The 132323-nt window shown below is 41.5% G+C and overlaps 4 protein-coding genes across 16 annotated transcripts; 2 read left to right on the forward strand and 2 right to left on the reverse strand.

The window, feature by feature from the left end:
- Window positions 1-27614: 27614 nt before the first annotated feature.
- LOC104052006 (uncharacterized) lies at window positions 27615-50901 on the reverse strand. Of its 7 annotated transcripts, XM_064460266.1 has the most exons (9): window positions 50523-50599; window positions 49334-49431; window positions 39090-39211; window positions 37874-38031; window positions 36895-37016; window positions 35105-35215; window positions 30770-30876; window positions 29312-29402; window positions 27615-27836 (listed from the first exon to the last, which is right to left on the reverse strand). In XM_064460266.1, the coding sequence occupies exons 3-9, from the start codon at window positions 39176-39178 to the stop codon at window positions 27720-27722; spliced, it is 795 nt and encodes a 264-aa protein (XP_064316336.1). In that variant the 5' UTR covers window positions 39179-39211; window positions 49334-49431; window positions 50523-50599; the 3' UTR covers window positions 27615-27719. The 7 variants fall into 7 exon arrangements, with proteins under 7 accessions (XP_064316336.1, XP_064316338.1, XP_064316334.1 ...); XM_064460268.1 differs by lacking the exons at window positions 49334-49431; window positions 50523-50599 and adding an exon at window positions 50784-50901; XM_064460264.1 differs by lacking the exon at window positions 49334-49431 and having other exon boundaries at window positions 27615-27832; window positions 37874-38012; window positions 50523-50667.
- Window positions 50902-51077: 176 nt separating this feature from the next.
- LOC104048122 (signal recognition particle subunit SRP54) lies at window positions 51078-88854 on the forward strand. Of its 4 annotated transcripts, none has more exons than XM_064460256.1 (17): window positions 51078-51252; window positions 54458-54566; window positions 56023-56114; window positions 56694-56778; window positions 57588-57692; window positions 58894-58960; window positions 59045-59102; window positions 59812-59962; window positions 60860-61008; window positions 62410-62510; window positions 62624-62710; window positions 63117-63190; window positions 63442-63550; window positions 64297-64467; window positions 64901-64996; window positions 85692-85789; window positions 86604-88854. In XM_064460256.1, exons 2-17 carry the CDS (start codon window positions 54489-54491, stop codon window positions 86814-86816), a joined length of 1734 nt encoding a protein of 577 aa, XP_064316326.1. In that variant the 5' UTR covers window positions 51078-51252; window positions 54458-54488; the 3' UTR covers window positions 86817-88854. The 4 variants fall into 4 exon arrangements, with proteins under 4 accessions (XP_064316326.1, XP_064316323.1, XP_064316322.1 ...); XM_064460253.1 differs by lacking the exons at window positions 85692-85789; window positions 86604-88854 and adding exons at window positions 52928-53227; window positions 65662-66123 and having other exon boundaries at window positions 51083-51252; XM_064460252.1 differs by lacking the exons at window positions 85692-85789; window positions 86604-88854 and adding an exon at window positions 65662-66123 and having other exon boundaries at window positions 51083-51252.
- A 765-nt stretch (window positions 88855-89619) lies between these two features.
- On the reverse strand, window positions 89620-108850 carry PPP2R3C (protein phosphatase 2 regulatory subunit B''gamma). 4 transcript variants are annotated; one of them, XM_064460259.1, is made up of 13 exons: window positions 108739-108850; window positions 107792-107919; window positions 106567-106671; window positions 105857-105969; window positions 104928-105025; window positions 99227-99297; window positions 98406-98538; window positions 97206-97261; window positions 97057-97132; window positions 96260-96396; window positions 94503-94640; window positions 91240-91299; window positions 89620-90061 (listed from the first exon to the last, which is right to left on the reverse strand). In XM_064460259.1, the coding sequence occupies exons 2-13, from the start codon at window positions 107882-107884 to the stop codon at window positions 89873-89875; spliced, it is 1269 nt and encodes a 422-aa protein (XP_064316329.1). In that variant the 5' UTR covers window positions 107885-107919; window positions 108739-108850; the 3' UTR covers window positions 89620-89872. The 4 variants fall into 4 exon arrangements, with proteins under 4 accessions (XP_064316329.1, XP_064316327.1, XP_064316328.1 ...); XM_064460257.1 differs by lacking the exon at window positions 108739-108850 and adding an exon at window positions 108542-108697; XM_064460258.1 differs by lacking the exon at window positions 108739-108850 and adding an exon at window positions 108274-108430.
- LOC135314995 (mitochondrial ribonuclease P catalytic subunit-like) lies at window positions 108782-118848 on the forward strand. Its single transcript, XM_064460261.1, has 4 exons — window positions 108782-108901; window positions 109455-110873; window positions 113198-113245; window positions 118659-118848. The coding sequence occupies exons 2-4, from the start codon at window positions 109870-109872 to the stop codon at window positions 118831-118833; spliced, it is 1227 nt and encodes a 408-aa protein (XP_064316331.1). The 5' UTR covers window positions 108782-108901; window positions 109455-109869; the 3' UTR covers window positions 118834-118848.
- Window positions 118849-132323: the final 13475 nt, after the last annotated feature.

Here is a 132323-nt window from a genome sequence, read left to right on the forward strand (position 1 = left end):
TGCAGGTGGAACAGCCCCAACATGATGCTCCTGCATGTGCTTAGACCCTGGCCACCACTTCAGCCCAGGTAGACGAGGGCTGGAGTAAAGAGGTAGCTTGCCCTGGGTACAAAATAAGCTGCAGTTTTGATTTCATGCTTTTGCAGGACACTGCTTTTCCATAACTGCTTGTATTAACAGGGTGTTGGCTGAGTCCTAAAGATGGAGGGAAGCCCACTATACTACGCCACAGCCACAGAATATATTCCTTAGGGGAACGCTATACTCAAGGGAGGTCCTCTGAAAGGCCTACATGATCATTCTCCCCCCTCCCACAGATCCAGGGACAGGCATGTCTTAGGTAGACACTGCTGCCCCAGCCCATGTTGGGGCCTCACACCCAAGAGGAGGTGAGATACTGATGGAATTTCTACATTTCTTAAAAGTCAGGCACTTGTAAATGTGTTTCAGTTGTATAAAGCATGCATGTAGAGCAGAACTAAAGGAAAAACACCTTCAAAGGTGGTAAATCCAGTGTGTTCTTTGGTCTTGCTGGCTTTGGAAGACTTAGGACAGCTGGAAAGTTAGTTGGATTGTTACCGTACAGTTGCTAAGCATTCACAGCAAGGAAGAAAATGTAAGTGTTTTTGTTTCTGGTACCAATTTAGCGCAACAATTGATAGAATTAAATTGTTAAAGATTCAGTAACTTGTGAATTAAGAACTGAAAATTATTTCAGTTGTAATTTCCAGTCATCCAAGAAGTTCCTAAACAAAAAGCAAAGGCAAGACTTCACAATCCTAAGACCACCTTCACACATGGGAGTTGTAGTACCTAATACTTCATTCAGTGCAACCCTACAGTGTGGACATAGATATAATGTTGTAAAAATGCATATATCCACATAGTTTGTTGTTCTATGGGAACACTTCCTAGTGATACAATTGATCATTCTGCATCTCTAACTGTACTGATGTTTAAGGTTGAACTGGTATAAATATCTCAGGATAAAATACTTTTTAAAAGTTTGCACCCTAGTTACCATAATTACAGAATGTCATAGAAAAAATTGTATGCAAATCCAGGTTTACAGAAACAGTAACACTTAAAACAGCATACTGACTATCCTGTTGTCCCCCAGAAATCAGAAAGTTACTTTTAACTACAAGCCTCCTTAAGGGCAAAACAAAAGGTCAGCTACAGCTCTGCTTAGTCCCTAATAGGTGCAATGCGTTAGACCCCTCCTTCAACAAAGCTTTTAGTTACACTCAGTACCACTGACTCATCAGAGGTCCAGCAACAGAAATGCAGCTAATTGCGAGAAAAAGGAGAAAGTGTGCAAGATGGTTCTTTTACACCTTGTCTCAGTAAGTACCCTCAGTAAAGTCAGTACCAAGGAGAAAGGTTAAAAAGGTCAGATCAGGTTTAAAAATGCCCATGCCTTTCCATCACTGCCCTGAACTACCGTGATTTTTGTTTTCTTATGTCTGTGAGTGGGTGTGTTGTGCCTCTGTGACAAAACTAAAGTTCAGTGAGAGAATTTCCTGCTTCATAGATAGGTTTTTAACCATGCAAGGCATACGCATGACCTCAATTCTCCATTTCTTGCCTGTTGTGCAACTGAGAGTTTAGCAGCAAAAGGAGTTACAACCTCAGCATTATCTAATACATGCACATATTGCATGCGCACATGCTTGGATAAAAATGTTTAACAGCTGACATAAGTTGAAATAAAACACTCCCCCCCCGCCCCCAAATTATACTTCATTCACACAGTCTGAAGGAATCTCCTGGCAGGAGGACAATTTGTTGTAAAAATTGGGAGGAGGAAAGGGAAAGGTATGCCAGGAAATGCAGCTTGGGTCTGTGCCGATGGTCAGATTCTCAATGAGTTCCACAACAGCCTGTGACTACAGCCCATCTCTGAGGCCAACACATACGAATTCTTCTTAATGTTCACATAAAACCTGGTTACAAAACCTTGTGACTTTACAGAAGCAAGCAGTAGCAGTGATCTGCTGGCTGGCAAAGCTCAGTCCAACTGTGTTAATGAGTAAATGCTGCCAGAGAAATTGTCTTTGCTGCCATCAACTTGTATCTTAGCGTTAGGCCCATGCTGCCACCCCAGTGGGCACCAGCCCTTCAGGCTGGCCCGTCAGTGGGATTTGGACAGAGTTTGGTGGTAACTGTGGGATCTGGAAAAAAAAACACTTTGGGGAACCACACGTTTTCTGACGAGTGCGGAAGAGGCCAGAGCAGCTTCTATGCCAGTTGGTTTTTAACAGCCGGGGTACCGCCGCAGTGCCTGTGTGATGGAGGGAGCTTCCAAGCATGGCTCCCAGATTCCCTGAGGAAGGGCTGGCCATCTGGCTGTTTTTGTGCCCCTCCTTGCCATTTCACATGTGCTTAAACCACAAGCAGTTTGGTGCTGGCGTGGGGACAGGAACATCCATCCGCCGCAGGGCCTTGAGTCCTTCAAGCCACCAGTGCAGTGAGCGTCTGGGGGTGGGCGGCAGGGAGGAGGCCAGGCTGGCAGAGCAGGCTGCTGCCTGAGGCTCTTCGCCTTCCTGGCACCAGCCTTGTCAGCCACCGGGCCATGGTTGCGCATGCAATACCAGCAATGGCAGCCCCATGGTGTAGCCCCTCACAAGCTGCTCATTCAAGGCAGCCTTGTGGTGGGTGGAGTGTCCATGTGCTCGCCTTTAGATAAGGCGGCTGGTTAAAGCTTAACCTGAGCAGGCTGAGGAGGCAAGCGTCAGCGGGAGGAGGTGTTTTAGGGAAAGCCCTCACAGTCTGTCTGACCCATCTTCCATGGGGTGCACGGGAGGCTGAAAGTCACTGCTCCCCAGGCAGCCTGCCTGAGGAGGAGGGCTTGGGGCTGCATCTGCCACGGAAAGGCCGCACATTCTGTCACCCCAACCTCCTCTGTGTCTCTGGTGCATGTCTCCAAATGGCGGGCTGGGAGCCTGGGCGGCCACTGGGGCTGGTGCCAGCCCCGGCGCAACAGCCGTGCACAGTGGTCCACCGTGAAGTAGGTCACCCTGCCTGAAGGAGGGCCACATCCCTCTCCACCTTTAAGGCTTTTGCCAAAATTGGGTAGGAAGTGTCTTTTGGCTCCAAGCCATGTGAAATCTTTGAAGCCCGTGGATTACATGCACTGGGTTTGGCCACCCTTCCAGTTGATGGTGAAAAAGTGGCATTTGGATCGGTGCTGTGAGCTGCACTATTCCCCATAAACCAGCCAGATCATGTCCAGCGCTCGGCATCAGGGCATGGTGTATATAAAACCTCTCAGAATTAGGAGGTTCTTCTACTGAGAGTTGTAAAATGTAATCAGTTCCAGTGGGGGTCAAAAACCAAAATGCTGCTGGGAATAATTTGGACTTTGTTTCTTCAGTTAAACCAGAATTAATCTATATAACTACTCTTTCATATTTGCATGGTGTATAGACCATGTGCATGTGTCCATCCTTTTTTGTAAAATTAAGTCTGTCCCTTTATTTTATAAACTATCAATTCATAGGGATTTAGGGAAGGATAAAATCCCCTGTGAACTGCTACAATTTCACAGTTTTAGGGAAAGTAGGAGGGAACTTCCCTGACTCCTCTTTTTTTTAACACAGTCTACTCCTAAATCCTACTCTTAGATGTCTTCTGAGCTTTGCATGCAGACCAGACCATGAACTAGTTTAACTAGAGTTCTTTTGGCATCAGTTTAGCTGCTGTGGTGGGAACTGTCAGGTGGACACACTGAGAAATGAGGTGTAAATGTTATATTAGCACATTAACAGAGGGTTTTAAAGGTATTTAGTTGAGTAGGCATAAAGAGTGATCCAGATGAGCCAGTGCAAGCTTTGTGTGTAGACTAGTTTTAGCATTATTTGGAATTAAGTTCCTTTTGTCTGGAGTTTGCCTGTGTAGGAACTCTGCCTAATTCTGTATCAGACGACTGGTGTAAGTATATGCTTGTCCCACCAAAGGGAGATTTGCCTTGAAGTATCTGAAATAGGTGATATGCTTTCCTCCTATAGTCTTAGTAAAGCAAATAATCCAGCTCTATCAGCTGACTTACACACTATTTTCTTTATACCTGAATGTAATTTATTAATTCCTTTTAGATAGTGACAGTCATGTACTTCAAGATGTAAGTATTTCCCCATACAAGTATGTTCCAGAGCTTTTGCAAAAGGTCTGTGAGAAGAAAAGCTCATTAGTGTGATTGAACTCCTAAAGAAGTAGACTGAGGAGTAAGACAAAAAGGTAACAAGAAGGAGGGAATGTTACCCCCATAAGTCCAATCATACTAAAATTGCTCTTTAGTTCATTATGAAACCTGATTATTTCTTCCTAATAAAAATAATATGGATTAATATGATCTGCAATTTTTCTGAAGGAATATGTGAATACACACATACACACAAACCCCTTGTGGGCAGGATCTTTAAAGATTCAGTGGTGTTCAGTACGCCAAAACACTTGAGCAGCTGTAAGATCAGAACCCAAAGGCCTATAAGCAAGGATGCAGCACCTGGGAGGGTGATTGCAGTAAAGTGAAAAATGCTTGCATGGGTCCTATTGTAGTTGATATTTAAATAATCCTATCTGAACTTAACCATTGTACTAAAAAAATAATCAAGTCTTGCAGGTTACTTGCACTTACGCAACTTGAAAACAAAATCTATCAGTTGAGCCAGGTCCTTGGCACTACTCCAATAGTTCAAAACAGGTCTAGAGCCACTTAACTGCCCCAGCCATAGAGCCATAGCTATTTTCACTTCTCCAAGAATAGCTTTGAAGGGCATAGACCCACTGAGACAGCCTACACTCCCCTACTTCTGAACTCTGACTTCCAGAAGATCAGCAAAAAAACAAACGGCACGGGCAGCATGTGCCGCTCTCCAGTGCCTCTCTGCCTCAGGAACACTCCCCCAGGCTAGGAGCAGCTGATTAATTCATTAAAAAACAAAACAATCCCCAAGATAGTTAAAAAAAAATGTTCACTGTACCTTTCCTTCCCTCGCCTCTCCTTTTTTTTTTTTAATTCTTCATCTTTGGAGATAGGATAGAATCAGCATTGAGAAACTATTATTCTTTGAATGTCAATTGATAAGGTGTGGGCATGTTTGCTTTTCCTTGGTCCCTAGTAAATCAGCCTAGGTATCACTTTAGAGTTCCTGTTGCTTTTTTTATACAAACACGCTCTCAAAACTTCTGTCTGGTGAGGAAGTAATGAGAATTTGTGGAGTAATAAAAGAGAGTCAACATTTTACAATGTTGAAAACTGTTAATAATCAACATCAAAAGGCTTTAATCTATTGACAGTCATAGACTTGATTTATACAGCTGGCTGCCCTACTGGCTCTTCTTTCAGGCTAACTGGAGGGTGCTCTGAGATACATGTCTTTGTACAGTGATAACTCTGGAAACATTGAGGTAGCAGCTATCCAAAGCAATGGGTTGAATCTGAAGGCCTGAGCAAGAAGTAGTTCAGGCACTATGTGTGATCACTACGTGTGATTTTGCAAGGTTGATGTGAATGAATTAAGAGCAAAGGTACTGCCTCCAGCAGCCAAAAAAAAGAAAAAAAGAAAACAAATCCAGCCTCAGAACAAAAGAGAATGAAAACCCAACCCTCTGTCTAGCAGTTCCCTCAAGCAAAGGGACAGAAATTTTGGTTTTGTGTTCCTGTTACCTGGAGTCATGTAAAACCTTTGCCCTTTTACAGCTAGTTACAAATCCTGGGGCTGACTGGGTATTAACCTGTGTGAGAAGGAACAGGAAAGAAAGGAGAGAGAAAGAACCCTTCAGGGCTTTGAATGGGCCTGAGGGCCAAGCACAGGGTTTGGGAACAAGAAATTGCTTACTGTCTGTTTTCAAAGAGTTTAGAGGAAGGGCTAGAGCTGGTACTACCTCTTTGTCCTTCTGACAGACACACTATTTCAGAGACTCCAATAATAACTTCTAAAGCCAGGAAGAAAATGTTATCTTCCCCTTTTACAATCAGATGTTTGGTGGGAGGAACACTCAATGTGCATCTATGAGATAGGTGATGCCAGTTACAAGGAAAAGAGTACTTCACACTGTCAAACTAAACTAGTTTGCCAGTACAGTAAGCTGCCTAAACAATGCAGAGGTAGGCTCACAGTCATTTAAAGTGTAGTAGGTAACACATAAAAATTTTATGTAGAGACATCATAAACTTGCAGGCCTTGCTTAGCAAAATGAAATGATGTCTAAGGTTCTCCAAACACGAGCTAGTCTCTTTCCAGGTTTGACTGAGAAGGGAGCAGAACAAGGATACCTGAGAGAGATGATGATTTCAGCTGGTTTAAAGCTGCTTCACTGGTATAAGTGATGACCACATCCTGTCCTCTGTTTCTGCAGGTGCATGAAAACCTGTTTCAAAGAAGGATTTTCATCAGTACTGTATTTTGGAAGGTCAGGCAGCAACAAAGATGAAAATGTGACAGACAAAAAATTAAAAGGCAACACAGGTACCTGTTTGAAAGTACTCTTTTCATCATTTCAGCATTCATCTTCTCCTAATTTGCTCCATCTCCTTATTGCTTCGCATGAACTTTGTCTCATGAGAAGATAAGAAAAAGATTATGCACCAGACGATTCAGCTGACTCCCTATTCTGACACTCTGCAAGGAGAGTGGTATATAAATGTTATTTGTACAAGGTGAACTTCACCTTGCTTTTCACCACCCAATTTCAAATATATTAGATTTATAACACTTCTGTTAATGCTGCCCTTTTCAGCTTGCTGGTTTGTTTTGTTTTGTTTTTTTTTTTTAATGTCTTTGAACATGTTAGTTTCCTAGAATTTCTAGTTCCAGAATAATTTATATCATTAGGAAAAATAAAATGCTAGTATTACTTTAAGTACTTTAATTCTTATCAATCAGAAACACAGCTCAGTGCTGGACTGTCATATCCAGTTTTACAGCAGTAGTGTGTATCAAAAGTTAGCTTGCACTGATGTTATAAAAAGTTTTTGGGGGAGAAAGAAGTCACAGTTCCTTGGGATATTTATAGTATTTAAGAATCCTTTTAAGTAACTTGTAATAGCAGATGCCATCGGGTACTCTGTCATAAGTGGTTTTCTTATTCGTAACATGTAATGCATATTATGGCACATTTCAAGCTAGGCCCACATTAAACTTTGTAGAAAAAATAAAGACCATGTCTGTATTACTGCATGAATTCCATTTGGATTTTGTTAATGCCACATTGTATTTCGCTTTTTATTTTGAATAGAGCTCTTAAGTGGGGTTTTTAGTCATCAGTTTGGTAGTATAGCACATGATGGACTTCAATGGATTATGTTTAAAGCACCAACACAGGTATCAACGGCACACACTGAACGGTGTTACCATGGGGTAGAAAATGGACTTGTTACAACAGGACTAACCTTTGAATGGCTTTGGCAAGAGGCCCGCAGAGTGAGATTCCTGCCTTTCCAAGTGCTGGCCCCTTTCTCCCTGTCACAGGAGGCCACCTCCTCCCACCTCTACTATACAGCCTCTTCCCAGCAGCGCATTCTCTTCCCCCGGGGTACGTGGTGGTGGATTGCTGCCCCAGCAAACACGGAGATGGCTACAGCACATCCTGGCTTGGGTTAGAAGAGCAAGAGGGACTTGGAAGACCACTGAGAACTCGGAAGGGCTGGGATACCAGTTCTGGGATCTAAACAAGCTCCCACTGTTCCAGAAGGATCCCAGATGTGGAGCTAACAGTTGGCGATGCACTGGAAAGAGAGAGTTAGGAATTATTGACCTGTAAGTGATAGATCAATTCACAACACAATAAGTCTTCCTTATTGGAATAAGGAAGTGACCAGGCCACATTCTAAGAAAAATTGCCAAATTTGACCAGATTTAATGTTTCATTCAGGCTTCTCCAGGCTAGAAAGCCCCACTCCCTTGGAAATGACAGTGGCTTCTCACACTACATGTGTGAGGCTCCTAGCACTACTGCAAGAGTTTTTACCTTCTTTCAAACAACACATTTCTTTCCTGTATGCCCCAGTCCCACTTACTGTCTCCCTGGCCTTACCTTTGCTTCCAGCCCTGATCTCTTCCAACTGCTGCCCTTAAGCATCCACTCCCTTTTAACACATATTCTCCATTGCCAGCTTGCTTTTCTTCTTCTAGAATGGCTGTGGTCATTGATTATTCAAAGTTATACTGTAATTGGCAAGTAACAAGTGATTTCACAGCTGTTTCAAAAACTTCCAAGAAAATAAAGTTGGAACTTCAGGGGCACGTAGATAAAAATATTTACAGTTGTCGTTATATAGGTTTAAAAGTAGGTCATTCTTCTTTTTATTTCTTCTCTTTCCTCTGCCATTTAACATCATCCAAGGATGTTTCTTTTTTTAAGTTACAAAGCTGCCTTAATCACCACTTCTCTCCCTTCTCATAAAAACCAAAGAAACTGGACTGGGAGCTTCTCACAATGTTCTCAGTTGAGGCTCTAGTCCAAATTCCATCTTAAGCACTGTTATATGATCCTCTCTGGGAAGATGCAGTTCAGCTGATTTCTGGATTTTTCTCTTTTTTTTTTTTGTTTTAATTCTTTTACATAGAACTAAGCAGATAAGTCTCTGTGTGGTGTGCCTCGACATGCTATTTGAGTCATTCTGACTTTGTTGAAGGACTGAATTGACATCCATCTTGGTTTACTGCGCTATTTGTAGCTGCTGGGTCCTGCCTATCACAATCATTCCACAGCCTCATAACTCAACAACCTGTCCCTTTTCCTGTCAACACCTCAGTTCTCTAAAGAATGGTGTTGACCAAACAAATACCTGCAGAGAGGATGAGACTGCTATTGCATGTGTAGCTTTTCAAAAAAGTCAGTCATCTGCTGAGGTGATGAGAATTTGGAGGATTCTGTGCTATAAATACACAGATGTTTATACTACATATATGGCTTGCTTGTAGACAAAGCCAGCACTCGGGAGACTTCAGCATATATAGCGAAATATAAATAGGAGATGTTTAGTTCTGTCCTAGTGAATTATGTACCAGACACAGAGACTGGGGATTCTAGGATTATTTCTGCAAAGTCCAGTGTTTGAGTCCTACCCCATTCCTAAATTCCCTAAGTGAAGCAGGGGCTGAAAGAAGAAAAGTCAGATTCCAGTGGCAAAGGAAATTTTTACATTGCTGCTAGCCTACAGTTTTCAGTTACTGCCTTTAATTATTCTTGAATTGTATCATATTAGGCATGGCTTATTCACATGTTTCTCAAGGGCAATGAGTGTTTTGTTTCAGCAAAGTGTAAGGGTTACCGAAAGAGTGACTCCCAGCAAGTAATAATTCAGTACAGAAATGTAGATTTCATTCAGAGGAAACTATTTTTAAGATGTGTCATCACCGACAGAACAGACTTTGGTTGGTATAAGCTAGTTATTAATGGCTTTCTGATGTTAGGCACGGTATAGGTCTGAATGTGATTAAGTTAGCAGGAATTCTGCCACTCTTTGGCGACAATGACACTGAGCCCTGAACTGAAAAATAGGAACATCTTAGCAGAAGAGTCGCTATTCTGAATAATTCAACTAAAACATTAGAAAATTTCTGGGTAAATGGAAAGAGCAGACCTCATCACGAGTGATTAAAAGGAACTACAGTTGTTAAGATCTAATTATTATGCAAATATTGAGAAGCTTAAAAAAACCCTAATGTTGCAGTTTACCATTACCAGCCTTTTGAGTACCTTATTTTTAGGTGATGGCATGATTATCATCTAACTATGAAGGCAGCTCAAATTCCTTATAATACTGCTTTAGCTGTTAGTAATGATATCAGCTCAAGCAGAATCCCCAAACCTAGTTTTCAGCATATTAGTACAGGAAGCATTTGTTTCTCAACTGTTACTTTGAAACATATTGATTTTTCAGCCTACAGGTTTTTACTTGTTTGTGATCTTATCTTATTCAAATTTCAGAACCACACAATTCACCGCTAAGATAAAGAATGCAAAATTATCCACCCAGTTTGGCTTCAGACAAACAAATGCAACTCCACACAAACAAAGGGAGTTGTATCCAAGCGTTATTTGCCAGTGTTCTTAATATTTCAATACTCTGTGGAAGAAAGCACGTTGGGTAACAAGCTCTTTTGACTTCATATCCAGTACACTTTCAGGTTTCTCTAGTCTCCAAAGCCAAGAACCTAGTCTAAAAATGCCACAAAGATTCAGCATGCTTAAGGCAAGGCAATGCCATGCTTTTTTTCAGTCTTTGTTGCCATACTTTGGAATAAAATAAAAGTTTTACTGTAGATAAAAAGAAAAGCATGTCTGAGATGTAACCTAAAACTTCTACACCTTTTCCATATGAGTTATGCTTGGAGGAAGGAACCTTGGGTTGGAGCTGGTTAGATTTGCTTTTTCTGCTGACCCAAGCTATGAGCTTGAAGCATTTCATTGGAAGCACCCTGCTTTGATGAACTTTGAGCAATCCAGGCTGAAACCAAGCTCCCCAAAATGGGGCACTGCACCCGCTGGGTCTCCGGTCTCCAACCCGCTGATAAATGCTTTGTGGTGACGCAGCACCCAAATCATCCATCTTGATACCAGCAGACACAACTTCCTCAAAGGGCAATTTGTGACTTTTCCAGGAAAAGCTCAAGCATCACAAGTGTGGACGTTGGCATGTGACTGTTTCTCTTGCCGTCATGTAGGAAAAGGGGTCAGCATTGTAGAGAGCAGCCTCTTGAGTGCTCTGGGTTATTAAACTGGCAGCTTGAAAGCAAGCCTCCCGCAGCCCCAGAAACATCCTCACGCGAGTTAGCAAGCCTGAACTGCAGCCCTGTGATGGACTGCACTTTCTAGCTAAGTAAACGCCTTTTTGATTCCTTGTCTTTTAGTGCAGTTTTATTTTGGAGTGACTTGTTTGTCCCCATCAGTACCAGGGAGGACAGGACCTGACTTTTCAAATAACTTTTGTTTGTCCCCAGCAGGACTTGACACTTCTTGCCCATCTTATGCAAGGCTGTTCTACCCTACATGTGACAGAACTGTTTGGCAAGATCTACCCTGACCTTTCTTTACAGACAGGGCCAGTCTTTCAGTCCTGACTGAATGGAAGGTGTTTGCCAGTTTGTGTGTTTTAATTTCCTCTGCACAGATCTGGAGAGTGCCTGCCTATAAATGCCTGCTTATAGGGTGCTTGGGGAACCACTGTTTTCTCCAGGGACTAGATCCATGTTTTCAAAGTCATATCTCGCCATGGAAACAGACAGGTAATGAAGGATCTGAACTGGATTTCTCTGCATCAGAATCTCAGTCAGTCATTCAACCAGGTGGCAAACCCTCATTACAAAATAAAGGCTACAGTCCAAAATGAGGGCTACAGTAAAAGCAGGACCCCAAAACCAAAGGGTTTACAGTTTAATAGAGATAAGCAGTCTTTTCCAAGTCAAACTAAGTAGTGCAGTGGTACCTACTATATATGATAAGGAAATTTTCAAGTCTTACTATAAAAAGGTTTACAATCAATTCTGAATGCATTTCAGACTGGCCTATGAATTAAAAAATGTATATTAAAATAGAGACCAGAATGTGTGACTGAATTCTGATTCAGTCTTTGCAACTGAATTCCAGACATCATAGAATGATTTTCAAGATGTTATTCAAAGCAATGGAATATGTATTTTAAAGGGAGCTTAATCTTGCCCAGATTTGGCACAAAATAATTTGGAAATGTGTGCTATTGCAGTTTTTTATTAAACTTTAATTTGTTACAGTATTCAAAAAAGCTATTGGAAATTAAAGGCTACAATCCTGCAAGTATCACCATTAATTTTGACAAAAAAAAAAACCACCAGCATGTTATTAGGGGCTGCTAAATACCAAGAATTAATAAACAAACATTTTCCTTAAAAGTTCTTGTTGAACCAGAACAAAACTATGTCAGCGTTAACAATAAAGTTGTTCAGATTTTTCAGGACGCTATTGAAGTTATAACGAATTTCTGAATATACAGATCAATCAAAAGAACCAGTTAAAAAAATGAGGGTTTTGGGAAAGACCAGACCTTTATTTGACAGTATACCACACTGAAACGCCTAGAACCCCTGCAATGGATGTAAAAGGTCTTCCACAGTACATCTCTCTGTGCTCTTGATCAGAACAAAAGACAAAGCGTATTCCCAAAAAGTTCACCATGTGTTTGACAGCCCTTAGTGAAGACTGGAGAAAGCCTTTAGAAACCTGACTTTGTCCAGGCAGAGCACACGGTTTCTATCAGCTTTAGTAGACCTTGTTATAATAAATCTCACTGCATTATTTTAAAGATTATCTAAGAAACTTAATCTATAATAGTAGCTTACGGCACTGTCGCTTCCGGGTAAGAATTACTAATTGCTTGCTGCTGTTAATATATGTTAGCTAACTGGAAGGTGTTGCGGAGATCAGAGAGAATGTCAGTAGAGAAATAATTTTCTTATCTTTTGCTTTGCTTAGCCCCTTTCCCTCTTTTGCACAGAAGAGTAGTGGTAACATTTCACTCCTCATGCTCATTACTCCACAGAATTATTATTTTGTGTCTGATCATCACTCAGCCCAGTTTGTTCCTTGCTCATGACGCTGGCCCAGTCAAAAGGGTGGTAGGAGCATTCTGCCAGAAGGTGAGGAAAAAATCGATAGAAGGACTACCTAAGTGAAAATGTTTGAAAGTCAAAGGAAGGGCACATGTCTGACTTCACAAAAGAAAATGCTGGTTGCTGTTGCAATGTTGGTTACACAATCACATAAGGTTTTATTTTTAAAAGCAAGTAAAAAAATTATAGTGCATCAGCTCCTTGACTGGTGTAAATCAACATGGTTTTATTGACTTTGATGGAGCTATGTCGATTTATACCAGATGAGGATTTGGCCCACTGTGTGGAGATATTTTTATTTCTCTTCTCACTCTATCAGTTAAGGAAAGGGTAATAATCAGCAAGCTGGAAACAATTATGTGTGTGTGAGGAGGGGGTAGTTTCATAATAGCTAACTTGATATTATTTCCTGTAAAATGCATCAGGAGAATAGAGACTGGAGCCTGCTGACCAGTTTGTTTTGTAAAGAAATACTTGTTCAAATCTGTTTGTAATGATTTGTCAAACGATGGGCACATGCAGCTCAAGCACTTGCCTTCCACTGACACCAGAGGTGGCAGTTCTGGTGCTGACCACGGCACCAAGTGGCAGCTGGTGAGGAAAGACCCAGGCAAAGTTTGGCTTCCCCTCGCACCCGCGTAAATCTGGAGTGATTCTACCAAAATCAGTAGAAATATTTGCTATTTACAATAGTAAGCCTAAAAGCAAAATTTGGCAGAGTTTTCAACTGAGCATTTATAAGCTGTTTCTGGCAGCAAATAAGAATGGGGGAGGGGAAAATTATTCATTGCAGATGCTTTGTAAGATTAACAGAGGCTTTCTGGTGACAATAAAGTCTACTAACATAGTCACTTTTGGAAAATGCTTTTTAAAATGTGATTTGAGGGAGTTTTCTGTCATCCTTTAATTCTTAGAACATTTCATGGTGGCAAAAAGTGTTAACCAAGACCTCAAGTGAAATGATCTTGTTTCTCTTTACCCTGGTGAGGCAGAAGAGTCCCGACCTGTGATACCAAGTGGGCTAAAGCAGTTGATGGGAAGCTTAAGATTTCTATGAAATAATTTTGGATAAATGCATTTCATAAGGTTCAGCTTCAATAACTGTTAAGCAGCCACATATTGACATGGGATGATTTAAACATACTTTTGAAATGTTTTTAACTTACAAATATCATTAAAATTACTTCACACCCTGTTAGAGTGGATGCACTTATACTACGCTAACAGTGCTTCTACCACTGTAGCTTATACCCATATGGCTACCTCTTTCTGAACTGATCTACAGTTAAATTAATCCCAAAAAAGGCACGTGGGTGAACCCTTAAGCATTAGCAGACAACTCATAAAAGACTGGAGAATACACAGTTCAGAAATTATTCTGGAAAGATGCATAAATGGAGTTCTTGCCCCGACTACGGAGACCCCCATGGAACTGTGCAGCCCTTCTTCCCCACACCAGCCTGCTCCAGCCCTTCCGGCTGTCTTTCCCTGAGAAAGGTCAGGTAGCCTATTAATCATGCTCTTGTCTTTGATTTGTGGCCTATATACATCCACCGCTTCCTGGATCCTTTTGAAGCATGGAACAATGAGCAATGTTCCAAGGAAAGAGTAGGTTTGCTTATTTTGGGATTCAGTTTTCATAGCTCAAATACAACCTCCTTAAAACCAAAATAAGGTAAGGCACCATTTTGGCTAGGGCAGGTGACAGTGATCTGACACTGAACTTAAATCCACTTTCCCGTAGTGAACGCTTAACTTTAGGTATAAGCCGCTACTTTTTTTATTCTGTCTGTTGTTACAATGCATCTTTCACCGGTTTTGTTACTCAGCTTTTCGGCTACTCATGGAAATTAATGGGGTGTTTTTTCCCAGTAAGTTTCAAATGTCAATGCTGTTCTGCACTGGAAAAGACAACTGCAGGGTCATCTTTTCTAGTGAGAACACAGAATTGAAAAACAAATGCAGTATTGTAACCACCACTACCTCTTCATTGATTGAGTTTCTACGGTTATGTGGATGGAGTGAAAGAATTATTATCTTTTTTATAAATATATGCACCAGATCCTTTTTGCTATTTAATATATGGCACAAAACATAACTGCTTACGCACAGTATTCCTGGAGTCAATACCACAAAATCAATTCACACTAAGGATAATTTAAAAAGGATGAGAAAACTTTGAGCATGACACGTCAGTGAAATGAAGGTAGGCTCTTTTCATTATTTTTCTGCTTAGGTTTTAGATCTTTACAGAAAAAAAATGATTAGAAGATCATTTTCAAATCTGCTATGCGCTGTGAAGACGATGTCCCAGCTAATTTTGATGTGGACAGAGATTATGACTGAAGTCAGGAATACACAGAGGATTAAATCCTAAACCATAACCCTGTTTTCACAGAAATGTATTAAGGAAACAAAATAGAATTACATACCTAAACCAAAGCATTTCTAAGTGAGGCATCTGTCAGATTTTTCCATGAGGTGTAGGCAGTTTGAGATGTGCTGTGACAGTATTTGAGATTGTTGCATTTTAGTATTGCTCAGCTTGCAGGCTAAGGGTGGTCCAAAGCCTGAAAATTAATTTCAGGGACAAGCTGAGCAGTAGCTGGGAGAAAGGTTAATATTACAGTAACTACCAGTTCATATGTGTCAGCTAATCTTTAACTTGAGAAAACACTAGACAAGGTCATCATTAAACCAAGCAAAGCTTGAATGTATGAATGAACTTGAGTTTGGTGTCAAACTACATAGAGGATCAGGTATTACACCAATATCTGATCCTGTACATGCTACTGGAGTTAGTGGTCAGCACAGCAGAACTTCAGGCTGTAAGCACAAATTCTTATAGGCAGTATCTGTGGGATGCGGTGCATCCCTGTTTGGTCTTGATCAGGGACCAAGATAACTGTGTCACCAGACAGAACTGAAGCCTGCTGAGAGATCTCCGTAAGGCACCTCTCAGGGTTCTGCATGAACTGGCACTAATCACTTGCTGCTTTATTCACTCGCTGTTACCCAGGCACAGGAGGGAGGGGACCCAAGTACCAGCTGAAACCCCCAGCCAGGCAGGACTAGGGTAAAAATTGACAGACTACCACAAGTTCCCTTCCAAGTGCTCTAGCCTGATCTGACAAGAGATATTAATCACATCTCTGCTGTCTAAAATAGAGCTCAGCTATTCTGAGGTACATATTTAAGGTTCTGGAAGACTCCTAAGGTTTTTTGTGGGTTGTTTTGGGTTTTTGTTTTGTTTTACTACATACGTAGTTAATTGGTTTACCGGTTGGAAATATATCTTTGGAAGCAAGAGGCACCCACCTCTGATCATCATGTTCCCATAGATATTATGAAGAGTGGAAAAAGTAGGGCTGGAAGGGATCTCTGAAGGTCATCTAATCCATCCTCCCTTCTAAGGCAGGTTGAAAAGCCAAATAAAAAAATGCTGGAATATCTTCTCTCACATTATCTGTTTCTAGTGTGCACCCTGTGTCTGACTCTGCTACAAGGTTTTACAAAAATAATTCGTGTGGGACTTACAGCTCCCTGGGGAAGAAATGAAAACAGGAGTGGAAGTAACAGAATGACTTCTAAAATGCAGTTGCTCAGCTTGGCCTCCGAGTATCAGTTTAGTAGAACTGTTAATTAAAAAAACCTTAATTTGATTACTCTGGTTAGTCCTGAAATTTAAGAAGCTAGTGTCAAGGGCCACAGAGCCTGAGACCAGCTGCAGTCTAATTACTAGGCTGGAATTTTTAAATTACTACAGATAAGAGTATTGGGGGAAAACTGTCATGATTCAGAATTCAGAAACCACATCCTCCCGATTTTCTAGCCATCCCACTCAGCCTCTGAGAGGGAGTGTTGAGAGTGTAGTAACTGGAGGCAGATAACCACATCCCCAATCTGCTGTCATCCTCAGACAGCAGAATTTCCGATGTGCCTTCTGCTTAACAAAGAGAAGTGATGAAAACAAAGAGGATGTAAGTAACCTCACTCGTTAACAGGTGCCTTCACAATAATTACTTGTAGCTGGCCTTTTGCCAACAGGCAAAATTTCCATTGGCGTTTTAGCAAATTTCTGCCATGTGTCCACTTACAAAGCTCAAGATAAATCAGCTAAAGGCATGATGACAACATGAACAAGTTAAGACATCTTAAACCCTATGTAAGCGCTCTCGTTCAGGAGCAAAGGGTCTGCAGAGCTCTGATGGATCTCCCCTTCCAAATGTCACCTTTGTCAAAAAAGGTTTAAGATACCATAGTGATGAAAAGTTACTGCCTCTTTTGCCAGGTAGCAGAGTGGGATTCAGGCATTTGAGAGGGACAGCAGCTTGGTGTCTTAGCACAAGCTCACCTTTATTATTGTCTTAAGCTGAAACACTGGGCTGTGAATGGGAAGGGGCAAGGTGTGGTACCCATCCTGTACTGCTCTGGGGGAAAGAGTAGCAAGTTGGTTGTGTTAATGCATTAAACTGCCTAGCTAGATGTGGCAGAGGGTGCTTGTCCAAGTTTTTGGTTCATTATAAGCAGACCCTACTAAACAGCATCACACTAAAGCCACTTGATTTGTAACAGCAACCTCTATCTTGGGACTGAACACATTTTAAGGGCTCTGGCAGATGGGCTCTGTTGGCTTGAACAGCAGCAATCTTTAACACTTTACATCCCTTGCATCTGCTGTAACCCTCTTCCAGTGCCGTCTGTCCCAGGAGCAGGGGAAACGAGCAGATGCTGATGACGGTGATTTTGCTGCCAAGTCTGGCCTGGGGCTGCATGGGCTGAAGCAGCAAGCCCCTGCTTTGGCCACTGCTGGTGCAGAGGCAATGACCCCTGGCAGCAAGGTGGAGGAGATGGGAGGTAAGCAACGTGTAGCCGTCACTGCTCAACCTGAGAGAGTGCAACCATGATGTCTCACACTCAGCTGATTTGCCAAAAGCTTCCATAGCCACATCATGCTGGCAGCTTCTTCACATGCATAATATTTGACCACAGTGAAAGTTTTTGCTTAAAGCAAAGCATAAGAGAGTGCTGGTACAGTGCAGGCAGAGAGCAGAATGGATTTAAAAGCCCTTTCACAGCTTTGATCTTAAACTTTTTGGGTTCCACTAAACCCCTTTTGCCCTGCCAGCAGCGATCCCCCCAGGAACATGAACATGGGCCCTGTCTCCTCCCTCTTGCAACACCCACCCCCCTTGCGTCTGGGCATACCTGCCAAGTTTTGCGCATCTCTGTGTCTGGCACCTATGCAAATTAAGCAATCTGTATCTAATTTATATGGGGTCATAAATACAGCTTCTGAAAAACACTGGCTTTAGGGGTGGTTAAAAGCATTAGGCTGAGCCTAGGCTTTGCAGGGAGAGCTCCTTCAAGTACCGGGGTCTGAGCACAGGGGAGATGGGAAGGAGCCTGGAAAGAGCAAGTTTTTGTGGAGAACACAGATCACAGGTGAAGACCAATGAGCACAGCAGGGGAAAGACAGAACCTGAAAGCGGGCTGTTCCCTACAGGAGGAATGCTAGCTGCTATCCCATGCTGCGTCCACGTTAGGTGCTGCCAGTCCTCTGCTGGCAGAGCCCTCCTCCTGCCAACCGGCTCCTTGGCCCCTCTTCCCTCTGCATTGGATGCCCAGTGCCATAATACTGCCCTGGGAATGGGAAGCACCCAGAGGAGGAGGGGAAGGCTGTCTGCCAGCTGTGTATCACCTCAGCTCCTAGGGAGAGATGCAGAAATCACAGCCCACACCAGCCTCCTTGCCTGGAGCAGTTTTCCCTAGTTCTTTCAGAACAAGTCTTGCTGCTCCCGTTTTCTCCTGCTTTTCCTTCTCACCTTGCCCCTCTCCCACCTCCCAAGGAGGCTGGCTGGGAACCAGCATCCAGGTGAACCAGTTTGGGCAGAAAGTGATCCCAGTCTGTTGACCTCTGTACTCCCAACTCCCCTTACTGAGGTGCGGGATAATGGGACAGCCTGCATGCATCTCCGAAAACACTGGAGAAGGAGTAAAGGAGGGAACATGACTGGGAGATGTGGGACAGTTCTGCAAGGCAGGGGAGAGAAAACTGGCTGGGTCATGCAAGAAGCGAAGTGGGAAGCTATGGGGAGAGGCCCTAACTTAGCAAACCCCGTGGCTGCGGCAGCAGAAGGTTGGGCTCTTCGGGGCTACGAGTGGGCTCAGCTATGGTGCGGCGCTAAACAAGGCTCATCCGTAGGCTCAGGTCATCACTGCAGTTGTAGACTTTACCTCATCTCTCTGGGGCATCAAGCAGTAAATTGCTACTTTCCCCACCAGATGACCACCAAGCTGCTCTGGAGACGGTGAGAAGTTTGCACCTTATTTCTCCTGTGCTGTGGTCACAGCAGTAAGGTGAGCCCATTCCTATGGGCTGGAAATACTTGCTTTGGAGCCTAGATAGCTCTGCCAGTTAATCTAGGCTGTGAGCATGGATGTCATCCACACATACAGGGTACTTGTCTGCTCTCCTCCCTGCCAGGGTGCTTCACCACCACTGAGGCCTGCATGGGGCCAGGGGGAATTAGTTTCTGACCAGCTGTGTGACTTCTTCACTCCCTTCATGCCCTTGCAGCCCCTTGCAGTAGGACAAAGGAATAATATCAAGTCCGGATATCATAACACTATAGTTACAAGACAGTAAAAAAACATAAATCAATATTACTGAAAGGCCAGTAACTCTGGGTTGAATGGTCGTCTTCTAAGTCTCAGTAAAATACCTCTTTCTAGCTACTATATAAAACCTTGGCCCTGTTTTTGTGAGAGTTAAACCATATGTACAGTTATGATGAAATGTGGGTGCTGCAACTAACTTCTGTTAATTCAGAGCATGAATATCAACTCAAACCAATCAGTGGTAAGAGGAAAAAATAGTAAAACACGTAAAAACATCCCTCTGTTACCAAAGAGTTTCAGGGTGGCATCAACTGTTCTGAATACAAAGTTTGGGCAAAATAATTGACCAGAAAAAACCCCACCAAACACAAAAACAACAGACAAAACCAAGAAGGGCAGGCTGCAGTGGCTCAGAGAACATGGAGTGTTGGACTGTGTGTCATAAATGTACTGTAAAAGAGGATCAATTTGAAAGGGTTTGGAAAATTTCACAGAAACCATCTTGTTATGTCTGTAAGTAAAAATGACTCTAATTCTCACACTGTGCTCAGTCATGCTGTTCCTGTGAGCAAAGCCCTCTCAGAACTGAACAACAAACTGAGTAATTTTAAGGTTCTTCTTACCTGCAGAAAAGCCTGAGGAGGTTGGGAAGTAAGAAAATAGTAGCCTTAAGAGGTGCTTTCAGCCTTCTAGACATTAGCTGGTAGTAGAGACCCTGGGATAGCTGATAACCAGCTCATATTTGGCTATTCTGCAAGTTAAAGTGTTATTTATTTTAATCAGAGCAAGCAAAATAATACAGATATGGAAGAACTTCAAAGGTAGCTTAAAGCCATTTTTGTACTTTCTCCCTCAGCCCACACCGTTGGCTGTAGCTCAGGATCTGAGTATCTGTGCATAAATAGGTTTAAAGATCCATCTTCAGAAGTCTCAGTGCTCTGAGTAAAAGGTAGAGAGCCAGATATTCAGCTGATAAGAACTGAAGGAAATTCACTGAAGTCTTGCAAGCATGGAGTTACACCAGCAGGCACCTGAACTGGCACCCTCCTCTTCACTTTTATCTATCAACTTCTGTGCTCAGAACCATCTGATAGGTCACGGTGGCTCTCATAAAGGGCAAATGCTTAAATTGTGCAGACTTCGTGCTGCACAGAGATGCTTCAACTCGGTTACCTGATGGGAAGTGATGAGCAGCCTGCAGCAACCTCATTTGCTGGTGGCAGTCTTCTGGCACCTGAGCCAGCAGCTCTCCCGTTCCCATGCGCGCCTCCGAGGCACTGGTTCCAGGGCCGCAGGGCAGCGTGCTTCACTGCAGAGGCACACCACCATCCGAGACGAGGCACGGAGCAGAACACAGGCTAAAAGCCTGCGCTAGGCGTGAGCTGAGGCTCTTCTCCAAAGCTGGCACTTGTCAGAAAGCAGTAAACTAGAGCCTGGGGCTTAGGAAACAACCCTGCAGGGAGGCAGGGTACAGCAGAGCAGGCAGCAGCCAGGGACGGGCCAAGAGGCAGGGTCAAGCCAGCAGGTAAGAAATGCTGAGAGGTAAAAGCCAGGACAGTGTGGTGGCAGCAGGATGTGGCCTGAAAGTCACCTGGGAGGAGAGGACGCCATACTTGGAGCCTGCATGAACAAAAAAAGTTAGCCAAATCTGAAAGGTAGCTCCCCAGCTATATCCCACAACTGTGCATGCACAAGTAACGCAGCAGGGGTAGCACTAAAAGCCTGTATAACACCACCACAGCGAAGCGTCAGCAGTAGCCTGAAGAGGGAACTTCACTCTGAAAAATGCATAGCTGTGAAACCCATAGACAAAAGCAATGTCTGCTTCTATTAGCACTAAAACAGCAGTTTGACCTAAATAGCAATTTCTGTTTGGCATTGAAAGACAAACAGAAATAAGGTCCAAAATATGAGTCATTAAAAAATAAAAAAAAAAACGCAACAACATGCACTGAACTCCACAATCAGCCCCTTTCTGAAACTGGGCCAAAAGCTGTACGTATTCTGGAGTCTTCTCTTCCACAGCAAATCTTAGTGCGGCTTCAGAATTTTTGGCTGACACCTTGATGACACTGAAATAGAGTCAGTCTACGAAGCACAGATTTTTAACTAGGCAGTGGAGGTCCTTACTAATACCAGGAAGTACATTAGAATTACAGATTCACAGTATTGCACCACCACATGTTGTACTTGTATGTGCAATAGTTTTGATCATAAAATCCTTGAATGCTTACTGTGACCCACTCATTGCCTTGCTCTATTCTGGATTTTTTTTGCTGATGACCTCTTGGGTTATTGCCCTGCCAGGAACAGAGCTGTGACAATGACCTACCAGTCATCGGTCCAGTCTTTCTAACGTGCCCAAGTGGGAAAGGATTAGGGAGAATGTCCGAGATGCTCCTGTGCAGACTTCTGAAGGAGACACCCCTCGTACACATACATAGCGTAGTTCAAGATTACCTGAACTTACTAGTTTGAGTAATCATTTTCCCTAATTGTCACAGTTCCTAACTGAAACTTACTTACTATTCAAAAATCTTTTTAAAATTACCAAGAAAATGTACCAGTTTATGGACGTCCTCAGCTTGCACAGCTTATGCAGGACTGAAAGAAAACATGCAGGCATCTACTGTCTCTAGTACAGAATACTGCTCCTCTGCATCCAGCCCTAGCTAGCTGGCAAGCCTGCGACACCATGCTTCGTTTAATTTTAAGACACTAAGCCTCGTGTTTCGTTAGCTTTCTGTTTAACTTACTACTAAAATTGTTAATTTTTCCTTTGTTTGTTTCTTTGTTCAAGTAGTTGGAAGCAGACTGCTCCACCCAGATTCTTCTTTTCATTACACCAGTGCCCTTGCAATGTTTATCTGTGTGTCAGCTTGGTGCCTGTATTCTACTGTCTTAAACGTTTTGCCAGGAAGCTGTCAGTGATTCTCCCCTCCCCTCCACTCCTCCCTCCCCAGTAAATTGTGTACTATTTATCTTCTTAATTTATTTGTAAAATAGAGACTGTTTATCTTATCAGCCATGTGTATATTTTCATGCTCACAATTTTAAGTGCCTGAATATATTGACCACAAAAATTGCGCTCACCGATCCTACCGCAGACCATGTGCGTGCAATTACCTCATCTACACAATCACAGTAACGACACAGGATTCAATGCCCCATCTGGAAGATAGGAAATAATATTTCCTTTCTTCTACTTTTGTCCATGTACATAGTAGACTCTTGAGGATAAGCAGAGTCTATTCCGTGGGTGGATATATATGCACACATACACAATACACATGCTCACACAATACTGCAGACAGTTGGGCCCTGATCTCTGTTGGGGCTGCTAGCAACTCTGGTAAAACATTCTGCTTCAAATTTTGGCATGAAATCTCCTGCCGACTTTCCCGATCCTTGCTATTTCCAGCCCGGCTGACAGTTTTGGCTGTCTGCCTTCCATGCTCCGGCAAACCTGGGAAAGCACAGCTGAGCAGAGGTGGGAGTGAGAGAGGCAGGGGTTCCCCTCTCCCCAGCTTGCCCCACGGGCCTTTGGTACGGCTTGGGGCAGGTGATGGAAAAGCGAGCCCTCCTGGCCATTTTCATACAGAAAGGGGCAGATCAGGAAGAGCCCAGGAGGACTCTGCTGCACCCTGCGATGACAAATGGAAACTATTTTCCTCTTCTTTCTGTCCCATCAAGCAGGAGAGGAACCTCCTGAGAAGAACAAATCCAAAAATCCCTGAGATAGGGTCCACAGGTAAAGAAGTACCACAGCTGCAGGAGGGGCTGGGACATCATGCAAGTCATGCAGCAGAAATAAAAATGGCGGGAATGCAAAATGCTTCATAGAAAAGACCTGCAACTAATAGGGGACTTTTGGGTTTGGGTTTTTAAGATCTTTGTTTGCATTCCTGAAAGAGAGAAGTGGGGACTGACTCCAGCATGCGTTCACATAGAGGAATCCTACATTACTGCAAGGGACTCTGGTGGTGATCAGCTCCAAGCCTTCAAGCATACTACCTTGCTTCTCTCGGAAAAGACTCATCCCTAGGGCTACACAAATGTTTCATTTTTTAAAATGTGGCAATCTGCATTGAGTTGCAGGAATTAAAATATATATATTTAAGCATAACATTCCATCTCTCTTCCTACCTCAAATCACTGTGCCACATTAATCTGCCCTCAAATAATGAGTGGAAGTGGACATTTCCAGAAACAGCGTTTAACATGCATTTGTTGGCCAAGCAGCATTGCCTCCTCTTCCACTTATTTCTACAAATACATGCCCCTTTACTGCAGAGGGATTGTGACAGCCCGAGGGCAAATTTTGAGAGGCCATTTGTTAAAATGCTGGCAACAAGCAGTGCCACTGTACATAACGAGCTGGCTTTACTGAGGTGGGGGAGCCAGAGCCTGGTCTGTCATGATGCCTCAGAGGTGAGATGGAGCTGGTTCAGCCCGTTTCTGTGGAGTCCCTACCAAGAATTCCTGGAGAGTGCGAAGCAGCCCCTTAAAAAGTCTTCCATCATTACTCCAGTCAGTATTCACCCTTATAAGTTGCTCAGCTGAAGTTACTGGCTACATTTGCTATTGTCTTCCAGTAAAGGAGCAACATGCAGGCTGCAGCCACGCTCAGGTGGAGCTTCTGCATGCCTCCTGATGCACCATGGGCCAGTCCTGGCCCTGGGAGCGAAGAGAGAGAAGTCAGCTGAAAAGAGACAAGAGACAGGAGAAACCTAAGAAAGAGAAAGAAACGACAGAGATGGTGAGGAATGAAGGATAAGGATTTGTTTTTTTTCAGGCTTGCCCCACTGTCAAGTTTTCCCAAGCATGGGGCATTAGACCCTTCCAGTACTGCTTACTGGGAAAAAGCACACAAAGGAAGTGACTCACCTTTGAGAGCTAGGCTACCCATACCAGGCATCGGATGTTTTTGCTTTTCTAAAAACACAGTCCTGAGCGAAAATATTTCCAATGTTTTGTCTGCAAAATTAATCTATCCTTCTTACCACTTGACAGTTTTTGCCCTGTTACAGTGGATCCAGAAAGTCTTCTTTGGTTTACAGAAGTAGCTCTTGACGGATTTAAATTTCAGATAGCTTATCCTGCAGAAGCCAGAGTACTACAGGGAAAGTTATGCTGCTAGGGAAGAGCGGAGCTGCTTCCCGTGTGTGCCAGAAACTCCCGGTGATCACAACAAGCACTGCAGATGCACAGGTCCCTCAGATTAATTTGTTCTAATTCAGGCCTACAAATGTGAAATTTTGTGATTTATGAGTTCTTCACGACCACAGGGTTTCCGTATTGTAGCTGGGGTTAGGATCCCCGTCAGGTCCTACACGGAGCGGTCTTTCATGGGAAGATGTAGCACACCGGCTGTGCAGCCCAAGAACTGTTTGGAGAGCAAGCGGCTCAGGGGCTGGCAGCTTGCAACAGCCACCGTGCCATCTGCGGCAGCTGTCACGGAGCTGCCCTCCACACAAAACCAAAAATCTGGGTACCAGCGTGGGTCTGGGGGGTTTGTTTCTCCCCACCTCCCCTCCTCCCAACACCAGTGGTCATCGAACAGCAAGGACAGTGTAAGAACTGAGGGCACTACAAAATAATTATTTATGCATTTTCAACATGGTAGTGTGGCTAATCTAGGCTTCCCTTTCAATGCCGTCTTGTGAAAAGGGCCAGATAGTTTATCTCAGAGAAGCACTGATATTTCCTTTGCCTTTCAGGTCTTTTCAATTAGGTCAGTTTACAAAGAACAGCTTGACTGTTTAGCACTTCTTATGTGACAATCTCAAAGCAACTGATATTAAATTAATTCACAACCTTGCTCTGATTTTGGATTTGTTATTCCTACTTTCACAGTAGACACTGAGGCAGAAAAAAGTTCAATCATCTGCCAAATACTGCATAATACAGCAGCAGCAGAACTGAGAACAAGGACTCGGCACACTGCATATACCCTTGGCAGCTTCCTTGAGCCAAACAAGCAAAGGTATTGGCTGAGGCAATACACACACCCTTGGGAGGATTTCAGCTGACACCCGAGGCCTTCTGAGCGCATACAGTGAGGACAGATTTGCCCACTTTCACACCGGGTTTTGCAAACCTCCTCACACCTTACTTTTGCTACCCTTGTGTGTGGGAATCGGTAGCAGGACTAAAAGGAGCCAGATAATGAAAGTTAAAGCTGGAAAAGGGACAAACTCAGTTAATTCCTTCTTTCACACACTAGTTGTTTCTAGCTCTTCAGCAGACGAGTTAAGCAGCTCATACCATCCTTAAGACTGGCCCTATGAGCTCTGGCCCTATGAAGCCCAGTTAGCAAGAGATGTCAAAAGGGACAGAGAAGTTGTATTTCTGAGTATCAGTTTAACAAAACCAAACTGAACTACTGCCACCTCTTCTCTGTGAACATGCCAGGGTGTGGGTTTAAATCAAGGACCTGTGAAGGGCAGGAGAGGAAGACAGAAGTTTCAGCAGCTTCAGCTCACCTCTTGAGTTTCTCCTGATGTCTAAAAAAGACTGGGGGAGCTTCCCTGTTGCACCCTCTAGTTGCATATGAGCTCCAGATGCGTGCATGCTATTTCCAGAGTCAGAGGATACAGATGTCATTAAATATGCTGGTGATCTGCTCCAGTCTATTGAAATTTTTTTTATCTAAGATCAACACCCAAAAAAAGTATTTGAAGACTCAACATGAAGAGGGGAAACAACTGCAATGAAAACTATAGTTCCCATATTACCAAAACAAGGTGCAGGGCACAGATTATACCCAGTATCGTGAGCCAAAAGTCCTGACAATTGATTCAGGAGATCTTGCAGAACCTCTAGAATAAGTAAGCAACATTCCGACTTGGTGTTTTCTTCTCACATGATAGTAGGGTTATGAAGTAGCTTTTTAAGACCCAGTCAGTTTTCCTTTTATAGCAGCCTATTTATACACTCCAAATTCAGTCACAGCTTCCACTGTACTGTACTGATTACTACAGTGCTCATTTCCTCATTCTGAATTGCGCATGCATTTCTTTTCTCATTTTTTATTCTCTCCTTCTTAGATCTACCAGCCTTGCGTTACCTTCACTCCATTGCTTAGCCTCTCCTAGGTTCCCTTTCTAGGGGCATTCGTCTCATTGACAACTAAGTAACCACAGTTCGGTTCTTGTACTTCAATAAAATAAATGTTTTAAGAAAAGCTTTCCATCTTTGTTCATTTTTAAATGCATGAAGAATAGATTTAACACAGTATTTGAGCAGCAGTTCAGTATCGCTCAAGTTAAAACATCCTCCTCCACTCCAAACAGACCATGAAAAATAAGACTTCTTAAAACTCCCTTCACTTTCTACAGTACCATTTACTTACTATGTCAGTGAGTGCCTAATGGCCACTGCTCCTTTTTGCTTACAGCATATATTGTCAAGTTCACTGACCTGTAAATCATTTGAAGACTGAAATCCAATTTTAAATTTTCCCATTTGCACTAGACATAAGTTGTGTAGCAAACTTTTAGGCACTAACAATGCTTCTAAATGCACAACTCAGTCCAAAACTCTTGAAGTTAATATTTTTGCACTTGGATTGTTAATGTTTGCTAAAAACCGAAACATTCTTCAGCTGACTAAAAGCTTCACATCCTTAGAACGTAAAATCTAAATATAAATGTGGTGGGCGTATGTGGATCTTTTCTCTCTGAGGAGGCTCTGTTACGAATTTCCAGTGTTTTACGCCACCACCAAACCTCTGCTAAGCCGTGACACCTGTTCAGAATTTTCAGCTTCTTAACCCCTTATTACACTTCCTACCATCCCCAGCAGAAATGCAGGAAGCGGAACAGAGTTCTGTCGTCCCAGACTTGCTGTATTAATTCTCAATAGCTCCTCGGTGTCCTTCGTTATTTTATGTTTATAGCCACCTTAAGGACAACTACCCAAATGGAAGGACTTGCTTCTCATAACTGATACCAGCAGATGCTCTGGTTATCAACCAGAGCCTGGGAAGAAAACCTACAAATTCCACAGGAGGAACATTAAAGATAATACTGTTAAAAATAAATATTACTACTGATAATAATAAATGGTCTATACCAAAACAAACCAGCAAGCTCTAATGTACTGCAGCTTTTAAGTAACGTTATGCTAAATGCATTCTTATAATTCACATTAATAATGATCCGCTATTCTTAGGTTTGATATATTTAGCAAATGTTAGCAGTGCATAATGCTAGTGAATAAAAATTCTTTAAGCATCAGTATGTAGCCTCTCTTTCTAGCAGTTCGGCAAAGATTAAGCCATAAGGATATCTCCTAGCTAAAAGTCAGTATACTCGGTTGAGACAGAATGCCTCCATAAGAAAACTTGTTTCAAAAGACCCTTCTTCATTACAAACCACAGATACGACAGATTAATCACAATAAGAATTTTGACCGGATTTATTCACACAAATCAATCCAAATTCATTTTAGATTAAAAAAAAATGATATTACAAGGATACTAGTAAATTTTTCCAGGTACTAGAGAATCTTGTATAAATGTATTTGTTCAAGTGCTTCTCTGTCAAAATCCTTTTCCATATACACATCATAGTTTAGCTGCATCTCTTCGACCCATTGGCTGAGCTGTATATCTGTCTGAAACAATGAAAACAGACTCTTAAATTAACACAACGTTGAGAAACATAGCAGGAGTGTCAAGGTCAGTACAACATTCAGAAGGCAAGACATAATAAGAGAGATTAGTCATTCCACATTATGCAGCAATGATAAATCAATTTCTGGAAATGCCATTTAACTTAAGTAGGAGAGAATAAAGATAACTTTTAAAAATTATCTCAGTCAATAGCCTAGATACTTGCTAGCATGTTACAAGGACTTCTCTATATGCATTTGTGTAAGCCTTAAGCATCTTGCTCAGAGGGCAACATTCTGACAGAAGTGTTGAGGGAGCAGCTAACCGTACCATGGAAGAATCACAGGTACTTTCTTGTTTTACACCTAGGGAGTATTGTATTAAGGCTACAAAGGGCTTCTCAGCTGCTGTGTAACCACTGCCTGCTCCAAGAAAAGGTCAAACGACACCACTGCTGCTCCTGGGGCTCCCATCAGCATACAGGCAACAAGTGATTCGATTTCTCTAAAGCAGACTACTGTGGTGAGCAAGTCACTTGATAAATAACCTTGTCATGTATGATCAGCGTTTTGTTTCCTAACTAATGCCAGCCCACATAATGTGTCTAGGCATCATACACACAACAACTGTAATCTACCAATGACCTAAGGCAGAACGGACACAGAGCAGAGGTTGGTCCATTGGGAGTGGTGACTACTCAGGGAACAGCAGCAGCACAGGACATTCAACACCTCTGAAAGCTGCGCTGTCATCGTGTTTGTTTCCAACTGCAATTTAAAGCTATGTCACTGATCCAAGGCACCTGATGGTAATCACTTGGCTAGTTGGGAGACCACATCTCTCCCTAATCTGTATTTCTAACAGCTCATACTGGCATATTATGAGTCATTTTCTACGCTTCTGACAGCAGGTCAGAAGACAGAGTATCCTCAGGGATCCTTCTTTAATATGACCCTTTCTCCCACCGGCTTAACAAAACAGTTTGTCATGTTTCAATGCAATGTGCAAATGTAGAGCTACGTAAAAGAAAACTTTTCAAGGTTTTGCCTCTAGAAATTTGTAGATACATCTATACTTCTGAGGTTCTACACTTATACCTGGAAGAAGTCTGATGGAAGTGGATATCACAGAACTTACTCACATCATAATATGGCTTGCTAATGTTTTGTGGGTTTTTTTTTTGTAACCTCACAGCTAAGGTATTGTTAATAATACACATGATAATACAATGATTCATGCAGCCTACTGATATAGGCTGGGATTTCCATTTTACAGGTGGGGACAACCAAAGTGCAGGAAGATGTGTTGGTGGTCAACCCGGAAATAGAATCCAGAGTCCTACATCTTTTAATCTACACACAAAATTATGTATCCTTCCTCACAGCAATACTGGCAAGCAGCTAACCTCAGCTACAGAACTGCTGCTTTCGTAAAAAGAGACAAAATGTGTTGGCTAAAAGTGGCTGAGGGAGCTTACCTGGAGCTTTGAGAGCGATTCTTTAAGGCTTGGAACTGTCACTAATAAGGACCCTCTTTTCCTTACATTACAAGCAATAAATTCCCAGGCTCTGGAACATATTTAAAAGTAGGTCATCAATTTTTAGGAAAAACACCCCACATTTGATATAAAATGAATCTAACACTTCTACAGTTTAGTGGCCAGAGGTAGACTGCTTTATGTGCTTATCAGTCACTATTAATATCTATGCAAATACCTTTTTATAAACAAAATCAAGCTTTATATTAAAAGCAGAGGGAATATATGGTCTTACAATGTTAGATTTTGTAACTTTTCAACTCTGACACAAAGTTGCATGTCATTTTGTACTGTCAACACCTTCACTTGGGACTACGATTAAACATCGACATTTGGTCCCTTTACACTTTTGAAGAAAATCCAATCTCTGAGTGCACTGTTTTATTAAGCTTAACAACAAGCTGCTCCTTACATACATACTTTGCAGTCATGACAAAATACTTCTCTTAAGACATTGGCAATCGGAGTATTTAAATACAGACCCCAGCATTCCTTTTTTCTGATTTTGCAAGTCAGATCGTTTCTTACAGCACAGCAATTCGGACTAAACAGAATTTAATTTCCAGCATTCTTCAAATGTCATTTGTCTTCATGGTATTAAAGCAACATTAAACCACTACCCCTGAGTTCTTGAAGAATCAAATGAATTCTCAGTCATGTGCCTGGAAACAAATCTGGCAATTTGAAACACCCATTACCCTTTACCCATCCAGTCTGTGCCTCTCTGGTTGACATTACCACTTGGTATCAAGGGCAGTGGGACAAGCCTGAGCTGAAACTGCTAGCGAATGTCGGACTGTTGACTGGGATGGTGGAGACACAGGGACCCTTCTTTTTGACTACCCGCTCTAAAGGCACAGTAACTTTGGATGGTAAAGTTATTTATGCTTTAAACTGATACTGCTGTATTAGCAAAAGCTCATCTGTGAGTGTCTTGTACCTGAAAGAGAAGCACCTTAGCCACACATTTATTTGCTACCACATCCTGATGAAGATATATTAGAAATATCATTAATAACCATGTTTTGCAGTGCATCTATAGTACAGCTCTGACATCTCAAGTCAGTGACCTGTTTTCTTTCTGAAGATTAAGCTTTATGATGATACAGTAATTTCAGATCCTTTAACAGCAAGATATTATTTTAACAGATCAGTACAAGGATTCAGGGCAAGGTTTGGGTAAACAAAGCAGCAGTGTTTAGTCGGTTTAACAACAAACAGCTGCCATAACACCTTAGCAGTTAAGTATAACAATTAAGTGTAGGCAGTTTAAAACAATTTCCTTATGTAATTTATGTATGTGACTTCAAAAAGCACAACCTTAAGGTTTTCCATAACTCACAAGGTTACACACACATTGCCAAAGAAATAGATTACTTGTTTGGACACATAGCTTACCTGGCCTGTTCCTGTCTGTCAAGAAAATATTCAAAGACATTATTCATTACAACAACATCAGCCTTCTGAAGAAGTGAAGCCTGAGTACAAATGTCTGCGTGAACCACCTGAAGGAGAAAAATTTCACAAGGCATAAATTAATTTAAGAGGCAAATACAGCCTTCAAGTAGCCGTGAAGCCTGTCAACATAAAGCAGCACCTGCTACCACCATTTTGAACCAGTCACAAAAACGGGTATTTCACTGGCTTCACAGTAGATAAAACTGAAGTAAATAACCAGAATGAGTGTTAAAAAAAATTAAAAAATAAAAATCAGATTTATCTCCTCTAGTTAAAATAGTCGATTCATTACATTTAGAGTGAAATAAACTACGTCTGACTTTTGGTTTAGAACACAGTGTGCCATAAAAGAGGAGATGATGTATGTGATGGCTGTCACATTTCGCTTACCTATATTTTATCACAAATGCTCACTGATTTCAGGAAAGGCACTAAGCTGGCTAAAGCTTTTTTGAGGATATTAGAAGGCATCTCAGGCTCACTGGGTTGCTGAAGGACTGTAGCTAGAAAAGACACTACAGACCCCGGTTTGACAGCTGAATTCTCACAACATATATCGGGACCGGGAATGCTGGAAATGCAGGATGCTCAGTGGCACTGGAGGACAGCAAGTGCTTTGCCTTACCAAACAACTGCCTCTCCAGTCAGCATAGGAACTGATTTGATTTCATCTACCTTCACCTACCAAAAAGGTTATTAGCACATCATATAATTTTCAAACAGGTGAGATTATAGTGATAGGAGAATATGGATGCTCATTAACACTCTGACAAGATGTGTTTGATTTCTTCTTAAACATGTAGAAATACATCACATCCTAAATGTGAGGCAAAATGTAAATTGGAACATCTTTTGAAGGCATAAGGGAGAGAAAGCCAACCCGAGTATTACTAGCATTCCATATTTTTTTCTGAAAGTGCATCCCTATATGTTGAAAATGGAGAAAAAATCTGAACAACTTCTTTTCCTTTCTCTGTGACCTATTACTAGGTTGTGCTGGGAATATACTAACCTGATGGATTCAACATTTCACATTTTGCCAAATTCTTTCAATATTGAACAGACATAAAAAGGAATTCTTAATTCTGTCAGGAAAGCTGAACATTTGTATAAAAGACTAAAAACACTTACCTGTTGAAAAACCTTTTGCCCACTTAACAGTATTATCAACACTTATTGGGACGGTAAATTATTAATTTCCTCCTCAAAATGAACACACAAAGCATGCTGTTCTGGTTGACAGAGGAAACAGATACTACCACCCCTGCAACTTTTAAGCGTTCAAGCGCAGAAGAGATAACAAGCTGCCACAGTTTATGACTCCAGTTCATGCTATCAGAATGCATTAGAGCAATTGCAATTATAGCCAAATATTTCAGTATCAGTAATAACAGAAACAAAACTACCATTCATAAAATAGTAGGTATCACGGCATTTAATCTCTGAGAACTATATTCCATGGGTTCTCTGGAAGTGCTCCAACTCTTAACAAACAGCTTTATCTCTTTAAACATATACAAGTTTTTCACCACTGCCTGTAGTAAGTAGAAAGGAAGCAACTGTGTTCTTGTACCTTACCCAGAACTGGCAGGTTAGCATTTGAAGGCCCTATCTCGTTGAGAAATAGGGACAGATTAGTTGTCAGAATGACTGGTCAGATTTCTACTTTCTCCTCTAGTGTGTGGACATTATCCACTCCTTCATGAAAGTTAGAGCTTTTTAGGACAATTAAGATCGGCAATAATTTATCTTAAAACAGTGCACTGTAAATTGTGGCATTACAGAAGCTGATTAAGAAGTTGTTCAAGCATTCAGTCAGCAAAGAAAGAAGACAGACCAGTCAGGCCACCATCAGCAGTAGGTCCTGGTTGTCAACTCATGTCCTCTCCATAAAGCCACTGCTAACTGTAGATTAAAATGGAAGACCATAAACTGGGGTAGTAGAGATATTATGGATACAGGCTTGACTGCTGATGTGTACTGCAGGCAACAGCCTCCTGCAGTGGGGCAGGACAGACAGCTAGGGGCAAAAGATGCCTCTACTAGATCCGCCAGAACTCATGTATCAGAACCCAGATTTACCTAGCCTGTAAGTGGGATTTGGATCACTGTTTCTGAGCCTAAGGAGACATTTTACTTTACTTTCTTCTTTTCAAGGGGCAAAAATAACAAACCCACAATATTTCTGTACAAAAGACCTGAGCAACAGTCCTTTAATCCAAACGCAAGTGACTAGTGGATTGTTCCACCAGTGGGCTTCCTGCAGCGCAGGAAGTCATGACTAGCCCTAAACTTTCTTAATGTCCTATTGATGGCAGTCCTAATATTTTAAGCCTCAATTCAGAAAGATGCCTAAACTGCTGGGAAGCTTGGAACATGTGTTGATGTTTCCTTGGCTTGAATAACACTTAAACCTTAACTTAAAATTAGTCTGCATTTACAGAGTAGGTGACCCTGCTGACAAAAGTCACTTAAGCACCCCGTTCTCCCCAAACACATCCTCATTCCTACTGGGGAATGTAGGACCACATCAGCACGTGTGGCTGCACCACGAGCCAGACGCGGGTATTGCTCCAGCCAAAACACCACTTTTTTGCTGGGTTCTTTTTCAGCTGGACCAACCAGTTCCCTGACCTGCTTGGCTGTGGGCTGGCACAACAGAGGGGGCAGCAACTGATTTTAAAACAGCCCTGTTGCCCAATGGAGTACACACCAAGCCTTTCATGATTACAGGCAATTTCTGAATTGAGGTCTCAAGTTTCCTAAGATCTGTTGAACTGTTTACTTTCCTCCCAGCATCTAAGTGTTTGCTCAAATGGCAAAAGATGCTGAGCAACTTTCTATGTACTTTAACAAACCAAATGTTGACCAAAGGAACACAAGGTTCACTCAGAGATTTAGCCACTAAAGATAGCATTCCACCCTGCTGTCCTTTGGGAACATACTGTAATAAAAATTCAGAATATCCTGAAAAAACAATCATTATTTAAGAAGGGTCTCTTAAGTGTTTTTCCAATTTCTGTCATAAATAATGATTAGCAACTGGATTCTGACTATTTTTCAAGCTGGTATGTATCTCTAGAGAGGATTCATTTGGGGGCGAAATAGAAGTCTAAGATTGAAATGTTCAAAGCAGTGTGATAACAGGAGTCACATGACTAAATTAGCATCTAATGAGACTCAAATAGCTAAGTCCTCAGGCACTGCTTTGAAAACGTATTATTTTCTTATCTTTATGCTCTGAAATGAATACTTCAGCAGAATTAGAAGGTGTGAAGGAAAAACAAAAAGGCTTATATTAAAGAATATATAAGGCTGAAAAGCATACATATCGATCTCCAGCTCCACTGAATTAACTTGACAGAGTTCCTAACTGCACTTTTAGTCTCATCACAATAAGACATTATGGACACAAAACATATGCAAAAACCAAAGGTTATGGATAAACTGGCAGCAACTGGGATTGAATTGGGCAACCCAATGATGCTGCTTACCCTTTATTATTTCTTTCCAGTTTAAAATTGGTCACTTTATTTCCCAAGAAATTATTGCACCCAGCAGTTTGTGTGATTCCATTCAAAAGCACATGCATACAGCACAGGATTAAGTCAGTATTCTACTCATCATATTCTACTTACCAACTTTTGCTGGTAACAAAATAACTGGTATTCCCCAGAAAGGGAAAAAATATTTTTTTCTCATTAAAATAGTAGTAGTTATTTCCATAACAGGACTAGGGAAATGGTTCCCATAATGATATCCCATTGTTTTAAGCCCATTTGGTTTGAGGAAGGTACATATGCACTGACATTCCAAGAAAGGAAATACCAATAGCCATAAGTCCTTTAGGTCTCCTTACATGCAAATTTGCATATCCTACAACCATCTTCCCACTAACATTAATGAAACCCAGGCATTTAGTTTTGTTGTTCATGACATAACTCTTTATGCACTCAGTTTCACAGAAGTTAATGGCAATAGCATCATTGATTTCACTGAGAGAAACAGCTAAGATATATCTGTTTTGCGTGAGCCAGTAGGTAAGTCCACTCAGGAAAAAGGCTAAGCGATTCAACACATGTTATCATAGTTTGATAATTTCCCTCTTCCTCTCTGTTATGAGATTTTTTTTTCCTAATGCAAAGCTTTTGTTTAGGACCAAAACAAGCAAAGGCAACAACTTCTCAGAATGCTAATTTACCAGCCACTCACATAAACAGGATACCTACTACACAGTGGTTAAAAATATACTCACTAAACCATATACTTAGTTACCTTTATTCTGTCAATGAACTGGTATTTTGTAGTCATCATTTCTTGCAACTGGCAAAAGTCTGCATTCATTTCTACTCCATACAGTTGGGATGCTGAGCTATAAAGATAACCCTACATTAGGAAAAGGACATTTAGTAACTGTGATGCCTTTAAAACAAATTCAAAAATTTCAATTAAAATGGAGAAGATAAAACATGGGTTAAGATTAAGAAAGCATTTTAAAATAGCAAGCTGAGAAATATCTTTCAGTGGACATGACATGCTTTTCAGAGCTAAGCCCCTGATTTGGCAATTCTCACTCCAACTTCACTTCAATTGCAAAATAGATAGAAAATGGTCTAAGAAGGAAAAAAGCAGAACCAACCAAGTTACAAAAATAGTGTGAAAGGAAAAGACTCTACACATTTTTGTTTCTTGGGAGAATAGAAGAAGAAAATAGCAAGAGAAAAAAAAACCAACCATGAGACATACACATAGTCAAAGTGAGTGAAAACGAAGGACAATGTACCAGTAATTTAATGGGATATTTTGGTACAGAGTCTTTGTTAGCACCCCTGAATATTGTATTACTGCCATTTTCAGGTGCTTCATACAGGTACATATGAAAAAAGATAAATTATCCCTTAATAATAATACCAGAATAATGGTTCAGTTTCATACTGAGATTTTGGAAAGTTGTTGGGAAGTGTTAGGAAAAAAGAAAAGTACAAATACTTGACCCTACAGGGCCCTTATGAAGATACTGCTTTAGGGGGCCATTGTCTCCATGGAACACCACAACTACACTTACCTAACAATGGCAAAGGCAAACAAACAATGCTAAAGATACAGATTATCTGAGATAGCTATGTACTACAATCTAATTTTTAATGTTTTCCGAAACCATTCCACTCAGAGAGTAGAAAAGCAACCTGTGAAGGTGAAGTCACACCCTTCCTCCACTACAAGCCAAGAACATGATTACGAAGGAGAACTGTTTTTTAAAAATGTTTCCCCTGCTTTATCTTGAGACTATCTTCTACTATAACAATACAAGCATGTTAGTACTTTAAAACAAATTCAGGCTAGCAAAAGTGTTACCATTTAAGGACCCAACGCTGCAAATATTTACAAATGTGAGTAACTTTCCTCATTTGAGTAGTCCCAAAATTAGATTATTCAGATGAGCAAAATTACATGCTCAAGCATTTCCAAGATTGAGCCCTAAACAGCCATTGACTTTTGTAAGAAAGTTGTAATGCGTACTTTGCGTTGCTGTTGGCCATATGTTGCACCAGCCATGCCAAAAGCAATCAAAATTGCACTCAAGTTTCTCGATGAAGTATTTTATGTGCATTTTAAAACGCAGAGCAGGACAATATGTTTTTGGAGACAAATTCATATCAAAGTCTTCCTTTGTGCAATTTAACAGTTTTTCAGCTTCATAAAGGAATTTAACATAACTAATCTCTATATATAGACATGGTCAAGACACAGAGGGCAAACTTACTTACAAAGGAGGGACAGAGCAGGAACTAGCAAAAGAGCAGCATGTGTGACAGCAATATGCTACTCTGTTGGACAAATAGACTTTTCCTCTCCATAAGCAAGATCATTTGTATCCCCTCTTGTGAGGAACAGAACAAGAACTGAAATCACTAGTAAACAGCACCTTATACTGTTCAGAGGGTCAGATCAGAGGTGCCTCTTAGAATGACCCGTCCAAGATGGAGTAACGCGAGTAGGCAGTCAGAGAAGAGGGAAAATGTTTGTCACAGTAATAAAATATGAATTCCTGTGCTGGAAGTTACCGCAAATAGCACTGCACCAAGCCTGGAGCCAACGTCAACCACTACCTTTCCTGTCAGGTCAGGCAGTACATGTTGATAAAGAAACTTCAGTTCCATGAGGGAAAAGGAATGCGAAATAAACTCTGGGAAATAAGAACAGAACAAAGGTGTTGGGTGGGCAGTACTAACTACTGTGTTATTAACCAATGAAATATTAATCTGAAGAGTTATCATCACTGAAAATCTGTACTGTTTCCTGCCTGAACTAGTGATGGGGACCCTGGAAAACCAGGGTTTGCTGATCGGAGGTAAGCTGGCCAGTAGTCTGTCCTGAGTGTGGGGATTCCTTGCCTTACATGGAAAATTTTTTAATCCTTCATGAAACGGAGCTACTTTTTTCTGCACAGTGACTATATGAAAGAATACAAAACAAAGTAACTTGGAATTGCTTAAGTGAAAAAGGAAACATCGTACCTAAGGCTCAACACAATTCATGCAAACCTTTTTATGGGCAGACATATTAATAGCTTGAATTTCAACTCCAAGGTTTTAAGGAACAGAATGTTCTCCATATAAACCATTCCTCCTTCAATGCCTGTGCTATACTGGTGACAGCACTGATCTGTACCACACCACACACAAGCTTTAAGACAGATGGTGTTTTCTACTGCTTTTCAGCGTGTGAGAGGAGACTGAGGCTACTGCATGGACTCCTATAGTATTGTCTTCCTCTTGCATCTTCCTTTTCAGTGGTACATAGCCCTGCCTCTTCCCTGGCCAGTTTTTGTAGGCAACTAGTTCGCTCAAACACTGCAAATTAATTCAACTTACATGTGTAGGAGTCTCCTTCCATTGGTTACAGGAAATAATTCTGGTCTGTGTACTGTACCAGTCTGGACAGTCCTCCATCAGCTGGATGTTATGCTGTCCAGCTGAGTCACTGCAAAACCAGTTTAGTTAAACCGAATTTCTTTCTCGTGTTCCCAAAAAGAGCACTTACCTAAAGATGCAGTCTTGTATGAGCCACACTCTGTGCAGTAGCTCCTACTCATTTTCCCCTCCTCACACAATGAATCAACAAAATCATCATCATAAAGGAATGCATCAACATGAATCATGGGCAGCGGATGCTCGTGTATCTGAGAAGAGGAACAAAACCTAAGAAAGGCAGAACCAAGTCTCTTAATTTCACTTACACACTGCTACACAGTTAATTGTCCCACCATCTTACCTTTCCCAAAGTCCCTGAGAACCAAGATTTTCCCTACTCAAAAGTTACAAATCAAAATTAAACCATAGAAATCCTGCGTGTAAACTGGATCATCAAATCCCACTGAAATAACTGTAACTGGAAGGTGACAAAGGAAAGCAAGCTGAGTGGGAGACCTGCTATGAATTTTGTCTCCTTAGTGCTTGCTTGGCTATAGAGGAGGCACAGGGTAAAGGAAGCTTTTTCTCTTCCACTTTAATGAGGAGAATGTAACTTAAATTTAGGAGAAATGGCGATTTTGATTCTCAACTTCAACTGCCTCAGTATTTTCATCTTCATGCCTTATGTCTCAATCTAGAAACACCCCTGATTAACATGGGTATCATTTTCAATCAAAAGCATACCAGTTGGGATGCCTGCCTTCTCATCGTTTCAAGGGGTATCATCTTCATCCTCCTACTCCTCTTTCCTCCCTCTCCTGGGCTTGCTGCATGTGGCCAATCCACCTCTCCCGTTTAAGAGCCACACACCACTTCTCTGGGAAATGCGTTAACTTTCCACCTATATCGACAGCTCAAGTAGGAAAGGTGCTCTCCCCTCCTACACGACTGACAGCCCACCCCTTTCTGAGCCATCAGAATCTGAAGAGAGCTGTAAATCATTTCTGGGCTGCCCACATTATAGCAACAACAAAACACAGGCCCTGTATTTCTGTTTTCTTGAAGGGGGCTGTTAGAATCTATTATGGAGCTAGCGTTAAAAAATCACTGTGACAGGTGCCATACCACACAGAATGAAAGCTATGCCAAACAACTTAAGATCAAAGCATCAAGAACTGTGAAGCAACTTTCTTGGGATCACACAATCATGCAGCAACAAACTGAAATTAGATATACCTCAATCCAGTGCTCATTCTCTATTACGAACTACTACCAAAACTGATAACAGCAGAGTCCCCAAATAAATTATGTGGTTCAGCAAAAGGCGACCATAACGATTAGCTTACTTTCTGAATAGCTTGATGTTCTGAATTAAACATTGCCTCGATGGGTAAACAATTCCGCAAATCTTCAGCGATATTTTTGAGCACAACATCGTTGTTACTCACCACAAGCTCATCAAAGTCATCTATAAATAAAGATAAAAAAAAAACCCTGAACAATCATATGTACATCATGTGCACTAAGTGATGACCAGTACAATACAGTTGCAAGACATAAACAATACCAGATGGATAAGGTTTTTACTTGAAATGCATTTTTCAGCCTTTGTTAGCTCTTCCAGCCAATGACAGATTTGGATTGTAATAACTTTGCCACTTAAAATAAACGTGCTTTTTTGAAATCTCAAATTGTTTTCATATTTATAAACTTATAACTCACATATGATGGTCTGGGCTGCCACCAAAGTGATACTGTTTCAGCTTAAGATATAAAAACATCAAAGATGTTTTTGAACTATTGGAGAAATTACAAAACTCAGTTGCCTGGATGCAGGCTTTTTTTTAATACAAGTTTCTTTTTATACATACCATCTTTCTAATAAAATGGTTACCAAAAAATCAGGGATAATGCACAGTTCAACAGTTCAACTCACAATACATTTTACATGACTTAAGACTATCAAAATATTTCAAATGTGAAAGAAAATAGTAATGGATGTAAACCAGTATGTTTTTGCAAAACCACACTGTAAATTCTTGCTCTTTTTCCAGGATATTCCTGCATTACTTTAACACCTTTTTTTTTTTTTTAAAGACATCTAGAAAAAAAGATCAAGAGGGAACCTTGGGAAGCCACCAATCCTTTCTTCTTCCAAGGTTGAATCAATAATAAGTGTCACTGCTTCTCCAAACTATTCTTTTAAAAAAGACTGTTAATGCTGGAAACTCCACAGCCTCTCTTAGCAATCTATTCCAGTGCTTGATTACACTTACTATTAGAAAGGAATACTTTTCTTAATAACTGATCTAGATTTCCTCTGCCACAATTTAAACTCAGTACTCTCTGTCCCACTCAGAAGAGAAAGAGAAAAGTTTGTTCCCCTCCTGTATATAGCAACTTTTTACTTCTTTGAAGACTTATCATGTGTCCCATCAGTCATGTTTTCTAGAAGAAATAAGATCCATTTATGTAGCCCTTCACTGCATCCATTCTAGAAGTCTGATCATTCTCATCACTCCCCTTTGGATCTCCTGGACTTTCTCATCCTTTATGACCTGCAGTACTGAGAACCAGACACATTAGTCCACCTAATGGTTTATTTGCACTAACCAGACTTCACATCATGCAGCCAACATCCTGCTTACACAGCCCAGTTTCATGTTAGCCTTCTTCCCAGAGCATGATGTTCCTAACAAGCATTCAGCACGAGATCTGCTGTACACCTGTACTCTCTTCCTTTTCTATTACATTCTCCTCAAAAGAAGGACTAGATTAAATTCTTTTTGTCTGGACATCTCATGGCTCTGAGAGCAATGAACTGGTTCTAAACAAAGGCACATCTCAGGTCAAAACTACATGCCTGTAAAAGAAACAAAAAACACACAACGAAAAGGAACCACAAAGCTAATCCTGAAAAATATACCAAACCCATCTATTGATTCTTGTCTAAAAATAGACATGTTTGTCCTCTCTTCCCCACCCGTTCTGGTTTGTTTTGTGTCCTATTTAGACTGCCACCATGTTGGGCAGGGAGTGTCGTTTTTATATATACTTATATCACTCACCAAAAGAAGATGTGACAGCTTTTAGAGGTGTTCAGAAAAAGATAATGTTTGTTAGCGTTGCTGTCCCAGGTGGGAACATTCGTATAGACAAGCTTGATGGCAAACAGGTTCAGAATAAACCTATAAAACATGCTACAGGTTTCTCTGTGCTAATATACTTAATCTTCCCTGTGGAACACAGGCAGTGCTAGAAACAGTGAGAAATTTTAAGGCTAGTATAAAAACCAGACCAGCCACTGTGAAACACTTCTGAAATGCTTTTTGCTTAAGCACTGTAGTGAGAATAATATGATTAAAGAAACCCTCATTCATTAGTGCAAGACACTCTTCTTAGAGTGTAAATCATAGAATCATAGCATCATTAAGGTTGGAAAAGACCTCTAAAGATAGTCAAGTCCAACTGCCAACCCAACACTCCCATGCCTCCTAAACCATGCCCTGAAGTGCCACATCTACAGTTTTTGAACATCCTTTTTTGAACTTCCAGGGACGGTGACTCCACCATCTCTCTGGGCAGCCTGTATATCTTAACTAACCAGATATTGTACTTCTGTGAAATTTATTGCAAGTAAGGTCAATTTAATGCTCCAACAAACATTAGCTAACCACAGGTTCAGGACGCCAGGCAGGAACTATCACTGCACAGCCAACTTAAGAATTCTTAAGTTTTAGAATGTAAATGGTTCTTTCAACACATCCCCAAACTGACTCCAACGGATAACCCTGAATCCCTCAGAGTAAGCAGCAGAAACTTGAAATCATCTGGATTCCCTTAACATATATTTGGTTTATTATTTATTAAATGTATAGCACTAATGCCCCAAGGCCCCGATGGGCACAATACCATTGGTAGCTGCTACACACAGGAAGACAATTTGCTGTTCCAAAGAGCTCACAGTTAGGTTCTCCAGAACCTCCGCTCCTAAAGAGATGCAGACTTCGCATTGAAGAACACAGGAGGGATAGAGGCGGCGGCAGCTGCAACAGCAGCAGCACGAACAACACAACAGGTGCAATGCAGCAGCTCCAGCTTGTCAGCATTTTAATTTGAAACCTCTAACGAGCACCCATCTCCTGTTAACCTCAGTCCATCCAACAATTTGCAGATTTGTTATGAACATCCCAGAAGCAGTAAGTGATTTTTTTTGTTCAGCTCAGGGAAGATTTCTATGAATCTGAAGTAAACAGAAGTAAACCCAGAGATTAGGGGAAGGGAAGGTGGACAGATTTAACTATTACTTAACTGGGACCATCAGCACCATGACAGGCCCTCAGAGTGCAAAGAAGCCAGAGTTTGCTGAGGTGGATAACATCTGAGGAAGCATGAAGGAGAAAAATCATGCTACAGACAGAATGAGAGAGCAGAAAGCTGATATCAGCAGCTGTACAGACCAGTGCCTGTGGGCAATAAGCCCCTACATCTGGCACATGCTTTAAAACAATACTATTACTATGCAAGAGAGCTCATCCAGCTGTTATACTGCCTGTTAAGAGTATCAAATTCATATATAGCATTTAATGAAATGCAGGAAGTGTTCATAGACCACCAGGCCAGCCACATCACACTGTGAATGCGGAACTTCAGCTCCCTTTCTCCCGAGCTGGTGCGTCAATAGGATCTGCTCCCTCATGGCCTGGGTGACCTTTTCTGGCCAACATTAGCGTTGGGCAGCTCTCTAGACTATTCAGTGTCCTTGCTCTACAGTAGAGAAATGGATACTTCCAGTGGGAGACACCCATCTTCCTCAAATCCAGCATGCCCCTTCCCTGCTGTGACTTCCATTTGTACAATACTTGTCACAACACTGACCATCTTACACAGGGCCCTCTGAGCTCTTCTTATGAAACAAAGGATGACACACGAGTTCTTGTGGATGCTCTGTATGAAACAGGTCCTAAGGAAAATCTTACAACACATATGCAGCTCAAATGAAAAACTGTTGAAACACCGATACTCAAAAATACATAACAAATGGAAATGCTCTTTCCCAGCTATCAGTTAATACTGCAAAGCATAAGCATGCAGGAACAAAAAAATGAGAAGGTTTGAACACACTCCTTCCGAGATGACAAAATGGCAGCTTCAGCAGAAGCTGCACATGCAACTCTGCACTTGTGTGTTACAGTCTGTGACTGAACTCAGGCGCCGAGTGTCGCCTCATTCCTGTCAAAGCAAGAAACAGCAACAGCTACCACAGTAACTCATTTACTTTTGCAGTATGTAAATATTTATAGATTGCCATCAAGTACATAACACAGGTGCCAAACATGAAAATATGCATTTCTCTCTCTGCTGGTACAGTTTTATCAGCTCCACCCTTGTGTTTAACAAATTGTTCGCTCTTGAGAATCTCAGTATCACCTTACAAAGCATCGTCAAAGAAGAAACGAAAATAGAAAACTATTTTTGATATAATTTTAGTGCCTGTTATGAAATGGAGAGTGTGCAAGCCAACCCCTGCGTTCATTGAACAGACAACTAACCAGGAAAGAACCGTACAGTTCATGAAATACTGCAAGATGAATCACAATCATTTGTTTATGGAGGAAGTCTGAGTGCATAGTGTTTGTATTTTACTTCAAAAACCGGTTCCACTGGATCTACTCAACATGCATTTATAAAATTTAATTAACACATTGCAAAAAGCCTAATTAACACCCTGGCGCTGGTCAACCTTTCTACAGCAAATATAACACAAGCTAAGAAAACATCACAAAGCCTCACACCAGATACAGAGCACCGCTATAGCAACATCTAAATATCCTGGCACTGCAAAATACATTACTGAAGACAAGCAATGTATGATTTCCAAATGACAACAGAAGTTTACACATCACACATAAAGAAGCGGATTTATCAAAGGCGACCGTAACAGCAAGCACCTTATGGTCTTCTAGATATATATTCAGACTCACAGAAATAAAAAGCAAACATTAACATCCATGTTACTTAAGAGGAGTTTAATTTAATCACTCAGTGTTCTTTAACAATACTGAACTGAGAGGTCAAGTAGGAAGTCTCACATCTCTAAAGCCTTACTATCTCCTTTTTCACTAAACAATTTGAGGAGCAAGCTGTGACCTCAGTAGACCAACTTCTTCAGGAACTCTAAATACTATTTCTATCCCTAAGCATACTTAGCTATTGGTAGAAAGTAATCAGCTCTTTCCAATAGGAATATAGCCAGAGCTTATTTTATTAGTTCTTCTACATTCATAAATTGAAGGAAGCTTCAAAGTTAAATTTTAAACAAGGTAAGCCATATACCTATTTTACAATCACTAGTTTTCCCCATCATTATTAACTTTCAGTGACTAACAACTTAGAAATACTTGGTATTCTTGAGACCTCTCTCGCAGCAGTATCATTTGTCACAACAAAGAAAATTAATGCCAATTTCCAAAGTTGGTGATTCATCAAACTACAGGTAACATCCCATTTTAGTTTACCAAACAGCAGAGTAGTGGAAAAGATTTTTGGAATGGCATAACTTAGCAAAGAAATGCATTCCAGTTAACATGGCTCTGCAACGCTAATTTGATCTCTTCTGAAAGGGTATTTTACTTTGATAAATCACTTCTACCAATTTGGGTACGAAGCCTTGTACTAAAGTGCCTTACACACACACACACACACAAAATTACATACTATACTAATTGTATTGAAAAACCTATGTTTTCACCCTTTTAGAGAGACTCATTCCGCTTTAGTTCCAACCTGCAGTAACAATAGGACTGAAAAGAAACATTAAAGACCAGTTCCTGTAAAAGGGCCAAGCTTTTTCTTATACTACTTCCTATTCTTGTCTCGTGAAAATTATCATCGGAAATTTTACCTAGCAGGTTTGGGCACACAATAATGCCTAGATCATAAAGTACGTAATAGAAAAAGCTGGACAAACTTGGCCTGTTCCTAGAAGTATGATGATAAGTTTATCCTCTATATGCAGAACACTGTACTAAAGCAGCATGTCCACCACATTCTGGTTAAGATAATTTTGTTGGATACCCCTCCCTCACTGCCTGTTAAAAGCCTGAACTTACAGCACTGACTGCCCTCAACTTTCAAATCACAAGACTAAATACTACGCCAATCTCTTAAAAAGCTAGTGTGATCCCAGTACAAGTGAATCCACAAGAAAAATTAATTTGTACTTATTATTTGTACTCATAGTAATAACATTATTGTATGTTGTTTATCCTTAATTTAGAGGATTTGCAATGGTTTTTTATTCAATGATTGTTTTGAGTAATACATCACCATATGAACAATCAGCAATGCAGACCAGTACATCCCTTTGAAATCTTAGCTTTACATGTAAATATTTTTAATGAAATGCATAGAATGGAAAAGTTTGTATGACTGTTTTATTTTACTGTTACATGCCTGAAAAAATATTTTAAAACTAGTATTAGAACCACATCAGTTTCATCCCTGCTGAAAAAAATATTTTTAAATCCATCTTACACTCTGGGACAGTATAGCAAAAAAACCAAAAAGAGGTCTTTTTTTCACCTCATCTGTGCTTCACTGACATGAATTGAGAGATAGGCTTTTGTAATTTGCATCCAAGTACAGCAAAAATGTTCACTAGTTGTGAGTAAATAGAGTGGTTTGGTGACTTCAATCTCAAACTTGAAATTAGGATTCCTGTGTTTACTTTCTCTGATTCCTGTATTGCTGTTCATGTATATAGATAGCTTGATCAATTCTGCTTTCACTGCTTGTCTTCTCCAGCACCCATTCTTACCAAATGCAACCTCTCCTACTACCAAAAATTCTTAAGAGTTTGGGTACTGGAGGAGACAGAGGCAACACGACCATGCACACATTTATATAGAGGCTATACATCAAATGCTGGGACCCAACTGAGGAGGGCTCTTCAAAGGGGGGTTTCCCCAAGTGGTTTGAATTAGCTTTTGGGCTTCACCCAAGTTTTCTTAGCCAGAACTTCTGGAACGTGGTTATTGCAGAAGGATATTAAAGCATTAATCATTCTATTATAAAAAAGTTCACTTAAGACACCAAAGATTCCTGTTATTCTTTCCAGCTCTTATTATTTCATTTTCTTTGAGATCTAAGACTAACTCAAAAGAAAAGCTGGAATGCAAGTCACCGTGAAATGACGTACATTTCACTGCAGTGCGTGGGAAGAGATGGCTGATTGCGAAACAGCAAAGCAGTGTTGCTAAGCAGCTGCCTTAAAACAGTAATGTCTTCTTCCATCATACATAAAGATTTGGAATTTCTAAATTTGCAATACCAAAAATGAAAAAAAAAACCAACCCAAAAAAGCACGACTGGTTATTTTGTTCTCTATTCGTACAAAGAAGAAAATGAATAGCATCTTGCATACACTTACGTTCCTGTAATTACTAAAGAAGATTAGTCAGAAATCATTAGGGTGAGAACTTGTTCACTGCTTTCTCAGTTGCACACTTCTAAGGGTCTCTACTTTACATCAGATAACTTGCTTTGCTATGAAGTAATTTGTCTCTTCCATGGAAAAGTTCTCAATAACATTGCATGCATACAGCACGCAAGTCAGAGAACTCCAAGATAAATCAATAAACAAGGCTGTCTTGCGACAACGCTGATCCTAAAGGGCAACCACTATATGCAGGGCTTTACTCTAAGGCTGCATGTACACCTTACTTGGGAGACAGGCATGAGGGAGGAAAAAAGCCTGACTACAGCTAACACTGGAATCATGCCCAGTCCTCCTCAGCTGGAAGTAAAACTGTAAGCTCAACGTCTTGACAGAAACAGGAATAGGATGGCAGTAAGGGGGGGGGGGAACCCACACACCACAGAAAAACAACTTGTCTGTGCAGATGCCATTTTTGTTTCCATTTATCCTATACATGTTTGCTTACAGTTTTTTCATTCAGAATATTATCCCCCCCATCCCCACAACTTTTTTTCTTTTGTTCATCAGAGATTTGTTTCTTTCCTATATCACTACTGCCAAAGACCAGGCATTTATTTCTGTGTGGTACAGAGATCCTGTAACTTTTTAGCATCTCCCATAAAACTGTTTTCTCTCTGCACAGAGAGAACCCCAAATTCCCTAACTGTATTCAGGGTACAGCAGCAGAAACCTAGGTACCAGCTCCTCACTATCCTCTGTCCAACCAGTATTAATTATTACAGCACTACCTGGGTGTACGGTGGGCAGTGTAATTACTCAAGCACAACAATTCTGAGGGGAAAAAAACCCACAGTAAAAGTTACTGTTAGTATGCAGCCACAGAAGCAGCATACAAAGAGAAGCATCACCAAGAATGTTGTGTTGGGGACATCACCCAAAATATTTGCAACTCTGGGGAAATTGCAAAAAGGGTTAATGGAATGTGACCTTCTGGACAAATGCCTCTGCTTACTTACTGTTCAATGCTGCAGGAAAATAAAACCAATAAGAGAGAGACTTTTACCCCATTCCGGTACTCGCTCAGGGTGAAGAAAATGAATGCTGGAGGTAAACCAGAAGGACACAGCCATTCAGAAAAAGCAGAGTGGAAAAACATGAACAGGTAAATGACCCAAAGAGGCAATGAAACATATCTTAATTGGGTAACAATGAAAAGGTCTTACAAATAGGCACAAAGCTTTCTAATTCCTTCTCTCTAACATATACCTACATGTGCACATATATGTATGTTAGAGGGCGAGGCTGCTGCACCTCAAGATAGCACAAAAATTGGGTAAGCGTTAACACTTCTACTTAAAACATCATAAGCAACAGATTCAGAAGATGCAAACTTCTACAAGCAGTAGCATGAGACCAAATTCTACAGGCTCTTAATTTTTTCACAAATGTGGCTATCTGGGAAATAAAATTAGCCTAAGTCACACGTGTCCCCGATGACTCATCTGGGAACAAATACGGTTACCTATAGCTTTATACTGCATCAGCACTTGGCAAAATACAATCACAAGCTGTAAGGAAATGCCAAAGATGCAGATGCCCAAAGTGCAACTTCATTTATCAAAAATAAATAGCATCCAGGCAGGGCATTAACAATAACTTTTTTCTGAAAAGAGAGAGAAAATTAGTATAAATTGTTATCAGAGCACAAGCCTGTAAACAAGGGCAATAAAGTATCATGGATTGTGACTACGAGAATCCTAAAACAAAAAAAAATTATTTAGACCGTCTGTCAAGGAGACTACAGAGATTAAATTATATTCATTACTCCAGCTGCTTGATCCTGACTGCCCTACGTATCCTGTCTACTCTGTCCTCTGATCTGCAGCATATGAGCTAAAATGCCACTGAATGGCAACTACAAAACTAATTATGTTAGTTTTAAGATGATGCACATAGGGAAGCAGCAGCCATCAGCACTGATGCAAACAATATAAAAATAGAAGGACACGGATTGCTCAGATACACCAAGCACAAAGTAGTTCAAATTTTGGAACCTGAGCTATACTTTAGCTTGTACCTTAATTATGAAGAGTAAATATGAAGCAAGAACATATATTTCCTTTCAAAGACCTAGGCATGGATCTTGATCATTCAAGTTCAGAAAAAAGTGTTTGAGAGATCATAATCTAATAAACGCTAGGAACCACAGCATACTTGTCTCTCACAGAAACTATGAGAATTTTTGGAAGCCGTAGCATAAAAAGAAAGATTTTAAACATTACTGACAAAGGATTTTTGCAAGTCTACACGAACTATGCCATTGGCTAAAAATTCCTTTGGTAGAGGTAAAGCACGATCACAGAATCAAAGAGGAGCCAATAGTAAGTACGTGTTTCCTAACTGAAAGAGTTTAGCATTTTCAAGTTTCACTAGTAAGTTCCCATGTGCTTTACTGTATCTGTAAAGGAGCCAGTAAGCTGAGAAAGCCATATATCCACATCACACAAACACAGCATAGAAGGAGCTGTAAGGATTTACGTTAAGTGAACAAGCAATATGAATGATTGCATATGAAATTCAATGAGATTTTTAAATTAGAGCATATTGGATCGAAGAAAAACACTTCTTACAAGATTACTTACAGGAACCCAGGCACTGTTTAGCAAGCAGAGCATGCTGCTGCCTCCAGACAAGGATTCAAAGAGGAAGGGATGAAATACTGCTTATAGCACATTGCTCAACCGTTATGTTTATACACACATATGTGTAGACATATACACGTGTATATATATGTGCATACATATACGCACACAGAAAGCAAGAACGTTTAGTTACAATTAACACTAACTACATCCATCGAACTTCAGCCTTCAAGTCTACAGTAGTCCCATCTCTGCTCTAACCGTGAAGGCTGACTCGCAGATGCTCTAAAACATCTGGCAACGTCTTTCCTAGGCCAGAACCGGTCGGGGGGGAGGGCTGCGTGCCCACCGAGGAGGGCGAACGCCCCGTGTTCCCAGCCGGCTCCTTTCCCGTCATGCCAGCAGAGGGCCGGCTCCGCCAGCGAAGGATCTTTCCTGCCTCTCTCCGCCTGGGCGGCCGTGGGAGCTGCAAGCCACAGGGCAGGAGTAAGTTTGCAGTTCCAAGTACCTGGATAGCCGTACCACTTCTAGGTGTCATAGCTGGCCTTTGTGCAATAGTCCTCGTGTGTTTGCTTATGAAGATGCTTCTACCTGAAAGATGAGGTGCTGGAAGAGAAGACCCGAACAAGAATAACCCTAGCACAACAGGGCATGATGTGGGGAAGTAACATATTGCACGACAGCTTTTTCCCACCTGACACATGATCAGCCAGGAATGGGTTTACTGTCCCAGCAGGAAATGATTAATAAACGGGACACACATTTATTGGCTGCTTGAGACTGGATTAAAGGATTCGGGGGGGCCTTCAAGATTCATATCTGCAATAGCAAAATGCAAATATACCCACAGACTAAGCAGCACTTAATCAGTTTATTCAGCACGATGTGCCCACAGCTTTAGTGCACCGCCTATATTCAGGTTTCCCACATCATCGTTTTGTTCATTGCAAATTAGCAGCTTGTGCACTGGCCCACATTTCCTTTCTTCATCTGTCTCGTGATGCTCGATTGCAGCATCTTGATGAAATTATGCCGCGGCACAAACAAGAAAGTAAACATAAAGCTATGTTAAGGTGACATGAAGTGGGGAAAGCAGCGTTTGCCAATTAGCGCTTTTCAAGCTTCTAAAAGGTTGCTGTGAGGATGGGTGAAGTTGAACAAGACTAACGTCTGAAAACCTCTAGATGCGGCAGGAGCCGAGCACCTCCCTACGAGCGGACGTGCCACGCTGGGCAGTGCGACAGGTCGCCGCCGCAGCCCCCCGGCGGCGCAGCGGGCAGGACGGCCAGGCGCCCGCGCCGCCGCCGCCGCGCCCCGAGCCCGAGGCACGCCGCCACCGAGCCGCCAGCCCGCGGCGGCGGGAGCAACCGCGCCGGCGCCAAGGGGCGGCTGCGGGCACCGCAGCCCCCGCCGGCAGTCGGAGGGGGCCACGGCTGCGGAGCTGCCCGGCCTCCCCGAGCGCCCCAACCCCCCGGACGGCCCCCTTGCTCCGGCCAGGCCGACCCGACCCTCGGCCTGACGGAACGGGGCGCCCAGGCCAGAGCGCCGGGCTCCGGCGGGGCACGGCTCAGGCCCGCTGCGTCCCCCGGGCCTCCTCCGGCCACCGGGACCTGCCCGCGGGGCCCCGGGCAGCGGCCCCCGGAGCGCAGCGCCCGAGCTGGGCCGAGCCAGGCCGGGCCTAGCTAGGCCGCGCTTACTGGTGTTGCGCATCCAGTGCAGCAGGCGGGGCAGGTCGGCAGCGCACGTGCCCCGCACGGCGGCCAACACCGCACGCCGCGCCGCCGCCAGCTCCATCGCACCGCGCCGCCGCCAGAGGGCGCCGCCAGCGCCGGGTGTGGGCGGAGCCTGGCGCCGCGCCTGCGCGGACCGCCCGCCGCCTTCCACCACCCTCACGTGCCCCGGGCGCGGCGTGCTAGGGGAAAGCCCCGCCCCCCCGCGCGCGCACCGCCCCCACCTACCCGCCCGTGCGCCTGCGGGAGAGCGCCACCGCCCCCTCCGCGCATGCCTAGCCCGGCCATTAAACGCCCTCTCCCCGCGGGTGGCCAGGCTGCCGGGCCTGCGGCCGGCCCCGCCTCAGGCCCCGCCTCCTGCCCCTCCTCCTCGCCTGCCGCGGACGCCCGTGGGGAAGCCCCACCCTCTCCCCGCCCGCCCCTTAAGCCGGCGCGGCCAGGCCTTCCCCCCCCCCCCGGCTTCTATCGCCGGCCGGCCCTTCCCCGGGGCCACCTTAACGCCACAGTGGGCGCGCGCGCCCCGGAAGTGGAAGTGAGGTAGGGCCCGTGGGGTGACGGCGAGTGGTGACGTTTCCCTTGTCGGCGGCGGTAGCGGCCGCCGGTGGAGGCTCGCGGTTGCTGCGCAGTGCTGGGTGGCCTCGCCTCGCCTCGGCGGGCTGGGCCCCTCTCCGCCGGCGGACCCCACGCCGTGCTCCCGGTGAGTGCTCCCGACGCCGCCGCCAACTGACTGCGGCCGGTGGCGGTTTCCCGAGGCAAGGCCCCTCGGCCCAAGGCTGGTAGAGAGGGCGGGCGGGCGTCCGGACCCTGTCGGCCGCAGGAACGGGCAGCGGGTCCCATCTCTGGCAGCCCGGGCCGAGCCGGGACCCACGGCCTGCCGAGCCGCTGGGCGGTGGCGCCGCCCCGGCCCCGAGGGAGCGAGCGCTGGGGCTCCTGGGCGAGCCCCCGCCGGCTGCGGCCGGCCCTGGGGGCGCAGGGGGAGAGGCGGGGGCCGGGCGCGCACCTGAGGCTGGGCCGTTACCGGCTTTTACTTTTTCCATGAAAAGGGAGGCTTCAGGCTGTAAGCGGGACAGCTGGTCCCTGCTGCGGCCCGGGGGAGCCGTCCTCCTACTCTGTCAGGTAATCTTAGAAGGTGGAAACTGGTAAGTTGGGGTTGAGTGTTGCTGCAGTAGCTCAAGCTATTTCCACCTGTGAGTCAGCCAGTTTTGGGGCTATAAGACTTAAAGCAGCTCTTAATCCGTGTATGTTTAGTATAACTTTACAGATTTTAAGAAAAAAGAACACTTATTATCTTTCAAACAGATACTATCTTTTAAAACGACTGTTTAAATAGCTGTTATCTAGTAAAAAATACTGTGCATTGAAGAGTACTGCTAGGTTAGCTAGACAAATTTTAGTTAGATGTGTATATGAGATGGACAGGCAGTCTGTCTCTTCAGAGTTGTCTCACTGCAGTTTTGCTGTGGCATAAGAAAACCCCCACTGCTTGTGCTGCCCCGGTATTCCTGAAGTGCCTGCCTTCCAGCAGCAAGTGGAGTGGGCTTGGGGCTCTGTGCAGGAGAAGGATGACCTGGGAGTGCAGCAGTGTGGTGGTGCCCAGGCTGCTTCTGCTGAAGGCAGCTTGGACTGTGCAGAGCTCACAGTCTTGCTCAGCATGAGGCCTGCTTGATACAGCCTGGCTTGTTTGCTGTGGGGCTCTGCCAGGTTTAAATATGTTCAGTGCATTTGCAGAGTGCTGCATCAAAGCTAAAAAGCTTTTCCAGGACTACAGATGCTTTGAACGCAGCATATACGCATTCTGCAGTGCAGTTGCTGCTGCCCTTCTGGCTACCTGCCAACCCAAGCTGACTACCTGCTAAGACAGCTTATGTGACTTCTTGTCTGTAGTGTGGCTCACAACTTGGGTGGGCTGAACCTGAAAAATTACATTAATTTCTATACTTGGTATCCCTTAGTAATTCTGATGGCATATAAATCCTTAATGTGCTGGAGAAAGCAGTTGATACTGAAATGCTTCAACTCATCGCCTTAGCATAGTATGTACATTATTCTATTCTAAGGCTGTGTTGTGGTTTAGCCCCAGTTAGCAACCAAGTACCACGCAGCCGCCCGCTCACTCCCCCCTGGTGGGACGGGGAGAGAATCGGAAGAGTAAAAGTGAGGCAGCTCATGGTTTGAGATAAAGACAGTTTAACAGGTAAAGCAAAAGATGCGCGCGGAAGCAAAGCAAAACAAGGAATTCATTCCCTCCTTCCCACGGGCAGGCAGGTGCTCAGCCATCTCCAGGAAAGCAGGGCTCCATCACATGTTAACAGTTACTTGGGAAGACAAACACAATTACTCCAAACGTCCCCCCTTCCTTCTTCTTCCCCCAGCTTTATATACTGAGCATGACGTCATATAGTATGGAATATCCCGTTGGTCAGTTTGGGTCAGCTGTCCCGGCTGTGTCCCCTCCCAGCTTCTTGTGCACCTGGCAGAGCACGGGGAGCTGAAAAAGTCCTTGACCAGTGTAACTGCTACTTACCAACAACAAAAACATCTCCACATTATCACCGCTGTTTCCAGCAAAAATCCAAAATATAGTCTCATACTAGCTACTACGAAGAAATTTAACTCTATCCCAGCTGAAACAAGGACAGGCTGTTGGAAGAAGCTTTTGGAGTTCTGTAGAGGTAACATTTGTTTATTAGGACATAATTAACTTTCTGTATTTGGAGATATGTAGAACTCTGGAAACTAATTTTAAATACTGAATGTTTACCTGGGTGCTGTATGTGTACCCGTATCATCCTATTAAATTTCTTGGATATGAGAGCTAAGTGTTCTTAAGTTTTGTCCGTGGCTGCAGTTTTAGCAGCTCAAAGCTTACTGAGATGCAATACTATTTTAAAAGGGATTTTTTTGGCATTATTTTGATTTTAATGGGAAACGAGCTTGAACATTTTGAACATCTGGTTTGCTGACACTCTTTGGTAGATTATGTAGATGATAGTGCTTTTTTCAGATTTCTTCTGCAAGAATGTCACTTGTATGCCCTGTAAGGAAAACCTGGAGTTTTTCCACTTCAGGTATCAGGTAGAAGTCTTATTCCAGCAAAGTAAGGAGTCGGACATTCATATCTGTTCATGTACTTATCTGCAAATATTTTGCAGGCAGAGTTCTTCAGGAAGCATAGAATAATCTTTTATGAAATATCGACATGTCATGGTAGTGAATGTCACTTTGGAATTGCCTGTACATTCAGTGTACTTTAAATCTACAATGTGTGAATATATATATAAGGAGACAGACATTCATATCTGTTTGTGTACTGATCTGCAAATTTCAGGGAGAGACTGGTTTTTCCAATGAAGCCATTAAAAAAATACAACATGAATTTTGCTTATTAAAACACAAGTATGCTCACAGGTTTACTAAAAGGAGAAATTCGGTTTGATTTAGCATAAGGTAGAGAAAATAGAACTGATCAGTAATGTTCTATTTTGCTAGCAAAAAGTTTTGCTTCTGACGATACTGTCTTTGCAAGATGCAGAGCTTCTAGGCTATTCTGCTTGATTTTAGTCTGCCACGTAGCATATTGCTGATAAGAAGATAAAAAGCAATCAGCATTCTTTCTGGAAGTCTGTCTGGACTGTTTTTTCATGGTGAATTCAATGCATGAATATTCCAGACAGGAAAATACTTCCTAATTGCAGTGTGGCATCTCTGTTTTTAAGTAGGCCATCGGGATAGCCTAAAATTAACTTCAGGCCAATATTTGCTAAAAATAACTCTAAAAAAAGTAAAGTCTGTGCGCTTTCTGGAATGCAAAGCAGATTTCTTAACCCAAAAAGTACTGGAATAATTAATTTGCAAAGGCATAGCTTAACTAGTTTTAAATTTAATTTTTAATTGTTTTCTAGATTCTTCTGAGTTGTACTTGAAGCCGCCAAAATGGTTCTAGCAGATCTCGGAAGAAAAATAACTTCAGCATTACGCTCACTGAGCAACGCCACGATTATCAATGAAGAGGTATGTAGTACGTGTATGTGATGGCACTAACGGTTAGAAAGCAGAGCTCTGAGAAGTTGTCAAAGGCTGATGAGAAGATGGAAGTAGGTTGATGTTACCCTGAAGCTCTCTTCTTCCTTCAGGTAGAATTTCTAACTAGAGGTTTTAACTCCCTGATAGTACTGCCAAAACTTAGAACCAGATTTAGACATGTATGATCACTTCAGGCATAGTGGGTCCCACAGTCAAAGGGTCCTTGAGCCTGGTGGCTGTGCTTAACGGAGATTAGTGCTCGCTAATGAGGTGAACGCTGGAGGAGGTGATAAGTGCCGAAGTGTGGGTGGAAAGTAGACAGTGGGACTACTTAGAATGATCTGATGTGTGTGTAGCCAGACTATGGAGATGTGTACTAGGCTGCTAGAAGCTGAAGCATGGAAGAACAAATACCTTTCAGTGTGAACTTTGCTGTCTGAAATGTGAGGGTTATATTATGTTTGCTGCCCTTATATTCAAGTCAATACAGTGTGTGGTTCTGGAAGCTGTTTGACTTGGTATAGTCTTTATTTTCTTTAATTAAGAATTTTCAACTATGAATCTGTTATATGGACTGAAAAGCAAGATGCAAAACTAACTGATGTGATGGCTTAGAAGTGCCTCTGAATAAATAAATTGCTAGAAACTCTTCTCAGCTAGGCAGACAGGTGGCTTAAAGTAACTAAAAAGTAGGCTTATCAAGGGTTTTAGGGTTGGAACGTGTGCATAGAGGAAAGGTTTTAACAAATCTTCAGCTGGGAGACAGCAAATCCTTAACCGAATCAAATATAGCACAATTAATTTTTTTTTCAGCAGTAGAAAGCTCCTGCAAGAGCTCAAGCTGTGCAAATGAGGCCAGTTACGCAGGTGTTACTTTCAAGAAAAAAAAAAATCTTTCTGTTCAAGACTTCTCACTTTGAATAGTCTTAGAACTACTAAACTAGGTTCCTGAGGCACCTGTTTGCCTAAAAGGCGTACCCCAGAGCAGCAGTTCATTTCTGCTGAGACTGCAGACAGCAGCATGTCCATCTTGCATTTAAGGAATACTTTTATTTACAGAGATTATGTTAAGAGATTCTTCTGTGGCTTTCTGTTACAGCTGTCTCTAAGGAGTACCTGTTGGGAAGTTTAGGAATTCTTGCTACCATCCGAGCTGTTGCTGTCCTTAATGCAATAGGGTGCATTCTGTGTTACTTTGTTACCGTGTACATATTGCAAATTGAGGACCCTTCTTTTCCAGTATTACTTTTTCAGATTTAAATTGCGTTTACATAAGAACAAATGCATAGACTTTTTGTGCGGCAGGCAACATAATGATAGGACTGGATACATGTAATTTGCAGAAGCTTTGGTTACATCATAAATATACTTTCACATTCATGTTTTTAACTAATTCTGGCCTAGTCAAAACTGCATTTTATAAAAACATTTTTCCTTTCCAAAGGTTTTAAATGCTATGTTAAAAGAAGTATGTACAGCATTACTGGAAGCTGATGTTAATATTAAACTTGTGAAGCAACTCAGAGAAAATGTCAAGTAAGTGAAATCATCAAAATGCATTTAACTTCTAACATTTCTAAAAGTTGTAATTTGACGTTACAGAAGAATAACGAACTTCTGACTTTATATGGTTTTCTTAGACACACCCAGTTTATCTTTAACAGGAAAATACAGTTTGAACTAAATGTCTAGCCAGTTCCATCAAAAGGACCTGAAAGTTTAGCCAGTTATTGCTGTTTTAGGCTTGTTTCAAAAAAACTGTTGCTGTTATCAGTTGAGTGGTATGATAAACAAGTTCTGTGTTAGTTCCTAGACACCTCATCTTCATGTGTTATGTGGTGGATATAGATATATCTGTGTACATGACCAGTACCATTACTGTGGCTATTTTCAGATGTATAATTCAAGTAGATGCAAGTATTTCAGAAACCTGGTTTTGTCCTGCATACAGCAATAATGTCTCCAATGCATGCCTCTTCTTAAATACATCCTATCTGAAAACTCAAGGCAAATAAGAGTGCTGTTCCAGTTGCAAAGATTTCATTTATTACTAGGTTACTAGGTTAAAGTGATGCTTTAAGTTATACTAGTGTTTCATCGTTTTCCTAAACTCAGGTCTGCAATTGACCTTGAAGAAATGGCATCTGGCCTTAACAAAAGAAAAATGATACAGCATGCTGTCTTTAAGGAACTTGTTAAGGTAGGACTTAAATTCTATGTTATGTCACTTTTCTTGTAGTGGCTGTGGAAGCAGGACAGTAGCAAGCCAAGCTTTAAGGTTATTGTGTGGTGCTTACAGTTATGTTTTCTGTTGTAAGGCTACTTACTACTGTAAACACTAGTATTTTTCTGATCAAAATGACTTCCTGGGCATCTCTCAGACTAACCTTGATTTAAGCTTCAAATCCAGCTATTCTTACTCTTCAACTAAAATCTAAAGACAAAATAAGGGTAAAGTACTATTATCTTCTGGACTCCCTTTGGTTGTCCCAGAAACACACCTTTGCTACCCAAATGAAGACTTGTTCGAACTGCTTGTAAACCTTTCAAAAAGCGTTAGGTAAAAACCCAGCAATTCGTGGCAATGTTTCTCTTTAATCTGCCTGCTTGGTCAGATCAGCACCCGGGTATCGGTATTCTGTCCTTTTTGCAGTTAACAGTATAGTCTTCTGTTCTTCTGTAGTCTGTGTCCACCCATATGGTGGCTCTCTGAAATGTACGTACCTTTTGGTCATTCCAGAAGTGAGGCAGCAACCCTAAGAAGCCTTCTGTACTCTAGGATTCTCACCAGAAGAGGTCCATCTTGAGCGGTGATGGTGGGGTGGACATCAAGTTTCTGTGTTGTTACATCTATAAGCCACCCTGACTTCAGTGCTTGATGTTAGAAAGAAATTATTAGTGTTACTGTTACAGAGTTATTATGCATAACACAATATACTATAGATATCTGGACACACTGTGTGCTTCTGAAATTCAGTTCTGCAACATATGTTCTGCTTTGTTCTATAGCTTGTAGATCCTGGAGTGAAAGCATGGACACCTACCAAAGGAAAACAGAATATTATAATGTTCGTTGGTTTGCAGGGAAGTGGTAAAACAACAACCTGTTCAAAGGTAACTTGCACTGAATCTGTTTGTGTGGGTTTTTTTTTCTTGGGGGTAGGGGTGGTCATTCGATTCCTTTGGTAGGATTTGCTTGTGATCTGTGCTCTTCCTGTTAGTAGGAAAGTACTAACTGATTACAATATAGAGGTATTTTTGTAGTGTGGTTTCTGAGATGAGATGAACGACCGATTCTTTTGGGGCAATTTATGGCTTGTAGGACTTCCTTCAAGAGTTTTTTTTAAACTAAACTCTTGATGAAACAGTGCTAAATATGGATAAAGATTCTTTCTATTCCTTGTTTTCTGGGTTTAAGACTAGTACTATGAATGGAACCTGTCTCATTCCGTTACCTATTTAGGGAAACGAGTGGAACTTGGTCCCTGTGTCAGGTATCTCAGTTAAGTGTGAGTGGGTGGTATGAAACCTGTTCTAGCCCCAAATTAATTGAGGAAATTTGGATCTGTATCTTAAAGCTAAAAAAGAATGCTGTGAATCAACACTTAACCTACTTATAATGGAGGTTGGGAGGAAAAATTATCCTGTGGAAAAAGACTGATGCATCTTTGTTGGTTTTTTTAGTCATCTGCTTCTGAGATTCACACATAGGCTACACCGAATATTTCACTGCCTGATTTCATAACTTTCCTAGTGCTTCTGTAGGAGAACTATATTTTGGAAGCTTGTCTTTGGTAAATGAAATGTTCTATGGATGTATGTTATACCAGTGAAGCTGAGTGTTACAGGAAAGTAAGGATTCCATCTGTTGCTTTAAACCATGTCCTTGCAGTGGAAATATCTTTGTTCCTCTGGAAGCACAAAAACAAAGAGCTGTACAAGTTGTAGCCGTTGCAGTACTTAATATTGAAGTAATTACTGCTTTGGGTAGTTTCTAAAAGCTAGTCCTCTCTGCAGTACTAACAGTAAACAGAACTGAGGAGTTAGTGAAGTGGGAACTGGAATTATTTGTAGTCATTCCTAGCCCAGGAAACTGAAATCAGAACCAGAATTGAGCAGCTGTTTTCATCTTGCCATTAATAATATACTTTTCTAAATAATGGAGATGCTAACACTTGATACTTGTACAGTGCTACTAAGTGGTCTCAGCTATAGGAAGGCTGGCTTGACTTTTTGTTCTATGTACTTCAGTAACTTACTCATGCTTCCTAGTGGGATTTTGGTGTGACTAGTTGTTTTGGATTTCTTTTCACAGTTAGCATACTTCTATCAGAGGAAAGGTTGGAAGACATGTTTAATATGTGCAGACACATACAGAGCAGGTAATAGTCTTTAATGATGTGGTTCTTTATCTCTAATACTTACAGATTTTTTTAAATAGTCCCTTGACTATACCTGTCTTACAGGTGCTTTTGACCAGTTAAAGCAGAACGCCACGAAAGCAAGAATTCCCTTTTATGGGAGGTAAGCGTCTTCCAGAATCAGTTTGGAGAACAACTCAACTCCAACGATATATTGTCCCTTATCGAACATCTCACACTAAGCCCCATTAAGTGTTGCCTAATTACTTAAATTCTCTTATAATATTTGTTCTGATCAGATGAAAATCGTGCCTATTTCAGTATATTGTCTGCCTGCAGTAGCAGGCAGGGATAGTGTAAGAAGAGATCAGGGGGATAACTCACTAGAACATTCTCTCAGCATATAACAGTTTATAGGCCTCTACCAAACACATCCAGATTTTGAGGAAGTGTCCTTACAGATCAAATGATTTTTGGACCCTTAATTCTTATTGTCAAGTAGGGGCAGCAGTAGACCTGAAATAGTCTATATAAAAGCAGTAAATAACTTTCCTCTAAGCTTCACTGGAGGTGTACTGTCTAGGTGCTCAGTTAAATCTTATTTCAGAGAACAGCTAGTAGAACTTAGTGCAGTCTTCAGCAGGTGAGACAGACAGTCCCTTGTGCTTCGGTTCACTGAGGAGTAAAGGGAAATTGATTAGGAAGGCATATTTTTTAAACAATTTTTGCTTGACATAAGAGGACGTCCCTACTGAAATCCAGATAGATTTATAGTTAACAAGTTTACAGTCAAGTAATGAAAGTTTGAATTAGTTTCTTCGGAAACAAAGAATTGCTTTTATATATAGATAGATGTTTCTCTTTGTGATCAGTTATACAGAAATGGATCCTGTAATTATTGCCTCAGAAGGTGTTGAGAAATTCAAGAATGAAAACTTCGAAATAATAATTGTTGATACAAGTGGACGTCACAAACAGGAAGACTCTTTGTTTGAAGAGATGTTACAAGTTGCTAATGCCATAGTGAGTAGTTTCAAGAAATACAGTAATTTCTCTTACAGTAATTTGACTACAATTCATTTATGTTTATCTCCTAATGTTCTATGTGGATTTTGCTCCTCTGGAATGCATCAGCACTCCAGAGAATGTATTAGAAATTAAAAACACATATGAATAAACAAGGCTGGATGATCAGTGCTTGCTAGTCCTCTGTCATTTTTAATTCTTGTCTGTAATTCAAGAATGCTTGCACATAACTAGACTACTGTTGCTGATTTAGCTTTTGCTTTTCAGGATTGAGAAATTAGATAAAGGAATCAGTCTGATCTGTGTTCCTGCGGCTATGTGTATTACGTTTTCTGTGGTTGTCATGAATAATCGCTCTAAAATAGAGGTGATGGGATAAATGTCAACAGTTCTGATATGTAAATGAAGCTGGTGTTTCTTGTATGGGTGTAAAAAGCCTGGCTATTTTTCTTGCTTCTGTGGTCTTGCATGACAATATGACACATCCAGCACAACTCCTGCTAATGGCTAACTTGTTTTCAGAGGAATGGGTGTCTTAAAGCTCTTAATGTAAAAATGAATGGAAGATGTCATTAGCCATTAATTGCTTGTTAGATACTAATGAGCTTACTGTCTCGGATTATGGCTAAAATCACTCAAAATATAATAACTGTAAACCTATTAAATTTTAGTGTTCTGTGTTGTAGATAAGTCTTTCACATAGTAATACAGCATCAGAGTTTTCAAATGGTCCTTAGACAATACTGTTCATAAACCAATTGCCCTTTTGCTTTAAACTGCACAGCCTTTATATACTTACTGTTATTGCAGTAAGTTCTGCTGGTGAATATAATGTGTGAACACTGCTTAAGAAAGCAGGAAATGATTATTTTGTGTATCTCTCTTTTCTCCTAGCAACCAGATAACATTGTGTATGTGATGGATGCTTCCATTGGCCAAGCTTGTGAAGCTCAAGCTAAAGCTTTCAAAGATAAAGTAGATGTAGCTTCTGTTATTGTTACTAAGCTCGATGGACATGCAAAAGGAGGTGGAGCTCTTAGTGCGTAAGTATTGCGACATAATAGCATCCAACATCTGGCCATGCATGGACAACCACGGAGTATGTTAGTGTCTCTAAGAAACCTGTCCTGCGAAATGGTCAGTGTTACGCTTCACAGAGTCTGAGATTTAAGTTGGTAACAGTTACATTCTTACTGTACTTCTGGTGGATAAGATCACCCATTGATACTTAATGTCAGTCAGAATCAGATATTATGATATGGTTCCAATACAGTAGTATGTATTGTCACATGTCATGCTGATGTCTTTAGAGTACAGCATCAAGTGATTATACTTATTGCATTTTGTGTATGAGTTTTTACCAAAAACATAGATTTGGACTTGATAGATATGGCTTACCCTAAAAGTTTTGCTTCTCATTTAATGCTCAAGATTTTTTTCCAAAAGGGGAAGAACTCTAGCTAGTCATACCTAATGTCCTTAAAACTGCAATGCAAGTCAAACTTCTGGATTGCCAGTGCCCAACAATTTGGTAAAAAATTACTCTGCAGTCATACGTTCCCTGAATTCCATCCTTGTTGGACTTCCTATATGCTGTATCTTGACAGACTCTATTGACTGGAAAACCTTACATTTTATCTTCAGCCTTATATGTTGGCATGTCAGCCTAATCTCCAGCTGTGTTTCAATGATACAGTTTGTATGGAGCTGAGACAATTTGTCAAAACAGTCAAAGTTAACTGACACCAGCTTACTAAATCACTGTCTGACTTTGATCTCATGGCAGTTTAAGAACTCTAACACTTACGTATTTTGCTGTTATTTATAGCATAGCGTAGTGATGGAAAACTCCACTTAAGAGCAAAATGAAAATACTGAAAGTTTGTTCCAGTATTCATGAGCTTGTTTATATGTGTTAAGTCTGCTGTGTTTTCTCTATACTCTCTGTAGAGTGGAAGCTGAGTTCATCTAAAAGCTAGTGCCAGTGATTGATTGGTGAAAAGGTTATGATTTTTCTTATGTCTAAGCTTTTTTTGTGTTGTTAAATGACATTGCTGTCTGTTGGAGGAGGTACCTGGAAGAAAAAGTAATAAATGCCTGTCTCACCTGACTTCCCAATATCAGGATAAAGTAGAGATGATTTATTTTCTCTCTTTCAAGTTTCTTAAACTCAGCAATGAAAATAAGCAACTTCTATTTTGGTTGATGATTTTTCAAAGCAGAGTTTATATTTTGCAAAGTACTAATTTGAGAAACATCTTGTCAGTTACTCCCAGCTACCCATCTTAGATGCTGGATGTTTTTGCGTTAATAGTTTGAGGAGTAAGAAAGATACTTCTGAGAGGATGCATTGTGTTGATGATGCCTAGCTGGTTATGTTAATAGGTGGTACAAATGATGGGTGAGTTTTGAGAGGCCATTTCATAAAATATGTTTTACTGCAGAGTTGCTGCCACAAAGAGTCCTATTATTTTTATTGGAACTGGCGAACACATAGATGACTTTGAACCCTTTAAAACACAGCCTTTCATCAGCAAACTGCTTGGTATGTACTATGTACAACTGTACTTGAAAGACACTTTGAATTGGATAACTGAAAGCCAAAGCATCATTTTTTTTAATGCCATCTTCAGAGCTTTTTTTCTTCCTCCCCCCCAGGTATGGGTGATATTGAAGGATTAATAGATAAAGTAAATGAGTTAAAGTTGGATGATAATGAAGCACTCATAGAAAAGCTCAAACATGGTAAGTTATTCCAAGGCCTCAATAGCAGGTAGTATTACCATGACCTAATCATGGCAGGTTGTCTCAGGGATGTAGACCGCTGAGTTAATTTGTTATACATGTGCATAGTGAAGAATGGTTGCTATTCCTCTAATAAATGTGGCAGGCAAGTAGATTGAGTTATGTTTTTCAAGGGAGAAGTCTGTCAGACTATAACTGTCTATAACTGCAGAATAACTAGCTTAACTCCTAAGTGTGTGCCATCTAAAATGGTTTAGCGGTATAACAGTGGAGGGTTATTTATCTACTTACCTATGTGGTATAGTATTTACCTTGTAAATATAAAGAATAATAACTGAAAAAGGACAGTAAGACTAAAATGCTAGAGTGGCTTCTGCTAATCTTTTTTTTTGTTGTTGTACTTCAGGTCAATTTACGTTAAGGGATATGTATGAACAATTCCAAAACATCATGAAAATGGGACCATTCAGTCAGATCTTGGTTAGTTATTCCCAAAGTAATTTTATTTTCAGATTTTTATTTATATTTGAGAAACTTCTGCTGTAAACTTAGAACTTTTCATTGAAACTGGTGCTAAGAGTCTGTGCTTCATGTTTTTGAAAAAGGTGAAATGATTTGCCTACTACAATATGTAACTGCTGATCTAAAGCTTGCTGTCCATATTTCTGGCTGCTTAATTAAAGTTACCTTTGCCTGTTCTGACACAGCTTTTTTTCCATTTTTAAAACAAGGGTATGATCCCTGGTTTTGGAACTGACTTCATGAGTAAAGGCAATGAACAGGAATCAATGGCAAGACTAAAGAAACTGATGACTATAATGGACAGTATGAATGACCAAGGTAAAACAAACTTCACCCATTGTTTCTTTTCTCCGTTGTTTAACAAGCTTATTTCCAGAGCTCTTCCTGGAAACAAGACAGCATCTACAGTGACAGAAAATGGCAAGGAGCATTTATCAGAGTTAGAAATGGCAAGAGTACATGTGTGTCTCAAACTTCCTGAATAAGTCTAAATATTTAGAGAGGTACCTTGACAATTGCGTGTTGCTGCTCTATCTTGTGTAGAATAGGTGGTATTTTGAAGCATTCTACTGGAAATTAATGTTTGGGGGTTTTCATACTGTAACTGCGCTTTTTAAATTATTAACGCTATACTTGCAAATTAAAAATTTACGTTCATCTTTAATCTGTCATTGGTGTCTGTCTTCCTACCCACCCTCAAATTCACTTGGTGACATAGCCTGGTCTCTGGAATTCAAGGTGTGCTGTTTCTAATCCACCCATAACTGTTGCAGGAGAAGCATGCTCTTACCCTCGTGCTAAACCCATTAATATTTAAGACCAAGTGTGCTGAGAGTATAACTTATTCAGGTGACTTTTTTCTGTCATGCTGATTAACATACAAACATAACAGCTGTAAAATCTCAACTATTTATGTAAAATTTGGCATTGTCACTTCTAAAACTAGTTTTTTGTTCTCTGGCTCAAAGCTAAATTCTCAGCAATGAGAACAAGTTTGCTACCAGCTGTAACAGATTTAATGTCAGTAACTGAATGCATTTTTCTTTCCCACACTGTAATTGCAGAACTTGACAGTACAGATGGTGCCAAAGTTTTCAGTAAGCAGCCCGGAAGAATCCAAAGAGTAGCAAGAGGTTCAGGTGTTTCTACCAGAGATGTTCAGGAGCTTTTGACCCAATACACTAAGTTTGCACAGATGGTGAAAAAGATGGGAGGCATCAAAGGGCTTTTCAAAGGTAAAAAAAAAAAGGAAAGCATTAACTCAGTGCGGGAGGTCACTTGATGTGTGAACATGGGAAATGTAAAAATGTAGATGAGGTGTTGGGAGAAGAGAAGGTGAGTTGTAGTTCACTCATTTTCACGTTTGTAAGCTTTTATGTAACTGGTAAGAGCAGCACTGTTCATGACACTAACGCATAACTTAGTGAAAACTGTTGTATTTTTGGCTTTATCAATGTAGACTTCATTACTATTATAATACTGATGCTTCAGTCATGTGGGGGGCAAGGACTGTTGATCCTTAAATACTTAAGTGGCTGATGTGGTAACTTTTTATCATGGACTGGAAGGGATTTCAATCTAGAATTAGGAGGTAAAATTCTGATTTATTTTATCTTTAGCCCCATACATTAGTCCACTTTCTTACAATTGCTTATTTCATTTTTTTAGGTGGCGATATGTCAAAGAATGTAAACCCATCTCAGCTGGCCAAACTGAACCAACAGATGGCAAAGATGATGGATCCGAGAGTTCTTCATCATATGGGTATGTGTTGACTTTTTACAGCTTTAAGAGAGGACTACTGATTGCAGTGAAGTATTTGAAATATAGAAGTGAGGAAGGTGATGTGAGAATGTGTGCGTTATATATCAGCATTAAGCATTGCTAGATTTTCTAACAAGAATCAAAGTCTATTCCATATGTTACGAATGCTTTTCTCTTACCAGTGCTTTATCTAGTCTCTTCATTTGGATTTAGCTCTCAAAATGAGCAATTGGAGAGGTGTCCGATGAAATAGTAAAGTGATGAGTCAAAGCATGATTGTGGTGAAGCTAATATATTCCTAAACTTTCCTTCTCTTCTAAGCTCTGCCTCAAATAATTTAATTCAACAAGAGCAGCTTTACTTCAAGACTTCCCTACTGGAACCTTACTAATTGATAATGGTCATTCCTTCAAGGTTTTTTCTTTCATCTAGATAATAATGCACAGGTCATCTTAAAACCCACTTTAAGCCTGGTGGTTTGCAGACCTTTCTGTAATTACTCACGCAGTTGTCCATTTTTGATAGCCATTTAAACCTGGCTGGACAGTCTTGGGCTTTTGCATTTGTATATTATTGAAATAGTGTGTGTGCTGTAATGAGGCCTTAGAACCAAGACAGCTGTGCTTCAGAGTTAACACATCTGTCTTCTCACTTATTTTCTGCAGGTGGCATGGCAGGATTGCAGTCCATGATGAGACAATTTCAACAAGGTGCTGCTGGGAATATGAAAGGCATGATGGGATTCAATAATATGTAAAGAAGCCTTAATAAAAATGGACTTGGTTGACTCTTCATTTCAACTTCAGTGAAATAATTTGCTTTCTTCCTTTTTACAGTGATGGGGGACTGGTCTTTTGAGATCTTATTCAGGCTTCTCAGTTTCTACATCTAATTTCTGAAAACTATTTTTGCTTAAATTAGTTCTTCTCTAATACCTAATGGCACAAAGAGTAATTCAGTTTAATAAAACAAAATAACGATGTAAAATTTTAAATATTTAGAGACACTTTTTAATTATTTACATCAAATGGCAGCCATTATATTTGTAAACAACCCTAATCTTTGGTTATAGTAACATAAAATGTCACAAATATACTGTAAAATAAAGTTTAAGTGGTTATAAACAAGGGAACAGCCTGTTTCTTCAGTTCTTTTGTAACTGTCCTTCATCACTATGTAATGAGAGGATTTCCTTAGTTTGTTTTTAATCACTCTTGTAACTCGCGTTTGGCATAAATACTGTAAGAATAATTCAGTATCAAAAACGTGCTGTTGCTGCTTGGGTGTTCTGCGTGGAGCATTTTTAGAAGGTGGATGTGCTGTGCTCAGGTTTGTACAAAACGCTGTTCTCAGGAATTTTATCATTCTTTCCCTGTACATAAAGAATTACATGACTGAAAACATACAGGTATGCAGATAATCAAGCTGTCTCGTATAGTGAAGATAATCTTCATAGCAGGCTGTCAATTAAGCAGTTTGTTACAGAGATAGTTTCTAATACATACTAGATGGAATTCAGTGCTGGTACTGAATCTAAAGTAAAACAGCCAGATAGCTGTATCTGACAGAGCATATTGCTCCAACTGAGCGACAATCTGATCTGAATTTCCTGTAGTATTTCTTAATATTTGAGTTCACTGTGTTGGTCTCAAAATCGTGGCATCTACAGTCTCACTTCAGAAACTAGGTAGATCAGATGAACCTTGAAATCCAACATACAGCTTGGCAAATATGGAATCTTCCACCCTTATCTTAAGGCAAGAGGGTATTATGAATTTAATGTACTGTGTGGGTTGTAAGTGGACACCTATCTCTGCTTAGATAAGGTAAAAATTAAATGCAGTAATTGTGTCCCTCTGTCAGCCAGTACTTTGAGAAGGTGGCAGCTAACACAGCTGACTGAATAGTTTTAGAGGTAATTATACTCTTGTGCTAATAAAGCAAAGTCTGCTGTAACTTAGCTTATAATGTGGAATTATCTTTTGTGATTAGTGGTACATGTATTCAGTGTATGGAGGATGCTGAAAAACCTGCAGGCGTGCCATTTACCTACAGCAGTCTGTTATGCACAGTGCTAATCTGTAAAAGGATCAGCTACGTGGGTCTTAGTATTTTAAATGTAACAAATGAGCCCTTGCACATCACCAGCTTGGGGGAGCTGTCCTCACCTACTTAAATCAGTTTTAGTAAACACACACCACTTACCTTTTTTTGCAGTATTTTCAATTCTTGAGCAGTACAAACCAATGCAATATACAAAATAATGCACCAGAGAGTAGCAAATAAATCTGGTTTGGAATGTAGTTGGTAGGAGAGAGTTAAGTTGAATGCTTTTGATGGAAATCAAACTTGAATAGGCATATTGAGGATGAACAGTGAAGCACTGTGCTTCTGGACAGGCTCAGTCAGACTGTTGAGTTACCAAAAATTAACTCTTTCTATGTTTAGTTTTAGTCTTTAGTTCACCACTGCTACCAGACAGGAACTGAGAGCTGCCACTATCTGTGTGTTGGTAGAGGCAAGGGCAAGTTCAGAAAACATTTTCTTTAAAGTAGAATATGTGTCAATTGTTATTTCTAAGTTTAAAAAAGGAAAAAAAAATGTTGGAGGCACTTAAAAAGGAGAGTTCAGCTGTATAGGAGTGCCTATAAAATTCTTTCATAGCTTTATAGGAGAACATCAGTTTTAGGGAGTGTGGCCAATATTTTTTTTCTGTTTGTGGATCCTGCAGGCCACAATATGTAGAAGAAAATACTAAAGTTGTTGCAGGAGAACAGAAGGTATCATGTCCTATGTGTTCTCTCAGTTTGGCACTCTGGAGACTTAATTGCACCAAGCCAGGAGAGGCCATGAGTAACAACTCTCCCAGCACCATTTTGTTGTGTTAGGCTTCTTGTGCCTGTGCTTCACAGTATCTCACCATGTTCTGCAGAAAAGTCTTCCCTGGCACTCAAGAAGCCTAAAAAGTTAGAGGCAAACAAACTTCACTGGAAATACTTAGAAGACTGAAGTCTCTCTGTATATCTTACTGAAAGCTGTTGCTGCTGCTCAGACAAGTTTGCTGTTTCTGTGTCTGGACACATGGCTAAATGAAGTTTGTTGAGAACTTGAAGCAGATAAGAAAGGGTTTGGGTAACTGTAGTGCCCGGGGAAGCCACTAGAAGGAGCTAATGGATAAGAGAGTAATGTACAAAATCGGCTCAACTATTTGTTTAGAAGTGCACCCTTATTTCGAAATCAGTGACACCCTGCAACATTCACCCTTTTCTTTGGTTATAGGATGTCAATAAGCTTTGACATCCAGCACACTAATATAGAAATAGGTATCTGTTGCATGTTTACCTTTTTGGAAGATGATGGTTGGCCTGTAAAAGTGGAAGACCTAGCTGTGGAATAATCATGTATTTATTGCTGGTGCACGTTTTATCAGTTTGCTGCATTTTTTTTAAGGCAAATCCTGCCCATGGGACTAGAACAACAGGTTTGATGGATTTTTTTTTTTTTTACTCCTCCAAGCAAGAGGAGGACCTTGGCAGTTCAAATATAAATACCCTCTTATTGCAGCTAGGGCAAAGGATGCGTGTAGTTCATGGGAACTGTTCTTAAGCCTGTCTGCTGAGAAGCCTGCTAAGAGGAAACAGTTACGATAGCCAACAGGTAGCTGTGTGATAGGAACTGGACAGTAAATGTCAGCACGCACAAATAGCCATGGAAAGGCACAGGCATGGGTTTGTTAACAGTCTTTGCCCTTCCTCAGGACTTTTAATATTGAGACACTTGCTAAATCTATTAAATTGTCTAAGTTGCAATTGCTAATTGTTCAGGGAGGTGAAAGATTAACTTCAGTATTACTGTACAGCTGCTATAATTGCAGGACAGGAAAAAGACCAAGTTGGCTAGTTGATGATTTAATGTTGTTCTTTAAAAGCTGCTACCCTATTTCAACCAGTCCTTGTTAAACAGAATGTAGACTCTACTAAAGGTTATATGTACTTATGTGCTCCTACATTAGTTTCTTTGCAGTTTTAAGTAATACCTCTTTCTTACATATGAAGTAGATGCTCAGTCCTGTAGTATCTAAAATAATACTCTAATCTTACATTCATGTGTTTCCATAATCACACATTCTGTGTTTAGCCCTCTTCATAAGGGGAAAATTTTCTGCCTTGTGCTAGTACAATTGTAAATCTGGTACATCAATACTTTACCTGGGACTTTAAATTGTCATGGAATAGGGATAATGGTTTGATAATACGACTAAGAAAGTGCTGAAGAGCCCATCCATGCTACAGACTGTAAGTCTTAGGAAGCTATTTGTAATGACACAGGACTGAAGTATGGCTCTTGCTGTCATGTAAACAAGTTCAGGTTACAGCCCTTGGCTCCAACCTTAAATAAAAAAAATAATTACTAAGTCCCATAAAAAGGATGTTTCAAACGCTTCCACATCCAACTGTTGTACTAGTACTTGGCACTGGCTCATGTGCCTCTGGCCTTAGGTCAGCCCTGGCTGCTTGTCCAGGCTGGGCCATCACCTGCAACAAGGTGGCCCCAGCACAGACTTGGAGGAAGAGGCCTCCCTGGTCTTCGCTGCAGCAGCTGTGCAAACCAACTAGCTGACAAAAGCTCTTCCCTGCCTGCTGGGAATAAACGTTATTTTCTCACCCACACGCATCCCAGGGGCCAGGGCACCCTTGGTTTGCATTTCTGTCTTGTTCTGTGGTTTGTCCTTTAAAGTGCCTTGAATTGCCTGAGCCACCAGCAGGTACTGAAAGGCTTGGCAAGCTGCCCCTTCCCGAGGCGGGGCTCTTGAATAGTGTCCCGTAACTTCATGTGCTTCTCAAAATATTTTGCAGATTTTTACAGTATTCTAGGAAGATGATGCGTGTATTTCCTCACACCACGCAGAGTCTCCCCTCTTTCCAGAGGCGGTGTGCTTCCTTCCGTGTATAGGTACGGCAGTGCTTGGTAGCCCGGTCTCCCTCCGGGCTGCGGAGGGCAACGACCGAGGCCAGTACGGGCTCGGCGCCTGGCCGGGGCTTGGGAGGGCGGCCAGCCGCGGCGGGGTACCCCAGCCCTGCGGCGGCGGGTGGGCGGTGGCCCGCAGGCCGCGGCGGCCTCCGAGCGCCGCCCCGCCCCGGTGTGACGGGCGGTGCCGCCGCCTGCTCGCCTCCCTGGGCCGCGGCGGGCCCGCTGCCGCCCTCCCCCGGCGCCGCGGCGGGCGGGCGGGAGGATGGAGCAGGGGCTGTCCGCCATCACCCTCTACTGCGCGCCCGCCGTCGGCCCCGCGGCTGCCGCCTGCGCCATGGAGCCGGAGCAGGTGAGCGGGGCCGGCGGAGCGGCCTCTCCCCCCGTCCCGTCCCTGGTCCCGCCCGGCCGGGCCGCCCCGCCGCGGGGCCCGGGAGGGGGCGGCTTGCGGGGGAGGGCGAGGCCCTTCGGGCCGCCGCGGGACGGGCGGTGGTGCTGGGGCCCGGCCGGGGCATGGGCGGCGGCGGCGGCCTGGGCCCGCCGTGGGGCTGGCGGGAGCGGGGGCCTGGGGAGGGCCGGCTCTCCGCTGCGGGCGGAGGAGGTCAGTCTGTCTGTCCGCCTGTCCTGCCAGCGCTCTGCAGCTGCCGTCAGCGCGGCGGGCACGCCTGTCGCGGGTGTACCCTGCTCGCGGCAGGTAACGCCTTTGGCAAACGGGCCTGGCAGGTGTTACATGGAGGCAGGTTCCCGCTTCCCTCCGCCCGGCCGAGCTCGGGGGCGCCGGCTCCTGGCGAGGCTGCGGCCTGGCGGGCTCGCCCAGCCTTCCCACAGGCGTCCCGCGCCGCGGCCGCGCGCCCAGCGCTTCTGCGCCCTCACCCTCGCCGGCTGCGGCGCCTTCCCAGGGCTTCCTCTTCCCTGGGTGTCTTTTCTTGCACTCGTCCTCTGATTTTTCTTGTCTATTGCTTCAGAAGGGCTCATGCTGCTTAATTTCAGTTGAAACGCTGGGGTGGAAAGTCAAGCTTTATGAAAAAAAAAAAAACAAAAACGAAACAACCCCCCCAAAAAGCCCTAGTCAAAAACAGGAAGACAAACGAAATTAGTAAGGCAAGTAAGATAGCATGGGTAGAAATATTTGTCATGAACTTCTACTAGCCTTCTAGTAAAACCTTCAGGTCAGTATATCTATGCAAATTGAATTTCTCTTCTTTCTGAGGGAGAGCAGGCATCACAGACTTTGGCGTTTTGTGTCATAAGCTCTCATAAGGGTACCTGAGTCTGACAGATGCCAAAGTGATTAGTCTGCTCTTCCTATGACTTTTTGCTTTTCTTCCTCTCCTTGATGAAACTTTACATTTTTGCATCACCTAATATTAGTGGTGTGAGCTCTCCTAGCTTACCTGCAGGTGTCCTGGCACACCTCATCCTTGATTGTAGTTTATTTATTTTGGCATTTTGGACGTGGACTGAAATTCCATTGCAGTAGGTATTGTAACAGCACGTTCAAAATGTGTCCTTCTCTCTCCCTCTGGCCAAAGGTTGAAGTAAGAGAGTGGGTGTAACAAGGGTAAACAAGGAGTAGCAGTTTCAGATGCTGACTTCCTGACAGGTGAGGTTTGTGTCGGTGCTGTGGAGCCAACGAAAATTCCAAGAGGGCATCTAAAAGAAAAAGGAAGTTGCTTTACAGTGTTGACAGAGGCCCTTCAGAGTGTTAGCTAGTGCGGCAGGAAGCATAAGGGTGACTGTCCTTCGTGTCTAATAGTTGCCAGAATAGAAGCCAAAGTAAATGCTTTTATGGCATGAGGTTAAGACAAATGCCGAGTCTTTCAAGAGCCATATAATGTGTTGGAGAGGGACGAGCCTGTGGAAAAACAAATGAGGTGGCAACCTGACCAAGGCAGTGGAGAAGGATGATCTTTGTAACAACTGTAAAGGAAGATCAAGTGTAAAGCCTCAAACAGCAGATACAGTGACATTTGAGCTATAAAGTGAGTCTAGCTGACAATTCTAGAATAGGTCTGCATTACCACAGTCCTGGAAAAATGAATAAAAATTACTGATGCTGGACTTCCTGCACGTGGCTGGGAGAGTTGGCCTTTATTGATGTTGTGCATGTAAAAATTAAAAGGACAAATGTTACAGTGATGACTAAAACCTGCATCCAGGTTTGTTGACTAGGTGATAACCAAAGCAACAGCTGATATGTATTATTTTGCTTAATAATTTAGGTCTCTGAAGCAGATTACTAAGGGAACCAGGTTCATTGTTCCTCGATGAATCCTTACTGTCTTGAACTACTGCATTTGTCTGAAACTTTGCACCGGTACCAGCTACGCGGAGCTGCTTACTGTAGGCAGCGGAGGTGGAGAGTGGGATGGGTGTGCAGGGAGTTAAAGCCAGCTTTTTAAACTGTAGACTGTGCCTATAGAGGAGCTCTAAGGAGAGGCTCATGTTGCTTGCTGTTATTAATCACAGTAATACTTGTGGTGCTGTGTCGCAAGAAATAGTGCTCTTCAGCACTGTGACTAAACATGAAAAATGGTGGCATTGTACGATGCCAATAAAGGAATGTGAGATGTTCATAAAAGGCTGGTTCTGTGGTGCCCTTTGCTCCAAAAAATACAGAACTGAGTTGCAGTAAGTGGTGCCTGTTCTCGTAGCGGCAGCAAGGAGCGCTCCCTGTGCTTAAGTTGCTTCACTGTTTCAGCGTTTGTATTTCTGTAGCTTTGCTGTTCTGATCCTGCTCTGTTCCCAAGGCTGCCAACACAGCAGAGAGAGTGTGCTGGGCCCCAGATAGTCTATTTTGTCTTTCTACATGAAAATGTAATTCTGCATGAAAATGTAATGCCATTTCAGCTGAATTACCCCATTGAAAACTTGCCGCTTCATTCTGCTCTGCTTCTCCAGGAAAATGCCTGAAATGTGCCACGGCAGCTAAGGAGATGCTAGGGGAAGCTGAAATGACTTGCAGTTTTCAGAAGCGGTGATGTGAGGGCTAGGAGAAACGAGGAATGTGTGCGCTGCTTATCCACACTGTAGAGCTCAGCATGTGATCTTTACCTTCCCTCCCTCTCCTCTATGGGCATGAGAAAAATCTGTTGCCTGGAATGAAGGAAGCTGTTCTGCTCCCCACGGCCCCTTCCTGCCCGTCTCTACCATTCCCACTGGCTTTCCCAGCTAACCAGGCCTGTTTGCATTGTAAAGCTAATTCACGTAATCTAGCATGAGAGACGGAGATGGCGATGCTGTGCTTGTAGTGGTTATGGGATGTCTTACAACTCTGTGATAAAATATGTATTTCTATAAATAATTTTGAATTGTCTCTGTGGAGACAACTAAGGTTGCATAGACTACGAGTCGAAAATCGGAATGTGCCTGTTTCATGCAACCTGAATTCTGTGTACATGTACCCATATCTTGCTCCTTCCAATACGGTTTTAAGTTACATGAGCTCATGCATTTTTAAAATCCTTTGTGGCTGGCATTTCCTAACTTCTGAGTCCTTCTCTGCCTGACAGAAGTGCTTTCAAAACAGTTTTATGCATTTGATATAGTAATATCTAAAAGCTCTACCAAGGTGAAGACTCTGTTTTGATAGGTACAGTACAAAACCTTACTAAAATTCTTTGGCTGCAGGAGCTGCTAGCCTAAAGAATTATTGGTTGGCCTTTGAACTAGAAGTATATTTTTTAAATGCTTGTGACCCAAAGACTGCATTGTAGTATTTGGCAGCTGGAAGAACAAAACCAGACATTGTACTTCTCTTTCTGTATATCCTTAGCCACAAAACTAAGTGTTGTTCTTTTAGCATGGTCCCTTGTACTAGTGATTGCTGAGGAAAGCCGACCAAGGTAGATGCCTTGACGCATCTTTTTAAAGCTTGAACCTGGCTGCTTAGGTATCCTTCATTCAGTTCTCTTTTGTGCAAGAGGTGTCTGTCTAATCTTGCAAAGAGGTGGCTACAGCCTATGAACTACTTGATTAAATTCACTAGATCTTCATTCTGAAACCAAGGATACTTTTAAATATTAACACTTATGTGCTTATCAAATTATTTAAAGAAAAGAGACCTGCTAAGAAACTCCTACGTAACAGAGTGCTCTTTTGGAATAGATGTTTTTAATACCACCTGCCCACGCAGAAGTGGAGGCACATACCTGTTTGTTACTTTTAGTGAAGAGATCAGTTTTTATATATCTGCAAACAATAAGGTTTCAGCCTTTTACATACACCTAAAAGATTTTAAATATATCACGAATTTTTTTAAGAGGGAACTTTTCCAGTTCTAGAAGCATGTACTTGAGATAATGATTTTTTTTCTTGTTTATAGCAACTTGGAAATGGAGATAGAGGCTTTGAGAATGTGGAGCTGGGTGTCATAGGAAAGAAGAAGAAAGTTCCAAGGAGAGTTATTCATTTTGCAAGTGGAGAAACAATGGAAGAATATAGCACAGATGAAGAGGAAGATGAACAAGAGAAAAAAGACCTGTTGCCACCTGTAGATCCTGTAGGTATTTTGCTTTACAAATTGCTACTTCTGGTTTGCTGGGTAACTACTCAGATTTTATACTTTAATTTTGGTGTCACAAATCTGATTTAGTATTTAGTATTAAAGATTCCCTTAATTTGATTGGCTCTAGGCACTGAGAAATCCGTGAGAAGTATTTCTGAGAAGTTTTGTCCTGGAGTCCTCTTCCACTAAAAAAGCCCCATTAATTAGAAATGGGATAAATTTCTTCATGATTCTAGTCTGTCCTCTCCAGCATTTCCCCCTCTAATAGAATTTGATGTGTGTCTCCTTGATTCGTACTGTTGTTTAAAAAAATGAGGAGGGAAGGCATTTGTTTCCTTCTGTTTGGTGACAGTGGAGAGTTGAACCTGTAATTTAGTGTTGCCGTACCAGCAATTTGATGTAATTAAAAGAGCACAGAAGGCAAATAAACAGATGACTTGCAAAAATAAAGGAAAACTAGTGTAATTAATGATATATCAAAACCAGGTTTTAAAGGACCTGCCTGGTCCATGTATGTACTGTTCATCTGTCTTGTATCGAGTCTCCATTTTTGTCAGTGATTTTGGATCTATACTTAGAAGTAAAATGAAATATATAATCTGTTTGTTGGCGTGTCTGACAATATGTTTCATAGTGATAGTGTATTTGCAAAGCTCGCAGCCGTGCGTGCCAGCACTGGCAGCGGCAGCTCCCTGCCTCCTGGCAGTTAGTCCCAGAAAAGATTTGCATCCATCTCTTCATCTCTCCTCATTCCTAGACTCATGTTTCTTTTATGACACCCCCATGAACTGGTGTCCCAACCACCTCTTTACTCTACCCTCCTACAACAATTCTTACCCCAGTAAATTGGGTCTGCAGTCCTATTGCCTGCTTGCCAGCAGGGCTCCCTTCTTGGCCTTCTCTGGGCTTGGTTGCATGTACTGAGCTAGGGGTGGAGACTCCAAAATTGGCTGGGTCCTTCCTGATGTGCCTGGAGTGTGGTCAGGCACCTGGGAGTCATTGCTGGTTGCACGCTGGAGGCAGATGTAGAGCTTCAGATAAGAGTCTTTGCACGCGTGGAAACCTGCGCCCTGTTTTCTACTTGATATTGCTGTTGAAATTACTTCTGCACCATTGTTTGTGAACCTGTGATTAAGAAGTATTGTGCTTGAAGCTGTCTCTTTACTGCGTAGTAGCAGGCCCCGTATTTATTTATATCCATCCTGGGAGATGCCATCCTTGGCTTTCTTGAAGGGACTGTGGTGAAGAGTTTGACTTTCTGCTCATTCTTTTCTGAAGAAGAAGTGGTGAGCTGTAAGGGGTTTGCTTTGGGAAGAACTGCCAATCACTTCTTTTCTTCCCCTCTGTAAAGTGAATTTATGTTGGGGGCGGGGGGAAGTGGTTTGAGGACTGAGCTGCAGTGAGACTATGGGAATTCAGCTGGGATTGGGGTTCCTAGAAATTCACAGGCAAAGCTGTTGTGTTTCATCTTGAATGGATTGATGGTACCACTCTCTCTTTCTTGCTAGGCAGTTCACGTATACAACGAAAAGTAACGTTAGCCTGAGATCAGGTAGGATATCATCAGTATAAAATACACCTGAATTTTACAGTTTGAAAATAAATGTATTATACTCACAAACAATGAGTATATGTTCAGCTGCCTTGCTGGGAGTTAGGTTTTTTTCCTCTGTAAGGATCTACTCAAAGAAGTGCAAGAACTGTGAAACTTACTGAATATTATGGTAATATTCAGGTATATTCAGAGTCAGATCTGTTCCCCACTATGCAGGTTGTGTTAGATATCTGTGGATGCATATGAAGAAGATTTTTTCCCCCAACTACAATTAGCAGGGGACCAGATCTATATAGAAATAATATAATTTTTGGTGCCATTTCTTCTCAGTAGAAGACTTCCAGTGTCGTGTAGAGATAGAAGGCTCAGGAGCCTTGATGTATGTGTACTGAGACCAGAGACCCAGAGACGTGCATGCTGCTGTACAAATGGACACTTAACTAAAGAGCTCTCAAATGTGCACAACAGCTGGGAAGGCTGTGTGATTATTCTGCTTTCCTAATACGGATTTTTTTATGAATACCAAAAAGTATGTTGTATGGCACAGTTAAGATTGCTTTATTCTTCTTTTATAGTTTTTGAAATCCTTAATTTTTATTACACTTTTTAATAAAAGGACACCCCCCCCAGACTAGAATAGTTTATTGTGGAGCCCAGTATGGCTTATTATGTATTGCTTTTTACCTTGACAGAATAAACTTGATTAGACCAAGGGTTGCCATTAAGTGAAGTTTACCTTATCTGCTGCATGCTTCATGTATCCCAGCTGAGCCAGTAAATTGAAGAAATGTTAGTCCAAGCTGAGCTTTGATGTTTTAGCCAACAGCTGCCTAAAAATGTTTTTTATTGTAGGATTTCTATAAAAGCAATTAACTAGTCAGTTTGCTGAGACCAGCATGTCTAAAACTTGTTATCTCAGTTGGGATACAAAAAAGTATGTTGCAAGTAGTAGCTGTTTCTGGTCCAATTTATTTTTAGAAAAAGAACATTTAATATTTTGAATAGAAACTTTGCATCATGAAATTTCAAAGCTCAGCTGGTATTGGCATCCTGGCAGCTTCTGTATGAGTTTAAGGGATACAAATATTGTGCTGTGTTGTAAAGAAACTTCTTCAGTAAGAACCTTTGTTTAATTGTTTTAGAGCTAAGCAGACAATGACAATGTCTTTCTTACTAAGCAAAGTAATATGCATATATCCTGGTAATATGATAACCAAAGCACTCCGTGTGATGGACTGCTGCCACTAAGCAAAGCGAATTCTCAAAAAGAACTGGGTCTTAAATTTTGCTTTGAAGCAATGATTCTGGTACTTGCATAGGCCAGCACTCAGTTCATTAACATTCTTGGACTGGAGTGTCCATTCTGTTGTGTTTTGGTCTGGATGTCTTAAGAATGAGTTGAATCCAGAACACAACATATGCTTAATAAATTTTTCCCTGGATTTTTTTAGATAATAGCAGTTTTATCTGACTGTTCTCAAATTAAAACTTAAATGCTTTAATAACATAAATGCTTTAATTTTAACTGAGTCTTCTATTCTGTCCTAAAATTCAGATGCTTATGCTTAATATGTAAATCTCCTTTTGCTACTGTCCACTAAACCTTTATTTTGTAGTAATTAGATTTCCCTAACCTGTTCTAGAAGATAGTCTTTATCCCTGGAGGGCCACTTGCTATAAACTCTTTGTTGCATTCACCTATTACATGACTAGGCAGAAGGAGTGTAAGTCTTTGCAGAGCAACTGTAAGCAATATAACTGTTGGTGATAACCTTAAAATTCATCCTGAGAACATCTCTACAACAAAGCTCCAGACAAGATTGAATTTTATTGACCTTCAGTGCTTAGAAAGATTGCAACACATTCTTGCAGGAAGATTGTCTTGATACCCTGTAGTTAAAAGGAGCTTAACTTCAAATAGCAGAAAGTCCTCTCCTGAGGATCATCGAACTCTAATTTTCTTTTAAGAATTTGGGGATGAGGGAGAAAAATAGTCACTGACCAAGTAATAGCTACTCGTAATATGGTACCAGCTCTTTGATGCAGGATGGTGTGTGTGTTTCTGATCTTATTTTCACTGGCTTGTCTTAGGTGCCGCAGTTTTACATGGTGCATACACCAAAGGACCTATTATAGCAATGACCAGTCAATAATTAAACTAATTTAAAATGTATCTTGGCACAGTAAATAATGGAAATGTATCTATTTGGTGGTGCATATTAACTCTTAAATACAGGATTTTTTTTTTAATCAGGAAATTATGCTTTTCCTCATCTTGCCATTTTCTCTGGCAAAAAACCCGGCTACGTTCTTTGGAAAGTTCAAGTGTTACTAGGGACTGAAATCTGACAAAAATAGTTACATATGTGGATTGTTTAGGAACATGGTGGACTCAAGTTCAAGGGAGCATGCGTGTGCTCCCTTCGGCAGCCCCATATTAGGAAACAAAATCATGTCCTGTTGTTGAATCAGAGCCCTCTTGGTTTTATCAACGGTCAATCCATTATCATAGAATCATAGAATGTCCTGAGTTGGAAGGAACCCACAAGGATCATCGAGCTCCTGTCCCTGCACAGGACAACCCCAAATTCACGCCATGTCTCTGAGGGCATTGTCCAAGTGCTTCCTGAATATCGCCAGGCTGGTGCTGTGATGCCTCCCGGGGGAGCCTCTTCCAGTGCTCCACCACCCTCTGGGGGAAGAACCTTTTCGTAATAACCAACCTAAACCTCCCCTGGCACATCTTCCTGCCATTCCCTTGGGTCCTGTCACAGGTCACCAGAGAGAAGAGATCAGCACCTGTCCCTCCTCCTCCCCTTTTGAGGAAGCTGTAGACTGCAGTGAGGTCTCCCCTCAGTTTCCCCTAGGCTGAGCAAACCAAGTCCCTTTAGCAGCTCCTTGTATGGTTCCCCCTCTAAACCCTTCACCAACTTCATGGCCCTTCTCTGGACACTTATATCCTCAGTGTACTGTGGCACCCAAAACTGCACACAGTACTTGAGGTGAGGCCACACCAGCGCAGAGCAGAGCAGGACAATCCCCTCCCTCAACCAGCTGCAATGCAGTGCTTGATGCGTGGTTGGCCCTCTTGGCTGCCAGGGCACACTGTTGCCTCATGTCCAGCTTGCCATCAACCAGAACCCCCAGGTCCCTCTCTGCAGAGCTGCTCTCCAGCCTCTTGTTCCCCAGTCATTATGTACATCCAGGCTTCCTGTGCCCCAGGTGTAAAATCCAGCGCTCGCCCTTGTTAAACTTTACATGGTTGGTGATTGCCCAGCTCTCCAGTCTGCTCAGATCCCTCTGTAGGGCCTCTCTGCCCTCAAGAGTGTCAACAGCTCCTCCCTGTTTTGTGTCATCAGCAAACTTAATTAGCATTCTTTCAAGTCCTGTATCCAAGTAATTTACAAAGACATTAAAGAGTACTGGCCCTAAGATGGATCCCTGGGGAACCCCACTAGTGACTGGCCACCAGCGCCATGTAACCCCATTTACTATGATCCTTTGAGCCCAACCAACCAGCCAATTGCTCACTCACTGCATTATGTGTTTATCCAGCTCTATGCTGGACATTTTGTCCAAGAGGATACTGTGAGAGACAGTATCGAAAGCTTTACTGAAATCCAAAAAGATCGCATCGACTGACTGTCCTTGGTCAGCTAGGTGGGTAACCTTGTCATAGAAGGAAATCCAATCTTTTAGGCAGGACTTACCCCTTGTGAACCCATGCTGGGTAGGACCAATAACTGCGTTGTCTTTCAGGTGTTTTTCAATAGTATTCAATGATCTTCATGGAGATTACTCTCCATAATATTACCAGGCACAGAAGTGAGACTGGTGGGCCTGTAGTTACCGGGGTCATCCCTGTTGCCCTACTTGAAGATTATGCTCATTCCTGCTTAAAATGCAGCACTTACATTAAAATTGTACATTAAGAACTTCTGTAATTCAAAAAACAGTTGTCATAACTATTGTGTTTTCCATTTTAAACAACAAAATAAAGTCAGGACAATTGAATAGTATAATTAAGCATTATAGAAACACATACTAAAGAAACTGATGGCAGGAGAAATACCGTCCCCTTATAATAAACCAGCGTCCTGTGTTTCATACTGGTACCCCTTACTTCCAATCAAGAAATACAGTATTACTGTGTCCTTGTCTTGACTAAAGACTGAACATTAAGGCTTCTCTAGCCAAAGGAGGTTGACGTACAGTATCTGGGGGTGTGGTTCTTACTGAACATTAGTAGGACCTGGCTTGGATATTGTTTTCCAGTGTTGCTCAATGCGCTAAAGCTACTTCATGGAGTAGGATTAGTTTGTACTGAGCCGTTGCCTAACAGCCCTGTTCTCATCACCTGAACAGTTCTGATTTTGTCCCGTACTACTTCTCACCTCACATTTGCCATTTCTGCTTCGATGTATGAGGTGCTCTGGGAAACCACCCAACCTTACCCTGAGGAAGTAAGGGGGGAAAAAAAGGAAGATTATTCCTTGGATGTGTTCCTTTTTTCTTGGTTGTTCTTGGTGGTTTCCTCTCCAAGCCATCTTTCTGCTGTTGCATTTGTGTGAAGTAGCTTCTCATGTGGTTTTATATTGCCTTTTGAGACACTTTACAGAATGCTCCTTTTTTACATTGAGGGGACTGGCAAAGCCTGGCTTGGTGGGGGTGAAAAAGTGTCTGGCTGGGCTTTGTCAGAAAGCAGAGGTTTCCGTGAACTTAGGAGTGCTCCAGATATACCAAATTGTTCTTTAATTGTGTCAGGGAACAGTATTCCAGTAGGCAGAACCTCTGTGTCTGCCGAGCCTCAGGTGTCCCCTACATTTGTGTTACTACAAACATGTCAGAATATTCTTTTTCAGAGTTACTTGTGTCATGTTGAAGTTCAGCTTGTCTTTTCACTCTTAAATGTTAAGGGGGCCCTTCTAGTTTCTTGCCTACAGCCACACAGCAGGCCCTTGTTTGTCCTGCGCACTGCGTGAATGCTTTTTAACCTTGTCACCTCATTATGAAGGATTGTACAGAGCCTCATCAACGCCATTATTTGCACCTGTGGCAACAAGCTTTTTCCAGCACTTTTCTTGACTTCTTCAACTGAACAAACTTGGAAATGATTGTTGTAAGCCTGTCTGCCAACTGAGCACAGAATCAACAAGCTGGAGGTGCTTTTGTGCAAGCAGGATGGCAGCTGGTTTTGCTTACGCTTTTACCTTGGTAGGACATTTTCCATACCCACTGCCAAAAATAAATAGCATTTGGCTTTTTTCAGCCTGCCCAACTTGAGTTTCTGGCTTGACAGATGATTTCTTGCTGCACTGATTTGTAGAGGCTGTGCTTGGAAAGCACTGAAGTGTGGTAGCTTGCGTACATGCATACTGAGGCTATACCAACTAGTCAATGTAGCTGTATTTTTTACAATAATATTGGTTGTCTTTTACAGATATCTGTTAAATAAGATCACAGAAAATTGTTACTATCAGACAGTTTTTAGCAACAAGTTATAAATACATATGTAACTGAGTGGAGCTAATGGGTTTAATTTAATAAAAGCTGACACTTCTAACTGCTACTTTCCAAAGCGAAGTACCTCTACAGATGTCTATACGGGGGTGAAATATATAACAAAGAGCTTGCCTGAATACAACAGACTGTTAACTATAAAGATGTTTTAGTTCACTATGAAATTTAAGTTTGCCTTTTTACAAAAGTGAAAGCCTACTGCTTTTTCCCTGTAGATTGGAATCTGCTTTTCCCTTTCTTCTTTTTATTACATGGTTTGTTCTTTGCTTTATTTTTTTTTTTTAAGAGATACAGTCTCTTTCCTCAGTGAAGAGGACAGCCTATGTATGCCCATTAATTTCTAAATTTTCTTTGAGTTCCTGTGTGTAAGTGTCTCAGTTTGTCTGGAGGCTGCAGTACTTCCTCAGTGGTGGTGAATATACCGTAGTCGTGCAAAGGGCAACTCCCCCTCCTTGTCTTCTCCACTTGTTTTCCTAAAGGGTCTGTATCCCTCCACTGCAGCACTCCAGTCATGGAAGCTGTCCACTGCATCTCTGGGATCCCAAGAAGATCCCAGCCCTGCAGTTGCACACAGATCTCTGATCCCTCATGCTTACGCCCCATGCTGTGTGCCTTAGTGTGCAGGCACTTTGGAGAGACTTCCTAGCTTACGTGCAAGCTTTTGCATGTATTACTATGTGCTATGAACATACAGCTATACGTGTTCATACTACCCTTGTTCTTACAGACAACGCTCACATGGGGACCCTACTTGTGGTTTCACATGCTGCGAGTTGCCACATCAACCTTATCAGGTATTGCTTTATTTAATTCTTGGGTAAACCAGTAATGGAATGTTGAAAGTTGCTTTGACAGGCTGTACATCATCGTTGTGAGCTACTGGCTGTTCTTTCAAAAGTATGAATGAACCTGTATTTTAATCTGTGGAGACGTACACTCTTACCTTAGTGCCTTTTTCTACTTTCAATCAACAGCTCTTGAATGGGAGAACCAACAGAAAATACCTTTTGCTGAACATTTTCTTCCCTTTTTCTCCATATGGACATAGAGTGGTGTTGGCAAGGGAGTATATCAGATTTCTATTAGGTTTTGTATGGAACTGTTTTGTGGGATGTTATCTGAAAAGAATGCTGTTTGGAGTAACTAAACTAGCAGCTTTTATGAAGAAGACAACTAGTAATTATCCCAAGGACACATCCAGTCTTGTGCTTTACAACAGACTTCTGAGGTTACAAAATCAACAAAAATAAGACTATTGTCAAGAGTCTTAAACTCACTGCATAGAAGTTTATTTGACCCATGGACCTCATAAAATTTTGTGAAGTTCTAAAAATGCTTGTCCTAATCTGTGTTCTTCCCAAGGTGTAAAGTATTTTTATTGTGTTTTTTGACCAATATTATGGAGTTTCTGTCATTGTACACCTAATTTTGAATATTTTTAAAAACACCTGGCAGTCTATTCTATTAAATAACCTATCCTTATTTTTAGAAATGCTTTAATGTACAGTGTAATTCTATTCCTTGTCATATCTGTTCTTCATACACAAAGGTAGATAGCGCTTTCCTCTTTTCAGAACTCTTTTATGAATTTGTGGATTTGTACTTCCATCTTCCCACTTCAGTTTTGCCCGGTATTTTGCACAGAGCTCTGGATGGCGGGATATCTATAAAATTTGTTATTGTGAATATCCATTGAACCATTCAATTGCTAACTTCTAACCTGTTTTCCCTGAAGATGACTAACTCATTTGCATCCTTCGGGCAGATTTGAAGTGCAACGTATTTGACTTCTTGCTTGCCTTTGCTCAAGAATCAGTGCTGTAGCCATCACCATGGTAAAGAGACCGACTGACACAAGCCCTCCTCTTCCATACTTCAGACTGTGCACTACCTGTTCTAGCAAAGAAGTGCTGCATGTAGCCTCTGGCTTGAAAGATGAGACAGCTGAAACCTAAATATTTTATTAATCCATTAGTATGCAACACAGAACATTGATAAAACTGCTACTGACTTGAAGCATGCATACATCAATAAATAACTCTCTAGTTTGCTGGCACTGTTAGACTGAAATGCCAATGCGGTTGGTAACGATGAATTTTTGTCTAACCTTAATTTTCAGTTAAAGTTCAGTTAAAGGCTTATTCTTTAACTGATGCCCTAGCAAAACAAACCTAGATCCAAAACTAAAACTAGCATAATTATCACACAGAATCACAGAATCCCAGGTTGGAAGGGACCTCAGGGATCATCTAGTCCAACCTTTTTAGGAAGAGCAGAGTCTAGGCAAGATGGCCCAGCACCCTGTCCAGCCGACTCTTAAAAGTGTCCGATGTGGCCAAGTCAACCACTTCCCTGGGGAGATTATTCCAGTTGTTGACTGTTCTCATGTCCAGTTGGAATCTCCCCAAGAGCAACTTGTGTCCATTCCCCCTTGTCCTCTCCGTGTGACTCCTTGTAAAAAGGGAGTCTCCATCTTCTTTGTTGCTACCCCTTAAGTACTGGTACATGGTGATGAGATCCCCTCTGAGCCTCCTTTTCTCAAGGCTGAACAAACCCAGCTCTCCCAGCCTAGCCTTGTATGGCAGCTTCCCAGTCCTTTGATCATCTTGGTGGCCCTTCTCTGGACCCCTTCCAGCCTGTCCACATCCTTTTTGTATAGCGGGGACCAGAACCGTACACAGTACTCCAGGTGTGGCCTGGCCTGACAAGCGCTGAGTAGAGTGGGATGATGACTTCTTTCTCTCTGCTGGCGATGCCCTTTTTGATGCAACCCAGCACCCTGTTGGCCGCCTTGGCCGCAGCAGCACACTGTTCGCTCATGTTGAGCTTCCTGTCCACCAGGACCCCCAGGTCCCTTTGCACAGAGCTGCTCTCCAGCCAGGTGGGTCCCAGTCTGGGCTGCACTCCCGGATTATGTTTTCCCAGGTGCAAGACCTTACACTTGTCCTTGTTGAACTTCATGAGGTTCTTGATGGCCCACTCTTCCAGCCTATCCAAATCTTCCTGCAGAGTGGCTCTCGCTTCCAGAGCATCTACTTTCCCACTCGATTAGCTGTTGTCCTTAAACTTCATCAGGCGACACTAGATCCCATTATCCAGATCATTTATGAAGATGTTGAATAACACTGGGCCCAATATCGATCCCTGGGGGACTCCAGTAGTGACAGGTTGCCAGTTTGAGACAGAGCTATTTACCACCACCCTTTGGGTGCGGCCTGTCAGCCAGTTCCCCACCCACTGCACAGACCGCTTGTCTAGGCCGTAATGCATTAATTTCTCCAGGAGGAGGCTGTGGGGGACCGTATCAAAGGCCTTGGAGAAGTCCAGGTAGACAATGTCCACCGCCCGCCCCATGTCAACCAGGCAAGTCACTTTGTCATAGAAGGCCACCAGGTTTGTCAAGCACAATCTGCCCTTAGTGAAGCCATGTTGGCTTTTCCCAGTCACGTGCTTCATTTGACTTGTGATGGCCCCCAGGGGGATTCGTTCCATAACTCTCCCAGGGACTGAAGTAAGGCTGATGGGCCTGTAGTTACCTGGATCTTCCCTCGAGCCTTTCTTGTAAGACAGGGGTAACATTTGCCTTTCTCCAGTCCTCTGGGACCTCCTTGTTCTCCACGACTTCTCGAAGATTATGGAGAGTGGCCTTGCGATGATGTCAGCCAGCTCTCTCAACACCCTTGGGGTGATGGCATCAGGGCCCATCGATCTGTAGGGGTCAAGCTCCTGTAATAATTCACATACTAACTCTTCCTTCACGGATGGTGGGTCTATGTTTGGATCAACCATCAATTTCATTCCCAAAGCCTGGGACCCGACAGTGCTGGTAAAGACAGAGGTGAAGAAAGTGTTGAGAACCTCTGCCTTTTCAGCATCGTTTTTGACTGACTTGCCTTTCAATTCAAACACTACCACCATCTAGATTTTCGTTGATTTCTATGTTGTTCTTTTGTTGGTTCTTTATTTTAAAGAACAATTACTAGTATATTGAGCTAATAGTTGCATACAAATAGATTAGCCTAGCAGGCTTTGGTTTTGTCTTTTTAGTGGAGTAGGTCTATGGGATACCTTTTAAAACAAAACTGTACTTAAAATTAGTATCATCTAGAAGAAAATTCCTATGTAAACCTCTCTTTATTTTTTAGTATGTGATTTCCTTGGGGAAAAAATTGCATCTGTTCTGGGGATAAGCACACCAAAATACCAATATGCCATTGACGAGTATTACAGAATGAAGAAAGAGGTATGTGTGCGAGATCGGGTTCTTGTACTCTTTTTTTCCCAACCTGCCTTCCCTGGTATTTTAAAAAACTGACATTTGTATTCCAGCATTAAAATGAAGTTTTAGAACCTCTATTTCAGCTTGCCTTCAGTTTTCATTTGATGCATGATTAATGCTAGGTTATCCATCAGCCTTTCCTCACCAGCTCATCAGTCATAGAACTGGCTGGGTCCTGACCACTGCTCTATTTGCTTCTCTTGTACAGTGCATTTCAAAGTCAACAGTGTGAGAAGATTGGATGGAGCAGTTACTGGGCACTGTAGAGAGGCGGATGTGAGGAATATGCTTACCAGCTCTAAACTGAACATGTTACCATTTGTTGTAAACCATAACTGGAAATGACTGATGGGTAGCCAGTGCTTTATGCAAAAGCCCCTTAATTTATCTTCATTTGGAAGAGGTGGGAAACATATTTAAAGCTTTACTGCTTAATTTTATTTTTGATAGCTCTTTATTATAAAGAGCTGAAAAAGCTTTAGAGAAGGTAGACCTATCACTATTGCTGTGGACTAAAAACTGCGTATCTAGACACGTGACACTTTTTTTCTGTGTTTATTTAACACAGTTTAATCCTTTTGGCATTTTTTTTTTCCCATAATGGGAATTCTGGAATATACCTCATCTTATGATCAACTAGTGACTGTTTTCTGGTGGAACAAATGTCCTTGCCTTGTAATAGGAACTGGTATGTTCTTAGGGAAAGACATATGGTGAAGTAAGTAAGTAAGCGGTAAATAGTAAGTAGTAGCTTATGAATTTGATTATCTATTTATAGGAGGAAGAGGAAGAACAGGAAAACAGAATGTCAGAAGAAGCAGAAAGACAGCATCAGGAACAGCAGAACAAGCCACAAGCTGAAGCTCCTGTCCAGACAGACCAGCCTGAAGCAACAGCATGCACTTCATTCGTGAACGTAAACTTTGAAAATGAGGGAGATTGCCAGTCCATTGGGGAAAATAAACAAGATGTAGTTCCTGTCCCTCCTTAAGTGTAAAGCTCTGTATAATGTAGGAAATAGGAAGTGTCAGGTGTCAGAGTCTGGCCATAAGGAGCAGGAAAAATAGGATTATACTTGTTCAGTGAAATACAACTTCTAGCATTCTTATTGATCAGGAGAGAGCTATGCGATGTCTGTTCAGTCTGTCTGCCTAATAAAGGCTGAGGCATTCTGCTGAATTGGCACTTCAGCTAAAATGAAAATTGCACTACAAACATTTGGTCTAAAATTGAATGTGTGAGTTAATTTCTGTGTGAAGCAAGTAAAAATGTCTTGTCTAACACCTGTGGATTGCAGATGCAGTGCTGTTTCCTACTTCTAAACACCTATTTCTGATTTGCACATTGTTTGCAAATCAGCTCTCTATGAATAGATTAATAGGAATCAATACCCTGTAACTCACAAGTCACAATAATAGTGTCTGATTTCCCCTATTTATTGTCACTATTGTGTGCATGTATTTTTTTCTGTTGTTGTTTAACACAAGCGATAATGTTAGATTTAATATTAATTAGATTTAAGGGTCCACTGACTTTTTTTATTTTAAAAAAATCCTTTAAAGGAGGCTGTAAACAACCTTAACTTATTCACAAGTACTGGCACTCTTGGAGACTAATAGTGCTCAGCTGCTCCATTCAGTGCTGCAGCAAAGTACAGAACTAGCATCAGTGTAAGATGTTCTCACGTCAGGTCCAAAAAGTGAGACCCACCTGCTTGAATCCTTTACATGCTCTGAATGGTCCTGGGAAACAGACTAAAGTCTTGCTAAATTATACCGAATGCACTGGATGCTGTATATGGTACCAATCCAGAACCATGGAAGCTTTTTGGACATTGATTACCTGAGTTAGTGTGCTTGATTAACCTAAACACGCTGTTTAACGTTGAATTACCAGTGAGGGATGCGCCATTGCAGATGTTTTTACCCCCTCTAGCACAGGACACATAAGTAATTAGAAATCACAAAACCAAACTTACGATTCTTCCTTTTTGTTGAATAACCAAAACACTTTGTTACAATACTGCAACAACAGTAATTTTTGTCTAAATCAAATGCAGGTAGCTCCAGAGCTTTTAAGCAGCCCCAAATACCAATTAAGGCTATTTTACCGCAATGACTGTCGTTCTGCTTGTAGCTTGTAAAAGGTGAATGGTTTACGTTGCGACAATCAGACGTCAGTGCCCCAGTCACTTTCCATAGAGAATCATTGTAGATAAAGGAGCAGAGAACCTGCACTAGTTAGTGAAACATTACTTCTGTCCTTGAGATGTCTAAAAAAATTTTTTTAAAATAGTCTTCAGTGAAATTTTGCATTGGGTGTCATCACAGTTCCCTGGCCTTGGTCCACTACCACCTAACAAAGGAGCCTGATGCAACATCAGAGGCCAGGTAACTGAATTTTCCAGAATTCAGTTACGTATTTCAGACAACCCTCTGCCTGAACCAGTATTCTGTAGGGCACCGATTCCATCTCTACTCATCTACTGTTAGCATTCCAGCACTACAGAAAATTGTCCGTGGAGGATTCAATCATCAGCTCTATTCCATGTTTTGATACTCTGTTCTTTGCCTCTTTTTGAATTGTAAGACAGAGGGTGCTGACAGCTGTGTAAAGTCATTCCTTAGCCCTGAACATCTGCAAGAGAGAGCTTGGTTTGACACCTGGGGGATACACAGAAAAACAGCTTGTTGGGAGTTCTTACACGGTCAAAGATAGGAAGCCTCACATAGCTCAAGCATAAAACCTTTACAGCTGAAGGATGCTTTGGTTTTCTGCCAAGAAATTAATGTCAGTTCCACTTTTTTCCCCCCCTCTCCCTACTATCTATCTGTTGCATCAGAGATGCTCTCACTGCCTTGGGTTTAAACTTCTTTGTATAAAATACTGTATTACTCACTGTGCCTTAACTTAATCCTTCCTTCAGTTTTTTGCAAACTGTATGAAAGCGGTTACTTTCATAATGGTTTAATTTTTCTGTAAATGCATTAATTGGTTATTTTATATTTAATATAATTTTTGAACTGGAAGTTGGCTATGGCTTTTCCTTTGGAACCGTGTGGTCTTTGAAACTTTATGCCTGCACACAGGAGCACGTGCCTGATCACCGTTTTCATCTTTACTGAGTCACATATCCTGGTGGAATATTCAAGTGCTGAAATTCAAAACCATACTATGCCCACCAGTTCCTTACAATATCATGTAGTACTTGTTAACATACTCAATTGTGTTCAGCTCTACCTCAGACCAATAAATAATGCAGGACTGCAACCACCTCTGGCGTGGAGCTATTGTAATTTTATCTGAAAGTTGAAACATGTCTACAGCTTTGTTAAAGAGAATTTCACTGCTTTAACTACTGCTATAGCTCAGCTGTACAATTAAGTTAAATTACATAAAATACTTACACAGGAGGTTAAGTTGGTGAAAGCCTTTATACAGGTGTTTGGATTAGTTTTAACTAGACCTAAAGCTAGCACAGTTTTATTTCTGTTAATGAACCTCTTAAGGATTAGGTAACTGTTCAGTCAATTCAGTAGTTATTTACTTATCCTTTCTGGACACATATAGAAGAAAAAGGCCTGAACTCTTTACTTCTTACTTCTGCCTTTACAACAGAATGCTCAACAGTGCTATCGTTAGAAGAAGCCATACAGAATGCAGTGGGAGGCTTGGGATGGCTGAGTGCCAGCACGGAAGATACCAAGAACCACATCCTTACTTTCAGGGTAAAGATCACATTTAGAATAGGGTACTCAAATAAGAAAATAAGAATAGGCCTTAGTACACAGGGAAAAAGTCCAAAAATATTTATTTAAAAAAAAAAGGATATTTTTTAGCTCTTAAACAACACTTGCCTTTTTTTTTGTTTGTTTCAGAAATTAATTTTGCGATTCCTGTATGTACCATGTTTTGTATTATATGAGGGCAAGGGGAGAGAAGTCAAATGGAAGAGGCATTGATTTGGATAATGAATGTTTCCAGCTTCCAGCAGCTGGTGCATCAGATTGAGATATCTCTATGGATACAGTCTGCTCCTGTTCAAAGTCACGTATCATCAACATCAGCAGTGGTGTCGTTATCGCTTGCCACAAGGACCTCTCTGTTCTCGTATGTCCAGAACCCATTCAGATCAATTAGAATGCTGGTAACAGTGTCTCCTTGACTGCTATTGATTAAGTCTTGAAGAGAGATTTTGTAAGGATCCTTAGGCTTCACCATGTCAAAGATTTCATCCTATGAAAGAAAAGTCAAAATTGAGGAAAAAAACCCCACACATTAATGAGCAGAATAATGGCTACATTATACCCCAGACAGAATGATCTTTGGGTAACTAGTGCCACCCATGCTCATCTACAAAAAAACCCAAACCAAACCAAAACCAAAAACCCCCACAAACCCCAAACCAAACAAACTGTTAAGTCCCAAATCATTTAAGACACAAAGCACAATAATGGGCTACAGATAGGAGCAGTGTGCTCAGCTCCCACATCTCAAATAAGAATTTGCTTTTCTGGGGAGGCTTTGCCGTCAAAGTGGCAGCATGAAACTCAGTTTGCTTGTATGAGTAAAGTTTTATAGAAGCTTTTGTACTTTTTTTGAAGTACTAAAACTGCCAAATGTAAAGTAGGCAGTAATAAAGAGAGTTTTATAGACAAGTTTTTTATAGCTACCAGTCTGCCTCCCCCTCCCCGAGGGATGATCCTGAACCATAGAATAGACATACCAAGTATCTTCAAGTGTAAGGCATGGCAACATGTATTTAAAACAGGTGCTTTGTCTGTTAGTAAGGAAACTACTAGAACAGTTGCATACCAGATTTCTTACAAAGCAATTGCTGAATAGAAAGACATTTTCAAACCTAGAAGTAGGACAAACCAGTTCATCTCTACTGCTCTGCAAGTAAACATACAACAACCTAGAAACTACAATATAACATACATATCCTACGAGGACAGGCTGAGATAGGTGGGGTTGTTCAGCCTGGAGAAGAGAAGGCTGCAGAGAGACCATAGAGCAGCTTTTCATTAGTTAAAGGGGGACTGGAGGAAAGATGGGGGCAATCTCTTCAACAAGGCCTGCTGTGACAGGACAAGGGGTAACGGTGTTAAACTAAAGGAGGGTAGATTTAGACTGGATACAAAGAAAAAATTTTTTACTATGAGGGTGGCGAAAGACTGGCCCAGGTTGCCCAGGGAGGTGGTAGATGCCCCGTCCCTAGAAACATTCAAGGTCAGGTTGGACGGGCCCTGAGCAACCTGATCTAGTTGAAGATGTCCCTGCTCATTGCAGGGGGGGTTGGACTAGATGGCCTCTAAAGGTCCCTTCCAACCCAAACTATTCTGTGATTCTATGATAAATTATGAAATGCTTGTTCAAACATTTCACGTAGTACTCTATTCGGTAAAACTAACCTTGACATCCTGGAAAGAAACTGGTTCTTGTCCATGGATTTTCATTTGTTCCTGAATAGCCTAGAAAAAAATAAAAAAGAAAAGAAATATTAGGAATAGGTAGTGCAGTATTATACTGACACTGTATGAAACTTTTTTAATTCTTCTGCACCTTAAGCTGTATTGCCCGGTACAAAGCGTTCATGGTACTGCTTGCAGTCAATTCTCTTCCGCACGGGAGGCATGGGTGAGTTAAGGCATAATCAGTGATACGCATCTCTAGGTTCACAGATCTTAGTCAATATGGTGAGAACCCAACTTCCATTCCGGCCAGTGTTTGAGCACTCCACAAATGGGATATGCAGACACCTGAATATTATCACTCTACACTCAAAGCTTAAGACAGTAATACACTCAAACCAGAAGGTTAAGTTTTCTGACAAAGTGTGAAATGTAGACTAGGGAAAGAGAGAAGGGAAAAGACCAACCAGCAGACAGAAGAAGCAGCGTGGCTACTCACACTTTCAATTGCTTTGAAAACGGAACCTGTATTATGGTTGATCAAATAATAATGTGAGGGAGACGATCTGTTTGTCTATTTGAGCAATTGTCAATGCATGGAAGAGCTCTCCCAGTTCATGCCATAAGTGGGCATTTCTCATGTGGAGCAAAATAGTCTTGCCTACTCTCAGTTCTTTTAATGTGGTACTATTCAAACAGCTCCATCACCAAACCTCTGCCTGCAAATAACAACCATGAACAAAACTGTTTGTTTCACTGGCACAAGCTGCATAGCCTTGTCAGCACGGCTGTATCAGCTGCAGACCTACCCACACTTATGCTAGCAGAAAATCAATTATTCAGAATGAAAAGGAACCGTTCTGATATCAAGAAAAACTTAGAACATTCCATTTCAAAAAGTTTAAAGGAGGGACATATTCTGGAGTATGATCAAGCATCTGCTGTAGTCGAGGAATCTTTTCAGTAACTAAGCCATAAAGTATGTAACTGGAGACACGCACAAAAATAGCTATGCAACAGTAGCTTATAATACAGAATTACCTTGTTAAATTGCTTTCGTATTAGAATCACTTATGTACTATGACAATACTAAAAATTCATGTCGAACTGTAAATTAATACCCTTTATTAAAATCAGAGTCAGAGACAGCTGATGTGGCCCCTGGCCTCCCTGAGCCCTACTGCCACATGAACAGAAGTGGAGACAGAGGTGGGAATGGTGAGCTGTAAAAGCAGGGAGAGAAGACAAGTCATTGCTTAGTTTCTCTAGGATGCTTAGTATTGCCAAGTCGTGGCCTACAGTTGCCCATCAAGTGTACAACACAGCTACAACAACTAAAGAAAGTTCATGATGAGGTTCAACAGGCACATGCACAAACCCTGCCTGCGCCTGCAGCAGAACAACCCCGTGCAGCAGTACGCTCTGGGGGCCGGCTGGCTAGAAGCAGCTTGGCAGGAAAGGTGCTGGAGGTCTTGGTGCACAAGAAGTTGAACAAGAATCTGCAGGGTGCCCTTGTAGTGATGAACGCAGATAAATACTGGGCTGCATTAGTACAAGCAGGTTCAGGGAGGTGATTATTCCTCCTGACTCAACATTTGGACACAGTACTCCAGACGCAGCCTCACAGTTTTGGGCTCCCCTTTATGAGACACTGACAAACCAGTGAGAACCAACTAGAGGGCTATCAGGATGCTTGGGGGGCTAAAGCACAACACAGCTGAGACAAGAGGCTTGAGGTGGGGATTAATTCACCCATAGAACAGAAGGCCGGGGTGGTGGGAAAAATCTAATTACTCTTTTTAACTACCTAGCAGGTGGTTAGAGACAACAAGCGGCATTCCAATTAGACAAAGATGGGAGGAAGGGTGAAAGGAAGGGAGAAAAGTTGTCTCAGTCAGGGTGGTCAGACACGAGAACAGGGTGCCCAAAGAGGCTGCAGCCTCCCCTCCTTGGAGAGTAGCAAAACTTGCTGGACAGGCCCTGAGCAACTCGACCTAATCATGAAGCTGCCCCTGCTCTGAGTAGATGCTGGGAGCAGGTGACCTCCGAAGGTCCATTCCACCCTAAATTATTTGATGCTTCCAAGGCACCAAAAGAAAAAAATAAACTTGTGAGCTTTTGGGGGAGTGTTGTTTGTTTGTTATTAAAAAAAAGCCTTTCCTTTTTGGAAGAGGTCTTCCAGATAAGAAGTCTTATTTTTACAAAATGATATGGTTGTATCAAGGTTCATGTTCAACTGGAGACTTATTGCGTTATAGAAATAAAGTGGGTATAAGATTATGCCTTGAGCAGGCCTGAATGATTTACTTAATGAGCTGAATGAAGTATGTACCATGTTTGTCGTACTTTGAGCGTATGGCTAAGTACATTGACATTGTTTCTTTTTATAGTTACAATACAAAGATCCACATAAAGAAGACTGAAGTTCTTGTCCCTGCATATGAATAGATATCACTGAAGGGATCTTGTACACGAAAAAAGCGTCACACTCATAACTCAGCCTGAACTATCCACAGCAAAAATAGTATTTTACTGCACGACATTTCCCTTCCCAAGATATATCAGGTATCTATTAAAAAACCAAGACAAAAACCCAAAACATCTGCCCCCCAACCCTCAACCCAAACCCACCACAAGCCAGAAGAAAAACAAAAAAACCACTCTCACACAAACCACAATTTCAAGGAAGACTTTGCAAGCCTTAGGTTAATTTTAACAGCAACTAAAAAATTATAAGCTTATTTTAAATCTATTCTAGAAGCAATAGATAAAAATACAAAATATGAAAAATGCAAAAAGCTTTTTGCAATCAATACACTGAATGAAAAATCCACAGCTGTTCAGGCTCATGACTGCATTTCATTATTTTCATTTCTTCTACTGAATTTCAGGATTACAGTGGAAACTAAAACCATGGTCAATAACCAATTAGAACCATCGTAAGAGATTTTAATAGATAATCATTAGGCAATTTTAGGATACTTTCAATTGAAAGAAAAAAAAAAAATCAACAGAAAATATTTTTCCCAAACGAGTTTCATAACAGTTAATTTCAACTGCAGATAAAATGTTGAAAATACCTTTTGAATTCTTTCCAAGTTTTGGAACATTTTTTTAATATTTTAAATCTTCTTAGAAGTAGTTACTAGCCTCCCAGTGGGTACTAGTAATTTAAAGTGATTTCCTGCAGATCTGCATGCAGAAGCACACGGGCTATAACACTATAAACACAGAAAATGGCCTACCTGTAGAAAGAGACTTACCCTAAAGAAATAATTAAGGGAAAAGACATTCAGGTATCCTTTGTTCTCTATATCAAGCAGTTTGAAAATATATTGCAGAGCTGCAGGCTCCTTTCTGTTTTCTAATGCAAGCACAAAGTCCAGGTAGGTTTTATAGTCCTAAAAGTAGATACAATCATGTTTATTACAGTCTTCTTTCTAAATTGATTTTGCAAGCAGGAACTTTATAATTGGCGGCTATTTCATTGTAGGGGATCAGTCTATTTTCTGAAAAAGACAACGTGAAATAGAAAATGGCTGCTACCACCAATATGAATAGAAAAGTTAGGTTCTAATGACTGCTGATGATAGGAAATCCTGCCATCTTAGAGGTAAAATGGGATTCCAAGCATAAATCCAAATTAAACATACTATATATACTTTTAAATAATGATTAATACATCTTTAGACTGCTGAACATACCCAACTAGTGAAGAAAAGCCATATAAAAAGTTTTTCATTACCACAACTCAAACATCCAGTGGCAGCAAGCCTACCATTACCAAGCAGTGAACTATATGGCCAATTAATGTATATAATCCTTAGACCAGAGTAGGCAGGTTTGCAAATCATGCAGTAGAAGCATTAGTAGACATCACAAATATGTATCACACTTTTCTTTTTCATTAGTACTGATTCTTCGTTTCCTGATCAAGATACAGTTGTGACAAGGACAGAAATCCTTCAGTCCTATGTATATTACCCTGCCTGCCTTAAACACCAGAGTTGTGCTGCCATTCAGAGGGAGCTGGACAGGCTGGAGAAATGGGCTGACAGGAGCCTCATCAAGTTCAACAGAGCAAATGCAAAATCCTGCATCTGGGGAGGAATAACCTCATGCACCCACACACGCTGGGGGCTGACTAGTCAAAAAGCAGCTTTGCACAGACAGACCTGGGGGTCCTGATGGGCAGCAAAACTGAACACAGGCCAGTAATGTGTCCTTGTGGCAAAGGCTGCTGACAGCATCCTGAGCTGCTGGAAGAGCTTTGCTAGTAAGTCAAGCAAGGTGATCCTTCTCCTCTACTCAGCACTGCTTAGCCCACATCTGAGTGCTGGGTTCTGTTCTGGTCTCCCTCATAAAAGAGAGAGCTGGACCTACCGTAGCAAGCCCAGCAAAGGGCAACCCAGAGGATCTCTCATGACCGCAATGATTCTGTGATTCTACCAAAAACTGCTAAGGCACTTTTAGAGTTCAGCCATCTGAATACAGACAAAGTAGCAACACATTAAGTAAAGCTTTCAAACAGATATAAGTTTTTATTTTAACTCTAATTTAGTTAGACTCCCCATTTTTCAGAGCTATAGAAATCTACAAAATCCACTGTTGTCTTCGTGAGGAAGTGGACAGATTAGCTAACTTACACTAGTCTCAAGTGTGCCACTTGTCTTTGGTTCTCTTTAAATAATTACTTGTAACTAAAGCATTGCTACATCTATACATTTTTTCAACATGCACTTTATGTTATTGAATCTACAAGAAGCTTTATCCTGGGCTGTCTGAATTTTGCATCACCTCTGCTTTTCCAAACAAGCAACTTGTCTTTAAGCCGCTCTGCGATCACCTTGCTGTTAAGAAAATTAATTTTCTAATCTGCTGCATGGTCATTTGTGTGCACAATGATAAACAAATGTTACCTCAAGGTACTCTTTATTTTAAAGATACTGATTATGAAACATTTCCCATCTCAATAAGCCAAAGCTTTTATATAGTGAACAAAGTGAAAATATGTTATTACCATTTCACCATCATACGTTAAGCATTCCTGAAAGACACGATCCAAAAATATATTGGTCAGAGTCCCTGTTCCATACCGGGACAGTTCTTCTTTGCTGAGCATGCCATTGTGATCTTTATCAAGGTTTAAGTACTGGCCTAGGAGGAGATAGAGAGGGCAAAACATAATATACCTATATCAGCAAAGAACTGTTTCAACAGAGAAAGAAAACGTAGCACTTCTTTAACGTTTATTTAATTTTCATCATAAAGTTAATGCAGTTAAGTGGGAATATGCTAGATCCACAATAACATTCATAGAGCATCATAAATGAGCACAGAACATAGCAGGAGGGGAAGTGGGATTCCCATAACACGGTGTTAGTAGTTCTACTCCAAGGTAAAGGCTCAAAAGTAAAGGTTGTGTATACACAGAAAGGAGCAGAAGGCTAAGAGCGTATTATTTTAGAGAGATCTGCTCTAAGAATGAGAAAAGAGCCAAAGGTGATGCAAAAGCATGAATAGAACAGTCAAAAGAGAAGGTTACAGAGGAAACTTGTGCCTTGTGCAACAAGCACACAATGACAGAGGATCAAAGCATGGTAAAGAGCAACAGTGGGGAACCAAAACTGTAAAGAAAGTCAAGAAGATATACTGAAAGGATGGCTACAGGAGTTGAAAATACGTTATCAGGAGGATTTAAAGAGACAAAACCAGAGGAAAAATAACACTAAGAATGTGACTAAGTCATGCAAGGAGGGGTGGGGGCAGGCCAAAAAAAAAAAAAAAAAAAAAGCATTCACATATAAAGGAACCTACCATAAACTCTTAATGCAGAAGGAGCAGAAAACCAATTTGTTTCCTGACTTTCTTTAGAAAGTTCTTCATCCCTTAACTAAGTGAAACATAAGATTAGAATTCAGAAAGAGTAAATTAAAATACAATAGTATATGCTAAGAGATCTTTACCTCCAGTAAGTCATCCAGGAAGCTACAAGCTAAAATATCCTGTATCTTTATCTTTCCTGCAGCAAGAAAAGGAAAACACGTTTAACAGTTGCCCAGCCAACATGTCCATTTGACTGTTCTCATTTAGATGGTTCTGCTTAAGAAAGAAGTATTCTGAGCAGAAAAAAAAAAAGAAGCCTTTTTGAAAAGAGAAAACTAACTTCTAACATCAAGGATAAGGCTGTAATTTAAGAGATACAATAAAAATAGCTTTTAAAACAACTGAATAAAACTAGCCTGATACTGGCAGAAGAGGACTTATCCTGAAACCTTAAAAGCCAGAAAGCTAGATGAAAAACATCAGTTCAAAATGTAAAATAAAAAACACAAAGAAAGTATGCTTAAAACATTTGTTGGAATAATAGTCTCTCAAATGATGTGATATTTTTACACCTTCAGAAACTACAAGCGTGACACAAAGCTAAGGTGGCAGAATTCACTGTTCTGCTGTTTTAGCTTCAACTGTTGGGCAGACACTGCACAACTAGCTGTGCAAAATAATGGCATTATAACTTCACACACCCTCTCTCTACTGTTTGTAATTACCTCTACCAGAGGCTACTGCCCACACAACTCTGACATCTTTGAGTAGCACAGCTAGATTTTGAAAATACATACAGTTTGTGACTTAAATCAAGGGCGTAAGAAAAAAGCAAGCTGTTCTCTAAGGGAGCTGCATCTGTAATAAGGACTAACAGTCACCACTGCAAACCTTTTCTAATGAGTTTACATGGTGTACACAAATTTAATCACAGGAGGAGCACACCACAATAAGCATTCTTGAGCATTTCCACAGCTCTGTGGATGTCCTGCCAAGCAGTTCCATTGTTAGTTGCTGTTTTCTATTCACCCTAAACACTTATTAGCTACTGCTAATGATGCATTATGATGAAACAATAACTTATTTGTCAGTTTCTATGAGATAGCTCTACAGTACCACAACTGATGGGCATCTCAGAAATTCATTAGCTGTAGAAGTGGATTATTAGACCCTGTAGAGACTCATGGTCTTCAGTGGAGATTAATCTTCAAATACAAATTGCTGAACAAAAGCCTACAAAGACAACTAGATATTACTTTGAAAACACAAGTAGCTTCCTGGAAACATTTTAAAAATTAAAATACTCCCACATATTTAAAATTTTGAAAAATAGGACCTACCTGTTCTGAGAGGATCCAGAAAGAAGAAGAACTTTCTAACTGCTGTGCAGACATAAAAGGAGTAAAAAGATTTTTCTAAACCATCCAGTTGTGGCAAAGTAGGAATGAGTTCCAAAATATAGTTTTCTAAATCCTGCAAGAATTAAGAAAAGAACAGAAAACAAGCTTTAAATACTACTATTGTTGCATGTTTGCTGTATTCCACCCTGGCTTTCAAGTATATTTTGTTAAAAATACAATCCTGCAACAATGCAGGAAAGAGCATGAAAGCAGGCAAAAAAAGCTTCTGTCTCCATGCAAGAAATCCTAGCTCATAGACATGCACATGTAATGCCATGACTGAAATAGTCTATGAATAAAGCAGAAAAGTAGACGATATTTACATGTAAATATAAAGGCATTCAACTGTATGTTTCAAATACCAGTGCATAACTCCTAATTGGAGTGGCAACTAGAATCTTACTTATTTTATAATATTAACTCCTGTTAGATCAGGAGAATAACTCACTGGGGCGACTCTAGCCATCCCTTTTTGTCATTTCTACTATATCCTACTAAATCTAGTAAAGTGCTCATGACATGAAACCTTGATATCTACAATCTCTTTTTCAGAGAACTACCCATATGTTAAAAAGGCTAGCAGCACTCTCACCACCAAATCTCTAGCACACAGAGACTGCTATTTATCCAAACATATGTGCCCACCCCAAATCTAATTATGATATAAGCTTTTATGAGATAAGACTGGAATAAAAGTGAAGCCTTTCTGATGTTCTGTCATTTGACTAAAGACACATTAAGTTAATCAAGAATTTACTTACTGATTCTCTGAGGTAGCCCTGTCCTGCCACGTCATATAAACTGAGACCTATTCTTGTCTGATGAAGCCATACTGTAAAACAGAAAATGGAATCACAATGCAAAAACAGAGAGGATTTTTGAGGCCTCACCAAAATTTGAAGTTATTCTAAAGGCCACAAGGCACTGTTGGGTGTTAAGTGCCTCTGTTTCCCACTTTTTTGAGATTTAAGCAAAGCCATGATACATACCAGCCCTGCTTAGAAATACCGTTTCAGTCTCTAAGTTGGTAAAGAGTCACTGGCGATATATGGTACACTGTGGCCAAGACTGCCTTATAATAACTAGATGGGAGAAATGCCTGAGCAGGCACATTTTATCTGGTACATGGAATCATATGGATTTGTTCTCTCTTGCTGACCTAGATATGTGTAGCATTTCATTTTCACTGCATTAAAAACAGCTGTACAATATAATTTACAGATTGATTATCAGATTACTACAGCTCCTTGTGCAGCACGAGACGTTGCAGCTACAGCCAAAGGTCTTACCCTCACTTCCGAGTTACAACAGAATTAGAATAGCACAAGCATCTATTTTTGCAAATGAGAAGGCGCATTAATCACACAATCTATAGGACAATGTGCTTGAGGCCATTGTTAAAGCCCAGTAACAGAGATGGAGTACAGATTAGGCACAAAAACTATTACTCACATTTCACATTAAATTTAACTTCAATTTTATGAAGAAACAGTTTAAAAGTTTCTCTTACGGAATATGAGCTGTGCTTCATACCAACATTAATCTCTTCAGGGTAAGTATTTGTCAAGGTGGACTGAGTATCACTTAGAGATGACAGAGGCTATACAGTGAGGCTGTTTCTTTGTTGGCTGAAGTTTAAAGATAAGTGTATCATACAGTCTGAAGTGATTCAAGACACTTACTAGGCTTGACTTGTTTGGACAAAGCCAACAGACTTGACCACCTTTCCTCCTGAAGGGGGGAGCGTTAGTGGAGACAAATGGTGCTTTGGGAAATGCTTCACCATTATCCAGTTAATGTCACCATTCTCTCACCCCCTCCCAAAAGGGCTGTGTAGATCACTAAGAAAGAGGAAGAAAGACTAACCCATGGACTGTAGGAACTCCTCCAGAAGCAGGTAGGAAGAGAAAGACAGAATGCTACATGTTCAGCACAAGTGTGTGAGTACATGCAGCTATTCCTAAAACTTTACCAATCATATAAAAGAAAAACCCCAAAAGCTCATTGATGAGTTCAGCTGGTTGGAGAATACCATCACACACCCAAAGCACAGCAGTTTAAGATGTTTTTAGCTCAGGATGGTATGGCCTCTTCCCTGCTGCAGCATTACTCTGGAGGCTGACCGCTCTGCTGCACAAGCTTCATCAAAACAAGGTGAAATGTGGGACTGCACTGCCCCAACTTGGACCAGCTCAAGCAGCTGCAGAATAACTCCCTTCATCATCCGTTACTTTCCTCTCCTTTCAGTGACACACTGAAGGACTTTCAGCAGTGAATACAGGTGGAAATCACTAATTCCAATCTAAAGTATTAACTGAAAGTTCCTACAGGAATTTAAGCCTTTTCGTCCTTTAATACCTGGCCTGGTCTTAGCCCGCACATGGAATGCTGTAAAACAGACAATAGAAATGATCTCAGATACTGCACAGGCATACTACTGGGCTGACTTCATTATGCAATTCCAGTGCTAGCAAAACTAAGGATCCTTATTCAACTGACACAAGAGGGACTTGCAGACAATCACTGCGATGGGACCTTATGCTGGCCAAAGTCTGAAAACAAAATCTGGCTGACATGGGACATGCCAAAAGGTTTCCAGTCTCCAAAATTTTTTTTTTATTATTTGTTTGGATTTTTTGTTGTTGGCTTGGGGGTTTTTGCGCTGTTCTTTTTCCTTAAGTCTTTTACAAAAGACTTAAAACAACTGGGTGAAATAAATGAAATAAAGAGCTCTGAAAGAACCTCTGTTGTGTCCATCTGGGTAGGCCTTTTTGAAATGCATACAATTTTCACAGACTTCTTCGCAAGTCTGCTATCTTGCAGCTTTTGGGTTTGCTGCTTCTTGCAAATGGGTCTATTACTCCTTTCTTGCATACTCTGCATGAGTTGAGCAGGAAACCTGCTGAGTAGATATCTCTCATCCCTTGCACCACAAGATTTTACGTTAAACAAGCTGAGCTGCTCTAGGGAAAGGTGCTATTCTCCCCTCCTGAAGGCTCTGCCAGACCTAAGAACACAGTAGCCAGTGGACAAGGCAATGAGGCAACCTTCCTTTCTGCTATGCAGCCTCAGCTTTTTAAACAAGATTTTTTTAAAAAAAAAGGCATTTTTCAGCCCAAGTGGTTATTTATAACAAAAAATAGCTGAAAATATGGTAAGGCTATAGTGACAAGCACAAGAATGTATTGACATATTTGAGAAGCACAGTCTGAAAACACAAATACCACCATTCTGTAGAAGGAAATATTGCAAACAAAGCTATCTGCTGGACAGTCTCTTATCTGCTGGACAGGCCCAGAGGAGGGCCATGAAGTTGGTGAAGGGTTTAGAGGGGGAACCATACAAGGAGCTGCTAAAGGGACTTGGTTTGCTCAGTCTAGAGAAGAGGAGACTGAGGGAAGACCTCATTGCAGTCTACAGCTTCCTCACAAGGGGAGGAGGAGGGGCAAGCACTGATCACAGAATGGCAGGGTTTGGAAGGGATCTCTGTAGATCATCTTGTCCAACCCCCCTGCTTCAGCAGGCACACCCAGAGCAGGGGGCACAGGACCACGTCCAGGTGGGTTCTGAATGTCTCCAGGGAAGGAGACTCCACAGCCTCCCTGGGCAGCCTGTGCCACTGCTCTGTCACCCCCACAGGAAAGAAGTTTTTTTCTCGTATTGAGGTAGAACTTCCTATGTTCCAACTTGTGCTCATTGCCCCTTGTCCTGTCACTGGGCACTATTGAAAAGAGCCTAGTCCATCATCCTGACACCCACCCTTTAGATATTTATAGATATTTATGAAATCCCCCCTCAGTCTTCTCTCCTCCAGGCTGAACAAACCCAAGTCTCTCAGCCTTTCCTCATATGGGAGATGCTCCAGTCCCCGATCACCTTGGTAGCCCTCCGCTGGACTTGCTCAAGCAGTTCCACATCCTTCTTAAACTGGGGGGCCCAAAACTGGATGCAGTACTCCCAATGTGGTCTCACTAGGGCAGACTAGAGGGGGAGGATAACCTCTCTCGACCTGCTGGCCACACTCCTCTTAATGCACCCAAGGATACCATTGGCCTTCTTGGCCACAGGGGCATATTGCTGGCTCATGGTCAGCTGCTTGTCCACCAGCACTCCCAGGTCCTTCTCGACAGAGCTGCTTTCCAGGAGTTCAGCCCCCAGCCTGTACTGGTGCATGGGGTTGTTCCTCCCCAGGTGCAGGACCTTGCACTTGCTCTTGTTGAATTTCATCAGGTTCCCCTCGGCCCAGCTCTCCAGCCTCTCCAGGTCTCGCTGGATGGCAGCACAGCCTTCTGGTGTATCAGCCACTCCTCCCAGCTGGTATCATCAGCAAACTTGCTGAGGTTACACTCTATCCCATCATCCAGGTCACTGATGAATATGTTCAACAGGACCGGACCCAGCACAGACCCCTGGGAGTACCACTAGTGACAGGCCTCCATCTAGACTCTGCTGGATCACAGCCCTCTGAGTTCTGTTGTTGAGCCAGTTGTCAATCCACCTCACTGTCCACTCATCCAACCCACACTTCCTTAGCTTGCCTGTGAGGAGGCTAAGGGAGACACTGTCGAATGCCTTACCGAAGTCAAGACAGACAATATCCACTGCTCTCCCTTCATCGACCCAGCCAGTCACGCCACCATAGAAGGCTGCCAGGTTGGTCAAGCATGATCTTCCCTTGGTGAATCCATGGTGACTACTTCTGATAACCTTCTTTTCCTCTACATGCCTGGAGATGATCTCCAGGATGAACTGCTCCATCACCTTTCCAGGGATGGAGGTGAGGCTGACTGGCCTATAGTTCCCCAGGTCCTCCTTCTTGCCCTTTTTGAAGACCGGAGTGACATTTGCGGTCCTCCAGTCCTCGGGCACCTCTCCTGTCCTCCATGACCTTTCAAAGATGATGGAGAGTGGCTCAGCAAGAACATCCACCAGCTCCCTCAGCACTTGCGGGTGCATCCCATTGGGGCCCATGGAGTTGTGAGGGTCCAGTTTGCCTAGGGGACCTCTGACCCAGTCTTTCTCAACTGATGGTAAGTCTTCCTTTGTCCCAATTTGTCCTCTCCTCTCTGGGGGCTGAGATGCCTGAGGGCCAGCCTTAGCAGTAAAGACCGAGGCAAAGAAGGCATTCAGTAACTCCACCTTCTCTGCATCCTGCGTTACCAGGGCCCCTTCCTTGTTCAGCAGTGGGCCCACTGTATCCCCAGTCTTCCTTTTACTGCTGATGTATTTAAAGAAGCCCTTCTAGTTATCTTTGACATGAATTGCCAGATTTAGTTCCAAGTGGGCCTTGGCCTTCCTTGTCACATCTCTGCACACCCTGACAACACTCCTGTATTCCTCCCAGGTAGTCAGTCCCTTTTTCCACATACTGTGAACCTCCCTCTTCCATTTGAGTTTCTCTAGAAGCTCTTTGCTCATCCATGCAGGTCTCCTGGCTCCTCTGCCTGACTTCTTCCTTCTGGGGATATACCGATCTTGAGCTCAGAGGAAGTGGTCCTTGAATACTATCCAGCTTTCTTGGCCCCCCCTGCCTTCCAGAGCCCTAGCCCATGGGATTCCTCCTAGCAGGTCTTTGAAAAGGCCAAAGTTGGCCCTCTTGAAGTCCAAGGTTGTAACCTGACTTATAGCCCTGCTTCTACCTCACAGTATCCTAAACTTGACCATCTCATGGTCACTGCAGCCAAGGGTACCCCCAACTCTCACATCCTCAACCAGCCCTTTCTTGTTTGTTAGGATAAGGTCGAGCATCACATCTGGCCTCATTGGCTCCTCCACCACTTGCATCAAAAACTTGTCCTCGATGCTTTGCAGGAACCTTCTGGATCGTGCATGGCTCATGATGATCTCTTCTCTCTGGTGACCTATGACAGGACCCAAGGGAATGGCAGGAAGACGTGCCAGGGGAGGTTTAGGTTGGATATTAGGAAAAGGTTCTTCACCCAGAGGGTGGTGGAGCGCTGGAACAGGCTCCCCAGGGAAGCAGTCACAGCACTAAGCCTGATGCTATTCAAGAAGCACTTGGACAATGCCCTCAGAGATGTGGTGTAAATTTGGGGTTGTCCTGTGCAGGGACAGGAGTTGGACTCGATGATCCTTGTGGGTCCTTTCCAACTCAACATTCTATGATTCTATGTCTGATCACAGTGGTTAGGATTACACTTGCCACATTACTTCACTGTTTTGCTCTTCACAGTATTGCCTGAATAAAGGAAATCAGAATGACAATATATATAACAAACAGATCAAGGATGTCTCTGACTGAGGAGAGGTGGATTTCAGAAGTAGGGTTAACTCCCACCTACTAATAACCGGAAAAAAATCCCAAGTCTCCAGGAAAACAGCATTAGCAATCAAGGGTGAGATCTCACCGCTCTTGAAGAGAACAGCAAGTAATTAATAAAGCTTAAAATAGACTTGAAAATAAAAAAACTTCTCATCAACACAGAAGAAGCGTCAACTAACCTTTTCGCATGACATAATTGAAAAACTGCATGATAGATATCCTCCCGTAAGGATCATTATGGAGTAATTTAGCAAAGATCTTAGCTGTGAAGAACTGCCTGTAAAACACAAACACAAAGCTACTTCTGTGCATCTGATTACACTACACTGACAGGTCTACCTACAGCATCCAAAACATACGGACACTTTAAAATACTGTTTTAATGTTACAGAATGTGTACTGTGTATTCAAAGACATTAATTTGCTACACTACACCCATCAAGTGTACAAGTAACCTACCAAGTAACAACGGTAAACTCAATAAAAAGCAGCTGTCTTTGCTGCTCATGAAACTCTTCAGTGATGACAGAGTCCTGAGAGCTTTCATTCAATTTACTTTCTCTTTAGTACAATATATTTGGTAGCTTCCAATCTTCTACAACGATATGCACATAAAAGGAACTGCGAGTACTGACAACTAATCTGCTCTGCCCGAACTCAATCACAAAGCTATGTGCACAACAGCAGTCTCTAACGGGAGCATAAAGAAGGAAAATTCACCATATGCTGTACACAGAACATCTGGTAGGCAATTTACGATCAGAAGATATTAGGGAAGGATGGACAATATCACTAGAGACATGATTCCCTCTTCAAATACAAAATGTGCTGTTTATTGGCCACTAACATTGTAAAAATGCTCATGCTGGTAAGAATTTCTTCTTCAAAAGGATGCAATACTCCCCTTGCAGACACCTCTATCAGAAGTCCCCTCACAGATGTAGGGCAATATATCTTTGCATGGATGCAAAGCAACTAGCTCATTAAAAACTACATAGACATGATTTTATTGCACCAGTATCCTGTTTCTGTCTATTTTAGCAACTGAAAGTTACGGCAGCACTTAGGTTTAGCCAAAGTAAGCATACACAAGAGAAGAAAGCCTTACTTGCACTTAGGTCCAGCTTTTTCACCAACTTTCAGGAAGTTCTCATAATTGATCATTGCTTCTTCCCCAATCATTGGTGATGTCTGATGTTTGTCCAGTAGAAACCATAGATTCTAAAAGGCATTTATATTTCGTTAAGAAGATGTATCTATAGAGATGTTAACATGCTTAAGACAGAGCATCTAAGAAATGCAGCAAAAATGTGGTTTTGCTGCAAGGCTATCTCAGTTAATGAGTACACACTGTCAGTTCAGCCAGGAAAGTAAGCAAGCAGTATTTCCACTGCTCTAAACTGGTGTTAAACCACACACAGACACACACACACACTCACTCACTAGGATTTCTAGGGTCACACCCCTTTTTGTCTTTGCACTGCAGTAAACGCAACCATCTTTGGAGTCTCTCTCAGTGATACTTAAACAGTGCTTGTTTCTTCTTCTGGGTGCACTAGGGAAATTGTTGGAGTGTGCTGGAAAACCAGAAGCCATAGTCCTCATACGTATCATGATGAGGAAGCTTTACATTGACATTAGCAGCCCAAGACTATCCAGCACTTCAGCTTTAGCTAGTGCTTCACAACCAGCCAATGTGCCCAAACACAAAGCACCATACCGCATGGGTCTGCAGACAGATGGGAGATAATCAGACTCTGCAGAAAGAGGAAGTCTATTCAGAAGCCATTATGAAACATACAGAAAATATTTTCTTACCTGCAGCTCTTCGTTATCCAACAGCTCTCTACTTTTTCTTTGCAGAAAGACTGCTCTAGATTCTTCTCTTAATTTCTGAAGCAAGACTTCATCTTCAGCTGGCAGCTAGAAACATTGTGGTGTTTTAATTTTCCATACAGTGGTACCATTCAAAAACTACACATCTAGCAAGTACTCTTAGGTAGTATTGACTCACGCACTCTGATGGAGCTGTTACCTGCCAGAAAATAACAACCTATCTACCAGAATGCTATATGGTGCCTGCTTCTTCTACAGGGATATCACTTACATACTGTCTCAAACTAATTCAATACTGAAATATTTATTTAAAGCAGGACATCTTTAACAGGAGAGAGAGAGACCTGCCTCATACCTGATAACCCACCCAGTAAGCACTTCCTCACAGCTGCTAGATAGGAGGGCTCACACATACAAGACATTTAGGACTGTGTTTTTACTCTCTAAGTGTGGCTATCTACTAGACTTGTTTTGGCCAACAAAACAGATGGAAGAACACTTAGTATGAAAGTTCTGCCAATGTTTACAAGCAAAACTGTACAGCAATACCAGAACTTGAATGGTCACGTACGTATTCATCAACTGAAACATAGGCACTTAAGAACTTAATTGGCAGAAACTCATGATCCTAAGGAATATGGGACCGTGCGAGGTTAGACAGCAGCTGAGTGGTCAAGCTGACAAGTGCCAGCAATATCGAGATGTCAAACTTGTGCTCCCATATTCCCCCATCCCAGTCCAGTTCATCTCACACATACGTTGCCGGTCCAAGCATTTCTTGGATGATGGAAGCAACAGACCTATCTTTAGTCTGCAAGACCAATGACCCACCATTTTCATGAAGCAGCAACCCATCGTGTCTAAACAGAAACAGGAAGGTATGTATTTATAACACTGGCATGTCAAAATTTTGTTAAAGAAAGAAGTTTCTCTGAAAGAGAAAGAGGACTTCCTGTCTTCAATAAACAGTCAAGCCTACTTCCTGATTAGCAAACTATTTCATGGCTTTTAATGAGATGCTTAGTAATTATTTGAAACTGCTGAAATCCACAATTGTACAAAACAAGAAATTATGCTTAGCAATCCACGTAATTCAGATTTCAGTCTACTTAAGCTTCTGAAGCTGAAGTGTCCCTTTGAATAATCACATCTTTCTTTATAACACAGTATAGCCTCTTGCTGAAGTTCTTCAGGATACCTCACTCACCCGGTAGTAAAATCGTGGTATGTTTGTGTATGACGTATCACCACTTTTTCTTCCTCCTTTCCATTCCATGTAATATTTTGTGAATAATTCCATTTCTTCATCTTTTAGCTCTTGTTCGCTCTTTTTGGCTGATTAACACAGAAGAGAATTTTTGCATTGTACTCCAGAGTTTTAATGTAACAAGAAGCTCGAGAAAAGCTGAGGTTTACACAGCTATGCTGTTTAGTAACACAAATATTAGGTGGAAATAAATGGAGCACAGGCCTATTATGTAAATTATATAACAGATACATCAACTACGTCACATATCTATTCTATTTGAGTATCTAGGAAGCGCCTCTTTCAGTAGTTGCACACACCTGATTCTGCGCAGGGTGTGCAGCTGTAACAGCCACATGGTTATGACTGACAAAGCAGAAGCCCTCTTGTTTTACAGTGGTAGCATAAGAGCCTGCTCACTGCAAGCAGCAGCATGAAGTCACCTTTCGCTCTGTGACGCTAGGGACGCCGTTGTACGCCGCACACGCTCTCCGTGGGCTCGCTCATGAATGACGAGTGACGAGCCGCAGCCGTCACAGGCGTGACGTGTACCCTGAGCAGCCCTGGCCCGGCCCTGCTGCCGCGAACCCCCGAATCAGGGTGCCTGCCTCCCCGCGGGAGGAGCCCCAGCCCCGCCGGGCCCCCACAGCAGCAACACCGGGCACGCCCCGCCCCGCCCGGCCCCCGCCCCCACCCGCCCCGGGCACTCACGGTGGCAGCGGGCCGCCAACCGGCCCCGCAGAATCCGCTGCCACTCCATGTCCCGCCACCGGCCCCGCGCGCACGCGCGGTGCCCCACCCGACGCGCCCGACCCTCGGGACGTCCACGCCCGCAACCGATATGGCGGACCGATCCCCCCCCACCCCCCCCATCCTAACAGGGCGCGCGGGATCACGTGCAGACCAACCCCCTACGACGCGATTGGCTGCAAGTCCAGGCGTAGGCGCGGCAGCGCTTCCGGACTAGCGGGGGGGCGAGTGGCCTGGCCGCCGTACCGCCGCCTTCGCCCTCAGCGTCTCCCTGCCGCCTCGCAGCGCCGAGGTACCTATGGCCGCCGCGCGCCAAGCGAGGTAGGCCCGGCCCGGGTGGGGTAAGTGCGCGGCCCGCACCGGGACCGCGCTTCGTTACGCTTCGGCAGCGTGAAGGGGGGAGAAGGGAGGGGGAGAGGGGAGGGGGAGAGGGGAGGGGGAGAGGGGAGGGGGAGGGGGAGGTTTTCCCAGCAGGCAGCGCGCTGCTCGGCCGTGCCGCTGTGCATGCTGGGAGTTGTGGCGCCCGGGGGCCTCCCGGCTGCCGCCCAACCTCCCGGTATTTACCTCCATAACCACACAGTTACCTGGGGTTTCAGTGTAGTCACCGCCAGTGGTGTGGTACCGCCGCTTTGGCAGTGGCGTTACCAAGGATTTACGGTTGGGGGAACCGGTTAAATGGAAGTTTGTCACAGGTTGAAAGGTATAAGAGAGCCAGCGTGGGAACATCCTGTGCTGGGACTGCCTGAGGGATCAGGGTTGGGACTCCTGACCGGACGTTGTCGAGGTGCTTGGTGTTTGCTAGCGTGCAAATGTAAACGTGACAGGAGAGCACGGAGCAGGCTGTGATGTTGAGGTGTTTATTTTTTATTTTTAGGAAACTTTCTGACTCGACTTGGAGGAAGGCAGGAAGAAGAAAAACCTGCGCTTTTTGCCGAGTTGCATCAGAGTTGCCTGTCTGTGTACAAACTGCTCAGTACTCATCTTTACAGTAACCAACAAACAGAAACAATAAGCTGCAAACCTGAAAAGCACCTCTTTAGAAAGAAAGATATGTTCATTTTGGATGCATCTTCTCACAGTCTAAGAAATTGATTTTTGTGAAAAAAGATTTTATCATTCTGTGTTTTCATAAGAGGCAGAAAGGACTCATAGAACAAGCATTTTGAAACTCAAGCCTATACAGCTTGACAGCCCTTGGGTTTTTGTAATAAATGCCCCCATGCAAACTGCATTTTCCATCTTATAACTTCGTCAGATACAGTGAGTTAATAGTGAGATAATTTCTTCTCATGATGGCGCTCTTTTCTCAAACTAGTCAACAGGGTTTTCATGCTTTGCTATGGAAATGTCGTACACTCTGGCCTTTTTCAAGATACCAACAACTGTTTGCTGTCTCTTTCAACATCAACAATAGAGAAAAAGCTAGCTATTTCAGTTTTATGACATCTTCTAGCACTGCATTACCAGTGGATCCCAAAGGAACTGATGTCGTTCATACCAAGAAAAGGTCTGAAATTGATTATGAAGAAGAAGAAGGATGGGATGAAGATGCTAAAGGAATACCTGAAGAGAAACTCCACTTTCCTTCCTCTGTTGGAGCTCCGAAGAAACGGTTGATGAATCCAGTTCTTTCAAGGCATAGGTTTACCAACATACAGCCTCCAGAAAAACCTTTGCAGGCTGAGGAATGGAACAGGCTGAGGGAAAGCTTTTTGTCACCTAGAATATTTGAAGAAGTTATGTTTAACAGTATGGTCAGGTGCAACAGCCCCATTGATGTAGCTAAGTCCTTGCTGACTCACGTGGCAAAGAGTAATGGTGACATTGCATATAATTTGTTGGTCAAATATCTGGCATTGTGTGTCCAGCAGGGGCAGACTTCAGAAATTTGTGATGTGTATGATATAATGAAAACCAGATTTAAGATTTTAGAAAGTGGGGCTTACAGCCTTTTTATCAGAGGGCTGAGTAATTCAGATCAATGGAGAATGGCCTTGACACTTTTGGAAGAAGTAAAAAAAATTATGATTCCCTCACGGACGAACTATGAATCTTGTATCAAAGCAGCCAGCCGTCACCAAGAAATGAACCTCGCATTTGACCTTTACCATGAAATGTTGGCTAAGGATTTGGTCCCAACGTTGGATGTCCTGCAGGCGTTTTTTGACTTCAGCAGGGGTATGAAAGGTGCTGAGTTACAAAAAGAGCTGTTTGGTATCCTCTTATATTTGAGAGAGAATCAAATATACCCTCACAGAACATTTATGCGGAGTATAAAGCTATGGTTTGAAAGGTAAATAATGTTTCAATAGCAAGCTCCAGTTCATGAGGATGGGGTTCAGATTATTCCACAGATCAAGTCTAATAACATCCCTCAACATCTCATTTTGGTTGTTGCTTTTCCACAAGAGACACATTGTCCTGAAAAGATGCATTTTATTTTTGCTCCCAAATTAGTGTAAAATTCTTGCTGATTTCACCTTTTATCGAAAGATTTTACCTGTTAAGTGTTATTCCTTGGTACAGAAGGTAGGAAATTGTGATGGGTCTTGGCTGTCCGAAATATCTCACTTCATCTCTTTCTGGGATTGGTACATATGGAATATTGACTGGTATGAGGGTTTTTTGTGTAATCTGTAAGTGTGTAGAAGTACTAAGTTATTTGAAATTAGATAGTTTCTCTCTTTAAAGGAAAGAGGTAGCAAATTTAGCTTAGGTTAAGTGAAGATTAAATGTTGCCTTGGTATAGCTTAATCTTAATTATTCTATAATAAAGGAGAGGAATAATCCTAATAGGAGGCTCTGTTTTAACACAGTATTTAGGAGGCCCTGCAGTTTGTTTTCATTAGTGAAGGTCGGACTCCACAAATTACAACTAGTTATGCTGCAAATGCACAGGGTAGCTCACCTGAGCCGATTGCATATCTGTCATGCCGTTGTATGTGAGCCTATGACTTTTTTTAACTGTTGGCTTTGGTTTATGTAAGCTACACAGCCATTTTACAAGCTGGTCTTCCCAGATGGAAAACATGGCTGTGGGAATGCACTACGATTATTAGAATGGTTTATACTGCTGTCCCTTAGCTATTTTCTTTCCTGAGAGCAGCTAGGGAGCAGGCAGAGTAGCCTTCAGTCGGGATGAACTGGTTTAGTGGGTAAAAATCTGTTTGTGGGGTGCTGTTTTCCCAGTGAGTAGAGAAGGACTTACCTGTAGGTGTGTGCTGCATGTGCCCAAAACTCAACATAATAAAAGGTCCTTGGCAAGGAGACTGCAGGGGCAATGAACGTGTTGAAGAGCTGTATATTGTCTGTATATGGTGGAAAACCAGTGCTGCAAGCTGAAGCTAGACAAACTCCTGTTTTATCTTTAATATTGTGTTTGACTATTAGAACAATTCACGAAAGATTGCGGTAGACACGTGTTTTAAGATCAATGTTGGGTGTTTCCTTAAAGGAAGTAGTGTTTCAAACATGAAGAAGAAACAAAGTCCGTAAAAGAGGGGTGAAACTAGGTGATCCGTTACCCCATCTAGGTTTTTTTCGGTGAACCTGTACAAAATGCTCAGTTTTACCCGTCTCTTCCAATTGCTAGTGCTGAACTTGTATATGCTGGTGGTTGATAATAAATAAGCCGCTTATGTGGAGTTCCCAAAAAGAAGTAGAATCTGAAAACTTCTAGCACTGTTAGTCTTGCAAAAATGATGCAGATTGGGACGTAACTTTTGCTGACAAAGGAAATGGGTGGTACGGTAAGCAGGGAAGTGAACTCTGTGAGTGTAACTGAGTGGGTGTTAGTTTTAAACAAACAAAAAAAATTTTTCTGAAGAGCAGACCAGTGCCAACTTCTAATAGTAAATACAGCCACATCGAATACAGATATCTGAGTGTACAACAAGGAATCACAGCATTTTCTGTTGCCTGTTGCCCTTTTAAGAAGACTGAAGAACTGCTATGTGTCAGGCTGAGAAATGGGAAAGGAGAGCAGAAGCAGGGCAGTTATTCCAAAGCCCACAGCATGTGTGATCGCGCAGTCTATGATAGTAAACACAGTGGCAAAGAGAGAGGTGTCTGCAGTTGTGTGTTGGCATGGGTATTTCTATTCTGTAACCTATTCTCTTTTGGATCTTGTGGGCAAAAAGGAATACTTACACCAGCGTGATGGCAGCTGTGGTAGTGGTTGTGATGGAGTCAAAAAGTCTCAACGCAGCATTTTGGTACGAGCATAGCTTTCATAATCTCTCAGGATGACATCTGCATAGAAGTCTTGATTCCTGCTTTCTTATCTGGCTTCTGAGGTGCTTTATGGGTGTATAGGGCAGCAACTTAAAAACTGTCAGTGCAGCCTGATTATTTGTATGGTTCTTAATATTTGGGGACAGCATAAATGGGAAGTTGATTGTGTTAGTTCTCTGAATGTTGTTAAATGCTGATTCTTTATATAATATTTTCAGGCATTGCTAAATTGTATATGAATCTTTGTATTATTTCTTTGGGGGTAAATGACTGGTCTTCTATTTCTAAATGTTGACGAAACTAGCATTATTCTTCATCTGTAATTCAGGCACTGTTAAATAAGAATCTAATGTTTTTATTTATCTTTCCCTGTGTACATATTAGTATACCAGGAGGGAACTGGAGAGGACACCTGACCAACATTAAAGACAGGTAAATACCACATTTTATTTAAAAGTGAGACATTGTCTTTGATTATTCTGTCTTGAACTCTTCTTTTGAAAATATGAAAAATAGCTTTCCTTGTATAAGAAAATACTGTAATCCTTGAGAACATGAACCTTTGTTGTGTACATATGATTTCCCAAACTCTGGTTTCCAACTCTTGTGCATTAAACCAGACCCAACATGCACAGTTGGAAAGGAGTTGTACTATGCAGAGCCAAGACAGAAAAACACAGAGAAAAATTAAGAGCTACCATTTTACTGGGTGGCTTAGTTGGTTCCTGTTTAGTCATTAAAGACTTACTTTTTTGGTTGACTTTATAATGCCATCATTTAACAGGATATTTAACAGCAGCTTTGGTGTGTAAACGGATGTCGTCTTGAAAACTGATACTATTCACAGATCACAGTTAATTTGTACAGATGGAAGGGTTCTCCCTTCCCACCCAATTTTCAGCAAAGACAAAATTATTCTTATGTTAGGTTTTCACAGGGATAACTTGGATATGGGTTTCTGTTGCAGCATAGTTTTCTTAATGTCTGTAAATTCCTATTTTAAATGTTATTCTATTTGAAATGTCGTTCTGTGTTTTTATAGCAATTTAGCAACTATAAATGTATTAATTATAAGAATGTCTCCAATGGATTATGGGTTTTTTTTGGTGGTTTATAAAAATGCACTGTGTTGCATACTCTGAAGTAAAAGCACATGTACAGTCTGCTGCTTTTGAAGCCCCGGAAAGAACAACACAACTCACTGTCCTAAGAGTAAGGGTTGTTCACTGTACGGTAGATTATTATTATTATTATTATGTATCAGTGTATGTGTTACTATACCGTACTATGATAATTAATCAATTTCTAGGCAACCTTTCTCAGCCTTTAGAGTTTTAAAATTCTGAAGTTGATTGTCTTGGTTAACAGGTAGCTTGTTTTCTTACTGTCTGTAAACTCTCTTACAGACTTTGAGAGCTAAACTAATTTAGATCACCTCACATTTTATCACAGATTAAGAATCTGTGATCAAAGTGGTGACAAGGTGCTATATTATAGTTATTTTGTGATAACTATGAACATTTTTATTATGAAATAAACAATTTTGAGGTAGCCTACTTGGATAAGTATTTGAATAAAATTAAAATGGTTTCAAGAAAAGAAAAAGAATGTAAGAGTTTTGTTGTTTAAATTAAATGGCTGCTGACAGCAAACATCCTTCGGATTTCAGAAATGAAATAAAAAACCTGTTTGTTGGTTCTTTTGGGTTTTTTTGTGGAGTTTTTTTGTTGGTTCTAAGCATAAAGGACAAAGCCCTTAAGGTATCTCTGAAACTCATGTGACCCTGACTAGACTCATCTCTGCAGTTGGCATAACTGATGTCTTAAAACATGAATCTTGAGTTAAAAAATCCAGAGTAACTATTTTTTCCTAAACTGATTTTGACGGTTTAATAGGCTTATTCATATGTTATTCCAATTTTGTATAAATACTAGCAGTTATATCTAAGATGCTCAAATCCAGGATATTTTTTTCTTCCTCTAGCACTGAGCTTCTAATTTCTTTGAACTCTGATAGTCAGAAGCTTGAACCCCCTGCAAACAAACGCTGGCTATTTTTCTTTGAGAGTTACAAAAGCTTTGGATTTCCAAGGCTGGCTATAGAAAGCTGCAATTCAAGTTTTGAACCTGCATTCAGATTACTGTAGCATGTCTGACTTCACGCCTGATATGTTGGTGCCATGATACTCCAAATCTATCTCAAAAAAAATAGTTAAATGGTCAGTTAGCTGTAAGGACAGCTATATATCCTGCAGAGGTGAAAGCCTTTTGTGTGGGAATTTCTTGGCATGAAATCCTGAAATGATCAATGGGAAGTTAGAGAATTTGCAAGATAATTTTAAAGGTATGGTTGTGAAAAAGCAGCACTCAGACTAAGAGTCCAGTCTTACAAGATGCTGGTTGTTTCTTGTGCCTGTTTTGCCTCTGCTCCCTTTGGGAATCCACATTGAGAATTCACAAGAAGCAACTGGCTTCAGGAGATTTGGTTTTTGACAGGTGATTGGGTGAGTTGATTTGTTGGGATATGGGGAGTTGTTTTTTCCAAGTAATCTGAAAGTGGTAGTTGCAGAAGGATCCAAGTTAACTATGGGATAGGTCCTTAAAGTTTAGGCTTAATGATTCTGAAATAGTCTCATAACAATTCGTTAGGCCTTTCTCCTCTGTTGCCAAACTGTGAAGTTCCTTAATGCTATTAGAGGTATTTAATGGTAACTTTACAGGTATATGAATAGCCAGTCTCATTGCTTATATTAATGTGTAGGCTAAGGCTGCAGTGGCCACAGTGGGTTGAACAACTGGAGTGTATTGTGTGTATGTAGCAGTGAATGTCCATTGTTGGGATTCCATGCGTGACTTCTTTTGATTCAGTAAATGCACTGTCAGCATTGCAATTAATGCAGTCTTGGCTTCCAGTATGTGCATTAATGTATACTAGACATCAACTGTTGGGAGAATTTAACATTTCTGATTGCTGTGGTTTTAGAAAATTACAATGTCTTAGCTTTGGCATCTCTAGGATATCTCTGTGGAGGTAGCCAGGGGAGAGTAACTCCTTCCATTTTGACACTTAAAGCTCAAATCCTGTGATTCAGTTCTGAGATTGGTCTTGTGAAAATAAGATATTTGGATGGATTTAGAGAAGAATGGTTACTCCTTCGGTTCAAACTATGCCCAGTTGGGTGAATATAGGCTTCTGAACACAGTATGATAAAAAGGAAAAATGTGAAACATCAGCAACACACCCTGCATATGTGAGAAGCTTAAGTGGGAGCAAGCAGCATTGCTTGTCAGCCAGGACGAACCAAAGGCCGATTCAGACTAACTGTCATTTTATCACCTGCTGGAGGAGCTACTAGATTCTGCTTTTTCTTGGTACTGTGGCTGGAGTGTCTGGTGTGGCGATGAAGATTGCAGGCTGGATCTGATGTCTAATATCATTGGCAGAAGTATTTGAGAACAGACATGACTGACCGTGAATTTCCTTAGTGTACGTTAATGTCCTATCTGACCGTTTCTTTTTCCTTTTTCACGTAGTTACTAAAGAGTTAAGCTTGGAAAAATTTCTAGGTTTAACCCACAATCAGAGATGCAAGTCAAGAAGTGTACCCATGAAGTCTATGTATATTTGTAGTTCATTGTTTTGTCTTTAGAAAGTGTATTTGCAAAACTTTCAGATAAGTTTTTTAGGAAAAACAAAAGGTTCACAATTCAAGCACAGAGAGGCAGGTTGTTTTGTCTCATTCTCTCACTGTTACCCCACCTTACATGCTGGTTTTGTGGTGGGCCCAGAGGTTCATGGTAATAATGTATGACATACATTTTTCACATGGGTATGGAGTTGTGCATTGGGTTGATTATGTGTTTAGTTTATAGGGGCTAATGGAAGAGACAGCTAGGAAAGGAAAGAATGAACAACTGGGACATGGAAGTGATGATAATTCAAGTCTGATTTCCGTCAGATTATGTGTTAGGGCAGAAGTCGTGGCTGCGGGACATGAAACAACAGAAAAGGCTAGATACTAAAAAATAAGTTTGTTCTTTCTCTCAAGGTATAGTTCTGGGGATCATACAAAAATCTAGAGGTGGCCACAGAAGTTAGGCCTGTCTTGTTTTGTTTCCCAACCATAGCAGTTGACATTATTCTCTTGGTTGTGGTTTGTTTTGATGGCCTTTCCCAGTGCTGGGGAGTTTTTGCAGCACTAGAGTGGTTGGAAAAATCGTTGGGCCTCTTGGCTGGCATGGGTCTGTGTGTTCTCTGTAGTGTTGCCTCAGTCATGCTGTTCCGGAAAATTTTTTCTGGATCTGCTATGACGTGCCTAAAAGAGGAAGAGGAAACCTAAAGAGCTTGAGGTGTGTTTTTTCACGTCCCCCATTGTTCTGTTCTGTAATCTTTTATGATGGATTTTTAGTCTCTTTGGTCTTTTAGTATGAAAAACATGCATGAACAGATCAACGGAGAGTTCTTGTCCGTGTCAGAGACAAAACAACCTATGATTCAGGATTTGCAGAACCACAGTTTTCACCACAGCTGCTGACTCTACAATGGGGAAACTAGGAGTACTGAGAAGTGGACAATGTGAATGACAGAGGAAACTGTCCTGGTGCTGCAAACAATCATACAATTACTGACACAGCTGTGCATGATGGAGTGATGTTTCTGGCTCTCGGAAATGCACACTAAATGATGGCACTGGATGACTGTAGCTGCAGAGCTCTTTCATCTGCAGCAGTCCACATTCCTAGATTCATGTGATGATATTTAGCCTGTGCTACAGAGCAGGAACTAAAGTTTCTTAGCAATAAAGAAACAAGTAGTGATTAGTTGCCAGGAGATAGCAATGTAAAGCTGCTTTCTGTTTGGGTGCAGTCAGTCTGATATGAGAAAAACTCTGGTGGAATTGGGCATCATACAGACGCACAGTGCCAGTGTGACTTAGTATTGCTGAGGGCTTTCAAATCAAACAGTATTTCTGTTTTAGTCACATTCTGCTCTCAGTCTGTTCACTTTGACCGCCTTAGAGACATCTGAACAGTCTTAGCCTAGAAATAAGGAAGGGCCAATATCAAAAGACAAGTGGCACAAAGAAGGCAGATTTGCTCATTATTTGCTTTTCCAACTACATGGCAGATTTATGTTACTACTTTTTTTTTTTTTGGGTGGGGGTATTCCTACACCTGTGACAGGTTTGGTTATTCCAATCCTTGATAAACCAGGCACAGATTGATTTGCTTTTTTGTAGGAGCAGTCAGTGGCAAAATAGTGGAGCATTTCACTGGTACATTTTCTTATAACACTTTGGAATGGATTTATAGCTAGACCAAGGCTCTGTGGCCCATCTGCTAGCTTCAACTAGTATGCCTACAGCTACTTCATATGCTCTGGCCAGGCCAGTGCCACTGCATGACTTTCCCACATTGAGATCTGGGCTGTATGTGTCCATGGTGACTTTCCTGTGTAGTCAGGAAACTTCCAAATATTGCAGATGTGGAGGTTTGTGGTAGTGCTGGGAATTGAACCCTGACCTCTCAAGGCCTAAATAAATGCTGGCAAATATTTAAATACTTCTCCCCACCCCCCATGTTCTCGTGCAGAGTTTTAGTCCTAAATCCTCAACCATCTCTAGAGTTAAATCTTTGATCCTGATCACACTAAATCACATTTCTAGTGACTTTAGTAGGTTTTGGATGCATCCCAGAAAGAGTGCAATTAATTTTCTGATGATTGTACAGTGTTGGAGTTCTTGTAAAGAATTGTGCTCATACACTCAATAAGTTAGTAAAAATTTAAGGTATTTCTTATTTAAAAGCCTTTATCCTTTTATTTTCTTGTTTTACTATTATTACAGCGGACGGTGCCCAGTTTGCAATCATCAGCTGGAGGATAGTGACCTGACCGAAGAGGAGTATAATAATCTCAGAGAAAGAATAATAAGGGATGTGATACATGGAACTGACACTTTTAGAAAGACAAGCCCGCAGGTAGGTCTTGCATGCTGTTGGGTTCGTTGGCTAGGATGGTAATATACAATTAATGTTTGAGTACTTTGAAAACACCACAAATCTTTTTTTCTTTGCTTTAAACATTAATAGCCCATTAGATACTGTAGTATCCTATGTATTTTTTTCAGTTATGTTTACAAAATGGGTCTAAATCTTGACAACTTTCATATTGTCTTTGTTCTTATATTTTCAGTCAGCTGTTAATGGATACTGAAATAATTAAAATGTAATTTTTTTTTTTTACATCAAAAAATTTAAAAGGTATGGAAATCTTTTAATCCTTCAAAAGCTAAATTTTAAATATGGAATAAACCACAGTAACTATAACAAAATAAGACATCTAGTATTTTGAGCTTGCAAAGAAGTAGAAGTCCTAGTGTTTCTTAAGTTTAGTATCGTATCTGAATATTTGATTTTTCAGTTGGGCAGCTGTTTGCCAGAAACAATAAAGAACCAATTATAATTTTCTTCAGTTGGCTTTCGCAACCCACCAACCAAGCAACTACCCCTCAGTTTTAAAGATATGCTTTCATATTTGTAATTATAGCATACATCAGGAGCATGAAGCTTTTCAAAGGTCATTGTAAACGTATGAGAGGGCATAATTCCTGGACGCTATAATATATTGCAGTTCTATTCCTTACTCATTTGGTGTGGAGATTAGTGGTTCAGCAATACCGGTACCGATTGAAGCTGAGCTCCGCTAGATGGAGCCCGCGCTACATCGCAGGGCGGTTTTGCTTTACCTTTGTTAAGCGTTGATGTCATTTTGCTGCAGCTGGCACCTCAGTTCTGCACCAGTTCTGAAAATACGGGAGGGGACAGCAGGTTTAATTCTTCAGGCTTTCTGCAGACACAGACATTGTGCATGTGTAACAGTTACAGAAACTTGAAATGGTTAGCGTTGGGGTGCTTGTAGTAGATGCAGCCTACTGTTCAGACATCTGATTTCCACACAGATTTTCTCCTCAGTTCAGGACTTTTAGCTCATCTAGCTGTGAATTGTACAGGAGAGTAAAATTATCCTGAAAGTAGCAATAACTTTAAGTATTTAATGGGTACTGGTGTTCTATAATATTATTACTGGTATATAAAATTATAAGATAAACAAAAGGATGTATTGTACAACTAACTCTATCTGTTCTCTAAATGCCTTTGTGAAAATTATGGTTGAGGTTGGTTTATTAAAGGCAGCGACAGCAAGAAAGCTTGTAATTCCTTAACCAGTTAACTATGTAGTCTGTGAAGTTTCATTTCTGTTCCCTTTGGTGACTGCGGCTTGAAAACTCCAAATTTGTCAAGTACACAGGGCTAGATGAGCAGTACTAGTTGAAGGCAGGGAGATTTAGGAAGGGAGTTCTGGGTAACAGGACATTTGTGCCCAAGCTGAGCAGTAGTGGAAATTATGTTCCCCCTGTTTGAGAACCTGACTGATCAAATGAATGCAATCTAATGAAACAAAGACTCAATACACTATATTAAGTTTTGATGTCAGTAGATTTTGTTAGTCTGTGTGATAGCTGAAATTCCATCATATACCACTCTGGGGCCACCCACTTGCTAGTTCCAAGCTGACCTTGTTCCAGTTCCCTGTTGGTAGGTAGTCACCAGGAGGCTGAGTGGAGATGAACTTGGTGTGTTTACTGTTGGCCATACAGCTTAAAATTTGCTCCCTCAGTGAATTTTGAGCATGGATGTGGGGGCAGAGGCAAAACAGTGTCGTGATGCGTCAGAGGTTTCTAGAAATAAATTTGGGACTTTTTAGTTGCCTTTGTGCTGTGAAAGCAGACGTGGTGATGAAAATATGTTGCCCATTTTAGGTATGCCAGACTGTGTGACTTCTCCTGCAGCCAGGGTTTTCCAGAGGGGAAACTAGGTGAAGTGGCTGAAAATAGGATGCAAGCAAGTATATGAGAAGGGGGGGTTTCCATTTTCCAGTCAGTCACCTTTTTTGTAGTAGCCGCAATTCAAATAGGAAACATTTTGGCTTTCTATTCCTTCTTTAATCCTAATTAGTTTTCTTCAGAGCATCTGTGTTTCTTGCAATTAAATGATTATTCAGGGAAACAGTCTGAGTTGCTTTGAGCTCTAAACATTTTTTTCCAACAATGTTTCAAACTGAATATGTCATGCATTTGGAATATTTTTTTTTTCCTACTGAGGAATAATTTTGTCATATGTCTTACTTTTGCAACAGTATCATTGCTTTATTTGATTTTATTTCTCTCACTTAAGAATAAGTGCGATCAGAATAGAAAATTAGGAGCAAAGATTTGGTTTGTTGAGGATCCCCCAAAAGTAGTCGGTTGTGCTGTGATTTAAAAAAATAATCTTTTTTATAATTAGTTTTAGGAAAGAAAATCAAACAACTTGGGTTTGTATATCAGAATGGTAGTGAACACTATTTACAAATATGTTGAAATGATGGCTTGCATGAACTATAAAAATTATTATCTGTGATAAGGAAATACCACATTAAAAATAGACACCAATTCAGATTTCTACACACAACTACTGAATGGTCTATTACAATGTCATCTGATGATCTAATATAGCGAGCTGCAACCTTGCAGGCTGCTGTAGAAAGAAAACAATTGTAACAAGACTGTCACCTTTTGTACCAATATCTATATGATGTTTTCAGTTGGATGCCTGTTTACTCTGGCTGCATTTAATTGGGAGCTCTGCTTGGGCCCGAGATGTTATAATTGGTATACTGAGAGGCAGTATTCAGCTTCTGCTATGATGACTTTAGTGTTGCAGCTGCTCCCAGGTGTTTCTCTCAAATACAAAAATGCAGTAATCTCATTCCCTTCATGGCAATTTCATACCCCTGATAAGGCTGAAAGGACTGTTGTACAGGGGGAAGGAAGCACATGGGGGATGTGTATGTGCTGTCAAGGCAGGAATAGATGGGTTTTGGGGCATGTAAAGTCCCCATACTAGATCTGGGCTAAGTGTGTAAAGGGGTTTTACATATTCTTCTAGAATCTAGAGGGGGAAAAGGAAGTGACCCATTCATCTCTGTGTTGTTTTTGCAACTGAATGAGGTTGTGCTGTTTCCAAGGAGCCTTGAAAATAAAGCTCGCTCTCTTACTTTTAGATTGATGCTTTTTCTTTTCTATAATGCTTTGGTTCTCCTTCCACATATACATTTCCCCAACTCCATGATTTGCCCCAAAGCTATATGTGGTATATGTCAATCCTGTTCCTGAATGGAGTAGTTTATTACTTCCAAAACTCCTGTGTATTCCAGACTCAAAGAAAATTGTGTCTGACAGTCTACCATAACCCCATCTGGCAAAGCCTTAACTTCCAACTTCCAATGTGACCTTCTCATTCTTCTGCCTGCTTTGTTGACTCTAAACTTGTGGTCAAAGTCAGCTAAATTGCCTGTACTTGAGCTGTTTCCAAGATGAGCTACCCCTGCCCTGAGATGCCTGGGTGATTATGGCTGTCCATCTTGCACCTGGATGTCATGGCTTCTTTGCCTGAGCCCAGGGAGAAAGAGAAGGCTGGCTAATTCAGTTAGGCCTGCTGTGTCCCCTGAGAAGATCAGAGGCTGAAGAGGAAAAAACCCTTTCCCAGCGAAGAGTTGATACTGTGTGCACAGTGCTACGTGCTGCAGCCCAGGCAATGTGTGCCATTCACCTCCTCTACCTCTATTCCCGTATATGTTACCTCTTCCCTGCCACTGCCAGGGAGCAAAGAACTTTCTGACAGGAGGAAATATGGAAGGAAGAAGAAGGCTGGGTGGAATTTCTCCCATGGGTTCATGTGCCCCCTTCCCTCCCAGATATGTGCCACACTGCAGCAAAGGGTTCAGGTTCCCAGTTAAGTATCTGTCTTCTGCAGTAGGAGTGCAAGAACTTGGCATGTTGGTGAATGCTGCAAAGCCCCTTGCACTGGGATAGGGGCAGGTTTGGGCAAGAACAGTTCCTGTGGTTTCTTCTTGGGTGGGAATGACTGAAAGTCCACTTGTCAGTTTGGGGTGGGGTGTCACTTTGCTAGGGTTCAGTTTAAAATGAGGGCAGTTGGATTCAGAGCTAGAACTTCTGCAAGTTCTGTGCTGGCAGGATGAAAATCCTCCTGATGCCATCATGGGCTGAAAGCTTTCTGTTAGTTCTGGAGAGGAATGTAAGGGTGGTGAGCTGTAGTGAGGGTTAGGAATAGGGCTAAGACAAGGCTTCAAGATGGTAGAGATTTCTGAGCTTGCTTCTTCCCTTTCCCACAACGCCTCCTCTCCTCTCCTGAGGCCTAGAGTAGGATGAATGCTGAGGTTGGCTTAGATAAGCAAGTTACGACTTAATTTTTGGATGGGTATGAGCTACTGGCTTGTAGGTAGGCTGGGGTTCAGGATGGCAAGGATGGAAGAACCCATTATTGCTGAATCTAGAAAGTCCTGAAAGTGTGGTGTTTGGGGATTAGTGTTTTGGACAGCAGGTGCCAGAGAACTTCAGTTCTTTTTGGAGTCTTACAGGTTCATTAGGATTGAGTGAGAGCTAATGCCGGTGGAGATGAAGGGCTTATTGGTAGCCTTTTGGGTGCGTGTTGGTGTTGGGCTATGACTATGACTAAGACTAGGGTAAGAGTTGATATTTGAGAGTTAAAATACTTTAAGCACTTGCTTAATATGGCTGAGATTAGGCCAGAGCATTAAATTAGAGGTGGCATCGGTAAGGACAAACATGTTATCTAGTCTGCAACAACACTGATCAAAAAACTTGCTTATAGCTATTGTTTGATTATAGGATGGCCAGTGCTGAACAGTTTAATTCTACAGGTCTTGCAGAATAGCAGATCAATGACTAAGTCAGTTGTTGCCTTGTGGCTAATTTTTAGTTATGGGAAGGATAGCTTGTAGATAAGGATAGGGTTAGTATTGCAATTAGAATTAAATACACTGTTATCAAGCTTGAAGACTCCTGGATCATGAGGATGTGCAGTCATAGGTCTAGGGACACCTGCAAAGATGAGACAACATTTGCAGATAGGGTTGAACAGCTGCTTTTTTTGTTTGTTTTCAGATCTCTGCTAAATATTGGCAACTGGACTCTGTCAGGGTAAGGTTAGTATTTAGTGGGGCAGAATCCTGCGTTGCCTTAAGAACCAGGTTTGCTGCTGGATCTTGTAACATCCACAAGGATAGAGAGCTTGTCTGAGTGGGGCTCAGGATTAGCTGTGAGTCTGTTTCAGTTGCAGTGGTTTGGCTATAACTAGAGTTAGATTGGGGGTTAGAGAGAATACTAGCCTTAGAGCTTGGTACGCTACTCAGTCTTGTAGGTCTAGTAGGCACAGAATAAAGACAAGTAATGGTTTATGGCAATTGTTGAGACAATTGCAGTAGTAGAGTGCTCAGTCGGAGCGCACTGCAGTCTTTATCCTGTCTCCATTTAATTCAGGGTGGATTGTTACACTCCTTTTGTGATATGATCTGCTAGAAAGGAGGGAACTTTCTGGGAGGAAGGAAAAGGAGGGGAAGAGGGGAGACCAAATGGGAAATTGGTGGTGAGAGACAAAGGCAGCTGGGATTTTTCTAAGGTTTCTTCTTTCTAAGGAAGCAAACAGAAGCACAGAGAGTCTTTTGGCAGGAGGATAAAAGACTTAGCTGCTTCTTTAGCAGCATGAAATAGATCTGGATGAAGACATAAATTCAGCGCATATTTCTTTCTGTCAATTACCTCAGTGTTAGAGAATCTTTCTTAGGCGTGGGTCAGATCATCTGGGGTGGTCCACAGTCCTCATTTTCTCGATTCGTCTAGCAAGAAATGAGTTGGGATTTTGTCCAGATCACTTGGTCTCCTTTGCCATCAAATGGTTATGCAGCAAAATTAGACCACCCTGCAACACAAGAATACTCTTTTCTTCCAATCCACTGTCTGAACCTGTTTGGTTGTCCTCCACAGTCTTTTTAAACTGCCACTTTGTCACCTCTGTATTTGGAAATTCTCCTAACATGATAGATTCTTCATATTGCAGTTAGTGCAATTCAGTAAGAAAAATCTGGTTATCTGGTTCTAATTTTTGTTTTTTGAACGCCAGTTGCTTGTTTAAAATACAGTTGCTAACCTTACCTTGTTTCCACTGTACGTTATCTGAAGATCTTGCTAAGGAATATACAAATGTGGTTTGCTAATGCAGTGATTTTTCTCAGTTCTGTATCCTCCTTACATTAGCTAGAAAGTATAAGAAGAAATAGAGAGAAATAGAAGAAACTGAATAATTTCACCAGGATTTAAGAATGGCATACCTTGATAAAGTATTTCTTTTTCCTGTTCGTTAGCTGCTCAGAGGCAGACAGGACCATAAACATGAAGTCAGAACAGTAACTTCTAACTAAAGAATTAAAATAATCCGAATTATTTGAGTAGCTGATTTTTCAGGAGATTATTTTATCAGGAACTTCTTGGACACACAGTCCTTTACTTGCAGCTCACGCATTCCATTAAGTAGGGTCTTGAGACATGGTTATGTAATGCAGACTGCATACACTACCATTCTTTTTTTAAGTGTTCACTGTCTCTGAATATTGCTAAGTTCTGTGCTAATACTTCTAAAGTAAAATTAGTGTAAGCACATGTTGATTTAAGATACTTTGAAATGTTACCTCTTGGAACTTAAGCATTATCGAATGGTCCTTTACTATTTGGTCCTTTGGTGCGTTACCAAAGGTCCTTCTAAGTTGAGGAGCTGGTCTCCACCTGTGGTCAAAGACAGATTGTTCTGATGCTGCAGAGGCCTATGTGGAATGGTCTAGTATAGGGCTTCATTGTAATTTATGATAATTAGAATAGTTTAACAAGCTGTAATAATTTCATGTTATCTATCCAGTGCCTTATCTCTTCGGATTTAATTAGGTTTGTTTTAGAACATCAGAAATCTGAGCAGATGTTTTCATTACACTATGATGATCATTTAAGTTGATACAGTTCCTCCAGAAATCTGTTAAATATGAGTGTACTTTCTTCCTACATTATGCATAATTTCATTTTTCTGATGCTAAATTTAATTTGGTTTTGTATTCATCATTGGTTTGGCTTCTTCTGTGCTATTCCCTTTCCTAAATACCTGTAAAGTATTTCATATATATTGGAATTAGTACAGAACTTTGAAAGATGCTGCTAATTTTTATCATTACCCTTTGTTTTTTCTTTTCTGCCTTTTTTTTAATGCTATAACTAGTTCAGTGTTTTAGTAATTTGTTATGAAGTCTTGTGTCAGGTTTTTTTGAAAATCGAATTCATGCCATCTGGTTCTATTTTACATACTTCTTCTTTGACAGAAGGAAAGAAGTGTTAGAGCTACTCTTTTGCAAAAGATGCGCATGTTAAATTCTACCAGATCATATTATTCTAGAGGATTTGCACAATTTCTAGTGATCGGTTCAACTATATTACAGGTGTACAGATGCTGGGTGCATAGGTTTATAATTCTCTGGATTGTTTCTAGATATACTAAAATAGGAGTAGAACATGTGGAGCCATTCTGTCCCCCAGAACAGTTGCTGGTTTTTTTGAGATTGCAAATCTTAGTGTAAGCATTTGGTTGCAGTGTGACTTTAAACCTTACCACCCTGCCAGCTGCTCATTCCTGCCCCCTTTGGCCCCTGCAATTGTGCCAGGAAAAAAGGGAGCACAGCCCCGTGGTAAGCAGGGCATAAACCTAGATGACAAAATCATGTTTTGTTTTCTTGTGGGTGTTTTTTCACTAGATTGGTTCCTTGTTAAGATATGCTTCAAAACATCTGTACCAGCATAGCAGAGAAAGCAGCATGGAGGTATATCTGGCTGGCTGATATTCATGTAGCATTTTTTCACATGGATGTATGGACCGTCTGTAGTTAAGTGCTAGTCTGCCTCGCTTACTTCGGACGTTGTCTTTTTTATAAAGTTCATGATGCATTGCTTTTATATTATTGCACTGTCTTCCTATAATGCCCGTTACATTGTATTTAAGCATTCAAGTCAATCTTTTCCTGGTTTAACATTTCATTAGGTGGTTTGCCCTAAGATGCAATGGTTCCAAAATAGTGTTTTTCATTTTGAAAGCACTGTGAATTCAAAATATTTCTGCCTTTGCAAGGTTTTTTGTTTGTTTGTTTTGAAAGAAAGCTTGGTATGGTCCATTTCTATACTCTTGTATTTATGATGGCAGCCTTGCAAAGATGAGGCATTTTTCCACTGAGGACAACAGCACAAACAGCTTGTTCATCCCTCCATATTAAGTATGCTCAGGAAGGATGTTTCAGAAGTGTGCTGCCTGGATTGTTGAGGTCCAAGTTTTGCATTGGCTTTGTAAGTGACCCTCTGCTGTCTGATGTGGGCAGGCAAGAACAAGTCCTGCAATGACACTGACTGCTGTTGATGGAGGAGTATGAATAGGCAGCGCGAAGCACACCTCAGCCAGGTGTGCCTGCAAGTACTTTTCTGTTTGTGACAGTATCTCTGAAGGCTACAGCCACAGGAGTTTGTGACTCCTGGATTATTTGTTCACTCGGCATATAACAGAGGGCAAACAAATTGTTGCAATCCAGAGTACATAGTGATAACATAGACAATACTGAGAAAAGCCTTCCTGCTTATAAGGGTTCGAAGGGGATTTCCAAGCTTGGAAACTGTGGGGGAAGTATTCAAACCCTTCAGGCATGTAACAAACAGATTTAAGAGTACTTCAACAAGGCACCTTAAAAAAATTGGCTGGATTTCAGTTTGACAGCTGAATTTTTTCTCACACTCTCATTCCCATGTTTTTCCTCTGATACCAAGAAACATTGCTGAAAACAAAGCAACCCCCATCACTTTTTGAAACTGTTAAAAGTGAATGTTTTCACTTCTCTAAAAGCTGCTCTTACAGTGCTAAAAACCACCCTATTGGATAATAAGGGTAGAGTTGTAATACTTAAGTGCAGTATAACATTCTGCTAATTAAAATTGTTCTTTCTTTGCACTTGAATATATCACCGTTTAATACGGAGGGGGAAGCCCTGCTTTTTCTCTTGTACAAAACTTAAACTATTGTGAATGCTTCTGGAAACAATATATGTTGAATACTGTAGTTTTGCACTTTTTAGTTTGACTTTAGTGTGTCTCCACCATTTCTGATGAGTGAGCATAAACTTTATTGTTTAGAAGAAGTGACAAGCAGCCCTTTCTGCAGTGATTTTAATAGGTTTTGGTGTGTTTTTTTTTCTTTTTCCTTTTTTTCAAATTCCATGTGTTGGCATGAACATAACAGCCTTTCCTGTATTTAAAAATCCTGTATGGATTTGATCATGCGTCTCCTTTGTATGTTATATTACTTTGTTTTTTGGCATTTAGATCAGTAAATATTTTGGACTGTTGAAGAATTTGAGCAATTTTTATTTTAGTTGCCAACATATTTCCCATTTAGACTTGAGGAGAAAAATGCTCAAGTGATCTAACCTTTCTGTGATCTGAAGCTTGTCATACTCTTAGATCTGTTACATACTTTTAAATTATTTCATAATACTCATTTAATTACAAACCCTCTGTGCTCTGACCTAAACAGGGGGACTGGTGAAGGCTAAAGACTGTTATATTGGCTCAGTTCAGCCACTTCAGTCTTTCCTCTTGCGCCAACAAACGTGTGTGTATAGGTAGAGGAGTGGGCGAGGCTAGGAATTAATGGCTATGGGGAAGGAGAAGGTAGAAACCCCTCTCTCTGTGGCAGCACCAGTACATATCAGTATAAAATGATGGTGAAATAGCGCATAAGCCTATGGAATGGGCTAAGCTGGTATGGAATACCAAAAAAAAATGCAAGAGTTTTGTGCTTTTGATGAGATATGAATGGACTTCAGCCACCCACACCCTAGTGGTTAAACAAAAAATTATTTTAAATGTCTTTAATTCTTCACATCAAGATACATTTCGTCATGGGTTTGTTATGGCTGGCTCTTCCAAATCGATTTAGTCAGTGTGATGTTCATTTGCAAAGGTAAGTTTTCTTAGTAGAAGGCGCAGTGAATCATTTCTGACAGTTGTATCTTTGGCATTCCCCCATGTTCCCAGCTAGGCAATGAATGAAATCAGGTGGGTTTTTTTTAAATTCCCTTTTCTTTTGTATGTGGTGTGAAACAGGGTATCACTGGAGCCTGCCTTGAGCACCCTGCTGCATTGCACATATACCTGTTGCAGGGAGGTGTGTTCACACGGTGCATGGGCTGCTGGGGGAAGTCTTGAAGTGAGGGAACAGCCTTGCTGTATTGAAACACTTTCCTGTGGCTCCCAAGTGTTAGGAGAGTCATGTCAATAAGCAATGCTGAATGTGGTTTTAAAATTTTGTGCCTTCAGTTGCCAACTGTGTTGAAGCGAGTTTGTGTAGCGTTTCCAAGGCTAGGAGAATGGACTTTTTCTCAGAAACTTTGTGAGATTAACCCAGTAGGAAGGTAGAAATCAGCGTAAGGTTTGCTGTGTTTGTTTCGGTGCTCTTACTGAGAGAGAGAGATGTTTCACTGCTTGTTGAAGGGGTTCGTCAGAAGTGCCCCTTGTCATGTTCAGCAGGAAGTTTCCATGTAAACGTTCCTGTGGCATACGCAGGGCTTTATATAGATCATGCACTGCATCCTCCATTTGGAAAGGGAAGCCTATGTGAGTAGCTCACTTCTTTTTGCCTAAACTAACCTTCACATTATCGTTGTACTGCACTGATGATTATTGTGTCTGGCTTCTCTTGATCAGCTGTATCCTAGCTGCAGCTGTGCTCTACTTCATTTACTGCTTATAAAGAAAATCTTCAATTTCTTCGTACAGTTGGCTAGTGAGGGGAATATCTTCAGAGAATTGTGGGTGAATCATCTCTTTATTACTGAGGCTGCAGCTAGGATTTGCATAAAATCCAGATAAATCCTGATCTTTGAAAGATCACCATCCTTTGAATTTTATACTTTCTCTCTTACAGTGTAAGTCTGTGTACATTTGAGTAACCTTTTGTTCTGCATCTGGATGACGTAGCCTGCTGCTTATTCCCGGGCTTCGCCCTTTTCCTTCCACGTGTCCGAAGAGGATGGGAAATATGGCGGCTCAAAAACTATCTCTCAGGGGAGCAGATCTGGCTCTTCTTTGTGGTTCTTTATGTAGTTTTTTTTTCTGGAAAAGGAAAGGATTGCTGTTTTGTGTTGCTGGGGAAATAGGGGTAGTAAGGAGAAAATTAACAGATCTGTGGGGATTTTCAGTGTGTCTAAGGCTTTTTACTGGAGTCTTCTGTATTTGGTGACAGAAATTAAACTTGGCCATTTGTCTTCTGCATTTATTCTGCTATTAACTCCTATCTCTCTGTGTGGATAAGTCTCCTGTGGCACCAAACCTTCTCTCCCTACTGTATTGCACAGTTTACTGGTAGTGAGGCAAAACAATTGAGCAGATTTGGGAGTCTGGCAGGGGCATGCTGTCAGGCATCTGTTGAGAACGGAGTAGGAGATGTGGCCAGGAGGAGATGGCTGGAAAATGTGGGGTGGCCAAGGGAATGACACTGAAAAGGCTGCAGCTTCTCCCCAGCTCCAAAAGTAAACCCCAGAGAGCCAGGAGCTGGCTTCTGAAAGGTGCTGAACTTACCTGGTGCCTCTCAGCAGAACCCTCCTGGCAGCTCCTGCTCCATCTGCTGTGCTGGGAGAGGAGCGGGAGCCAAGCAGAGTGGGCAGAGGGGAGCGCTGACCCACTGAACTCCTCTGCTGCTCTCCAACTCATGCTGTGGCGTTCCTTTAACTTTGCTCTGCCTGTCAGGGAAAACCCATCCCTCCAGGAACCACTCTAGAACTATTGTCACTTCAGTTAAAATACAAATTTACAAATTCTCAACGAAGTGTTTGGTTTCTGTTGAACCAAGCCCTTGAAGACAAGATTACATGTACATTATACTTTATAAAAATATCTACTTGACTGTAACCATGTTACTTCAAATAATGCTGGCATTAGGAAAATTACACTCTATGGGATTGTTTACCATGCATTTTCACCTGCTTCCACTTTCTTTTGTCTTTTCCATTGCGCTCATCTTTGTCTCAGAACTCTCCTATTTTACCTTCATTTGGTCTGTGTGTGTCTTCCTTCTTCTTGTCTTTCCCACATTTCAGATGGCCATCCAGTATTAGAGTGATGACTCATCTGATTTTGAACCATGGGGAAGTCCACAGGATGGCATAAGCCCAGAAGGAATCCTTGTTGTCTGGTTTTGCATTTGTTTCTCTTCCGGCTCCCTGCCACTGCCTCTGCCTAGTGACTTCCTTTCTAAGTCTTGGTGTCCCTTTCAGACGGCAATGAAAGTATTTATTCATCTATATAAAATACATTAAGACTGGGACTGGGGGCACAGGGGGAAACACTTCACAAGTGCCAACAATTTCTTTTTCTTTGAGATGATAATTTTCTTGCTCAGCTTTTTATACTTTCTCAGTAATAACATTTATTTAAGCCATGGAGAAATGAAAGATCACAAAAAAGGCAGTTGATTCTGGTGGTGCTAGACTGAGCCCTGTGTTGTCTGTGTTCTCGTCAGTGTGCTTTTGACCAGTACCCCTCTGTTCACTTGGAAATTCTACCTGAAATTTTAACATCTGAGTGAGACATCCTTATCTCATTTGCTTGGTTTTTACTCTTAATACAAGGAACCCTTTTCCTAAAATAATTTGTCATAAGCATTCTGACTAAATCTGCAGTTTGTGATCATTTGTTGCTGCCTGACAGCAATGTATTTTCTGAACAAATACATTTTTTCTTTCGTTCCTTTCTCCAAGGAAGAATTGTATGTGCTGTATAGGTTTTTGTTTGGGTGCTGATGGGACATTTTGGCTTAGGTATTGCTATATGGCTACATGGGAGAAGGCAAGATTAGAAAAGTACTTCTTGAATTGTGAGCAGAAGGCATGAAATTTGCAATTGTTTGGAGTTCCTATGAAAGTTCATTTATAGCCTTGGACTGTGAAACCTCTATTACTTGATAAATAAGTCTTGCCTGTTACTAGAAAGGTAATTTCTAAAACAAGGTCACTGCCCACCAGGATGAATTAGGGTTCCTGTGCCTATTAAAAACAGTCAGAAGCAGGAAGTAGAAATCTAATGCAAGTGTCTGCTAAAAACACTAAATCTTTCCTCAAAAATCAAGGGGGGAATTTCTGAAGATTTTATTATTCCTTTGTATTTTGTCCTCCTCCTGTGGAGTCTCAAGCCTAAAGCAATTGTGGTTTTCCTTCTCTTGGAAAAACTGGCTGAATGCTGTTGGTTTGCTCAATCAGTGTATTTCTGACCTAGTAAGAAATTTCATTGTTTTAGTAGCTTTAAAGCTGTAGGTATTTCTCACAAATGGAGTGCTGTGTTTCTAAGTGAATGTTGATTTAAATAAAGGTCTGTTATGCAAAGACTGGCATACAGAGATTCCAGAATTCTTACAGAGAAACTAAATATAATGCTTATTTTACATTTGGAAATGTTGAGAGTTAGTGATAGTGTCACAATCTATGTGAACTTGCTTTGTCTTGCAGCTGTTGTGTAACAATG

This window comes from Phalacrocorax carbo, chromosome 9 (assembly GCF_963921805.1).
Source record: "Phalacrocorax carbo chromosome 9, bPhaCar2.1, whole genome shotgun sequence".
Lineage (NCBI taxonomy): Eukaryota > Metazoa > Chordata > Aves > Suliformes > Phalacrocoracidae > Phalacrocorax > Phalacrocorax carbo.

Bases quoted from the DNA above. Each gene is read 5' to 3' on its own strand.
- LOC104052006 (XM_064460262.1), bottom strand. From the start codon at position 50,619: ATGGAGCTGGCGGCGGCGCGGCGTGCGGTGTTGGCCGCCGTGCGGGGC. The intron at 38,013-39,089 runs GTAAGCTAATCG...TCCTCTTCTCAG, and splicing joins AACATCAAGCTATTCAGAAA to ATACACGAGCATCCGCTGCC. The intron at 27,837-29,311 runs GTAAGCTCCCTC...TCATTGTTTCAG, and splicing joins AATCGCTCTCAAAGCTCCAG to ACAGATATACAGCTCAGCCA.
- LOC135314995 (XM_064460261.1), top strand. From the start codon at position 109,870: ATGATGGCGCTCTTTTCTCAAACTAGTCAACAGGGTTTTCATGCTTTG. The intron at 110,874-113,197 runs GTAAATAATGTT...TGTACATATTAG, and splicing joins ATAAAGCTATGGTTTGAAAG to TATACCAGGAGGGAACTGGA. The intron at 113,246-118,658 runs GTAAATACCACA...CTATTATTACAG, and splicing joins CTGACCAACATTAAAGACAG to CGGACGGTGCCCAGTTTGCA.
- LOC104048122 (XM_064460256.1), top strand. From the start codon at position 54,489: ATGGTTCTAGCAGATCTCGGAAGAAAAATAACTTCAGCATTACGCTCA. The intron at 61,009-62,409 runs GTAAGTATTGCG...GTTTTACTGCAG, and splicing joins GGAGGTGGAGCTCTTAGTGC to AGTTGCTGCCACAAAGAGTC. The intron at 62,711-63,116 runs GTAAGTTATTCC...GTTGTACTTCAG, and splicing joins CATAGAAAAGCTCAAACATG to GTCAATTTACGTTAAGGGAT.
- PPP2R3C (XM_064460257.1), bottom strand. From the start codon at position 108,590: ATGGAGTGGCAGCGGATTCTGCGGGGCCGGTTGGCGGCCCGCTGCCAC. The intron at 99,298-104,927 runs GTTAGTTGACGC...TCTGTTTTACAG, and splicing joins CAATTATGTCATGCGAAAAG to TATGGCTTCATCAGACAAGA. The intron at 94,641-96,259 runs GTAATAACATAT...ATCTACTTTTAG, and splicing joins TAACGTATGATGGTGAAATG to GACTATAAAACCTACCTGGA.